The sequence below is a fragment of the Anopheles nili genome, chromosome 2, assembly GCF_943737925.1.
Source record: "Anopheles nili chromosome 2, idAnoNiliSN_F5_01, whole genome shotgun sequence".
Lineage (NCBI taxonomy): Eukaryota > Metazoa > Arthropoda > Insecta > Diptera > Culicidae > Anopheles > Anopheles nili.
Window position 1 is genome coordinate 26667860 of NC_071291.1, and position 144179 is coordinate 26812038.

Sequence of the window (144179 nt, forward strand, 5' to 3'; positions counted from 1 at the left end):
TGTTTCGCCCTTAAAAAGTGTAGCATTTGGATCGATTTGCGCTACTTTCTTTAGGGTTTCCCGGTTAAGAAACGGAATATGAGCGACGGTTTATAAATGTTATTTTTGCTTATTTGAAAGTATTATGTAAGTGAACCTGAAAAAATTCCCAATAACTGGTAGGTTTTGAATCAAAACAACATCTCCAACCGCACGTATAATGGATATACAAAATATAATCCTGGAAATCATTTGTTTCTCCATCAAACATAGATCGACACGTGTCCTTCCAGATTTTTCGACAGTCTTGCGACAATATTTATGAGTCACAACATAGGTAATGCAAAATTTCATATGTTTTTTTTCGAACGTAATGTTCTCAGAAAGGATTTTGAACCGTCCTTTTCGGCCATGAACACACCGCGCACTCCAGTCCAATACCATCATCCCACAACTTGCACGTAATCGCCACGCATTTTAAAAACTTTAAATTAAAATCAATTTGAATATCGCAACACACGACTTATGATTAGATGATTTCATAATTTTGAAATAATTTTTGCGTGTTATATTTTTTTGGTATCCATTTTTGGGATGATATTTTTGACTATTAATTCCCTCTGTTCCCACGTTTCTTTTAAATTTTTGCTAGATGTATATTGTTATGCTTTTCATGCCGTTCTACACGTACTCTCCCGATCCGTTTCTTTATATTAATCATAATGCTAATGTTTTTATAATCACACACATTTCTTAATCTTTCTACATCTTCTGAAGCAGCCGAACACCGCTGCTGTTCACCAGATTTCTCTTTACAAAGTTGATTAAATTGTACAACATGTTTCGTTCTTATGCCTCGTTGATTGATGCGCTTCTAACACTTGATAATTCTCTCTTTCTCTCTTGCTCATTTGTCCTTTTCATCGCACTATAGGGATATATGTATATATATATTTAAGAGACGAATCACCTGGAATATCCTTCGGCAGCTAGCTACTTCGCGGATTTTAAGAAAACCCTGTGAAGGCTCATTTGCCAGCTCGGAATATATATTTCGTGTATCTCATTTCTTTAGTACTTTGTTATATATAATAGATTGACTTCGTCTTCTTTTTTCGATATTTTGTTGTTTTTACCTCTCTTGTATTTTCTTGTATTTTAAAAAATCTTTTTTAAGGCCATTCCTGTTCTGAATTGTTTGATAGTTTCAGTGTGAGCTGAAGTCTAAGTTACAACGGTCGTATTCTTTTGTATTCCTGCATGGTTACAAAGAACACAGAAAGAAAATCGCGTTCCCGACAGTGTGAGATCACGTTTTTGGATCGAAACCATTTCGAATCATTGATGCTTGTAGAAGAATTAAAAAATAAACTTAGTCAAAGAAATATATGTATTTAAAGGGTTGAAGAAGATGAACGCGTCTAGTTTGTTTACTTTTAGGCATTTTCCACAAAGACTATAGATCGACAGAAGAGTCGCTCTAGAAGCACTTCGGGAAAGAAAGCGACAATTCAGAACAGTTTGTTTTTTGTTTGTTTGTTTGCTTGTTTGGTTGGTTGTTTGTGAGTGCATTACGCTGTTAGGATGTGTTTTATTTATGCGGCTTGATTTATCGACACTTGTAAATCGGAAAAACATGGTCTCCAGCCGGATATCAACCAAATTCAAAACGAAGGAACATTTAGGGATCGTTTAATGTAGCTCAATATTGTTGTACATCCTAAAGTATAATTTAAAAACTCCTTACAAATGTGGTGCAAATGACGGCAAAATGATGCCGTTTACGAATGTGCTGATTTAACTTTTTTGGTTGATCGCTTCTACAATTTCACCCCACTTTTTCATGATTTCACACATTATTTTACTCTCTCTCTCTCTCTCTCTCTCTCTCTCTCTCTCTCTCTCTCGTTTTCTATTTCCTTCTCAATATCTCTCGCGTTCGTTTTAATGATGTATCCTTCAAAGAGTGTCGGGCTGTATGTGTTGTGTGTGTCCTTTCCGGAACTCTCACTAGTTTACATGTATTTAATGTTATTTGGTATTATATTTTTCCTCGCGTAATGCAGGCGCATTCACTTTCCTCGTGTACGCTTCCTCTCCGTGGAGTCGTCTACCCTGGGAAGAGGCGAAAGTGAAGCCGTCTAAAACAAACTCTACTAGTGCTCATCAATCAGGTGATACCATTAAAAGAGGGAACGATATCGAGTATCAAAAACCAACCGTACCGACGATCGACTCGGCGCCCTTGGCGAGGAGGGTGCCATTTTTAGCAGACCGCTCGTCGCGTTTAAAGGAGGTACTATGTCTGAGTGAGTGTGTGTGTGAAACCTGTTCCAATCGTACGTAGCAACGTCTTACTGGCGCCCCTCGATCGGTGGTAGGGTTGAAGCTTTGTTTTAATTTCTAGTGAACTTAAAAAACGGCACAACAGGGTGCGCAAAAGTTAGACTTTAAATCGCACAGGTTAAGATTGATGCAATTAAAAACAAGTATCATTGGTATGTGTATAGATGCTAGTCAAAAACATTAAAATCGACACAAAATTATTCGTGGCGAGCAAATTTTCACTGCAAATAATCGACAGGATGTCGATCCTATGTCGCTAAAATTGATGCGTAAAAGACACATTACTAGAGGAAATGAAAGAGCATGAGAAATCTTTCCGTGCGACTTAACGTTACTTGTACGCCCATAACTGGTTACTTAAGCTCAACAAAAACAGTATCCTCTTGAATTACAGAGCGAAACAGAAGTGTCGTAGATCACATTTGTTCCTTATCTAAGAGAAAACGGCGACGATTGGTCGATCAATCGATTCGCCAACCTCTCCAACAGCCTGCTTCGATTAATGAAGCACGACTCCGGTCAGGGGTGAGCAGCACACCAATGTTGTGAGTATCTATTGGGGATGCTGCACACTATCACGGACTCGCAGAATAATGGCTGGTGCAGCCAAGTAGCCTGTGGAACCGAGGCCAGCGTACGTAATATTGCTTTCGTTTTTGTATTTCATTTTTGTTTAATCAAATAAGATTTGCTTCTTTGTGCTCCATTCGGAGTTCAGAGGAGGAGCAGAAAAAAGTGCTCCTGTGTGAGGGTGTGTTTTTTTGTATGTCTTCTAGGACGTGCGTGCATGTGCATTTGAGTTTTGTGGCTAGGTTTTAAAGTAAATCTCTCCAAAGTAGGCAAACACTATGAGAAGCAGAGTCGTTGCGTGAAATAAAAAAAACAAGTTGAACTGAACGTCTCGAGAAGCAGCAAACAGAACACGATCGGTGATTTTTGTGCACTACAATGTAGAAGAGTTGTTTTTCGTAGTTGCATTCCGTTCGATGCTCGGGCCGGTTGCTGGATTTTCCGAGACCGGAGTGTGGAAATGGACGCTACATTGCACGGTGAGTGGAAAAAACCGGAAAATGATCGTGCCGAAATGGGAGAGTGCGAGATCCTACGAGTGAGAAAAATATTTTGAGAAAATGGAAAAGAGAGAGAGAGAGCACAAAAGTGAGAGAGAGAGAGAGAGAGCGACAGAGTCAAGCTGCTGCAGGTCAGCATAAAACACATCTCGTAAGCTGCTATGCTTTTTCGTCATTTGCGATCAGAGGTTGTGCGGCATATCGAGAAGAATGTGTGTGATTGTGAGCATTACAGTTAGCATTAGGAACAAGATCGGTCGATAAGTGGCATTGTAACATAACAAATAATTTTTGACAACGCAAGTAGTGCAGTTGCACTCGGTGCGTGGGATGATGGTATAGAACCGCGCTGTTGAGCTGGCCGGTTGGTGCGTTGGTATTGGTTTTGGCTGAAGGATGTGCGATGTTCATCGGAGTAAATTGTGTAAAACCGAAATATCCTACTGATCGGGCGTTCTGTTTGGTCTTTACCAATGCCCAAGCATTTTCTAAGGCAAATCGGTGTGATTTTTTCTAAGGTTATCTTGCCGGTGGAGTGCAAGTTTCGGCTCGAAATGGTGCTCTCTTTGGTGTGCCGTCGATTGTGCCGAAAAACAAAAATTACAACGTGCGTGAGAAACATATAACTTTGAGATACGTACGGTCGGAGTGCGTGCGTGTGCGGAAGATTGAATTGGGATCTAACGTTTCGCCGCCTACTAACTGCTACGTTTCATGTAAGAAGTAGTGACAGTGCGGTGCTGCTACTATTGCTTTTCACTCGTACGTTGTGGTGTTTCGATTGAATGTATTCGATGTGACAACTGCGCTTAGTGGGCTTATGGATGTTTTTAGTAGACTGGCATGGTTCTGCTTCAACGTTCCTTTCTTCCTCGGGTTTAAATCGGTTCCTGTTTCAATTGCATGCTTTATGCATTTGTTAGGGTTTCTCTTTTAGCTACCAGATAGACTGTTTTGTTCGGTTAGAGACATATTACACCATATTACAGACATATGCATTTAGCTAGCTTTGTCCTCATTTGTAATTCTTTATGTTTGCTTGTTTCTCTTCCATTCGCCATGGTCGTCGAAGTAACTCAAATATGCATGTAAGTTGTGTAATAATTTGTTATTTCTTCCCTAGCCATTCGCTCGATGGCTTTCGCGTTCTCGCACAACAGCACGTTATGTGTTCCACCAAAGGAAGCGGCTTTCACAGGTCTGCTTTTAACCGTGCTAGTTCGTTCTCGTATGAAAAAACTCGGACTCGGTTCGTATTATTCATCCTAGAAATTTACTATATCAAATCTGTTTACGTGTACGAACAAAACAAGTGAGTTTGTTATTATCTTTCGTTATTTGCTTCCTCCCACTATCTGCCTTTTTCGTTATATCTCGTTTTTATATCCTCTCGGCTGCTTCTTTTCCTCGTTTCAAGCGCTAAGAGAAATAGGTAAAACTGGCAAATACGCATAAAATTAGTACTCCTTGGCTGGTTTAAGATTTTTTTTTCATTGCCTTCTAACTCGCGCTACGCATTTCACGTTCGTTTTGGTTGTTGTAATAGATACATAACATTGTAACGGGTTGGTGTGGTAATTCTTTTTCTTTCTTGCTTGGATACCAGAGATTGAGATTTATTATAGATTCCTTTTACTAGCTCGTAGCCTTGTTAATTTCATGCGGTTGGATGCGGTATGATTAAAATTAGCCAGGCTTCGTATGAAATTTACTTTCGAACGAAGGGCCATTAGCGTTTTGCCCAAAGCAAACAACAGCATATTACTTTTTACCTGTTCTGTTATGCGATTGATGTTTCTTACACTCTTTTGCTTTCCTGTTGTTTTCTCGTCATTTTGCTAGGTTTACCATTACATTCGATTGTACTACATAGTATATATCTAAATAAGTGTGTATATATATATATTTACTTGTATATATAATTTTGTTTTCACTGTATGCATAGTATGGTTGTTATAACTTATTTCATTCCCATCGGTTCACTCTCTTTGCTTGTTTTATGTGCTTGCCGAACACTATGCTGCAATGGGCGGGAAATTGTTAAAGCAAAGGTTAAAAACTGTTCTAATGCGCACTAGTTTAAGGTTACAAAATTCCTCCAAACACCACTGACGAGTGCCGTTGCGGTACTTCGTGTTACGAATAATAAATATTATTTAAACAATAGTATTAAACACAATCAGGAATGGAATGGACTTTTACAGCAAAAATACAAATTAAGATGAATAAGAATCTAACATAATTCGCATCAATAGACAAATAAATTAACCCCGGGGAAAGCAGTGGATAATAAGTTAGAGAATTTAATCGCAAAATACACAATACATATCTTTGGTTAATCCTTTTGCTCTGCTTTCTCCCCATTTTAAACTAACATTACTTCGCGCGCATTCGTTTCGATATTATTTTGCGTATTGGTGCCCTGTCCAAATAATCGCATCTCACTGGTGGGGGTTGTTTTTTCCGGTGCTGCCCGGAGGACGTTAGTGCGAAAAGAGAAAATGGGGCGCACATTGTAAAACTATCGCTGCCTCAAGTCGTCCTTCGGTGCTTCGGTCGTCCACATGGCACAGCATTCCCGAAGATTCACCGTTTTCGCATTTCCTTTCAGCCATTCGTGTATGGTACACGTTGTGTGAGTGTGTATTTCAGTTTGTGTGATTGTGTGCACAAGTTTGAAAAAGGTGAAATTTGATTGTCAGAATCCTTTCCATTCCTTTCGCCATCGAAAAAAGTTTAGTCTCTCTTTCAGCTCCTTTACTAGGAAGTCTTTACATAGTTTTTTATTTGGTTGCTTCTCCCACCGTTTCTTAATTTGAATATTCATTCCACACTCACGATCGCCAGGAAGCTTCGAGACCAACCCCACGGCCAAGTTGATAATCATTGGACAGTGTGCCACATTCGCTTTAGATCGCGCCAAACAAAATGGGTTTAATGGAAATTCCAATTGGTTCAAACTTAGTTATAGCTAGGGTGAACTGAAGAAACCCCTGAAGCCATTTTATGAAACCATTAATAAGCATACCGGTATCATACGCCAGCGTTATTGTCTAGCGCTAGCTCACGCATATAAACTCATAAGTTTCCCATTAACCACATGCGCTAGGTTTACTACAATGTGTGTTGTTGTTCTGTTGTCTGTTTTCTGTTCTAGAACCACTTTGAATATTTTTTTCTCTTCATATTTTCCCAAACATCACTTCGTTTACAACATTTTCACATAGTTTACTATTCTAAAATGCTTCTGACGCGCTTGTATCATGTTACTTTTTGTTTTAGTGTTAATGTAATTTCCCTCTGCGTATTCATTTTAGGTTTTGTGTCTGGTAATTTGTTACATTTTCACATTATTTTCTCTTGCGCAGAAGTAGTCTTCATCGCCTCTCGTTCTACTACACCATATGTTACCTTTCTAATAAGATCTGCCTCCACCGCGTAATGCCTAAGGTTCTCTCGTTGAAATATGATCGGGCACGAAATTGATATGTGTTGAATTGTTTCATCTTTTTGTTTTGTTGTTTGCTGTATCGTTTAGCGTTTCATTCTCTCCATCATCTTCTTTATCATATAACATACTTGTCTAAGGTTTAAGGATTTTCAAAACTATTACTCCAAGTGTTTCGTCTAGCGAAGCTCGTACCACACGTGTCCCGTGGGAAAATTAGTCTGTCTACTTTAGGTTTGCCGAGTTTCCTTTTCTCATATTCGCGCCCAAGGGGTAGCATGTTTGATTCTTCCTAGGGATTTTTCACTGCCCATTCTGCTCGAGTTGTACTGCTGAGCTGGAGTTTTCTTCTAAACGCTCCTGTCATTCTTGCCAGGAAATGCGTTTTCTACCCAATCAACCATTCTCTCGGTAAAGCCTTGCAGAGTCGCGGAAAACGTACGGTGTGGAAAATCGACAATCGAAAAGTGCTTGCGCTCATCATGTATGCTTCCTGCTCGGGGAGGAATTCTAGCGCAAGCTTAGATCTGGTTTTTCACACGTACACATCCATCCAAACACACATACAAACACGCGCACATTCACACATACACATACACTCGACATCAACTACACGACAGTAGAATGGGGTGGTATGGGATGGGATAGGGTTGGTTACGCACATGTTACATACGCTTATTTTATTTTAATTGTGTTTTTGTTTTTGGTTACACCTATTTGCTAACGAATTACACAAATCCCCGGGTTCGAGAGTGTAGCGCGTTTAGAAATGGAAACTGAACGAGAATGTAACCCAGAACCCCGGGGAGAATAGTCTTACACCCCATAGTGGGAGAGAAAACGGTTAAAAAACAAACGTAACGTGTCGTAACCGTCGAAAGAACTAAAGCTAGAGAAGGCATTTCATGTTCGACATGTCCGGTGGCCGTCCTGCTCAGGGCTTGACGGGGGTCCACCAGATAGCCGTCAAGGTGTGGTGCTAACACATAAACAAGTGGAACGCCACTGCGGTGGCTCCTGGCAATGACAGCCTCCCCTGCCGACTGCCCTATCACTACACAAGCGCTATCGTGTCACTTCAAAACGGAAAAACCATTTGCGTACGAACAGGAAAATAATAACAGGAATCGCGAAATTCCACCCATCCCCTTCGGGCTGCATTTTCACCCAAAGGGCAACATGGAGGGGAGAAGAGGGCAATGCTAGTCGTTATCGCAAGATCACTTATCGTTTCGCTAACGAATAATATGTATATATATCTATATATGTATCAATGTATAATTGTTTGCATAGATTAGTGTACGGTTCTTACGGCCATCTCTATCTAGACAAACTGACGCACCACCGCTCCGATCGCGGATTGTTCCGTATGAACTGATCGGTGGTCGAAAGAGACCTTGTAAGATGGCCACTATCGGCTGCAACGCTGTTCCGATATCACCTGCTCTAACCTTGTCTCTGCTGCGCTAGGATCCGTCTCGGCGTTGCGACGCAAACAGCCTTATGTATCCAAATAAAAAAAGTTGATATGTATGATTTTCATTAGTTCCCATGTTGCACAAGCCCGTCACAAGGCAGGGCTCGCACACCATCTGCGCCAAAAAAGATCTGTGCTTCTGGAGCGTTCGATCCTTTCGCTACCCAGATGGTGTTCGCGTTCGCCCCATCTTCTGGCGAAACTGGTTCGTTAGTGCATTTCTCCTGTAACGCCGGACAGGCTTGCTTGCGGCTTCCGTCGACTGGCATCCTTGTTCGTGCCCGCCGCAACCGGACCGGACAAGAATACGGATTGTCGGCTTGATAGCGGATCTTCCCTTCCCGGATATACTGCGAGCGCTTAACTACACACATTGAATTGGACGGAATGATTATGCTTCTGCTGATCTTCTGTACTGTACTTCTCGAACCTTTCCCCACACTTTTCGTATCCCTTCGATCACGTAGGGCAACTACGTGATCCGTGACGCCGAGGCCCCACACGTCCTGTCTTTCGGGTTATCTCCGTACACGTTCTGATCCCCCCTAAAGCCCCACCTCACGATGCTCGTTTCTCAGCTTGCTCTTATCCTTCATCGATTTCACTAGTTCAATGGTTTCGTTAAGCTTGCCTGCGGTGTTTTGCTTTGTTTTGTTTGGATTAATTGAATTTACTTACACGCTAAGATGTTATGCTTACGAATTCAAGGTATTCCCCCTCGCCGTTACGTTCATTAAAGACCATAATAATCATATAATAATTAATAAAACACATCAAAGTTTCACTACTTATTGCTATGCCATTCTGCTCTCTGGTTTTAGCGAACCCTTTCTTGCTGTTTGCTGTTGTTTGTTTTCCCGTTTTCTACTGCGTATTTGCTGTAGGTTGCTGTGCCTCTCTGATGTCTTTTTTCCCGCAGGAACCCCCAGCGGCAATAGGGCGAAAGCGGACGAATCCGGATCATCGTCGCGTTTGTTCGGCCTGTTGAGGTGAACGCGTTTACGATGTCCTTCAAGGTGTTACACATATACATACACATATACACACGTACACGATAAGTAAGCGCCACCTAGCCAGCATGGTGTGTCTCTTTGGTATGGTGGAACGCATGAAAAAGATGCTCCCATGTTCTTTTTTCGCCAAGCATAAGCGCGTGATCGCCTTAATTGTGGGTGCAAATGTTGCCATTCTGCAGGGATCGTTCTTTGGTTTGTCCGATGAAAGGTAACATTGCTTTCGGTCGGCTGGTCGTGTGACAGAGCGCATCAAATTTAACCAAACTTTCGACTGACATGCTACTGGTGCGGCGCGTGTATTGATGGAGCTTTCTGTCGTTACATAAACCACGTTGCACTCCTTGTTTCAATCTCTCTAAAATTGATACTCACTTTTTGCATAGTTTGCAGTTTTTGAAAACAAAACGTGAATCTTGCGTCCGAAGGAGGCTGCATCAACGGGATAGAACATTTAGTTCCATGATTGCGTTTGCTCTCCAGTTGCATAGCAACGCTCTCGTTTAGGAGAGATAAATGTAAGCCAAAGCAGGGCAGGCGATTTAACCCTCAGAAAGAGACTCGATCATCGTGATAACGGGTATGATATTGGTATCATTCTGTCGAAAACACCAGCCCAGCAGTGCAATATAGCATGTCGCCGTTTTTCAGCTTCCTAGGCTATAAAAATGGGTCCTTCTACTAAACGGCCCCTGTTGTTTTTCTGGAACTCAAAGAATTCACTGAAACAATTTCCTCGTATATGTCCGTACGTTGCTAAATTGCTAAATACCGCTCCATTTCGAATCTTGCTCGCTCCTATCGGCTAGTAAATGTGTCTCACGTTTTCTTAAATGTTGATTCAAAATCTTGATATGCATGGATATTTTCATTTACAAAGGTGTTTTTCTTCTTGTTTGTTATACTTGTTATGCATTTTTTGTCTCATAAAGTGCGTCTTATTGCTCACATATTTTTTCATCTTCTGTTTAGTATGCATTCCCGTCTTGTTTTTTCTTTTATATACTCCTTTCTACGCTCGTCTGCTCAATTGCGATTACGATAGTTTGCCGCGGGTTTGAGGTGCCGACGAGCGTTGGCTGATTTGGTCGATGGAATTGTCGGTATTCCAACAAATCAAATCAAACCCATTCAATGCCGACGTCCCCGGGACAGGTCTCGCTCTACGCCGACGGTGATCTTGCGTCCTCCAGCGATGAAACCCTAATCACATAGTTTTAGCTATTGACTTCGATACTTGTCTCCCGCGATTTTGTCTTGACCGCTTCAGACACGCTTCTGCGTTTTGCCTTCTCATTCTTCTTTGTATATCTCAGATCGTTGGAGTAAAAAGGATGCAAATGTAAAAGGATGTAACGTATGATCGAATGTTCCTTTCATGAATGGGAGGAAAAAAGGTGATTAGAGAACATTCGCGTTTTTTGTTTGCTTATTTGCTTCGCTTTAAAACATAAATTGGAAACTAGATGGAGCGACGACCGATCGGAGGTTGTCTGTTTGGGGATGAACCGTTTCGGAGGCGGATTCGGCTGGGCTTTTTGTACCCTTTTTTTGCGCCTTTTTTTTGGCCAGCACTCATCCCACCACTTAATCCTCTCCGATCGCAGCTCGTCCCTCCGTTAGGGCACATTTTGGTAAAAAGTGATCAACTAGTTATGCCTTAGCTAGCGCGTTTTCCTTCCCTCGTAATGCTACGCTACGTAGATTTTTTTCTTCGTGTCCCATGCCTTTGCCTATCGGTATGCGATGGAGACGGTTCCCGTCCGCCAACCATTTCCACTCTATTTCGCTTTCGAGTAGTAAATTTTTGCTAGCGCTCGGAAAAAAGTACTGCTTGCAAGAAGTGTTTGTGGGTAGGTAGGAGCTAATGGTTGGCTTATGTTTTCTAGGGCATCTCAGAGCTTGCGCTTCCACTTTTTTGTCGGTCTTTTCGATCGCTTATCACAGGGATCATCGAATGGGACTATACCTAATCCGACCGGTTTCTGTCCACCGTTTCCACCGGATGGAGCCTACTTTTCCTACCTCGTTTTTCTCTTTTCTCGCTCACTACGCGTCTTTCTCATCGCTTTTCAATGACTTCTATGTTTTCAAGTGATTTTTTTGGTTTCGATAATTGCTGCTCTATGCTTTATGGGATACTACTACTCGTACTGCAACTCCTTCTCCTCGATGCAACTGGTGGTGGCGGCTGATGGCGGAGTGATATGGGAGGATTTTATGCTCGCGGGTGCGCCACGGCAAACGTGAACAGGCCCGCGTTTTGTGCGGTCAGGCCCGTCATCGACGTCACCGGTGGAACCACCCCCCGTCCATGCATGCCACCACCACCCCCGATGCTTCCGATGACACCGCCGATACCGCCGTTCATTATTGTGGAGCCCGTGCTGCTGATACAATGGTTGCCGCCGTGGTTGCTATGGTTCATGATGGTCGTTGCTATGGGCTGGATGTGCTGCGGTCAGGTCGTTGCCATTAGATACGAGCTGAGATCGGTTCGCTCACTCTTCTTCCCCAAATGATGTTCCATTCTTGGCTCCAAACCCGCCCCCCTGCAATCCGCGCGTATCAAAACAGTAAGAGAACAGTAGGGACGAACGAGAAAGAGAAAGAAAGAGAGAAACAGAGATCTTAGTGGATCACGCCTGTGGTAGAGCTGCACGCTGGTCCGTAGCTGTACAGGTGGTGGAAAGTAAGTTTTGTCTTTGCATCGGCGCACACTGTTGTGTAGTGGTGAAAAGGAAGAAAATTAAACAATCCCGGGTTTCATGTTTCGTGGTAGTGACTGGCTCCGCCGAGAAAATACTCGTATTATGTGTAGAACGCATGTGCGTAATTTCAATGGAGGCGCCTGGTGTTTTTCATTTGAGCGCGAATAAATTCGCTCGTACATTTACTACTGTGCGAATTTCTTGAACTATACACATTTTAACTATTTTGGTTAGAAGATTTTTTTGTGTACATCTAAAAAAATCCCGGAAGGATACGAAATGTTCTTAGCGGGCAAATCAATTAGCACCGAAACCACCCTGGGAAGCATGGCGTTTGATGAGGTTTGTTGTGGTGGGGGGGGTCGTCGATGTTGCAAGCCACCCAGCCGCAGTGCGGTCCGGATGGCATCGTTTGGTTTAAATGGTTTCGATTCTTTTTAAAGGCTCTGCTTTACAACGTTTCTAAATTTGTGCAGGTGCGGGGCTCGCAAAAAACGAATGCATAATTGCTTACTCGTGCAGTGTTTTTGTTTAATTGAACTTTTTGTTTTGCTCTGTTTTGGATGCTTACGGTTACATCAATCAAACTCATTCAAACCGCAAACGGTGCAGTGAAATATATATAGGGTGGTTAAGTAGGCGTGGAAAACGTGTATGCATTGTGTGGAAGTGATTAAATATCAAGCAAATCGGATGGAGTGGTGAGGACGAACGAGGGTGGGTAGGGAAATCAAGGGAGTCGAGGTGGTGGTTATAGTTTTACATTTTGATGTGTGTGTGTGCATGATTTACTTTTTAAAGGTTCTATCGATTGCGTTTGGAACATGTTTATACCGGGGAAGCAGAAGGATCGACTGCTGTCGAAGTAATTGCCTGATCGTGCGTTTCGTTCTGGCGCTCTACTCTCAGCAGCCGATCCGCATGACATGACATGGACATGAGGACCGAAGGGTGGCAAAGGAACAGGGAAGAAAGCAAGGGCCGGCGGGAGCGGAAAAACATACTTCTCTCAGCTGCGCGTGATTCTGTGCGTAGAACTGGTGCGACGGAATGTCAGCGGCCATCTTCGACTTGGCGAACTCGATGCGCATCGCGCCGCGGTCGGACGACAGTAGGAACTTGCCCTGCAGGGCGGCCATGGCGGCCGCCGCACTGACCACGTCCTTAAACTCTACGAAAGCAACCGGAACTGGGGCTGCCCCGGCTGGGCCACCGCCGGTTCCGTTTGCGAGCATGGCGCCATGCTGATGCGGGTGCAGGCTGCCGTTCGTTCCGGCGGGAGTGATAGAACAGGTGGTGGTAGAAGAGAGTGCGGAACCGTTGGTGGTGGACAGGTGGTGATGGTGTTGGTTGTGGTTGGTGCAGTGGCGATAGGCACCGTTGATAATGTTGCCGTTGTTGTTGCTGTTGTTGTTGTTGGTATGGTTGTTGCCGAGGTTGTTGACAGTGCCACCACCAATACTAGCGGCAGCGGCAGCAGCAGCAGCAGCAGCAGCGGCGGCGGCGGCGGATGTTGCTGAACCCTTAGTGTGCAAACGAAGGCGACAGAAGCCAGGCAGACTGTGGGGTGGGGTGGGTTCGGTGGAAAGGGTGGTTGTGCAGAAATTGGTTTCGTTTTCATTTTATTTTATTTATTATTTTCGTGGATAGATATGAGTATGTGTGTGTGTATGTGGGTTTGTTGATGATAAATTGCAACAAAACGAATGATCGAACGAACAGGTTTGGCATGTAGAAAAATGATCGTAGAATTGGAATGAAACAATGTTCAATGAGGCAAACAAGAAGCGGAGATAGTGAGGAACCGTTGGTGATGGAAAGGTGTGTTTTTTTAATGGTAGTCGTGGCGTTGGAAACAAAATGAATCTTAGGTAAAAGGAGATTCGTGTTATAAATGGTGCAATATTTGAAAGAGAATTCATTGGGGCAGGCGAAAGGGAAGGTGACCACTGATGGAACGGTGTAAGAAAAACACGTTTCGTGGTCGTGGACGAACTGGGCGAAATGGGCCATTTGTTCGTAGGACAAAGTGAAATCAATGAAAACTAAAAAGAAAACGCAAACAAGTCAGACGGATGAGAAGGAAGAAATGATCATGGAATTGATTTTTTACACTTTCTTGGCGTGTAATGGGTAATGTAATGTTTAGGTTGCGATGAGATGAATAGAACAAAAATAAAACGAAAACTGAACCGTGAGGAAAGCATTCCGAATCGAGAACTGAGAACAGCTAAAGGAAAAACTAAAGTGTTACATCATTCACGCGAAACTCGGACAAGGAAGAGTGTGGTTTTATGAACTAGCGAGCAAGGAAAAGGGGCATAAATATTCGTTACAAGGTGAGGGTGGATGAGAGTAATATAGAGTTAAAAACTTTAGTTTCAGTAATGTTAAAGAACTATCTCGGATGCAGTGGTTGTGAACATTGGTGAAGGAGATGCATTATTGCTTAGGTTATTTTTGAAATAAATTTAACGTATTTTTAAGGTTAACAAGGTGCAGTATTGTAACAGGTTGCGCTCTGTTAAATATATATGTCTATATGTATATTAGTACATACGGGAATGCTACATTCAATTGGATTTAGTAGATCTTATATAGGTGTTTAGCTATGGTATTCATTTGGAAATGTAGTTTGGAAAGATTGCTGTTCAGTAAACAGTAGCCCATAAACCAATAGATGAGCATTAACACAGAATACATATGTACACTTATGTAAATGCATGAATTCTGTACTCAATATTCTCCACGATGTGGGTTTTTGTATACATTTGGTGTCTTGAATGTTAAATAGAATTCGTCGTGTATATTTTCGACTCCCACAACAGACAAAATCGTACTGGTGAGTCAATAAAAACAAATCGTTACCGTCTGATCTAATTGAGATAATAGAGTTTTAAATGAAATCGACAGAGTCCTGATTTGGAACAAGGTATAAAAAAGCAAGCCAACGAAGAGCTGCAATTTTATTTGTATATTTTTGAGTAATTTTTAATTGAGTGTGGCCAGCGAACCTGTTCAAACTCAGGGACGGGTTCGATTCCGTTTGTGGCTTATTGGCCCGGGGCACACCAAAGCTGGCACACAGCAGGGATAAAATTTGAGTTTCTAATCAAAGACTAGAAACGGGTTGACAGCACACCCCACAAGACAGTCGAAATCGGAAAATTAAACACAGTTGCTCAACCAGACGAGCACGTACGTGCACACACCCACAGGAACAGGCGGATCGAAACAATAACCAAACCGCTGCGAATGAGTTTAGAGATTAATCGTTCTCTCTAGGGACCACAAAGGGCACTAGCGTCAACTCAGTCGCCGATGTGTCCCACCGAAAGCGCAAACAAACATAAAAAAGTAATAAAACTCCCGGTTTGGAAATGGAAAAACGTCAAACGGAATCGAGTTTCCGTTAGTGCGGCAGCTGGAAAAAAGGAATAGTTTCTCCATGCGAAAACCTCGAAAGATTGGGATGATAGTAAGTAAGGTAGATAATGGAAGATAGAGCGAGAGATTGAGCTCGAAAGAAAGATAGACAGTCGGAGGCTGTGGCTCGAGGTGGCGGGTGGTAGTTAGAGGAGCTGAGTAGTGGGTAGTAGGGCGGAATGGGAGGCGAAAACTCACCTAGCGAAAATTTCTTTCAGCTCATGCTCGGAGACAAACTGTCCCAGATTGGCAACGAACAGTGTCGAGCAGGGAGCATTGGCGGCTAGCGGCGGGTTCGGGGGCTGATTACCGCCGGCAGTGCTGCCAACCGGGCTGGCCAGGGCCGGACTGGGCAAAAAGTGGTTCGCTGGCAGACCGGCTGACACATGCATCGATGCTGGATGTATTGCTGACGGGTGCGGCATTTGAATTTGCTGCTGTTGGGGAAGAAAAGAGAGACACACAAAACAGATACAGATAAGGTATCAAAACAGGGAGCAGGAGAGAGAAAGAGAGACAGCGAGAGTGGGAGAAAGACTGATAGTATGCGAAAGGGCTTAGAAAAAGAGAACGTTCTTTTTAATGTGATAAGAGTAATACAAATTTTAATAGCTAAGGATAACATAATGTCTGCTCAATGAGCACTAGTTTCGTATACGTTATTGGTACAAGGAACCTTCTCGGAATAAAGAGCTCTGTGCTTCTTGAGAATGAACTACAGCATCAACACTTTTACAAGCTTGATAGTTGGCAATAGACCATGCAAAACCACCTTTTACGTGAGTAAAGAGAGCTTTCAATGAACAAGCTTTTTTATAGCTTCACATAGCCTAGCTTGTTCATTGAAATTGTGCTCTCTTTAGATCACGTAATAGGTTGTTTCGTCTGGTCTATTGCCAACTATCGAGCTTGTAAAAGTGTCATAAATTGACAAGAACTAATGCAATTTTTAATGAACGTTCGAAAATTGGACAGTCACCCAATAAACTAGAACAAGTACGTTCGTTCATGTCTGACCATAATATAGACGCTAAAGTTTCGTGACACGGTTGCTTCCATTTTTCCGCGTGCATTGGAAAATTCAGCCGAATTCGGTAACCGAAACCCCGGAGCAACCAACCACAGGCTCTGGTTTGGCATCCTTCCTCCAACAAGTGTCGTTCGTCTGTATCAAAGCGAACGACGGGTGGGGAGAAGCGCGAGGTGGACGCGAAGGGCCATGCCGAGAATGTAACTTTTAATTAAAACTTCATTATTATGCAAATGAGCCAAACGTACGCTCCCATTGCAGTGGCTTCGGTGGACTAGCGCAAAGCCTTTCCACGTCCAAGCGGGCCAACGTGTTGAGGCTGGCGTTGCACTTACGCCGAAAGATACACATGGAAGCGTGAAGCTGCAAAAAAGTTTCGCCAACCTCCACGCAGCCCGAAAAAGGGCCAATGAGAAAAAAAACAGTCTCCCCGTACCCGTGGTCATGACGCAGTAAGTAGGCAAAAAAGAAAAGAATACGGCCGTAAAAAATAAGAATATCCCATTCCAGCGCGGCTGCTTTAGGAGCCGAAAAACTAAGGGCATTTGCGAGACCAACCAGGAAGGTTCCATTTCGGCATGAGAGAATTAAATTTCCCTCCACCGATTAAACCGATTCTTATCGAGCAGAAACGTTTTTAATGATCGTTTGGGCGCCCGTTCGAGCGTTGCAACAAAAGCCTCAAACCATGCCCAAATGGCCCGACGGGAAGCAAGGTGACGCAATGTGCTCGCTTTTCCTTCTTTTGTCCCTTGTCCTTCCTGCTGTTGAAGTGAGTGTATAAGTCTATCTTTCTCGCTGTTCTGCCTCGATCTTTTTTTAACATCACCATTGATGCTCATCTCGTTCGACAAGCTGCTTAACGAACAACAAACGAATCATAAAATCTGTCATCGAATCCCGAGCCGAGAGGAGAACGAGGTGTGTCGGAAGGCTCCTAATGCGGATTAAGGACCAAACTTGTTCATTGGTTTTTGGATCCCTTACTCACCCGATCATCGGTCGTGGGTCAAAAGGAGACACGTGCGTATGTGAGAGAAAACGGGAAGGAGAGCTATGATGAAGAAAGTTATCCTAACTCCACAGGTCACCGAAGGAGTCGGTGTGGTTTTTTGGCTTCGTGGCAACCGTCGGAGCGCCATTTTTCATTTCGTTGATCATCTAAGCGAGCACAAAAGAAGGATAAATATCGAAGTCCTTTTCCAGATTATACCCGGCATAGGTAAGTCTTTCCGATCCTTTTTCGATTTGACCAGCTCAGGACCTTGGTCCGATTGAAAACATTAGCTGCTCTGGAAGGGCTCTTCGTATTGCAATCTCTCGCCATAGATATACAATTTATTAATTGCTAGTCGACCACCGGCAGTCCGAGGAACGTGCTGTTGGTTGGTTGAAAGCGTCGAAGTGATGAAGATCTTCTCCCGCCCCTGCATGGAAGCAAGTGCTGAATGGAGCGAAATGGCCAACAATCTTGTTAGCTGGACGATGCCGACCTGCAAGCGCTACCCTGTGAGCATTTTCCGCACCTTGGGTGTTAAATACACGAACCGGTAGAGAGCGCTTTTCCGGAAATGGGATTAAAAATGCGACCGTCGCAGATTCGACGACGGATAAATACGGCGCTGGGTGGGCTGTTACGGCGGGGAAGTAAAGGGATGTCGGATGCTTGAGGCGATTAGGTCACCGTTAAGGACGCGAGCGTCAGGAGACATGCACTTCGACCTAGCAAACTTTTTCGTCTTTTTCTTGGACTCAGTCAAAGTTGATTGGTAGTGGAAGATGGCGATTACAAGTGGATGGAACGGATCCTCTGCAGGGCAAGGGCAAGATGATGGAAATTTATTTTGATTAGATTGAAAAATTAATTCCTTTTCCATCAGCGCCACTATCATTACGGATTTTCTTCACGCGTGTGCGAGATTGTTTGCCTTTTTTGCTGGATTGACTGGATCTCGCGTACTGTATGGAGCAAACGGGTGCTCACACAAAAACGCTTTTTAGAAACGGCTAAGAATTTAATCTTTGTCGGGCATCCAACAAAAAAGAGAGCAAGAAAGTGAACCAGCGGAAAAAACTTGCTGCTCTGAAAAACCTCCTGACCGGAGCCAGTTTCCAGCAATTCATCATCAAACATGTTCCGCTTTTCCAGCGGTCTTGCGGCGGCGGGTTCACTCGCACCTTTTCACTCCTGAGCCCCACCGAGCCCCACTCTGATCCCTGCACCTCTAAGCCTGCTTTCTTGTCCGCGGGGAAGAACCGTTGGCGAGCAAGCCATAAAGCTGAATGAAATACTTTGTTGCTTTTCATCTGAAACGTAAATAAAACAATTTTTGCCCGTGCTGTTTAATTTTCTCATGATCTACCGGTGCGATGGCTTGAGGCTAGGTGGGCTAGCCAGCGGGACACGTGGGTGATGGTGAACAATAGAACCGGGTTTCGTACCACGTGGCATCGGTGCCTGTTTTTGCGCTCAGCTGGAAGACGAGAAAAATACAGGGATCCGTTGCCCGGCAGCTTTTCGTGGGAGCTCTCATGAACCAGTTTCACCTTTTGTTGTGCCCCCAGCGTGGGGAAAGTAGATTATGAGCCCGAAGGAACGGAGCCTGATTGCGCGAAAGGAGCCTGGGCTGGAAATGCGTGGCGACTAGGCTGGTACCACCAAGTCAGTCGCGGGAATTAAAAGGAAACCTGCACAATGGGCCCGCCCTAGGCTTGGGATCGTTTGGCATCTTGAGGATTCGGCAAGAATGCAGCAGGAAAAGTATTTTCCCGAGTTTGGTTTTGTTTTGTTGCTTGTGAAAATTACAAAAGAAGTGAGCAGCAAAGCGCAATTTGGGATATCACAAACCAAAATAAAACTGTTTGCGTCCGCACAATTTCACATCACTAAATTATTGTGTTTTTAAGGAGTAATTTGTGCAGCGCATTTCTGTCCAAAAGTTAGTCTCTATCATAGGTAATTTAACAACTGTCACTAGAAGAGGATTTAAACAAGAAGCTAAAGATGATTGTTGTCAATTGCCTGAAAGGTTGCCGTAAAAATATGTTGGAAAAATATAGAATCATAATCATTACTAGAGTCAGCAGAATGATTGAGCTTTTTCAAAGGCCTTTTCAACGAAACCTGAGCAGGTGAGCTAGCCCATGAGAAGAGATCGTCCGTTAGCCACGACATTCGTTACAAACAGGGGCTAGTCGAAAAAGTAGGGTTTCGCCACCATTTCGCTTATGTGTGTCAGGCGTTAGCGAAATCGTACGACCCGGCAGATAACGTTTTATGACTTCATTCGCAGCCGTAAAATAAAATGGGGTCTGCTAACGGCAGGTAACCCTTTTTCGGTACCCATTGGAACCGATCAATGCGGGGATGTGACGATAAAATGCCCCATCTAATCGAAAGGAATGCGCCGGTTCAAACGGCTTCATCAACGAATCCTTGGGTTTGAAAAGCCTAACAGTAAGCTTCGTTAGGGTTAGTATGTTTTGAAACAAAAAATAAGAAATCAAAATTGAGCAAGCAAAACGTACGTGTACGACAAAATTGAGCTGTTATCCTAGTACGGGCAGATGCACGGGAAATGGAGACATATTCACATTGTCTAGCAGCATGCGAGAAAGCCTGGACTTGCATGAGGACGGTGATGTTGATGGACAAAAGCAGTGACTAGCGAGGCAGGTATTGTATGTACAGCGGGTCCAAGTGGCTTCATTATTTCTTAGCCGCAGGACTTGCAGCTCGCGCACGGGCGACGTGTAGGAATAATATACAGAAGTTGGATACTTCTCGGCCGAGTACTTCTCAGAAAATAAAAACTACGTAACGGAAGCGACAGTGAAAAGGAATCGCAGAACCAACTCAGAGCATACTAGCACTATAATAGGACGCATGTTCGTTACATTCATAATGCTGAACCTTGTTGAACAACAACAGTCACCGGTTCCGGCAGTAGACTAAGGAAACTCCGCACAAGACGAGCCGACTCGTCGGAACCGCAATGGTGAATGAATAGGCGGAAAACTGCTCTTTGCTGATCGAGAAAAAAAAAACGGCCTTAGAGTGTGATATAAAATCTGAACGAATCCAGCAAGCCAATGCTGTGTAGCATCAAAATGGCGTACATAGCCATAGTGCTAGCGTGAATATAAAGGTTCCATCAAAAAGCACTACCAACAATATTGTAGGAAGCAGTTGCAGAAGTTCTCCTTTAAAAACATAACAAAATATAAAATAGTATCACATTACAAAAAATAAAACAACCTAATAAAGTTTCTGCGGACGCCTTAATAGGGCTATTGTACATAGATATGAAGATGAGCATTTCCAATCAATTAGAGTGCACCAAATTGTTTCCTGTTGACGGTGCAAAGTGCGTATTTACATCAGAAATTCGATGACTGATCGTACATCACACATCGAACAAGGACACATGCTACGAGATGGTAGCATTTCGTTGTGGAAGTGTAGACAGACGGTATTGGTGGTGTTGCAGGATCAAGGAGATCATACTTACTTGGTGCATGGGCTGCTGTTGTTCGAGGACTTTGTCCGTATTTAGTCAGAGGTAGGATCTGACCGGCACCTGCGGGTGCAGGGCCGGGTGGACGAGAGTTGCGTGCTGCAGTGCGGCTGCACTTGGCAGTTCAGCGGCCGCCGCCGAGAAGGCTAGCGGGTGGTGCCATAGTTCCGGGCCTCCGGGAAAAAACGGTGTGCCTAAGTCTGACGGAGAAAGAAGGTTAGAATGGCTTCCACGGGTGTATACCATGTGACACAAGGGAACGAAAGTACGGCACGCGCGAACCGATCGGTTGTCCGCCATCTTGGACAGCCTGCGACCGATCGGTTTCGTTGCGGTCGAGAAAGGGTCGGAAAAATGTGTTCGTACGGCAACCGTGTTTTTTATGCTTCATAACAATAGCCTACCGAGAGGGCAGAGAGATAGAGAGAGATAGAAAGAGCGAGAGAGCAACGTGCCAGACCATTATTATACGCAGTTGTGCCTTAGCTATTGGTTCAATCGATCGACTTTCTCCCACATTATAAGGCAGGTGATTTAATAGACGTTAAATAATGTCGATCGCCGTGTCGCGTTACTCCGTGTGCTTCCGTTGCTGAAGGTCAGCGGTGGGTGGGTGTGTGTAGGTGTAAGGGTTTGATGTGCACGCTGGTGTGCTTGTGTGCGGGAGTGACGGTGTGTGATAGCAGGACACGGGCGTGGCAACGTTTTCTCGCTGGTGCGCGTACTTGCACTTGATGCACTTGGCTACTAGATCGATGGGCGCGAGGTCATTAGTGTAACGGGTGGGCGTTTGGGGCTGCGTTGGTTCGCTGCGCGTGCACTTGTTTAGGTTGTCTAATTATGTTCCAACAAAAAATTTACAAAGACGGGTCTGGTTCATTTGCTGGGGAGGATATCACAACGATACGATAGGTGCGTCGGTTACAGACCATTGCTCGACAGCTTGAGTGCAGCACAAGAAATATGTAATATGATACATGGTGACGAAATCGAATAAATTAAAATAACGATGAAACTTTTCTTACGCAATAAGTGAAAATAAATTTGTTCTAAAAAAATGCAATATTTTCAATTTTAAAACAACAAAATAATACTGCTTTCGAACTGCGGATCGAAAATGCACAAAAAAAAACGAAACCAACCATCAGCAAAGTGCACTGGTTCTACGAAACACCTGTCGAGGAATTGCTGAACACTGCGGACAACCCTTTGTCGGACATGGCTTGCCATTTCACGAACACGGAACACGAACGTAGGAAGGTCAAGGTGGCAGGGAATGGGAAAGAAAATGTAACGAAAAACAAAAAGTACTTACGTCCAGCAGTAAGTGGGTGCATCAATGCAGGATGTGCAGCTGTGGCCGCTGTATTAGGTTGTGGTTTTGGTTTGCTGACTTTAGTGTTACTCTTGGCGAATTCCAAGCGTATTGTTTGGGGCATATCGGGATCGAAGCGTACACCTTGCTGCAAGATTTATATCGTTTTTTTGTATCGATTTCATGTGTGTGTGTGTGATTGTGGTTATGTCCGAATTGAATGTTGTTGTTGGCCGCATCGCATCCACGTGAGGGTGGTTTTAGTTTTGCAGGCATGATGCGCGCACGTGAGCATTTGATTTTGTGCAATTCAGTGTACATTGGGATTCATTCGTTTTATATCATATTTTGCAAAACATGAAGCCCAATTTTATGCAATGGTTCATAAAAATCGAAAATGTTTATACGATTGGTGGTTTTGTATCAATAGAAATTTCAGGACATTTTAGGCAAAAATGAAAAAAAATGAGAACAAATGAGAGAGAAAGAGAAAAGGAGAAAGAAAAAGAAATGCATGAGTTTATCAATCTCAGTATGTTAGATGGATTAAAATCGTTGACGAATCGTATTGTAATTTGTAAGAGATTTGAAGTTAGGCACAAAAAATGACAAAAAGGGTAGTTTGTTAAAAGAATGGTTCAAAAAGTTTGGTAAAGACGAAGCGTGTTGGGAGCGAACATATCATAAGACGAAATTAGGCTCATTCATTCGGCAAGTACTTAGCACAACATTTCGCAATGAATTTGAAAATAAGGACCTATGGCTTTGGCCGTTTCTCTTTCGGTATTTAAAGCGTACAATTCGCGATAACATATAAAAATTGAGCAAGGCATTGAGAATGCGTTACGGTTTGGGATCAATTAAGTATACGAGATCTTATGCTGGTGTGAGGCTTTAAAGAAGGGTGCAAACGTGGCTGCTGGAGTAACAAGGGTTTAAACTCTGGGGCAATCCTGTTGCATGTACTACTTCGATTTGTTTCGTGAAGGCATACGGGTACATCGAGCGACAATCCAGGACAAATGAATGTCGAGCAAAGAGTGGAAAGTAAACGAACGCCTGTTGCATTGGAACGTGATTTTTTTGTGTCTTGAGGAAGAACATCGTAACAAACGTGTGATTCAGCAGCTGCCGAGTTGCAAAGAGGAGGTTATACTTTCCATCCTGCTTCAGGTGGAAGGAATTGTTTTTCGTTCTAATGTGGTTTGATTCTTATTGAAAAAAAAAACCGTTTCAAAACTAGAAAACCGAGAGCAGGTAGCTCGTTCAGCTCAGGGGACTAATAAGATTAAATGACATAAATGTTCCAGATCCGAGTAAAGCGTCGGTCTTGTTTCACGGCCAGTTCGGATGAGGAAAACCCTTGGTCTGAAGGCAGACGGCGCAGTATATGTACGGTGCAGGCATACTGGCGACAAAACCAAGAAGGTCGGTGGAAGTGGAAACGAATACGAGTTTCTTCGAGACGCAGCATTCAAACGCTGTCGAACAGAGGTCAACGTAAGTGTTACAACGTTTACCGAGGATGGGGTGTGTTATGTGTGCCGATACGAGTACGTGTGTATGAACGTGAGATTGTACGCTAGTGTTTGTGAAGGTACAAAGTGACTGCAATACTTGGGGAGGACGTTTTTCCTTTGATCCTTGTGTGACATCTGATAGGAGTGGCTAATATCCGGCAGCTTAAAGCATGTGCAAAGTTAGTTCCGCTTCAACAAGTGGCAGGAAACGACGTGCTGCCGTCGTTCGTGTAGCTTATTTGCAATGTGGATAAAAAAAAACCACTTGAAGTGACAATTATAACTTTAAACTCTCGAATTAATCAGAAATTGATATGCATATGACGATCAGGATGCTTGCCGGAAGGAGTATACGAAACGTGTTGATACCACTATATACCGTATCGTTATCGTGTATTGGAAAAGGTGTGAACCATTCTGTGAGTGGATTTTAATCCTGCTAATGCATACTATGTAGGGCTTTCGATCAATGAAAGTAATAGACGGAAATGAGAGGACGAAGTGAGACATTGCGCTCGGATACCTTCTTCGCCACCTCCGGGAACACTATGTCTATAGGGAGCAGCACTAACACAAATCAAAGCGAGGACAATACCCGTCGGTGGTTGGTGGGTGGGTGGGGAGGTTTTCCGTGGGTTAGTAGTGAAACAGAGGCTATTTATTGACCAGATTTAGGGGCCAGGACAAGGCCTCGATTGGCGAACGGCGACGTTTTAAAGGTAAAATACAATTTAGCGCCTAGCGGAAAAAATGGGTGGTGGGAAATAAAGGAGGATCGGTGAGTTTTTCTGTGAGCGCTTTTGCATTTCATTCTGCACGAGCGCGAACAAATTAGTGGAGTTAGTAGCCACGCCACGGTTCGGTCAGCTTTACCTGTAGATCCTGCTTGGCGGCCTCTGCGCCGGCACGGGTGTTGAACGTAACGAATCCGACCGGCTGCAACGGGAAAGAATGGCACAAAATGGAAACAAAATGGCGGCGTGAGTACAGCAGAAGAAAAAAAGATTCAGATCAACGCGTCCGACGAACAACGGCTCGGAGCGAAAGTTAGCGCTTAGGGGCAGGCAATCATCGCTGGAACTTACCGATGCTGTTTTCCCATTTTTGCTCGTAACCTTCAGTAGGGATCCTTCGTAGCCCTCGTAGGCTCTGAACAGCAGATAAAGCTCGCGGGGCTTTGCATCCATCGGCAGCCCGCTGACGAAGAGTGTGCGAACCTGGAGGGCGAGAACGAAAAAAATTGCCATGAAGCACGAGATTTGAAGGGATGCAAGTCGTTAGCACTATATTGAAGTACGGCAGGTTGGCAGGTTTTCCCTGAAATATGGGGCAAAGTTTGCGGAACGTCCTGTCATACTCAGCGGCACCATTTCCGGCACCTTTTGGGTGAAGGTGATTCTTTTTCGTAAGATTTTGTATCCCGTTTTTTGCTTGCGTAAAACCGTTTTCCACGCACAGTTTTCATGCACGCCGTTCTGATGGGAAAAGCACGCGGTAACCAAAAAAAAAAAAACTCACGAAATAAAATGCGAGGGTCTTTCCAGGATCATCGTTTCTCTTTGTTACAGAAATAGCATGCCGACGAGAAATAACGGCAGCGAAAGTCTTTTGATGCACGCGCATTTGCCATGGCATCGGTTGCCACGGGGAGCGTTTAGGTTGGGAAAGAACTTTTCTTTATTCCCCGTAGAAAGATCCGCGATAAGACGCTAGGACGGGACGCGTGAACGCGCACGCAGATCGTCCCTTGGTGTAGGTGTGCTTTGTATGCTCCAGCTTTACCACCGGGAAATGTACAAATCCCTCTTCAAAGAGGTGGGTGCTGTTGGTGCTTAAAATCGGCACAAAATCAGCTTCGTTCGATGGATACACGGTGCTGCTCGTTAGAGGTTTGATTCGGTGGAGTCGAGAAGCTTCACAGTGGTGAACTTTTGCTTTCAGCGAGGTGGCATAGAGAAAATAATACTTCTTGCAACGCATGTTTGGTGGATAAATTACATTATATTCTACAATGTTGCCTAAACTAGCGACAAACTCGGAGCGTCCCATTCTCTCTTTTCTATTGTTAGGTATCGAAAGAAAGACAATCGCAAGAGTCAATGTAGATGTATAAAAAGCAACGCTCAGGAGCAGGGAGAAAGTTTGAACAATTCTCCTCGTTTTCAATTTTGTACTACAAAAAAAATGTAAGAAAGAAAATGAAACGGTAAACAAACTTTTGCCCCCGAATGTGTACAAACACAGTGGCAGCAACCGTGGCAGCTATACGCTTGTAGGACGAAGCGCAGTGGGAGAAACAATTTACCTCCAGGCTACACGGGATCGAATAATTTGGCACGAGAAAGCGGGAAGTTTGTTTAGCTGGAAACAATCATTTTGTGGCAAGAACTGACCACCACCAGAAGCAGCAACAGCACCGCCACCAGGCAGGCGGCTTCGATGCGCGAGTCGTGGTTTAATTTTGGTGAAAAATTTAATTTCGGAACGAAACAGTTTGCACGTTGTACTACAAAGTACTTCGGAGTCCATCCTCTACTGAGAGCGGTAGGAAAGCATCCGTTTTAAAGGTACGTCCGGAGGAAGCGCGACTTAACGGAAGTGACCTGTTTTCCGGTAGATTTCCGCACGCTGTCTGTTCTTAGCAAATGTTTATTATTTCGTGCTTGTTACTTTTTTTCTTATTTTATACGTTATCAGATCGGTTGGTCGTGTTGGGCTCATCATTAGCACACTCTGGCATCTTGTCGCCTCGTTCCAATCGAAACGAAAGCATATTAACACAGATCTGCACCATTAAGAGGGCTTTCACGTGCCTTTCGCACAATTTCCTCCTCTCAAGATGAGAGTGATAGGTTTGGTGGTGTGGACAACTTGAAACCGAGATAATTCGTTTCGATAAGCGGACGAGGTCACAAGCAGGTGCGAAGCGTCTCAAGAGTGCCCTTCAATTTGGTCCGTGATCGGGAGCAGATATGGTCGCCAGGTTTGTTGCAGAAAACAGCGCGAAAGCTATTGCTTGGCAGCTAATTATAATTCCAACAAAGAAGAAGAAAGTTCAAATGAATATTATCGTCTGCCATCAATTCTATTTTGTGTCGAAACAGAAAGGGCAGTGTAGCTCGGTATATTTTCAGGTTACAGTTTTAAGCATCTTTGTAGAACACGGGCACAAGTATTAAATAATTAACAATTTATCAATCGAAAATGAACCACCATCATGATGGAAGGCATTGGGCCGATAAATAATTCATGGTGTATTGTAAGGTAGGCAATTTCCGATAAGTCTACTCTAGGTGTTGATTAATCAACGTGGATGATGTAGAAAGGTATGGCTCGAACCGCACAGGGTGCGATTCTGGCAAGGGTTGAAGAATATCGCCGAATTACTGATGATCCTGGTGCTTGATTTATTATTCATCGCCAATAAATTAGACACATTTCTTCCCCGTTCAAGGGGCGTGTGCTCCCACGTTTACACTGTAGGATTGTTTGAGCATTCGGTAACAGGCGACAAGATTCGCACTGCTGGAACGCTGTTTTCGTCCTTTTTACTGTCCATCCTCAATTGACCCAACAAACCATTAAAGAGTTCTGTTGCATTCCATCGTACCACAAGTATGTTGGCCTATGTTTGGGCCGTCACACATTCCAAGCGTACAGAGCAAAGCAGGAGCCGATCGGCGTTCATGTTTAACAAAAGCCCTTTAGGCTAATTTCCATCACGCCTTGCTTCGCCCGCAAACGCCCTTGGCGTACGAGCCCGCCAACGAGGTGCCTTGTTATCGTTTCATTTTAAACGAAATTAATTATTAACTACGGGGTACGAAATGAAACTTTCCCACGTGGCGCCTGGCCGTGGCTATGGACGACCGGCTGTGAGTGAGTGCAAGGCAAAAAGGATACGTGGCCCGCTCGAGTGGTTCGCTTTTCATCGGTTTTATGCCGCCTCGCAGCATGCTTTTGCGATTAATGTGCTTCAGCCCATCGGCCAGCAATGAGCCGGTCTAGCTCCGAAAGCCCGCAGCACGCCCGATGGACGATGGACGAGCCAATTCCAATTAACTTCCACCATCGTGTCGGTGCACGTCCCCGTTCGGTCAGCGTGGGAAAATTAGAAACGGCCCGGGTATTAGGAGCGCATAACGCTAAGGGATAGGTGATTAAAATTTCATCCACAGACACCCCGGCATTGCGCGGTGAGGGTAATCGCTCGAGGCGCCAGCCGGTGAATGGAGGTGGACTCCGTTTTAGCCTAGCTTTTATCGCTAAGTAGTTTTAAGATTCATGAATAAATAATGGCTACATGTGATGGCCGGGTGAGCCAATATTGCCAATCTTTGTGTCCTTGCCATATGTGTTGGGTTGGGTCGTTTTCCACCCACTTGTGAGCCAAAGGGGGTTTAGGGAGTTGGCAAATTACTGGCATCAGCTGGCCAAAATCTCACCTGCTGGTAAATGATCCTGTGTGGCAACGGAACCCATCATTTACCGGTTTGATGCGGTCCGGCGTCGTTCGAATCACTACCAACACAACCGAAGCACAACGGAACGAAATGGGGTTGGTTTGGCATCTATATGACTTACGTATCATACTTCGAAGAAGGCCGATGTAAAGGGGATTAATTTTTCCAGTTCAAGTTCCTATGTGGTCATATTTCAATAGCACATGTGCAAATTTTCTGGCACAAGAGACAGCCTTTAAATATTTTAACCCCCATGAAGAGACATATTTCAACATCACGATGGCGATAAAATATGCACCTGCAAATCATGAATATTCCACCACGAGAGAAAAATGGATCTATTTTGAAAGCCCTTTCCCTTCAAACTACGAACAAATTCGATACATCTCTCATCCAAATTCCCATTCTCATTCACATTGTCGTCGTTTTGCGGTGGTTTTCTTTCCCCCGAGGGAGCGACCAGGAAGAGTGTTTCCCCAAAAAAGGTTCCACGAAACGGATGCAAACTTTTAATGAGCTTTCTTGGCAGTATCAATCATGATAAACGTGATAGCCTCGCCGGGGAATTGGACGTTTTCGTTTCGCCTATGACCTATCGAGCCTATCGTGGTACGTGGGACGAACCATCCCGGGCCTATTAATCTCTATAAAGATGGTCAACGGAGACACCGGGCCGTGTAAGTTGTGTGTTTATGAATATTAATACGCATCAATAAAACGGTAGGGAACGGCGCATTTCGATTTGTGCGCCGATCCTGGGGGATTATCCCGAAAATTAGATTGGATCATCATTAACCAGCTCATCGGTGATGTATGGCGATCTACAATGTTTGCTGGGGAAGTGAGCTGCATTATTGATGGATTGCAACACAAAATGGACACATGAAAATGGTTTATCAGTACCATCCACTCACCGTTGGCTAATCTGTTTACATTTTTCTTGTCAAATTTGACAATCACCATAACGGAAGTCTCTTCGTTTTCCGTCGCCGAAGTCGCACGCTTGTGGCCTTAAATGTACCACGATGCCGTCGGGTAATGAAGTTATCAACGTCAAAATCTCTGCGCACTGGTTGAAAATTTCCTAGATACAGCAGCAAGGAAGCGCAGTTTTTCAACATGAAAGCGGAAAACAAAAGGCAGGGCTTCACACTTTTGCACCCGACACGTCCACATGAACCACTGCCTTCAACCACCGAAGGGCGTGTGATTAAGTTATTGCTCTTCGGTGGCTTTGTCACCCATCGTTTTCCCCGCGACAAAGGGCGCGATTTTCATCGTTTAGAACGCGCTCGCTCGCCGATCTCTTCCGCCTGTGTTTTTCCGAGACCGGTCCCATTTTGCCAATATTTGTCACACTAATTAATTTAAATTCCACGCCACGCCTTGTCGAGGCAGGAAAATGTTTAATTACACGGTGGGGTCGTGGCGCTAGCGTTGCGCTTTCTCACGCGCCAAAGTTGCTTGTCCGTTTCGTGCGTTCTACCGTCCTGTTGGTGTCGATTTCGGTGTTCATTTTTTATCATGATGTATCGCTTTGCCCCTACTGCACGAACCGAATAGTGAATGAATATAGGGACATTGAAAAAATGAGCCACCGGCATTGTGTGAGTCGAATGAAGAACTAAGTCTGAACCCACAGGCAACGAGAGTATGTGGGAAATTCGTGAGACATTGCCGTCGGAAAATCTGACATTTCGCTCCGGAACTTGGCACCATTCCCGCCAGCTCACCAGTTTGTCAGAAACACATCCCAGCAGCCATCGTTGTCTCCATAACGGCACCGAGCGCCTAGTCGACCGATCGTTCATTGCGTCATGATAAAATAATGACAAAACATTTATTATTTTTGTAATCCGAGGTGAATCTCCCATCTGCCGACGGTGGTAGCATTTTTCTTCACAATTCTCCATCTTCTAGCCAGAGTTTTCCTTACGTACCGAAGAAAATACTCCCAGGAGCCCGTTTCGACCGCGGAATGGAAGCCGAGAAAGCGTGGTGAAAATTATACCAAACACCGGCCGTAACAACTTTCTCTTCCGTTTGACAAATACTCGAGTGCGTATCGGCCGCGCTCGGTCGAGGCAATATCCGCCATTGTAGCTTCGAGGGAACGGCACCGAGCGTCGCGGCAGTGACACGGAAAAACTCGTACAAGTCTTTAAAAACTAAGCTCCGTGATGCTAAAAAGCTCCTTACCAAGACACCGAAAGATAGGAGACACAGAACGAGCAGCACCATCCATTCGTCTTCTCGTTCCGCTTATTCGGTCGCATTTTCGCCCAAATTCACGAATATATTCTCGCGGTTCCGCACCGTTCCGGTCTCCGTTTTCCCCCAAAGCGTTTTGCTTGAGGGCACCCCATGAAAAACCAGTCGACAGATTGAGCGCGTTCCGCCAGCGAGACGATAAATTACGCGCATCGCTCGATTTGAATGGGAGATAATCATTAAAATTTTACCAGCGTGAAATTTTCATCAAACTTTTGCCCCGACAGCGCGGTCTTGCTCTGCTCCTGGCTTCGGCGTGGACAAAAGAGCGGATCGGTCCGGGGGAGGCGCTTATATTCGTTTCTACGCCATTTTTGCCGCCAAGCTTTCTTGCCGTACCGTGGTTTGGTGAGGAGGATTTGCTTGCCGAGCTCGTTCATTCGCTCACGCCCACGAGCGTGGGGCAACAAACATCGATGACTTAATTAATTTGTGCCTGTTATCCATCTTCGGCGGAGGGAGCTAGATGCGAGTGCAAATTTAAAATTAATGTTTTTCAGACAATGATCCCGCGGTGCTTGTTGTACCGGCTTCATCACCATCGGACTGATTGATTGCTTGTTTTCGGAGGCTTTTGTTTTAATTTTGCACTCACAGCCATGGGTTTTGAGACGGCACAAAGAACCCTCTTTTACTGGTGCGAAGATTTATCGATAAAGCAGTGTCAAGGGAGAGTAGAGAAAATACCCTACTCTTAAGGCATAATTTAGAAAATATTTAGCCTGTCAGAAAGGCTCATAGGTAGTTTAACGCAACCTCACCAGTTTTATTGTGGTATTTTTTTTAAAGAAAACTGATGGGATAAACATGTTTTCTCCATGAGAAATACATTCATGCATTTTTGCCACGATCTGCACCATGTTTTGTTGTCGATGAAAGCCTTTAGCATGAATCCATCGTGCTCCATTTCGAAAATGGATTTTATTCTTATGCGATAAAGCTCCGGTATCTAAGTACGCAGCGCTCAATCTTGCTCGTAGTGGGCAAAAAGCATTACCCAGAGGCCCCAGTCGTATGCGCTCGGGTTGGATGATTTAATTATCGACACCTGCCATGTTACACACACACAGCAGGGATTTGGTGTGCTTTGGTTTGAATATATTCCCACCAGACCGGAAATGTGATGCCGGTGATGAAAAGAAACCTGGCTCTTGAGCAGCTTACAGCAAACATCCGGAATTGCGTGTGTTAAAACGCTCAGTACCAGAACAGACGGTCGCATTGGTTCCAGTTGCTATCCTTTTTCTTCATGCTTTTGCTGACGCACCACCGGGCGCAAACGATCTCTCACAGAAAAAAGGGGTTCAGTTAGATCCCGTAAAGTGTTTATGTGTAGCACTTATTCTTCCGGTCTCTGGGTAACCAAACTCCCACGAGAAGACGGCCCAGCAGGGAGGTGACACGCTGGAAATTGCATATTCAGGTGAGCTTTGTCGCTCACAGCACACCCGCAGCGTCCGAACGAGCGAGCTCCTGTTGCAGTTGCCACAAAGCGGATACGCCTGGCGGCAAAGGAACACACAACGGTGTATGTAGTGAAGGATGATGCGGTATGCTTTTACCCATATCGGTCCAGAATCAGGTTTGTGCTGGGGTCGAGTGGTCCTTGGAGATGCTTGGATTAGGAATTCTAAACTTCTCGCTTGGAATATCGCCTCGAGCTGGGCAGCATTTGCAATTAGATTGAATATTCAAACAGGTGCAGATAAGAGAATGAAACTTTATTTAAATTTCAGCTATCGGTAATCGGTACGAGAAATTTTCAGATAGTCATGATTATTTTGGTTAGCCTATACATTTTCTACTAGGAAAACATTATTTAGTGCTCAAATGGCTGATTTGTTTATCAGTAACGATTTCGAGTAAGTAATAAATCCGATATCATTCGTAAGAGCTGCGGCTGATTTGTGTTCCTTCATTGGTTCCATGCAAATAATTTAAACTGTATCTCAAACCCAAAAAAGCAACCACCAACTGTTTGCAAATGAACGTTCTTTCGCGATGAGACACGATGATGAAGCCATCAAGCACGTGGAAATGGCGTGAGGTACTAGGCGTCTCCATCGAGTCTGCCGAAGCCACCACCATATGCTGTTTTTCCCGCAGCATGATCTGCTTCGGTGCCCCACTTGTTTGCCCAGAAATTTCTCCACTCACTCAGTCCCATCCGCATCCCGCCTCCACTTTCCATAGCCCTGTGTTCAATGCATGCATGCCCACAGCCAGCAGCTGAGGGAAATTGGCCGGAGGGATGATGTACAAATGGACAACATTTGTTTTGCTTTCCTGCTGTTGTGTGAATTTGTTTTTTTTTTTCGGCTGTTTTTCGTACCATCGGTAACCATCATCCTATGGAAGGGAAAACGCGACTCGAATTTCACTCGAGTATGAAATACAAGTGAAAAAGAAGAAGAACAAGAAGTAACGAAAAATAAAACGACAAGCTTCGATGGTGAGGAAAACCGCACGACCGGGGCGGAAGAGAATGCGACCGCTCACGGGTTAGTCCTGCGCGCGACATGCTGGATAAATATTTACACAGTAAACTTAGAGGACGATATTAGAGGGCGGCAAGGGTTACGAGGCGACCGAGGGAAGCGAAATGTGTGCCTTTTCCCCCCAGCCCGGACGAAGATCCTAAGCAAACATTTTAAACCCATGTTCCTCCCGTGTTGCCCCAGAGCTGGGTTCGTCGATGTTACGAAACCGAGGCGTCCTCTCATCGATCGAGTCACACGCCACAGCCGGGAATGGATTCGTAAATTTTGCGTATGGTTCTGCGGCTCGAGTGCTCGGATTTCGGAGAGGCTGTTTATTCGATGCCTCGTGTAACGGTACGTGGGTCGTTTTCGAGGTCCACCAATGAATCCACAACGAAACGCTCCCGTTCCGAAGCAAAACGAAACTTGTGGGGAAGGAATGCGGTGAATTAATTTCACGGCAAGCATTTCATCCTAGCTGAAACCGAGTTTTCGTCTCCTGCTAGCGTGAAAGCACCACCATGGCGAACGAATCCTTGAGTCAACCTAAATAAAAGCCGGAAGAAGCCAAAGCGCCAACCAGACGGAACGACGCTGAAATGTGTTTTTGCGCAATGGCTTCACGATTCTGCTTCCGGATCATCGATGGGTTTTCCATTTCCCGACAACCTTTGGCAGCTCTCTCTGTCGGGAGGCCTTTATTTTACCAAGCACTCGCTAATTGATGCACTGATTCCACCATTCCGGCCCGCTGCGTGCGCCAATTTACCCGTCCGTGGCGTGAAGACGGGAAACAGCAACACGTGTCGTGTATGGGCAAACGCAAACGCTGGCGATGAAGGTTTGCACATGGCTGACAGCTAATTGGTGCCGCTTTTCTCGGTCGCAAGGACGGGAGCATGCACCTCCATCTTCGGGGGAAAAACGCAAGCCTTTCTCGGCTTAATCGGTCGACAGGGAATCGGGGTGTAATGAGGGCTCATCAGCGACTTAACGAGCGTTTACGAGGTCGCTTCCTGCTCGATGGTTATTAGCACCGACCACGGGTGTCCATTTTTGGTCTTTAGTCAATTAGATGTTCCGAAAGCATTACGCAGCCGACCACCATAAGCCGTTACACACGTTACCATTCAAAATGCCACAATTTTTTCCGTCCTTCTGTTTCCCATATGAGGCGAATATGTGCGACACATTACCACAGCCGGTGGGTTAAATTATACAAAACGATCACGTTTACAAGCTCGCGAATCCGTGCAAAACGGTAGCATGGTCGAAGATTTATCGTCGGCCCAATTTAGCAAAGCGAAATGGTGGGAACAAAAAGCAGAATGCTGCTAACATCCACCCGCTGGAAATGTAAATCCCTTTTCAATTGTAAAACACAACCGCACGTGGCTTAATTTGTGTGCAGAATTGCAAAAAATGAAAAAAAGATTGCTACTCCTGGCGCACGTGCGACCCGCATTTACGAGCTCGGGATCTTTTGCCCACCCCCACGCGGAGCCTTATTAAAACATCGAGCATTGAGCAACGCGGTGGCAAGCTCGGTACCAAGCCGCAAGCCCTTACGGGTCGAAAATATTCAAATGAAAATCGCAACAATTCTGCTCGATTGGCTTGCACGTGGTGGTGAGACCGAAGAAGCGTTTTAATCTGGCGTATGGCGGTGGAAATAAAAATATGCTCGCGAATTGTCAGCACATTTACGGTACGTTTTTCGAGCGCAAAATGTTTTACATAACGCACCGAAGAAGGGCACGGATTATGAGAAATTCCGTTCGTCTGTTCGGTGAATCCATCATCCGCAAAATGTAATCTGTCGATAGACGCATGCCGGTACAATAAAGCTAGCTGCGGAACAAGCGAATCGACGCGAGGAGAGATTTACGTACCTCACCGACTTACGGATGGTGTGGTCACGTATAGCATGCGGTAGCTATAAGCACACATATTCATGACTTTACAGCCAACTTTTGCCGTGATCCACGGGTGAACGGATGGGTTTGGCTATGCATTAAAATTTACAGCCTGCTAGCGAGATCCTGTCCCAGGATGCATGAGATTACATCGATGCGTTCTAAATCAACAGAGCTACGCGATCCACCGCGAAATATTCGTGTCCAGCAGCGTCCCGATGGCCACTGGCCACGCTCGCAGTTGGTGCGTGGTTATTAAATATGGATTTATTATAATTATACCGTGCCTCCCGCATGGGACCGGTGCCCTTTTTTCCACGTTGACCTCGGCGCAATTGTAACGCATTACGTATTCGAACCGAACCTTGGCCAGTCCCCGAACGTGGGCTATTGCGCAATCATTTTAGCAATTTATGTCACACAACGCTAGCCCGGTGGGCAATCATCGAATTCATCATCATCATCGTGCCACAGACGGTTGCGTTTTGGGACCGTTGGATCGCAGGACTGATTGTGCGACTCCCAACTTTATGCGGTGGTGTGATTATGGGTGCAATTGGGAGGTTCGGAAAACGAAACACTCACCTATAGATTTACAGTACATTCCCGCTGCTTCGTGTGCTTGTACAGTACAATTTGTGCTTCGTGTTGTTGCGTGAACCATCACCATTCGGGCTAATGGCTGCAAACAAACATCAACAAGAGTGACAGCAGAAACGAAAAAAAACGAAACGTACGTCGACATGTTGCGAGCAGCAATTTTCGCCTCAATAAACTAGCCCCTAGCATGCGACCTCGGGTTGCACCCTCAAGCCTCGAGACGGCCAACAGTTCGAATGCTACACGCGAAACCACGTGCGAGGCTTGCCGTGCGCAAAAACTAGGTGCGGAAGGTACCGAATTTGCGTGACGCTTATTAAAATATTATAATTAAATCATGGGCTATGCAGTGGGTCGGGCGCCAAGCTCTCGGCGGCAATAATGTCCACGGGCCACGAAATCTCCTACGCGAAATCCATCGCGTTTCGGCTTGGAACATGATTTATTCATTTATTCAATATGCGCCCGACGGCCATTCGCGTGGCCGATGGTTTTAAGGGTCCTGTGGCACGGTGAACCGGCTTTGGTCAGTCAAATCGAATTTTCCACGCGTGATTAGACCGTCGAGGGCATCGGGTGCGTTGGGGCCGAAAATCGCTATTTGCTTATCGAGCGCCGGCAATGATTGCGTACCCGGTTCATTAAACAAGTTCGAAAGGTATTTGCGGACAGATTGTGCCTTGACGAAGCGCCACCATTCCATACGCAAATCATTCGCAAATGACGATGGTGTTTCATGCGACGGAGCCCTTTTGGGGCCGTTAATTGCTCGCTGTAATCGTCGAATTGCATTAGGAATATTGCGTTCCTGCCCTTTGACCCCAGCAACGAATGTTGGGAGTCCCCCTGGCAGCGGTTTATTCTGTCTAATAAAAAATTTGTCAACCTTTTGGTTTTATTTCGCTATTGCCCGGGAACGGGATTAACCTCTCGAGCACAAAGTTGTGTCGTTCGGGGCGTGCGCGCGTGTATAATACGTGTCGTGATTCTCCATTAGAGCGGGGCTAATAACTAAACTAATTATCCTAATGCTCCGGCTCCAGCGGGCGAAAAAGTGCGGCCATTATTGCGTGGCGTTTTAAGCTCGTGCGATTTGGCGCCATTGCTTGCACGCCATGTGTGGAGCGCTGTATTTTTTTTTATTTCACCACAAAATTAGAACACGAAGCAAACGAACGTGCTCCTCTGCTCAATTTTACGGCCCAGCCTTCTTCTTTCTACCTCACAAGCGACCAATGGCGGTTGTGAGTAGACGAGGAAAATGCCGAGTATTAAAAGTAATTTTCGGGAATATATCTCCCATCCCACGGTTTTTCGCGTTCGGCCGGAGTTATGGCATTGCTTCCGTCGGCTCGGAAGTTTGCCGAAACATTTTCCAAAAACTGCATCCATATCTTCGCTTGTATGTTGAGTAAACGCCGTGAAGTGGAACGTTCACGTTTAGCCTTCGTGCTGGAGGCAAATGGTGCGAGTGATGAAGAGAACGCTGTTTCGCATGGTGCTAAATCTTTTGCCAAGTTTTCGGTCGTAAGACTCGGCTTGTTGGAAACGATTCTACGCTTTGGAAATGGTGGGCAAAAATTACCACCACCTTAGGCTTACGATGTCGACTTTTTGGGAGAACTTTTTAAGAAACCGACACGCTGGTGGTTGTTTTCCATAGGGACTCGTGTAAAGTAACCGTTAGCTACGAGGAGTCTTTTTGCCAATTCTTTTTCTCGTTAACCATGATACCAAAAGTAAATAAAAAATTAATTTTCACCCACATCGTTTTATAATTTGTTTAAAATATTGACTTTTTCCACAAAATCTGGAGAAATGTACAATCATGTTTGATTTTAGCTAGTCTGAAAATGATTATGCTCATTAAAATTTTGGATTTCCTAATTAACTTCATCAAGCGCGAGAAAAAAAAGCACTGTAATAAAAACGAAGGCATACAGCTAAGGACTTGAAAGTAACATTGAAAATAAGCAAAGAAATCCAAACAGCACATGTGGCATGCTTTTCAGCTTGAGTCCAGCTGGTTATTCATCGAGTTAAATTAGGACATTACTTACAAAACTAGACACCTGTCCGTGAAATGAGTCAGCTGAGGCGAAGGTGCCATCGGATGTATGACTTGTCGGGTGAAAGGTACCCGTTCGCTTTCTTGGACAACAGGAGATCGAATGGATGCCGAAAGCGCTTCGGAACGAATAGTACAAACCAACCGAGATGCAACGAAATGGACACCACAAGACGCTGCTCGTGGTACACCAAGGTGGGTCCCAAATGCTCTTGCGTTTCCTAAGGCATAGCAAAGGATCGCCAAGGGATGAAAAAGTTTATTAAATTTTAAAAACACCAGGTATCACATAGGTGGTAATACAACCCACGGCCGTGGCGCTAAGACAGCATCCTGCATGAGAGAGAAAATGAAAACAAGCTCTTTTCGAACCGTCCCCGCAGGAAAGGAGCAAGCGCGATTTTTTATAATTAAATTCTAGAGCGGTGAAATTAAATTATTACATCATTCTTTTCGAGTAAATCTTTTGGCTCACGGAACACGATCCAGCGTCTCTGGGGAGGAATGCGTTACAGTGTGTTTGTGTGTGTGTGTTTGCGCTTTTCTTGGGCAGGTGCAAAAATAATGCACAATACACACAGCACATTCCGTTGGGAATGCCAGCAGGCTTCAGCTAATGAAGAATGATTTATGATGCTTTCGGTGTGCGAACGGAAAAGCATGATGATGTTAGCAGTGTTAGAAGAAGACCACCGCTATCACCTCCATTGGTACGTTGCCACGTGTCGAGGATGGCGTTAGAAAAACAAAAATTCCACTCATCTTAAAGATGATGCGTGACGTGGCGCGAGGGAAAGCTTCACTTCAAGCGCTCTTCCACCGTGGAAAAGCTCCGCAAAACGCACTAGCTGATAGCACTTAATGTGATCAAAATTGTGACGTGCCGTGACCTGACAGAGGTGGTAGGTCCCTCGAGAGTACGTGTTAATTGAATTTACTTCCAAATTAATGCATCGCTTTTCACGGTCCCACTCAGAAAGTGGTTCGTGTGCGGAAATCACTTCACCACTCTGCTTAGCTCTTTAAAGCGCGGTTTGCGAGGCGAGAAGATGGAAACGATTTGTGGGAACGAGAAGCTACGCGATGAAGATTACCATTCCCGTCAGTCCGAGACGCGATGGCAGGAAAAACAACTCGGCTTACCATAAATAACAATTCGACTGGTAAACAAAAAACCTCGTCGTCGTCGCTGGAAAAAAACTGCGCAAAGAGAAAATGGAGACCAAACCACTCCACTCAACTGGCGCCACTGGCATCGACGACTGCATCGGCGTTGGAGTGCGCGTGCGAACGGTTTGCCTAATAGAAATGCAAATTGCGTTTAAAAGTCCGTCAACTGTACTCGACCCGTCCATTCATCTGTCCGATTTATGCAGCTGAACGTTTTCCGAAGCAGCTTCCAAAGGGGCAGCGATGGCACAAAAAAAAAAGGAGCAAGTAAGCACCAACACGAGCGGCCTCGGACGCTAAATAGGGAGCAGGATAACTAAGGATAACGAATTCAAAGTTTATCTGCCGCGACACCGCACCAGTCCCGTGTGCTGTCACGCGTTCTGGACCTCGCAATACAGCGGCCATTTGGTGGGGGAGGAAAGGTTTATCTGTTTTGCATTTTAATGGCGTTTGTTTGCGGAAGTGATTTGCTGCGGAGGTCCCATTATGCTGCGGTAAGTTCGTCAACCGGATTCCCGTCGGCCGAGACGGGCTGCCTTCTTTGGGTGAGTGGTGAGAAGGAAATTTGATTTTAAATGACACAAAAGATACTTTCCCATTGAATTGGCCGCCTTGTCGAACGGCAATGGCAACGGAACATGATAAGAAATGTCCTTTCGTAGTGGGAAACTGTGTGGGGAGCAACGGACACGACCCATTTATGTGAACGTCTTTGCAGCTATCCCATGTGAGGGGCTTAATTTGATCCCATGCTCGAATCAAAGCTCCATCGGAGTGCATTGAATATCGAGGTTAGGCCACAACTGGCATACGTCAGCATTGCAATGAGATTATGACACATGCACGAGGCGCCTTGTCCGACAACATACTCGACAGCGCGCCGGCAGAAATGCTTTTCCAATGCAAAAATGCATCACTCTCCGATCTGTAGAAAGCGTTGTTTTTCCAGTCACTTTTCCAAGGCGCCAAGTATGTGTGTGTGTGTGCCAGAGAGTGCTACCTTTCTTTGGCACAACAACGAGCTCCTTGCAATGACTCGTACGTTGGCAGCATAATTCAATACCACCACCGTGCGCTTTTCTGCATTTCCGCATATACCGGCGGGGTTCCGTTTCGATTTCCCGGGAGCGCCCAATGACGGATGCCAGTAGTCACGAATTCGGGTGGGTGCTCCGTGCGTCGATGGGTGTGTCGGTTTCTCTGACGCTAGTTTGTCTGCAGTCGGCAATGCACATCTAACGTCAAGAAATGGCGAACCAAACGTCATGATGCGGGCATTCGTGCGGTTTCAGAAGCGAAGATGCTACTTAAGAAACTCCAGCTCGAAACTCGCGAGACTCGGGAAACGTGGAAAACGCCGCCACGTCTGGAAGGGTGGACGAACCGCAAAATGTTTCCTAGCCTCGGGGTGTCGTTTCACTGGTAGTCGGGTCTTGGGATTTTGCTATCGCACCACGAAATGGGCTAATGGAGCAGCCCGGTACCTGACGGTTGCGGTCCTGACGACTTCATATGACGGTGCAAAGTGGCCACACACAAACACACGTGTAACCCAAGGTATGGAAGACCCGTGTGTCTTCATTACGGGCGCCTTCGGAGACATTAGGATAAGACACCTAGGGTCGTTAGTACGGGTTAGTCGTTTTCCCGAGACCGAGCTTTTCTCGCCCGCCTGGTGCTGGCTTCAAGTGGTAAGGCGTTGACATTTACCTTTCGCCCATCCACAGGTAAAAGGACTTGCCATCGCTCCATTTCCGGTTGGCCGGTGTTTGCACCCAGCTCCTTCTGCCGTGCTGTCATTCGGTGCTTACACCCTAAAGATACTTGGAAGGGTTTCTGCACCATTTTTTTACGCATCTCAGTCACCTGGCTAAGATGCCAAGCTGTTGTTGTTATTGCTACTTTTTAGCCTCTACTATTGTGTGCGTTGTGGGAATGGAGGCCTGACCACCGAATATTCAACCCTTCCAGCATGATTTTCGTAATAAGAAAATGGTACCGTCAAGGCGAATCTCTAGGAGGGAGTGAATCTCGCTCCCATGGTCTATTCCAACTATCGGGGGCATGGTATGAAACCTTATCACTGGGAGCCGAAAATAATGGAGAAAGAGACGGAGTCATATACGATCTACTGGAAAACAGCCTCGAGCCTCGAACCGCAACCCAGCAAAGTAAGGCAAAACACCCATTACAGTGGTGACTATTTCGGGTTTCTTTGCCATCATCACTTCCTCCATCATCACACTAGCGCCCCATGAAGGGACAACGGAGTACGGTTGGCCAAGCGGGAGCTTTACAGTTTTCCTGCCACTCCTCAAGCAGAGACATTAAATTATCTCTAATCGGTCTCGAAGGTTTCGAAGCCAGTACCGTTGCTTCGGTCCTTCGGGTACAAAAAGGTTCGACAAGCCAGTGGTGTTGATGGTGATGGTGAACCTTACAGAAAGCACTCAACTTTGAAAGCCCTTTTCCGGTGGGTAGCTGACTTGGGCCAGCTCATAAAACTATCATTTGATTAGCGTTGTTTGAATGGAAAGCGAGTATTTGAAGGATGGTTGAAATGGGCCTCAAATGAGTGAAATTTTTGCCATCGTAGACCGATTGGACGTTGCATTTGCTTAGGCAAGAAATGAATTTGCGTACGTGTGACTTTGTCTAAACATTAGCAAGAGTTGCATACTTATCTGCTAGGAAAGGGCAAACGTGTTCAAGAATTCAACAATATTACTGCGTTTTGCTTTTCAACAATCAAATCACCATACCTGCAAAGAGAAAAAAAGAGATAGAAAAATGGGATTAACAAACAAGCACGTTATCCGTTTTTATGATCTAGACATATTTCCGACTGATTTTTTCCATCGGCCTACACCCAGTGAAACGTAGAATTTTTTTCTATGTTCCATTATTATTCTGTCGATAATACCGTAGAATGCATTACCCATCCTCTTGTAGCATTATACACATTTTTTTTGTTTGGCTTCTATATGTATGTACTGATGCAAGAGCAAGCATACATATGTTGCGAAAGAAAATAAAGTATGAATTGTGGACGGTCATTGTTTTGTTTTAAGTCCCCGCACTCCGAGTCTAGAACCAAAGAATGTGTTCCCTTTTTTATGAACATTTGTGCGGTGTAATTAGAGTGCACTTCGGGTTTAAAGCCTCATTGTCGTAACGCATCATTTATGACGAACGATAGAGCTTTTAAAATTATTCCTTTAAGCCATTTAACCGGCAAAGGATGGTTAAGAATCGGCCCTGGCATAGAAATGGACTCAAAAATGACCACACGCGCGAAGGTTTTCCTGCAACACGCACTACCGTGCCTTGGGGTGATTTGTGAAAAGGTTACGCTAAGCAGTGAAGAAAAACCAGCGGTAGCAAAATAGCGAACGCATGGAAATGATGATCAAATTACACGTTTCAATACGGGGCGATTTGCCCCTTCTGTATTTTTTTTATTATTTTTTTCCGTTTCCAACGACTGGGTTTCCCTCGTGGCCGGCTGGAAAATAGCTCATTTTTTATGCACATTTTATGTTCTTTTCCTCCGCCAGTCCGTCGCCTATTTGTGGTGGATCGTAATCGGCGATTGATGGACATCACGATTTTTCCCTCCGTAATAGCATAGCAAGGCATGAAAAAGGGTAAAAAGTGTAACCGTGTGTTTTTGTTTGTTCATTTTACTTGCCTCGGTGTCTCGCAAGCTGCCCCGTTAGGGGAACCCAATGGGTCAAAGTAGTCTTTTCGTCATCCCACTGAGGACGTTACTAATACACACGTACACATTCACACTCCCTCCCAGTGGGGGTATCGCATGATGGACTGATTATTTTCCTCCATCCCACCGCAATGCACTGACGTGCTCATAATGGCGATGAAAAATCGATCCTGCCACCCCGTACGCTCTCGAGCTCGAGGTGGGCTCGCTGGGCGCCAGACACGTTGGCGTCGGCACTGACGAGACGCGACCGGAAGCGAAGGATGGGGGAACACGATCCGGGAAATATCAACATCGGTGTGTTGTGCTTAAATTAGTCACCATGATACGTTCGTTTCGCTTACACTTGCACAACAGAGCAGCACAGCCACAGGAAAACTTTCACCCAGCTTATTGCCGTTGCGAAATGTGTTTTATTATTCTGGCCGAAGCAGCCGGTCCCTAATGAAGCAAAGGGAAGGACACGTAGCTGAAAGGGCGCTGGAGTGAAGAGGGAGGCAAAAAAAAGTTGCTAAGATAACACTTGTCTTAAGGTTTGTTTAATTTTAATTGGCTTCCATCTTGCGTTGTTCCTCGTAGCAGTGTTACACGCTACAAACGTGTACGTGTAAAAGAGTGAGAAAAAATGAGAGCGCATGTGGCGAGTCCTTAACGCTGCTCCACCATCCCTGTAACCAGGGGTTTTCGTGCCGAAAGTCTACATGCCGCCTGGGCCTTCGAGTGGCTAGGGACGCGAGAGGATTTTTTTTTACTTTTGCTCTCCTTGGCCCTTTTGCCCCGTTTTTTCCCCTTTCTTTCACACTTCCACCTTTGTGTCCCATACTTCCGCTTTCCCACTAGTGCTATGCTCGTTCTTGAGGCGTACCTGCAGGGCCACGGTTTTGTTACCACGGTTCCGCGTGCGGATAGTGGCGATGAAAAAGATTCTTGTTATCCCTGCCATTAGCCGGATAAATAGGCTTTCCCTTTTATGCTTGCCCGTGTCACCGGGTTTGCTCCGGTGCCAACAAGCCAGTTCAAGTGTTGTCGAGCATAAAACACTGCAAACAAATGGGTACGAAGTGCCCGGACCGGCACGAACCGATTTATTTTTCTCGAGTGGAACCAGCGTGTGGATCCCGATGGCAGGTGGAAAGGGAATGAATTTTTCGTAAAATTAATCAAATATTCAGTAACGGCACGAAACGAGCACTTTCTGTGTGGTGTTGACAATTGTCGAATTTTTTCAACGTGGCTAATGCAATTCGAATTAACCGAAAAACAACTGCACCCGTACGTCCGAAATTGTTACATCCTGCGAAATGTTTCAACGATAATTAACTCATTTCAAAATGAAGTTCTACCTCACGTGGAATTAAATCTGCTTCAACCAATCAGTAGAAAAGAATTGTTTCCACAGAAATGAAGCGAATGGCGGCCCTCGAGACCGGTAGTCGGATCAACCGCCCGATGGTCGGGTGATTAAGCAATTCCACAGCCGCCAGCGAAAGTAAACGATGAGCAGAATCGCTTCGTTTCCAGATCCGGCACTGTTTGATTGCACGGTTTAATTGCGCCGGTGGCACCGTGGATTGGCGTGCATTCGCAGTACAAGCGCATCGTCACAATCGTCCATTTCCAGCGCGCCCAAAAACCATGAGCAACGGATGTGACGTACGAAGACACTTTGTTCACTCGCCCAAGGGAACGAAGCACACGAGATGCCCGGACCACCAACGTCGGAATGCACATAAACCTTGGTTCTCCCGTGGCTGCGCCGGCGCTCATCAACTGAGTACGATGGTACGGAAAGCGCATCACAGTCAACCGGGTGAATGGAAGATCCCGGCGGGAAAATACAGTGCCATCGGTCGGTGGGTAAAGTTAATTTAAAGTTGAAATTTTAATTACAATTTCCGGTGCTACCACCTTCGCTGCCTGGCAGTGGTCGTGATTTTTGGTTAAGTTAAGCATGTAAATGCACGTGAGTTGTGTGAAAAGGGATTGAGGCGTAGTCGAGATTTGATTACGATTAAGTAAACCTTGCTTGAGCATAGGCAGGCGTGAGCAACGTAAAGATAACCGATGTGCAGGTAATATGGCTGAAATTGTTGAAACATTGCGTCTCGAAAATAATTGCAAAAGTGTTCATCAACGTGTAGCATGTCATCCCGCGTAGAGCGCTACAGAAGATCAAATTTTTCAAAAAATGCCACTTGATTATGTGATATTAAATAACTCAAAAAGAGAATCAAATCAACAAGAGATGGTCTGGTGTGCTTCATTAAATTAAAAAAGTACAACTGGTAAGATTTTATATATCTTTGAAGCACTGAAGAGTCTCCGTTAAGTCCTAAGCAAGACCGTATGGACATCGTTGTAAAATAGACTCTTACGCACAACACAAGAATGTGTTCCTGTTAGGCAGCCTCAGACGCAAGGAGCAGGGTTGCGGAAAATGTATCCCGAAAATATTTTCCCATTCACCTTCGCTACCAAAGCTGGAGCCGTCCAGGGTGAAAGCTCTCATGGCTCTTGGTGAACGTTTCCATAAGCTCATGAATAGCTAACAAGCAACCAGTCAGGGCTGGCTTGATGTGTGGCATTGCTGACTCTGCACACTAGCCGACATCTCGCAACTCAATTCCGCATCCGATCCATGCATGCGACCACTCAGACCAGCCTGGATCCAGCTTAGCCTGGTAGTGCGGCTTTCGTTTCCAATTCCCGCTTGGCGAAGATTGCCTAAGGATGTCGTACGGCGGTATCGCCTACTCGAGGGCCCATTTGCGCTGGCCTCGGTGAAACCGGCGAATAAGGGCGTATTTTGTTTCGTTTCTTCGCCCAGCTGCATCGCATTGCAGTCGCAATCCGCCTTCGGGCTCGAACAATGTTTCCCCGCTTCGGACTTATGAAACTCGGTCCGGAGTGCAAAGTGGAAAAACGGGAACTGCAAAGGTAGAAAACGATCTTTTCCGACCAGTCCGTTCGTTCGTCCTCTGCACACGCTTTGTACCTCTGAGACATGGCCACCAAGGACATACACGCGAAGGGCTTGGAGCCATCGTTGAAAGGGACGGCTTCATCCTACATCGAGCACGGACTCAGAGGGTAGATTGCATTTTAAAGCAAGCCGCACACTTTTGCACATCCATCCGGGTGGAATCGTCGTCGCCGTTGGCCCCGTCTTCACAAGTTCGCCCGTACCGGCTTGGCTTTACATCGTGCTTGTTTGTTCAGCTTAATTGCTGCAACGTAACACTGCAATTGACTGCGACGTGCTCAAGTGGATGCACTTGTATACCTTTTACCCGTAGTTGAGTCTCCGCTCCGTGGTGGGTTTCACGTATCATTTCAAGAATGAGCCTCTTTTCCACTGTGCAACCATTCTTCAGCCTCGCGCCCGTTTTCCTGTGGGCATATGGAATTTTGTGCAATTACCTGCCTGTTTGCCAGTGAGTAAAACCGGTTGCTGAACTAGCGTGCATAAGATGGTGGATTATGCGTTCCATTCATAATGAAACTGCATACGCTCACTGGCAATCAGATATCAATTCAAATCACGGTTACCAACAAGAATTGGGATAATACGGAACTCGGCTCTTGCGTTGCGTTCATATATAAGTCACATGGTTTTCATTTTCAATCATGGCATATTGCTTTTGGAGATAAACAGTGCTAAGATTCTTTGAAGCACACCGTCATATGCGGTTCTGTAGTAGCTGATTTCTTCATATCTGCTATTTTCAACCAAACACATCTTTTAGACTCATCCCAAGCATCAATTTCGTTCAGCATATGCTATTTCTCGTCTAGTTAAACATCACAGAACTTTACAGATTTTTTAATCAGTGTTATTAGTGCATCACGCAAATGGTTTTCATTCTAGTCTCCTTCTAAGAAAAAATTGGCTAAAGGATTAAAGATAATAGCCAATTTTAGGTTAAGTCATGTCTCATCTTTTCTGTGAACCATCAACATGAGCTAATAGTCTTCGTAACCTATCACAGTCATCCTATCTATATTTATTTTTATGAAGTTATATTATGTTTTGAAGTTGATCATGAAGACCATGGAGTAGCAACTTATGAAGTTTTCACATTTTATAATTTATAATAGATTTTATACACATAAAAAACAGAATTTAAAAGAGGAGAAATAGTATGTCATTGATATTGAAGAAGTCAAATGTTGAAATGCAAAGATATTCTATACAGCACAACGGTAACGTTTTTGGTTTAGTTGACTTAGAATGATATGATGTTCACAATTCAGTATTTATAATTGATTTATGCGCTTCTTCAATGAGTAGCACTAACACTCGTTTCTAAATAAAAAAATGACACAATAAACAATTGAATACAAGACACTAACAGCTGATTTTTGAACGATGTTTTATAAAAAATAATTCTTTCCGTCGCACAACATATGCATGTTCTATGTAAACAATATGCTTTGGCATAAAAAAGTGCTATCGATTTAGCTTTGGCCCTAGTGTAAGTTTAGTTTATTCAGAAACTAAAAAAGTCTAGTCATATCACAGGTCATTTAAAAATAGCATTTTGCAAAGCGTAATTATTTCTCAATCATTGCTGACGCTAAAAAAAAATAATAGCGTTGTAATGATAATAATGAAGGTATGGTAAACGATGCGTAGCACAACCCTTTTTGTTCCGCTGCATGAATACGTTAGATTAATTGTTCACATAAATCAAGCATATTTTAAATTTATAAAATGCTGAGTCACTTTCACCGACGCCGACATTTTTATTCACACAGGATCAGATTCAGCGAAATAAAGTGATAATCAAGTACTATGTACAATGGAAGGAAAGGCACAAAAAATGTATAACATGCAGAGCGGATGAAGTTTTTAACGTTTTTTAATGCAACCATCCGAAATGGGATTAAATATTACCTGAGTTGGAGAAATGATAAAAACTCACGAGCCCATGTACGAGCATGTACCGGCGAAAAGAAATAATTTATAATGACGTTGCTGTTTTCCTGGTGATTTAAATGACAATTCTTCAAACTTCTGGGACAAAAAGTAAGCAGATTATTATACAATACAATATTCATGCAATATTCATTCAGAGAATATTCATGCACGCACAACACATTCGGCTAACGAGATTTCGTTTTGGTTATTGTTACATTTATATTTGTATGTCCTTCTTAACAGAGTCAGCCCGGAATAAGGCTCACAATGGTTGTTGGGAGGAAATACCTCTCAGTCCAGAAACAATTAAACAAATCTTAATACGGCCTGGCCGTCCCTAGATAAACAATAATAATTTGTATATACAAGATTAGGAGCCTCCATCATTTGAAGTAAAACACCGGGCGTCTCCATCGAAATAGATATCGTATGCATATGATTTACCAGCAAAGCCTTCTTTTATGTGGTACTATCAAATAGCTTAATAAAATATCAAATTATTTGAAATCAAGCTAATAGCTATCAAAGCTTAATTTTTTAAAGATTTACGTTTTCTTGACGCAAATACATCATGTTGATAAAATCTTTCCTGAATGATTTATCTAATTTTTGGGTTTTTCAGAACAAAGTAATGGCTTTTAATGCTACAGGTAAACGGACGCTGAAGCTAATGAAAAAAAATAATGCGATCCGTTTCTTGTACATTATTTCCATTCATTCTAACGAACCAATGACTCAGATCCGTGATTATGGCTTTGACTACACGAGAATTTCCAAAAACAAACTATAAAACAGTTATTTATGTATTTTTCATCATGTCCTGTGTTGTAAGTAATATGTGTTCGTAGAATACTAATTCTACAAAATGAAAAAAAAAAACACAAAAGCCATTCCCTCCAAAAGCATGCTCACAGCAGATGACAACGAAACTTGCTAGTGTTGCTGGGTAGGTGTGCCAGCGAGAAGCTGCTTTCTAATGTATTCACGTAAGAAGCTTTTTCCTGTATTTTAATCCAAAGAGAAAACATTTGCCTCCTCGCGACTGGTGTTACATATTCATCAAGATGCTCTAAGGTGTTTAGCTCGCTGGTGGGAAACATGCGTCAGTGTCACCACATCAAGGACTTATGTTTCTTAAGTCGCTGAGTTCAAAAGGACAAATCATGCGCTTCAGTGTACGCAGAAGACCATATCGGCGTGTCATTAAGTTTTGTATTAACAATAGTTTGCAAAAAAATCGTTCGCATATTTAGAAATTGTCAAATAACTGTAAAGTCGTTCTGAATGAATTTTCAATAAAAAAAATGCTATAATAATTGTGTGTCTCTTGCTTATTACTGATTCTTTTTGGCATTAGTTCATCAATATTAATGATGACTAATTCGTCTCAAACTCCAAACAATTTGTCCGTTTTAATTGAACAGTGGAATAATATTTCATTTGAAAATAAAAATAAAGTCATGAGTCAGTAATACCACTGCAAAACCCTTGCAAATCTCTGCTTCGGAGGCGAAAATCATATTAGTCCTTCATGCAACGATCAACGACAAATTGTGTACGCGCACAAAAAGCAAAAGAAATCAATTATTTCACAGCACGAAATAAACCCATGCTCGCGGTCGCTCGTTTACATTGCACCTCGGTACGGGGCAATCATAATTAGCGCCAGTTAATTTGCATATCTAAACAGATCGATCGCAACCGTGAAAGCCCTTTCGCGTCGAAGTCGGTGGTTGCGGCGGGATATACGCATCGCCGAACGCAATCAGCGAAACCGTCGGAAATTTAAATCCCGGATTTCCATCAACGGTTTTCCGACCACCGGGCGGGATAATGGCACTGGGGGTACGTTATCCTGGAGCATCCCTTCGAGCGGATCCGTTCCCACCGAAGGGCGAACTATTGAATGCCATAGTACAAGCCACGGTGGTCGTGTGGGATTATTGCACGGTGATGCGGTTTTCGCTGCAGGAAGGGCTCGGAAAGATTATCCTAATCAGCAGAGCATGCGTGCGCTGCGCGTTTGAACATTAAGACACTCCACCACACGCATGCGGGACGAGCTTGATTAGCACGATTTCAGTATGAGTTTGTGAATGCGATTCGATCGAAGCTCGTTCAAGATCGGTGGCCCCAATTTGAGCTCGTTAATTAGCAAATCAATGCCGGTGTTATTCATGCTGTTTGAAATAATTTTCAGCATATTTCGAATTTTAAAGCACATAGCGAATTATAATTAATCTGCCATGTATCGTTCAGGCATTGCACACAAAATAGCTAAATTCGGTAATGTACACACCTTTTCGGGATATGCGGTGACGTTTGAAAACTCTTCTATTGTGTTTCCTGCAGGAATGTTTTGTAAATCAACCAACGCAGAAACCAGCTCGTCTAGTATTTTTCCGGGAAGCTGTCAGTTTGCTCGTTCATTTGAGAAAATATGTTATCAACAGCGCAGCAGATGCAACTGCAGCTCACTTTGCAACGTCTGCTTTTTACGAACCCAGTAGCCATCGCCTTTGCACAGGTCGGCTTCATCTTACGTACCGGTTTTACCGCAAGAAAGATGGTGGTGAAAAAACAACCCATACCACCCTTCGGTTCGTGTCGAACAGATCGAGGAGCGAGGCGACGTTAACGACCCGGCGCACCATCAGCATCCAACAGTGGCAATTTTTCTAAGGTGGCTTATCGCAATCCAACCATTCCAGTAGCCGACCGACCTGCGCGCACGGGTGCACGCTCGATTATGCACGATGAAAATTTCATTTTTCGCTACGCCAGGCAGAAACGGTTCAAACGGCAAAGGTAAACGAGCTGTAAGTGAGTAAAGCATGATAAATACCATAAGGTAGGGACGTGCCTGCAGCAAAGGAGCATCTTTTGGGCGTGTAGTGTGGTTGTTCGTGTGACGTCGGTGGTGTGCGTAAGGGCGCGAATCTTTCCAGAGCTTTAATTTTAGCTTACGAATTACGAAAACTCTGTTTTCTTGTGATTTAATGGCTACTGACGCTATGCGTTTGGCACATAAATGCATCATTTTATAAGTACATCACGTTTTATAAGCACATGGTCATGTGAAAGTCATATATGAACAAGTAGAGAAGCGCACATAGAAACATGAGAACTAAAGTGAGTTTCCGTTACATATTTCAAAATATGTAACCGCTTTTTATCAGCAACACTATGGACATGATCATCTCGTACGATGCGATGAACTTCTCAATCTTAACGCATTACGAAAGTTTGGCACAACAAAAAAGCACTAAAAATGTCTCGCCCATCAGGGAATAGTGATGGAATGAAAAATGCCTTTTTGTCACCATGAATGTCACCGTCGGACGGAATGGACACCCTTTACCGTCAATCCGCTTTTTCCTCAACCCAGCAACTTTCGTTGAGTGATCTAAGAAAAAAAAAACATGGCAATAGAAAAAAACACAAAATCCACCCTTGTCAAACTGCCGACAAGGCAGTCAGTCGGTGACTCCCGAAACCGACTACCAGACCAGTGGATGAAGCAGCGGAAGTTGAAAAGTCAATTGAAGGCACCACCGGCGAAAGGGCATGACGAACGTGAACTGCATCGAGACACTCGATCGGAAGCTCGAAACCTTCGAAACGGGCGGAATGTCTCGTTATTGAATTAACTTGTTAAAATAACCGACAGCATGACTTGCCGGCTGTGGCGCGCAGTGGGAAAACAAAATTTTCTGCCGAACCTGCGTTGAGGCTGCAAGAAGTTGCCCTCGAGCTCATACTGGACGCTGCACCAAGGGCCGTTAACGAGAAAACGTCGTACATTACATTTATTCATTTACACCCGCTTAAATGTGCTACAATCGCGTGAAAGTGAAACTGACCACCCCAAAAGTCCAATGTATGCAGTGCTGCGTGACACAATTGGTATGGTACGTATACATGGAAAGGAAAAAAAAGGAAAACCACCTCAAATTATCATGACCAATCAGCGCCCAATAAAACGCACCACCGTGGGTTTTTCTGTGACCGCAAACGTGCCAAAAATAGAAGCAGTGCCAGAAAACTCTGAAACTGGCCTAGGTTTGTAAATGGTTTCTTTTATTTTACCACCGAAAAACATGCCCACCATTGCTTACATCTCCGGCCCGAGAAAGGGACTTTTTACAACGCCTGTTTAATGCCGTCCCATTACGGGGCCCATATTTAAAGAAGCATTATAATGGCGAAAATTGGAAATATAAATTTTATTATCGCGCGTAAATAAGTTCAATCCCCTGCGGCTGGTGGGATGCTGGCCATTTGCTGCGAGACACAAGCTCGCCTGGTCAGTGTTGCGAGCCACGGGTCGCTAGAAATACGTGGCACTTTCGCTTTTTCACTGCGTTTTTTTTTTCATTTGTTACCATGAGCCTCCAGAAGGTTAACGGTTGTTAGAGTTCGCGTGAATTTGGTACTACAAATCTGACACTGACGACACTTCGCAAACAGCTTCTTCATGGGCCTCATTCTTCTTTGCGATCGACCCGGAAATGGAGTTCGAATCATGGTTCAGGTTCCGGCCGTTTCCTTTTTGCCGATGGGCTATCGCTGATAGGCCCGAAACGATACTCCAGCATGCTCGCCATAATTACGGCACCTCATTCTCCCCCATCGAGAATTGGAGCATTCGGGCACCGGCGCAGCTTTATTGCCACTCGAATTAGTCTTTAGACAATTTACGAACTGCGAGGAAACGAACGGTGTAAAATATGGCGCTGTTTTAAAGCAGCTTCTATTGCGAAGCGGCTGGACTAAATGATAAGAGTAAAAATTTGAACTAGAGTGTCCCAGCTAACGAATGTTCAATGAGAAGCTTTATTGCTTGAGGCAAGCTCGGACGTTTAAAGTGTCAAGGCATAAAAATTCCACCCAGAAGCAACGTTAAGCAACTAAACAAATGTATAGAATGTGTTGCTTTTGCAGAAACTAGCAAGGGTGTTATTCGATCTATGATAGGCAAGTATGATTCTACTCACATTATAACCAAGCATTTTAAGTGTTGCCGTTCAACATTCAAGTCTTACCTGAAACGAAAAGTAACAAACGATATGGATTATTCAAAGGGAATCAAAGTAGCAACTGAGTTTCATTGCGATATAATTCCACCCTAAGAGCCTCTATTGCCGCTGGTAATGGTAATATCTTAGAAGGCAGCAATTTAACCGTAAAGTTCCAGGAACGCAGTCTATAACTAGCTCTGGTTCGTATTGCACAAAGCTCCCGTATCACGGCACACCTTTGACTGTAAAATTACCCCTCAACGTTGTATATTGCCTTCATTTCTGGCCTACGAACCGACCCCGTCCTCAACCTACTCGCACCTTTTCGCATTTTGCGTTTTCTCGCACGCAGCTGCTCCAAGCCATCGAATTTCCCATCCCATCCCCGAAACAGCAACAGTCAACTACCACTCCGATACCGAACCGCGTTTTCATCCGCACACATGTTTGAGAGCTTTTAGGTGGGAAGAGTGGAGCGTTTGAGGAGTTTCGGAAATGTCAGCCAAGCGAACAAGAGCCCACGCATGCTGCCGAAGCCAGCTTTATCGCAAGTTGGCGCTCGTTCGGCTGCAAAGAGCGTATTTGAGCGCCTGCGTTATTGATAATATTGAAGTTGGCGAGTGAAAATTTGTTGCCCCGGTGACGGTGTTGGAAATTCTCCCACGCCCAAAGAAGCTTGCGCCAAGCAGGGGATTCACACAGGAAACCTTTATCTGTGGCTTCCTGATGGAAATGCGTTGGCTCCGACGTGGAAGTGAGGTTTTTTTTCTCTGAAACCATAAAGGTATGACGTTACCGGGTGGTGTGCCACGAGATACAGATACGCGTTCATTTGGTCGGAAAATTTGGCATTTTGCGCAGGAGATAAATATTCCCAATTTATTGATTGGGCGCGGCTAGATGGGAAGACGGTTTTGATCGGTGGCCGGAAGTGTTGCGTTATAATCACGGATCATAGCACATGCTGGTAACGTTCTTCTTGCGGTGCCTCACGGCGTTCATGCGTGCGTGCTCAACCGGCGGGGAATCGAACCACCTGGCACGGTGGGTCACAAATTTTATTGATTGACTCAACACACCCGCACGGGACGAGTGCGTGACTCAAGCACCGTTATATCCGCGAGCCGAAAGTGCGGGAGTTTCGAAGAATGAAGAAAAAAATCACTCAAAATAATGAACCACGGGTGTGGGTCGTAGGCCCTTTCGCTTCGATGGTTCTGATAGGGATGAAATACACCACAAATATTCCACGAAGGTAATTATTTGAAGGATGTGAACATCTTTTTTGCATGTGCCTGAAAAACAGCATCCACGCATTGGATGGATGCTTAAGATATTTGAATCTCTGAAGAGCGTTTTCGGTGAAATCTTGAATAGATTATACAATTTTCTAAATCTCTTTGAAGGCCACTTATTCGAAACAAATTACTCGGTTTAGAAAAGCTGTTTGTTGTTTGTCTTGTTTCATAAAGGATCAGTACACTATTTAATGCTTGCAAATATGGTAGGTGTAAAAATATCGCTAACCATTTAAATAACAGGTATTGCTTCCACTGGGCACTTTTTACTTTTTTTGCCCAAAATAATTACGATAATACGACACAACTTTCCTCAAAAAAGCCAGCTCCTTAGGACTTACATGTTTTGGTTTTGGAGGTTCGCATCCATCGACAACATTCACTGCCCTCCGACACATCGTTTCTACAATAATATGTAGAAAGTTAACATGTGAGAGAGCATTTCCATGTTTTTGTTAGAATTTCATAGTAGATCTCTCGCAATGAAAGCACACCATGAAATGTGAACTAATACCCAGCTACCGAGCTTTGATCTTTGTTTTTAATTAGAGTGAACCTTTTGCTCTGAAAAGATGATTCGTTTGGGGAATGATAAACAATCAACTAAAAGAGCACACAAAATTAGTTTCGTACATTTGTTAATAGGAAGTGGGTTTAGCATGAAAGTGGTTCGCAAGAGTGGTTCAACTTTTTGAAATGTCAAAACAGTTATGCTAGCTATGACTGAAATTTAATCAAACATCATTATCATCGTGACGGGTGTGTTGAGCTTTTAAATAAAACCATATGCGATATGCATTCAATTTCTATCCAAAGCACAACAAACAATTCCCCAAAAATTTCATTCCTTCTAACTGAAAGTTCGATTCTCAAATTCATCCCCGGTTCACTGAATGCTGGCTCAATTGTTTCATAATTTGTTCTAACATTTGTGGCCTGGTTCCACGGCAACCGTATGGCTTCTTCCACCGCTCGATCGATTTCCTTCTCGCTTGGCTGAAGCTAAACTGAAATCAATCTTCCACTCAGTTGCGTCTCGGGCGTAGGCGTACCCTTCATGTGCCTCGTACCCCTGGAATGTCTTGGCAACGTGGCCAAATGGTTTCAAGACGCTGAAACTGATCTCATACAGCGCATCTTTTAAATTGCACGCTGAAACGTGGCGCCGCGGTCGGTGCAGCCCTGCGCACAGCGACTCATGGCGGATAGTTGCTGCATCCGCTTCGAGAACAGTGCACCACCACCGTCTTGATCTCTTTGGCCTGCACGAACCACAAAGGGAATCGACGAACGAGCTCTAATTTTAATTAGAACAACTGTGCAGGGCCTGGAATGCACAACGGAATGGACCGGCACTGATGCACCGTACACTTCATTCCGCTTTAACGGTACACGGTGCTGGAAAGCGTCTCTCATAATGCATCATAAATGAGGCGACTCTTCGTGCTTCAGAGCTCATCTACCGGTACTGGACAATTGTGTGGAATGTTGCTTTCTATGCAACAAAGAAGCACAATGTTGGACGGAAAAGGCTACAAATGGCATGCTGTCCGGGGTGAGTAGAAGGGTCGTTTTCTGTGCAAAAAACTCTATTTTCAAAAATTTTGGTCTCCAAAAAGGTACGAAATAGGAACATTTCCCAAAGGGTGTAATATTCCATACGTTTCGTTTCGAACGAGAATTTTTTCTCAATGCATACAAACTCCAGCACGCCGCAACACTGGTATAATACTTTTCTTCAGTGTGGAGAAAAATAACGCCCACGAGAATTATGAAGCACTAATGAAAGTCAAACTGCACTATTGCCCCGAGAGGAGCATTTGCCCGGGTTAGGGGTCGTACGCCCCATGGGTCTGGCATCATTTGCAATGCGAACAATGAAAAGAAGTGGCACGCACATCGAGCACGTATACATTCAAGGCGTTTTGGTCTCGCCGTGTAACGCTGCATGATACTGCTCATTGAAGCCTCCATAATTACGCGCATCTCCTCCGCGATGTGTGTGTGTAGCGCGGAGATGAAACACTTTTCACTTGGAAAGGGAAAAAGAACACTTCTCCCACGGTCGCTTGTTAAGCTTCATTGTTTCATATCTTACAGTTTTTTTTCTCTTCAGTTACACGCGTCTGAGATGATCCGAGATGCTTAGCGTTTATTATTGATGGTATACAATTCGTCAAGCAGTGGTAAATAACGTTTGTAAGAGATGTAGTCGATTAAAGTGGTTTCTGACGCATTTTCCGTTTTGTTATTTAATTTATCTGATATACAACGAAAAAAAAGACAAATCGAAAAAGTTACTTTTAAAGGCAACTTCTTTTTCACTTATCATTCTTCCTAGCGCGCATAGAAGTTTAAAAGCCGCGTAAAGCCACCTCAATTTTGCTTGGCTTGAAAACCACGACATGACGACCATTGTTGTCGTTGCTGTGACACTCCTCTGTCACTCTTCATTAGATTTACGACAGAAACCGACGGCTAGAATTTTATCCTTTCTATCCGGCGGGAAAGGCATGTCAAAGGTGAAGGCGCTCGATGCAGGAGATGGCAACAAGAAAGCAGGAAAAACCACACCGTGGTATGGGAAATGAAAAATACGCGGGAAAATGTCACACCAACTAACTGACGCCCTGAACGCTAACGCGTAAATTGTTAAGTGATGTTGTCTTTTGGCTCAAAGGCAAGGATAATAAGATTCGGTTACCGTATTTAAAACGCCGAGGCTGGAGTAGGGCTAATGATCAACGCTACGAATGGAAAAGAAGCGTGAGTCTTTAATGGCGCCTTAATCGTACAGAAGCGCACTTGTAATGAAATCTAAAATTAAAATGAAGCACGTGGAGTACGGTGCAATTGATTTTTACAGCCAAAAGCTTTTTCATACGCATTTTTCGTCCATTATCCGGTGGTTAGCGATTTAAAACGTTTTCCCTCCATCGAGTGCTCTTAACGGTGTCATTAAATGGCGAATAAGCGAAAGATTGAAAAAGATGGCATGGGAGAGTTTTAGGTTCTAAAAAATATAATTGCTTTCAAATGGAACCAGACTGTTTGCTCGTTTGTAGATACTGCATATGGGCGAAGTTTTCTTCATTTTCCGTTTTAATTGATTGGTTTTACTCTGGAACCGAAGCCACTTACTCGCAGGTTTTTGGGGCAAAGTGAACAAAGTTGATCATTGAGAAAGAGCGCTCTGGTGCCAAAATTGGTAACAAATTAATGACATCCATTTGTGGACTAACGGAGAGGCTACCTGCCTTTGCTGCTGGGAAATCGTTCCCGCGAGTAAGAAGGGGAAAATTTTGCGCTCCATCACCGCATCAATACAGTAACGTAACTTCGGGGTCTTTCCCTTTGCTACACTTTCGAGAACGCTTTCTCTTTCATTCTCTCTCCCTCGCTTCATCTCACTATCTGCTGTCCCTTTTTAATACAACCGGATCAAATAAAGGGGTTCTGTGCGAAATGACATGACATGTTCCACCCAGCAGGCGGGTGGCTAAGAGATATTGGCCATGAAAAATAAATGCGTTTGTAATAGGAAAATGAATAAAACATTACGGTGGCGGCGTGTGACTTTCCATCCAGCCACCGGTGGGCCGAACGAGCTCGGTGTGATGGGGATCTCGGACTGGGATGGGATCGAAATGCTGTGGCCGGTAGCAGTTTCGGTTGGAGCTTCGATGTTTCAATCCACGCAGGACCGTAGCTCGGAAATGTACGGTGTAACGGAACCATAAATCACCGCGATAAAGCCTGATGCGTGTGACATTATGGTGAAAATTCGTTTCGCCAACGGACGAGTTGAGCGTACACAAAATGTAAACCCCGGAACGTTCTTCGAATCAATTGTGCATTTATAAATTGATGTTCGTTTCTGTTTTTATTGAACGCCTGAATTGAATTTGATGGTCAACTTGAGTACTTTAAAAAAAAAGTACATGTTTGTAAATGTTCCCGCAAAAGCTAGCATCAGTAGGTGCTCAAAATAACAGCGCATGCTTTTACAGAGCTGTTATCTTTCTGTTGATAATGTGCTTAAGTACCCATTAAAAATGAATCCTTGCACCATAACGCCAACTTCATTTTTATATGCTTTGCAAAGAATCTTTTTATTAAAATAATTGTAAGCAAATCAATAATAACATTGAGCCCTAATCGCCTAGAAGATTTCTGAGGAAATAAGTGCCCGAACAAATGCTAGAGCCGATGTCCTCGCACAGATTCCTCGCCAGATGCCATGATTTTTTCCCTCAACTGGTGCCACAGTTTTGAAATCTCTTGTTGTACACGTTTATCTGCCATTCGACAGCTCGCAAACAAACACTTTGAATAATAAGCGCCATCATAAAAGCGCATAGCCTACTCGAGGAGCGAGTGGGCTGAAATGGTAGCCCTCGGACATGGGCATGGCGCGTGAGCTTATCATCACGCGCACTTGCGTGTTTCTAACGAAACTCGACCTAAAGCAGCAGCAGCAAAAGCCGAAGGCAGCATAATCACCGAGCCCGCATAGTCACCGGTCCACTAATCGGCACTGCCGCACGGAACTTGGGCAGGATATCGATGAGGTTTATGGCGACTACGTGAGGGCTACTTTAAATTCCGTTCCACCTTCCAACCGAAGTAGCTTAAAGCTAGCAGCTGAGGCCTCGACGACGTGCTGCGACTCGATCCGGCCGATAGTATCCGTCCACCGATCCTATCGGAGGGAGCGAACATCCTTCACCTGCTTGCCCGAAGAGCTGTTGCGCGGTGGGCGGATATTTTCAGCAAGCGGTGGCTCACCGGTGACGGTCGGAGTTTCCGGGGAATGGGACCATAAAAATAGCATGCCATTAGGATATCCATTTCACGGCGCTGAAGCGAAGTTGGAAATTGGTTGTTGGGCGTCGAGGTGAATGGATTTGGATGTCTCACGAAACCGTGAAGGCGGATCTATTTATTCGGTGGCTCGATGCTTTTCCCCACGGCTGCGTACGGCACAAACGGAGACAACAAATCGATGTAATTGGCGTGGGGGAAAATCAAAAAATAAACATGCGAACAGGAAACAGCGCTTCCGTGCCGCTCCTGACGACGGTTACAGGTTACTCGGGAGGAAAAAAAGCCGGTTTGGTGTATTTTCTTTTCTTCTTTTCCACTCACCGTCCCACGTAATAGTGGGCGCTGGGAGGGCTGTTGAAATGTCGGGAAAACGCGCAATGGTCCTCCGATCGAAATTGAAACAGCTCGGGAAAAACGACAAAATGGCCCGCGGGGGATGGATCGAGCGGTCTTTAAAGCGTACTGCGTCTTTTGGTCCTCCTTCCCAGCTAGGATATTCCCTTTTCCTGTTAACGCATCGTCGCTTCGTGATCGTGCGGAGTGAATGGAAAGAGAAGGGCAAAAAAAAAAACGAACCATACCACATCATTATTGATGTGCCATTAGGCGATGGTAATTGGAGTAGATCGGGGGCTAAGGATGTCCATTTTTTTCTGTTCCTTTTCGAGCGATTACTAGCAATCGAAAGCGAATGCGACGATTAATGAAGGTCGATATATTTTTATGTCGACCGATATTGGGCGTAATGCCGCTGGCTATAAAACGATGATTTAAGCCACACGGAATAAAACATTACACGATTCGCTGATCACTACCCGCGAGCCACAAATTATCGCTGATAGCTTGATTAACCCACGATGGTTGTGGAGCCGTAATTTGTGGAAAATGGTACAAAGCGGGATTTTCATATGGATTGGACATAAGAATAATTTTGAAAAATATGAAAAAAAAATCAAATTTCATGATATAGATACATTGATCCATTTTCCAATCCGTCCCTTGCACGGGTCATCCCTTTCAACCGAAAGCTGATCTGGGAAGTTGATGCGATAATACGTTGGCCGACGCAATCTTTAAAGAAGATTACGCGGGAGAAAATTGCTCACCCGAAACGAAATCGATGCACGTAACCGGCCGATCTGCCGACATGGTGAAACCGAACGGTACACCAGTTTCCTCCAACCAGGGATGCAAGCCTCAAACAGGACGATTGAAAAGGGACAGGTTTCGTTATCCTTTTCCCAGAAGCGCCTGCCCACCGTGCAGCTTAGAGAAACGCATACTCCCGTCCTAATGGGACCATTTTCGTTGGTGTTTAACTACGCTTTTGCTTCTCGGATTCACGAGTCTATGAAGAGATAAAGTGTGGTGCGCTCGGGAAAAAGAAATACCCACAAGGACGGTAAAATGGAAACGTCAGGATGAACCTAAAACCCGTACCACGGCGACGCCTGCTAATTGGATCCGGTGCGTTATGGGCAATTCAAAGGAAAAAGGTTCCATCGGTCAGCAATCGATGGAAACCGGGAAAACCGGTGAGGGTGGCGTGTCGATTTCAATCCAATCCGAAGGTGACGGCAAGCGAAGGTGGGCGCAAGCAGCGAATGCGCATCCGAACCCACACGGCGTGCCTTTCTTATTTGATATTTTAAGGATTAACTGGAAAGAAAGGGTTCACTTCGATGCTCGAGATGAAGAAGAAAAAGGTAAACGGTAATCCAATCTCCCAGTTTCCCGTGTCGAAAGAGGTAGACGATAGAGCTGAGCGCCAATTGCTGTGGTGGGGTGGAATATTTAACGTTTTAATCCACGGTACAAGGGTACACGAGCGCTGGTGGAGCGTAGAACAAGTGTAAATGATAATGATCTCCCCTTGCGATCGATAGGCAATGTTTACAACAAAGAAAATGGAGCATCCCGCGATGAGGATCGTATTTCTCGAAGTGAACAAAAAAAACTTGAAACATCTACTCCAAACAACCGGTGGAAGGTTAGCTCATTAAAACGAACTCACTCATGCTCAATTCCTGCTGAAATATCGATTGGGTTGCTTTCTCATTAATTATCGAAAGTTATGAATTATTCGCGTTGCTTCCCTTCCGCCTTCAATCTTATTTTTTGTCGGTTTTGTGAAAAAAAGAATGTGTTTTTAATTCCTTCCTAACAAGCTCTTCATCGCAACCCGCGAAGGGTCACTGTAGCCAAAAGAAAGTGATGCTAAGACGGAGTGCAGCCGTGCGAGACAGCAAGAGAGGGAAAGATGTGAATAAAAAAACAGTTTTCTTCCCAAAACCCTTTTTAACGCTCGATTTATGGCCCTCGTTACGTCCGAGTGGTGGTAAGATTGCAAATGAAGCAAAAACCCCATGGCAGAGAAATTACCCAATAGAACGCGAGCGCAAGGCGTTGGCGAAGCAGTACGTGCTCGACACGACGCGTAAAGGGAAGCTAGGGGAGAAGTAGATGAAAATAAAACAAAAAACCCTCGGTAAAACTTTGTCACGCAGCACATGGCCGCTTTGTGATGTAAGCTGAAAAAAAAATGGCGGTCAACCCACCCACTGCGCCGCAAGTACACAATTAAACCGCTGCATCCCACGGATTGGCTCGAAAGGCGAGCTGGGTAGTGGCCTAAAAAATGAGGGCGAGAACACGAAGCAGGACATGACCCATCCCGTCCGCCACCATTAATGGGAGCGAAAGGGTTTCTGTTTGTCATGCCAAACCGAGCTTGTTTGGGTGCCAAATGAAAGCCAGACCCCATCGGTCACGACGTTGGTGGGAAGATAGGTGGGAAAATGATTTGCGGAAAAACGTCATCCTCCATGATGCAGACATGGGGCGCGAAACCAAACGCAGAGCCACAGAGAAAGCAAATGGATACAAAAGGACTCGGATCTGGCTGGAGGGACACGAGTGGAGAAGAAGTAATAAAGAAAAAGGCAAGTGGCTGAAATAAGCGGCTTTTGCTGAGTGTCCTTTTTTGTGCGACAGCAGCCAGCCACACCTTTACGTCATTGCTGGTTGGGGTGGAAATTTGCCAGCCAAACCAAACACAAACTGACCCACGTTGGAACCGTCTGATTAACAATAAAAAGCACACAAACACACCTACACTAAGTAAGGGTAGAAAGAGCTTCTTGAAAACCCGTTTTTAACCGCAATAAATTATTATGGAGAGTAAGAAATTGTACGCACGAGGCGTGCATTATTCAACCGGTAGGCGCGAGATAATGAGGTGTCAGGGCAGTAGCTCTGGTAAGTTTTAATACCTCTTAAGATACATTGTACCCAAGGTTTCAGCAACTAGTTAAGGAAATGTATTTGTATTTTATGATGGAGAAATTCGAAAGGCAATTTTTATTTCTTCATTACAATTATAATCAGTGGAGCCTTTAAAAGTATGTAACGTTTTACGAAATATAATGGTAACCAGTCTGCATAGCAATTCCATCAGTTCAACAGGGCTTACTAGTAATTCAACACTCCCGAGAGAGAGCAAAGGAAGTGCACTACACAGGATTGCGATCTTTTTGCCACTACATTTCTCCTGATATCAAGCCGATTCACCGGCTGCCCACGGCCACATGAATGTGTGCTACAATATTTACTCCCGCTTTATGTGTGTTTGATGGTGATAAAACAAAGCATACCGACAGGTCGACCCCAGTTGGATCCCCAAACGGGAACGTTCATCCCGCTAGATAAGGCTGGACCTTCCATCCATCATGGCGTGATGAGCATTTTCTGCATCAACCCCGAGCGTGCAATGGAACCGCAGAGGATGGGCAGGAAAAACAGGAAACATGGTCACCGCTGCCCATTGCTCCCGTCGCATCGAGACCAGAAGAGTTCGTCATCATTAGTTGGAATGAATGTTTTCACTACACTTGGCGGTGATGGCGAACGTTGGCCGTGCGATTTATGTGCCCATTTTTTCTTTGCACACTCTTCCACGGTTGCTCGCTTTCCACGCCCATAATGATTTCGTTGCTGTTTCATTTCTTTTTCGCATTTTTTGTTTCATTTGTCTGTGCCCCGGCAACAAGTTTGAGGATGTTCCGGGCAGCAAAGAGAAGCGAAAATAAGACTCACAAGCGGTAGACCCAACATAAACATGGCGCCCCGTATGAAGGCTCATCCTTCGCCACGGGGCACGCGAACCCTGGAGCGTGTTCACAAAAGGAGCCATTTTCCGGTGTCCGGTTCGTGAGGCGAGCCAGAGAAAAGTCAATCACACACGCCACACGGATGCTCTGGACAGAGGCTTTTTCGCCTAATTGCTTCATTTTCGCTTCACTGCCTAGGCGTGTCGGGGACATATAGGAAGGAGCGCCCGATACCAAGACGCGACTTGGGTGTTTTAATCATCCCCATAGGTGGGTGTTGGGCTCCAACCAACCCAACCCAGGGCTTTCGCTGGTCCGAGTGGACAGGTAGATGCCATTGAAAGCGATGATTCGCTGAAGTGTCGAATCGAGTGATCGAAGCTCTGCGCGTGACACCGGTAGTGAGCCGATGAAGGCACGCAATCATTCAGAAATGCCGGTCCGATTAGGGCTTCCGTCCATCCTCCCTCATAATGGATGCTTTCACCGTTGCCAGTGGATATGAAGAGCTCTGTCCAATTGGTGACATTCCCGGTGCGTTAGTGGAGGTGTTTAAGTGGTTCCCGTTTTCACTCGGCAGGTTTTCCATTGGCGAATGATGTCGTAAATTTAACGGCGATATTTCAAGCCACATGGTTGTGCAGTTCGATCTCACTTAAATTTCACATGTGGGGAAATCGAGTTGCGGGATACTTTTTTCGTTACCCCTTCCGCGTTTGGAAGCTCGATGGGATAAAATATTTAAAGGCTCGAATATATTTATGACCCACCTGGTGTAGGCAACGCACACGTACGTCGTTGTAAAGTAAAAAAAATTGCTTCCTACACGAGTGCTCAATCAAGACACGTCTACTCGCGCGTCGAGAGGCCTCAATCGGATATGACACATGGCGATGGGTTGGAGTGGAATCTGAATTACGCTGAGTGGATAATGGGGCCTCGCTGTCAAAACACACCGGGTGAACCGGGCAAATGAGCTCCCGCAAGACTGCCATCATAAAATAACCCTACGTCGCATGACGAGAGAAGAGTGCCGACAGGAATGCAGACGATTTTACGGGTGGTCATAAAAAGGAGCGCCAACTGCTGTCGGGAGCCGTACGAACCGTTCCATCCGACCCATCCTGTTGGCAGCCTCCGCGAGACGGACCAGCACGATCTGCCTTGCTCTCATTTTGCTTTCCTTCATTGTTCGTGCCCCTTTGCTCGGCTAACGAGGCTCCCGGCCTGGCGCTACCCCAACGTGGCGCCATGGTGTTGATGATGTTGTCGCACGGCTGGTATTTCCTGCGCGTTTCGAAGCCCACTCCTTCAACCCCGCTCCGTCGTGCAATCAAATGAAAATTAACTCCTCCATTAGGACCGTCAGCGGCATATTTTCATTTTTTGGCACTGCCTACTGCGACGCGCTGGTGCTGCGAATCACGAGGCTTGCGTTGTAATAGGGGCAAATCGTGAAATTGCATTTATCTTAATTTCGCGATGCTTCGTCGGTTTCACCGACGATGAAAAGGTGCGGAAAGGCAAAGAAAAAAAAAGCGCGACAAATGAGAATGAAAATGAAAAGCAAAGCTCAACGAATATTAATGCAAAAATGAGCTTGAATTCTTAAAGTTGCAGAAACGAGCCCGATGGAGGCGCCTGGTGGTTCATATATTTACCCAGCTATGCCAACAACGACCGGTTGGTATGGATTTTTAATTCTTCTCGAAAGATGGTTCACAGAACAAAGGCTCACAATTCAGGCGATTCTCAAATTTACCTTTCAACCAGTGTGCACTTTCATGCAAATCAAGCTGTGATATGCAATTTTCTTTGCCACGCCTTGCACTTGTAATGTATGCTTCCAATCATGCAAACCGACTGCGCATTAACGCAGTGTTAGGATCCGAGATCGGTTCACTTCACCTTTTGAAACTATTCCCATGCTTTTGTAAACGCTTCCGGTTTTGTTGACTTTTGTAACGGTTCGTGCAACATGTTATTCAAGCGGCATGTTTTATTTCGTTTAATGTTTCCTCGTCCATTTTCCGTGCTCCATTTTTCGTGGTGACCTAGAAGCTAGGAGCTAAGAACAAAAAATGCTGCATTTAACATTCAAACTCCTCCTTTCGGTTGGGTATGTAACAAAAAGTCATAGCTGAAGTCGAATTTTCCGAGGGCAGGGAAAATATAACTAGATTCATGTTACAACTGGCGGCGAAAAAAAAATCATCAACTAACCTGAGCGAGGTAGTGCACATACTCGACCCGAACAATGACTGCCTACACTGTACTGGACGCGCCTGCATGTTAGTTTTTTTGCTATCCTTGTACACCTACTGGTATAAACCGGCAGGGCGTTTTGTAAATGTTCCTCGTTCTCCCGGGACAAGTAGAGTCTCGACAGAATGCCTGCAAAGCACGAATGGGCCGAAAGCAGAGGACGCTGTCGGCAAAAAAACTAGCCCGAATAATCAGAATCGATCTCACCTGGCCCTAGTGTCCCGTTTTCCGCTGACTACGCAATGTACGCCAGGGTAAATACACTCGCTTGTTCCCCTGCATGGTGACAAAAAAGCACGCACGAGCAAATAGACTCGCTTTTGAAAAGTGAAGGAATATAAGCGTGTAAAAAAATGCGCCCTCAGAGACCGTGTTCCGTGTGACATTAAAAAAATCCACCGGGGGCGGAATGGAACTCTAGGCGCGTGGAAAACACAAATGCACCAAAAATCCACTCCCGTACGAGTAGTGACAAAAAAAGAGAAGAAAATAAAACGCCCGAGAGCATCGAACGGGAAACCAAATCTGCAAGTTCATGCATATTCAATACGACCTGTCACTGGCATTCAGCCGTCGAGGATGTCACCCGTGCACCCTGGACGATGCCTGCCGTGCGCAGGTTGTTGCATCGAGTCAGCACCTGCCCCGGATCTCCTCTACCACCTCTCCGACACTTGCCACACCTTCGCTACAAGGGAGAATCGCGCCATCGGCTTCACCCCGACAGTACCGCCATCAATCCCATCCGGATGAGCGGAGGTTTCGCCAGTGGTGTGAAGCAAATGCTATCCAGCCAAAACGAGAATGCTGTTCTGGATCAGCATTTTGCTCCCATCAGTGAGCCCCCGTCGGTTGATTTCATGTGTGTCGCTTCATTTTTATGATGATCCTTGCCTTTCATCCTTTCGCCATTGTTCATCGAGGGTGCAAGGATTGTTTTTTTTTTGAGCAAATTTGAACATAAACTGACGGGCCGATGTTTAGGCTTTCGTTGCACGTAGTTTAGCGCAGAGAAAGCGAGTTGGCTATAGAGCAAAGCCTTTTGAAATCTCCTCTACAAATTTGATTCGGTTTTTTTCTTGCAAAAAACCAATCGTCATCGGAAATGAAAAAAAAGGGATTATGTCGGGGTCGTGGGTTTGATTTTGTACATCCTTCTTTTTCTCGCATGCTAGGACAGAATTTACTGACAGGTTTTACTCACAATCATCTCAACTAGCTAGGCACCCAAAAATAACATACCTGCAATGAAAAGTAAAAAAGAAAACGTAATAATTATTACCCACTTGTTAGAGCGAATGAGTATTAGCAATAAATTAATCGTGCATTAATTAATTAACGATTTTAGTAGATCCATTAGTAAGTGTTCTCATCGTCATGTAAAACATTCCGTAACGATGTTCGCTGAGTTACCATCGGTGATGGAATTATTTCCACGTTATTTAACGCTCCATCGGGGCACTCGTGCAGAAAAATCCGACCCCGTGGTTCATTCATTTCTCCGTTGAAGTGGTAGCCACACGGTAATGCACACCATCCTTGCATCTTTGAGGGAAAACGCCACAACCACAGCCCCGTAACCTCCGGACGGATGTTTCTGCGGTTCAAGAGCACGGCGACAAAGCGCACAAAGCATTGAGCTCGTCAAGGCAAGGGCAATGCAGGCTGTGCCATTTCTTCAAGAGGCTCCTGGTGATCCTAAATGAGTTTTTTTTTGCTTCTGTCGCATCCTTTTTCCGTACAATTTACCTTAATGTTGAACAGATTTTCTTCCACCCCGCCCTTTTCACAGCTTTCGCTCACGAAGAGAAGAAACGAGATGCCGACTTTATGCATTCGAAACAGCGCACCAACGCGTCCTCCCGGATGGCATCTTTCTGCCATCTTTCATCCTTTACCGCAGCCCGGAAAGTAACCGCACGCGCCCCCATTCGTGACCACCATTCGGAGAGTCTTCCGACAAACCGGCACCGGGTTTGGATGCATGCACACCACCATTGAAGTGTGCATGGGTTAGCAGTGGGGCGACTGCATCGACGCCGCGTGGTTGGTAATGTCAAAAGTCGAGCGAACTCGAGCCGACGACGGAGTAAAGCACGGAAGCAAAAAAGAAACACAAGCATCCGAGAAACACATTTTGCGTTATCGTTAACCGGTCTCTGCTCATATGCCGCACGAGTGAGGATGAAGATATTCAGCCGGTTGTAAGGATACCGATGGCAGCCTGGCACGTTCAGGCAGACATAAAAAAAGGCTTCCCCATCGGTACATGTCGTGGCACACCGACACGTCTGCGGAGAAGGCGCATGAAGTGAGAAAAGGATTAGCATGTTACCCGCAGCGGCCTCGCCTCGCGGTTGCACGGATGAGTTTCACTTTTTAAACCCGTACGACAGTTCGGGTCCGTGCCGGGAAAGCGGTTTTCCCGTTCGCCGGTGCGAGGTGATAGTGAGTCTGCCGGGAGTCGTTTCACTTTATCATCCTGCCGACACGGTTTCGGCGCGACGCCGGAAATCAGTTTTACCCGCCGTTGGGGTTATGCCTCGGAGCGGTGGAATGGTTTGATATTTTGTCAACCGGCTAGAACTTTGATGGCAGGTGGGTGCGCGTGGGTGTGAAGAAGTGAGAGAAGAAAGCGCACGAAGAAGTGAAAAATCACAAACCACCACGTGGAAGCGGGATGAAGACAAATGAGAAATCTCGGTTTTTGTGACGCAGCCAGAACGATTCTACTTTCTGCTTTTGCTGCTGCTGCTGCTACGCGTCATCGTTTCAATTTTACCACCCACTTAACCACCCAGCTTCCGTGGGACGTGAGCGTCGGGACGAGTGATTTGACGAGCTGGAGCAGAAGTGATTTTTTACAACTCACCCCGAAACTGGCTTGCGCTGCGTTCTTGGCACCTTGACTAGCGCACACCATTCGTCACGGTGTTCGTCGTCAAAGTCGAATTTATTCTCAGGGATGCAGGGATTTTCCCTCGACCCAATTCACAACACGAACTTGGTTCTAGCGCTTGAGATCGCCTGAAACCTGATCCGTTACATTAATCATTTAGAATGGCTAATAAATATATTACAAACTCAACAGTGATTCGACCATATACTTAACTACCTTCATGGGATAGTGTATCGTTTTTTATTTTCTTCGTGGACGCAAATGGACGCCCTTTTCCAACCCATCGTAAGGGTATTCTTATGAGGCGCATTGGTCAGACCGACAGGGTCATTTATGGCGCTTCTCACCCGAACCATAAAACCGTTCGCAGGCAGAACCACCGGATAGCGCCATAAATTCATCAACTTTTACGACCAATTTCTGTCGAAATCAAAAACCAATTGATCACTTTTCAAATTACTCTCGATCGACTTTTCGTGCGCTTCTTCGGCAGAGTCGTCTGCACGAAGCTACAAGCAAAGAGAAAACCCAAACGAACTCTCCTTAAAGCACGGTGTCACATTAAAGGTAAAAATTTTCCGGCACGTGGATGAAAAGAACCGCGAAGGTAGCTGTAACATCATTCATGGTCTCGTTCACTAACCGAGCCAGCATTTGTCCTTTATCACAGCAAACCTCCCGCTTCAAAAGCAAACGCTTTATCCAGATTCACTTTGCCGACATTCCCGACGACGTAGAGCGACGTCTCACGAAAATGCGAAAACAAATAACCGGAATGTAATAAATTCGAAAATAATGACCAATTTGACGAACGTGCTGCTTGAGGCCGCTTTCACGCTGTATCAAACGGTAATGGCCCACAAATGGAGCTCGTCGCCTTGGGCTGGAAGGGACCAAATCGGTTATCGACGTGCCTTTTTCCTTCATCCGTCAGCTCACGTGGCTTGCTTCGAGTGAACTCGATATTTGGTGATAATTCCGATGCCACTGGCCGCTGTAAGAGGGCTTGAGGGTTTTTTTTTGTCGTATGTCGTAAGCCTGGACATTCACCAGGCGTAGCATTTGATCCCAGCTGTGGTTTAAACGTTAATACCGCACGTGTTCGAAAAGCGATGCCTATAAAACGTTCTTGCTACGTTCATCGTTTTCTCTATGCGTGTTACATAAAAGAACCTTGCATTTTAAATTGTTCAATAGTTCAATAAACAAATATAAATTTAACATCACAAGCCACCTTCCCAAGTTTTCAAACTACATTTAACATAATGAATTCTGCAGCGTCAAATCAACACAAACGCGTTACACAATTGAGCGCGTTGTTCTCGTTCATTATTCGCGTGTTTGACCTTTTCAACCATGGCGAAAATATGCGCCAAACGCAATGCCTCCTCCTGAAGCCGCCTTATTCAACCTATTTGGGTCGACCCTTTCCAAGAAGCCCTCCCAAAGGTTCCTGATAATTTTCCGAATCGACAAAAATATATTTTTACCGTATTTTCCCGTTCGCCGCACTGACTCCCTTTTTTTGCGCTACTGCCCATATCGAGCTGTTCCGCAGTGTATGTGAGTGTTTTGCTTTTTTATTGTTTGGTCCTTTAATTTTTTATATTTCATTTTCCACGCTCTCGCACACCCTCATTCCATGTGCCTCCTTATCCCTTAGGTCCCAGTGCCAGCGCCACCTGCATGTTTAATTAAACATGTTTCGTGTATTTCAATTTTATCGATCATAAATTATAACCCACCAGCGGGCGCGCACGGCGCGTGGTCCCAATAAATATGTGTACCGCTGGGCAACCGGGCAGTCCGGTCCGACTGCGAAATGGACCGAACACGTTTATGCTTTTCCACGCGTGGGCTAGCGCACACCATGCCGTGTCCTCAGCACGTCACCATTCGCGAGCCCTGGGAGTGGTCGCGTTTTATATTTCTTGTTTATTTCCCTCGCCAGTTGTGTGAGTGTATTTTTTTTTCATCCTTTCCTCGTCACATCATGTGACGCTGTTCTCCCTCAGTTTTCGATGGTTGTTATTTTTATGCGAAAATCCATTAAAACACACTCTCCTGGGAACGGTAGGCAGATCGATACGATGTGAGGTAACGCTCGAGCTCAATGTCCGATTAAAAAAAATAAAGGCTCCCCAATGCTCTCTGATTGTTTGTGCCACCAGCGTGTGGGTGGGTTTTATTTTAATCCCTGCCCAAGCTTTGGCGAACCCCCTCCAATCGCAGAATCCAGCAACGGAAGGGATCATCATCAATCGCGGTCCCCTGCGCCTGGGAAAGGATTTTGAGCCCATTTCCCGGGTATTTTTTATGCCATTTTCCTCCGCTCGCGTTCGATGACGCATGGTTATTGAGTTGATCGGGATCGCCTACCTTCGAGGTTAACCCGTGGGAGCGATTATCCGACCATCTAGGGGGTCCTTTTTCAATTAAAACGTCGCGTGCCCGGTAATTTGTGATGGCTCGCGCTTTCGCATTAAAAGCACTTTTCCACCCGGGTTCGTATTTGCGGCAGACAGTTCAGATGGTTGAAACTCACGCGTCTGTGTGGGTTCCAAACATATTCATGACAAACATCAATCTTATCAATCAATTGGCCAATGTGTGCAGCGCGTATGAGTTTTACCTTTTTTATCTATATGTTTATCTGTGTTTACAAAATTCGATCTACCGCAAAAGCCAACTAAAATTTTGTTAGAATCAGATCTTATAATTACTTCGGACAATATTATTTGGTTTTAGCCATCAAATACTTTTGTTAACCATCAATATAGGTGTTGTTGGACACTCTATGAATTGCAAATATAATTGCCATGCGATGTGTGTCAGCTGCTTAACAACTATTGTGTGAATGGATATCGATTTTCCATGGTATGATTTCTAAAAGAGCACTACCAGGTGTGGCAATTGCCGTAAATAGTACCAATATCGGAACATACGCAGTAAGAATCGTCAATCAATGAACACACTATTTTAGGCGTTACGTTGGAAATGGATATCACAATATAACAGAAAACATTGAAATGTGAGCTCATTTCGTGCGAAAACAACATCCACGTGAGAGCGAACTCAGCCGCTTGGTGACATCATTTTCCCGAGCGTCGACTCAAACCGGAGCCTCGGTCGAGCCAGTGGATAAATTATCGATTTCCATCACCACCACTAACACTGTACGGCTGAAATCGAACCGTACGCACCACGATCGCCGCCACGAGACGAGTAGTCACCACATTTCGACACTCGCACACTTCCACTAAATTTCCCGAGCCCTTCTCTTTCTGCTTCCGCGTCATCCGCCGACTCGCGTGATTATCACGTTGCGTTTTCCCTCCCCTTTTCCCGAGCGAGTTCAGTGCGTGGGGTTGTGTGAGGCAGGGCGAAAATCGTTATTTATAGTACCCTTGGCGGGGCTGGCGTAACCGAGGGCGGTGGCTCACTATCGATCTCGTGCCGGAGCCGTCTTTGAGTTCCTTTATTCGAAAGCGGCGCCATTACGATGGCGTTCCCGTGGCGTCCCTGCAAACGTCGGTGGCTAATGGGTTGGATACATAAATGTAATGAGCGGCACGGAGCAGAGATCGAGTGGAGGCAAGAGATGTTTCGGCTGGAAATCAATCGGTAAACGGTGTCTAGTGTATTCAGTCTATCTACAGTATGCAAAGGCGCTACAGTTCAATGTAAAGCACATCGTTTTTTGTCTTCAGAAACTACCGATATCACTGCAGATGAATCGTTTTAGCGCATCCTAGCCATTCCTCGAACAGAAACAATTAAAAATGCCCTCAAGCTTTGCATCCATCGCTCGAGGGCACAAAAGATTAATTAATTTATCACAACCACCAGTTCGATTCAAGTTCCGATTCACCTCCACACGAACGCACGAGCCGGACCTGCCCGAGAGGCTTATCGAACGTTTGATCGGGACAGCCGCAACCGAGCTAGGCATTGAGTGGAGAATGTTCCAGCATCGGAACTGCTGCAATCTCAACCTAACCTGGCATACGGGATGGAAAATTCCAAAATCCTACACAGTTGAAAAGCCGCAACGAGTTTCGCATGCGGAACGAGTTTAGTCACTGGTGAAGTCTCAGCTGCATGCTTTGCAGCTGGTCAACGGACGCCAGTGGGGATGTAAAATTTAATTGAATCCGCAACTCGAACGCACTGAATCAGGTGCAGAAGATTCTTGCCTTTCTGGTAGCACTCGAATTGAGGGAAAATGTTTTCTGAATGTTTTCCGACAATCTAACAAGTGCATATGGGCGGTTAGGAAAAACTCCCCAATAGGACAGCCGCACAATTCGTGCTTCAAATTACTCCCCGGGGGGAAGGATCCCAACAGTTGTACGCACAACTCGGTGCTTCCATTCGGAGTAACGCGATCAGCAATCAGTGGATTCGCTCAATTATGCAACACAAGGCAACCAGTTACACGGTTAACTCAATTTGGCATTTTGCGCAAACAAACCTCGAACGCGATACGAGTGTCATATTAAATTATTACCAAATGCAATTAAACCACCCGAGCCGACTTATTATGACACAAGCGCACAGCGCAAAACGCTAAACAATCCCATCTGGGTGGGAGAGGAAAATTTAATAAACCAAACATCACGTCGCGATGAGCCAGGTGTGCGGTCTCTGCTGGAAACCGCAGCGTCCTTGAACAAATAGCTCGCGATGGCTCGGCTTCCATTGGCAGTAGGAAGGAAAAACATCACAAAAACTGAAGAAAAGCAACGAAAGCGTCGGCAAAACGGAAATGGAATAAAAACCATATAATCACTCACTGAAGAACTGCATAAACTTGCCTGCTCGTTGTGGGGTGAGCCACGCCAGCCTAAATGCGGGCGCACAAATCAGCCCGAAATAACTCCTGGCTCCGGCCGATTGCTGACCCCAAAAACCAACGTCGGAGTGAAGGTTCGGTTCGGTTTGGAAGGAAGATGATTTGATGCCCTCCCGGCGGTAACGGCGGTAGTGGACAGAGCGAGCGAGTAGGAGAGAAAGCGAGAACAGCAGCAGGCAAGGATTCGGGAAAATGTAGCATAGATAATATGCGTTGCCGTGCCAGTGGCAGTGCGGCATAAATTATGCATGAACGATCCGCGCCACCGACGAACCCGCCGGGCCAGAGGTTGATGTTTTCCCCGCAAGGAGAGCATATTTCCTGCAAGACGAATAGAGCCGATCCTGCCGGTGCGCTATCACCCGAGAATGAAGAACAAGAGTACAAATAGCAACACAACCGGCGCAGGACGCGACCAGCAACGAATCCATGCCGTCCGGTTCGATGGTTGGAGGATATTTTATTCATGATCGAGTTGTTCAAGTGGTCTCGGACCTAAGGAAGCACAGGCGATGTAGAAGTGATGTTTACGCGCTTTGAGGGCTTTCATAAGGTAATGGCAGCGAAAAAATAGCGCACTTTCTTTCTTTCGCACACAGGAGCGATACGTTCGCTGTGTGCGCACAAAAGGTAGAAAACTTAGAGGGACTTTAAAATGTGACAAAAAATTTGCAATCCTTTGTGAGTGAGCTTGAGCAGCATAAATTAAACCCCCAGCCATATGCAACTGGCGTGCCATAAAATATTTCTCAAACCTGTTACACTGCTTCCGGAATCACCGTACGCATTATGGCACAATCGCCCCACGGCCGTTTCCGGAAGATGGCCGCAGCAGCGAAGCACGGACATGTACTAATGGCCCCTACATGACGGCCGTAAATCAAACCGAGCCTCAAAAATCATGGCCTTTTAACAGTCTTACTATCGCTCTGCAATATTGTTTCTGACTGCGTCGTCTCCGTTATGTTCGCCCGAGCGAAACGGGAAGCCCAAAAGGACGACAAAATGAGGGGTCGATCCATAAAATCCGTCTCCCCGTCGCGGCCAGCGAACGAGCGGGCACGCGCTCCAACTGGGGCTAATAAATTATGCATTAAAGTCATTACTGCTAAGCTCCTCGAGGTCTTGATGAATATGCCGTTTTATGACAAATTGCTAGCGGGGGCGATCGCTTGGAGGGTTTTTCCAAATGCATACAATTAAAGTCCGGCAGTTTTACAGCAGTGCTTCAATCAGTCGTGTGGAGTAATTGCTTCAATTAAAAATGCCTTTTCCGATTACCAACATCAGTCAAACAAACGACTAAAATAGAAGGATGTTTGTTTCATTGATGTCACAATTTGCTCATTTGGGAAACCATTAGAAGTAATAACTCCATCGCTGCTAGTAAAAAGCTTGACAGAAATACACCGTCAGACGAGTAACGAAAGGCAAACAGCAATTTTCGATCCCACTCAACCATTTAACCGGTGAATCGTTTCACAGAAACGAGTAAAAGCATTTCCCGTTTTCCCTGAGGAACGCGTGGAAAATCGGTCAGCTACATTTTGGTGAATTTTCCAAAGAATCTTCCCCCGAGGTCCTAGATGCCCACTCGTCTGTTTGCCATACGGTAAGGATTGCCAAACATATTTCGGTCACTCGTTGTCAAACATAAAAGCGCCCTCGGCAAGTTGAAAACCATCCTCCGCTGATAGAATGCAACCGATCGAAATGTAGATAGTCTTGGAACGATTTTTCTGCTTGATCGGGTGCACAGTTGCTTGAATTTGAAAGAGAACACGTTGAAAGGGTGCCTTGAAAGCGAACAGAAAAGAGAGCAAAATGTTGCTAAAACAATCGATCAAAGTTTCTCTCCTTTTTCTGTTACTCTTTGTAGTCCCAACGGCAACGGCTCTCCTTTGAGGATTTACCACAAGCCACAAAACCTATCCACCACAGGATGACGCCACAACGTTAACGTTTTGACCGCAAAATGTCGTCTCAAAGAAAGGATCGGTTCGGGAACAAGAAATTCCTGTCACGAGAGTTAAACACTCGACTGTGACACAATATTTTGAAATCGATATACCGATCTGGGTGCACTATCGGTCTGAAGATAATCCAAGTTATTGGATCGCAAACGGAATCTCAAAAGTGTGGAATAGAACAAAAGGAAACCCTTTTGGCAACACCACAATCGGCTTTTTCTTCCATTTCAAGGATATATTGGTCACTTTGATCGAAAGCTTTCCCAACATTTGCCAGCGGTTGTCATGCGGTCAGCTCCTGTTCAACAGTTTTAAACGCACAACTTGTCCGGACGCAGATTCAGAAAGAGTTGCTGCGAGAAAAAAAGAACCAAACTATCTAGCCCACTCTGTTGGTCTCCTCACAAACTGTTGCTAAAACATGCTCGATGAGAAGCGGTTTCTTTCGCCGAGGCGCTTTTTGGTTTCTTGCCTCAAAATCAATCCACCAAAGCTCGACAGGACGCAGATGAACTTATTTTGCCCATTTTCTTCACACACGCGTGCATTGAAACCGTACGATATTGCAGTAAAAAGTTCGGCCCGGACATCCACCACCAATCAGTTGTCTGCTGCACCACGGCAGATAGACCTTTCCTTGCTTGCTTCCCACGACAACCGGGGAACGAACGACTAAAGCTTCGCTGGTGGAGCCAGAAGCGAGGCTAAGTGATTTTCTTTCCTGTTATTTCATTAAACTTTTCTACTGTGTACCGACTCAACGACTCCCGGCAGTAGCTGGCGCCACTCTGGCCGGACACCCAGCAACAAACTCGCAACAAATCGCCCCGTTCAATGCCAACCCCAAGGAGAGCATTGGTGGAAAGGATTGAGAAAGGATCACTCGGAAGAAGGAAGCAACGATGGCAGCAAAAGGATGGTCACTTCAACTTGATTGAGTTTGGATAAATGATGCCGAGTGCGGGCGGCAAAATGGACAATCGTTACATAAGACAACGCTCCACGGCGCTAGTGCATTTGCTTCAGAACAACGCGAGGAAGCGTAAGAGCAGGTTGACACAATCGATGTGGAAGCGGAAGTGTTAGCTTAGCACGAGCCACTTGCAGGGCGTAATAAGAGCGTCCATCTTCGGGTGGAATGGCTCGATCGGTCGGGTTCCTCGTTAAGCGGGCGGGTCAATGGAAAGCGAAGGGAATTTTCTTTACGTACGGCACCCATTTCCCATTTCCCATTTCCCATTTCTGTACCATACGAACAGTGGCTTTTGCGGGCCATTCGTTGTCGATGGCTTCTCACTGCACAGCGCCTACGATCTCAGCACGGCAAACTTTCTTCCCGTTCCGAAAACCACAATCTGTAGCCCGTATTATCCTCGACCAATGGCATGCAAAAGTAGCCCCAACCCCAGGAGAGCCACCGGCGGGACTTTCGGAGTGTCATGTTACCGAAATGGGAAGGCGTCTTATTAAACTTTTCGAATGAATTTCACCGCATGGGTCCGAACGGGAGGACTATGCACATTCTTATCGTAGTGGGAGCGTCAAATTTCATTCGCTTAGCACAGTTCGTACGATTATCAAAGTTCGAGTCCGAAAGGTACTATAGCGGGTCCCAGGCATATATGACAGGCATAGAGAAAGAAAATGCCACTCATACTGTCAATTGCGAACCGTTCGACACCAACAGCATTGTTTTCTGATGCCAAGCGTAAAAACCGGCGTGCTAGTTGGTGGCAAAATATGTCACTCACATGAATTATGAAAAGGGTCCGAGTAGAAGTTTTATGAATTCGAAAAAAAAAACGAAGGAAATCTAGCCAAAAAGGAATGCCTGGAGTCTGCTAGCAAGGGATTAAAGGTGAGTTTAATTCGATTTGAACGGTTCCACCCGAGGGGCGAATGCATTCATAACCATAACTCGAATCCAGCCATCCGTGGTAAGAGTGGCTCGATGGTTTTCCAAAAACTGGACACATTTCACAACGCCCAAAAAACGACCGGGCTTTCGGAAGGGTGTGAAATCGTGCTCAAACCGATATGGTTCAATTTTGCAACCGCTTTCCGTGACGTTTTTTTTTTTTTTTTGCTTTTCGGTTTTTCTTTCTACTGCTTGGTTCCAGTTAACTGGGACCCTTTCCGGAATGGATGATTGTTGCACTCTCTTGAGAAGGTAGTTTTTGCCAATTCTTCGAAACCTTGCGTATGTGTACCACACCCAAACCAACCTGTCCGGGCATGGGTATGATTTATGGGTGCAAAGTGTGCGAAGTTTTATTACACAGCCGTGGCTGGAGCAGTGTGAAGGAAACGTACAGGAAAGGATGCCGGGATTTTCCTTGAAACTCGGAACCAGTGAATTTTTCCTACACGAGAGTAAAATCTGGTAGCAGGCCGTATTGATTTTGCTAAAAGTTTTCCCTGAATTTTGATGGCAGTCGAGTATGGAGAAGAATGAAAACCATCACATCTTTGTGAAAGCTCAATTTTAAACGGAAGCTTAAAAAGCATAAAAGTATCTACTTTTGTGGTCTACAAATTTCTAGAAAATTCTATATTTTTATCGTGTGCAATACAAGTTGATCTCTCTTACACTCGACTAGTGAAACAACGTTTTTTTTTTAATTGTTCCTCATGGTGCCATACACCGTCTCAATGTGCGTGTGCCGGATGGAATCACAAGAACCTCATGCACACTTTTATTGCCGCTCGCAAGCATTCTAGTGAGTGAAAATCTTGCCACGAGCGAGCATAGAATAAAGCACTTCATACATTATTCAAGCGTGCAGATATAAATCAAATTTTTCGAAACCATGCCATCCATACCGTGTCGGACCGGGCAGGTTGGGCTGGTGTCGTTCGGTGTCGTTTTCTTGCACGCCCTTGCACGTACGCAAAGGTAACGCACCAACACCAACGCTGGGTGCTTTGGCACAGTTCTAGGACCCTACTTGTTCTTATTCCACTCGATCCTCGATACATGATCCAGATCTAGGGAAAAATAGAAAGCATTCCATTTTACCTAGCTTGCGTGACTTGGGATATCGCGTTCACAGGTTTTTTTCCCCCCATACTTTGATCTGCGTGTGAGGTAATTTCTCACGTCTGAGGCACGTACAACGCCCTTACTGAATCGCTGTGCGCTGTAAAAGTTCCGGCATATGTCACAATTTGTTAACCCACGAGTGAGCATTTTGTCTTGATTCATTCGCTGTAATTTTACTCCAACCAAGGCCAGCAAAATTTAAGAATGGACGTGCAATTTCGAGAGAGGCTGGAATGAATCAGTATTTCTTCCTATGCTGACGCGATGTCCCTGCTTACATTAATGTTATCCGCATGGGGTGGTTCTAGCGAAAAAGTTTACTCTATTTGTGGACGAAATACGTCACACTATAATGGACTTTCATTTCAGTCAAAAACTAAACAATATTTTGAAGATACACGGCACGCAACCGAAGCATTAACATTGCACACTTTCTCCCAATTCATTAGGGTCAGGTTCCACAGAATGGTTCGTCGGCGGTAATGCTTTACCAGCCTTTGACATTTTGCGCACTCTAAATATCGAAAAGTCATGACCCATCAAACGGAAACTTCGCGTTTATGCTGCCATTCGCTGACTGCGCGGAATAATTATTCAATTCAACTCCTATGCCAATAAACTTCACCCCAACCGCTAGCCGAGGGTTAGGGGAAAATATTTTCCAAAAAGGTGTAAATCGTTAGCCTTTAGCTGAACCGAAAATGGGAACCAGCTCCCGGATCGCGCTTACGAGCGATAAGCAACCGAAAATGCTCGACACGCAATCGTGCGCTCAGGCGATAAGACATTTCTTACAAGAAAGAAAGAAAACCGCCTCAACGATCTCAACGGGCAGTGAAAGCACGTCCGGTAATGCTCCCGCTCCTTTCCCTGAACAAGGAGTTCACGATGGAAAGAGCTCACAATTTATGCGATTCCTTATCCGCTAATGTACAGCCGGGTGAGAAGGATGAAGCGCGATGAATGAAGGGATGAGGGAGCAAGTTTTTGTTTTATTTATGAACCGTGTCGGAACGGAGTGGAAATTGCCAGCCACATTCGCAGCACGCATCGGGTCTCTTTCTTACGTTTGCGTGATTTCGCCCGGAAGTGGGCCAAAATTTGCAAGACGATCAAAAGCACCTCTGGCTCTGGAGAACGACCAGCAATCGACACCGATCAGGCAGCCATTCGTCTTAGCGCGTTACTTGGTGGAGCCGCTGATTAGCGTTTCGAACCTGAAATTAACCTTAATCCTGACGGGACCGCCCGGGAAAGAACGAATCGTCCAACGAGTCCTTCGTTACGTTGGCGATTGTCGCGCCCCAGCTGTACTGTAATTGATCGTGCGAGATTGAGTACAATATTTCGTGCTACTAGGGTGTGCCGTTCGTTTGGGGTGGTTTTATTTTCCGACCATGCGAAATGTGGAAATCCTTCAATTACTTTATTAGCATTCCCCAAAGATGGCGCCGGTACGTCGTTGATGAGAATAATAATTGAGTTAATGAATATATTTTCTTTTATTTATTTGTAACAGTTACCTGTAAAAAGCTTGTTCGCGTTAGCACCAAACGCTTTAACTGTAATCATAGAGCGCTTTATTCTTGTTGGAGTCAGACATGCCAGCACCATTAATAAAATTTTATGGAAAATAGATTTTTTTGCTCTCTTTCTTCAAGCTTCTGAAAATCGCTCCCAGTCATACTACCCGATCGATATCCGAATATTGCTGTGGAAGCAATTTTGACTTTCTATCAGGTAAATCCTTCGCCCGACGACAGACGGCTGATATGAAAAATCAATATCATGTCATCGGAATCACTCCAATACGATCCCCAAAACGCCTAAAGATGCATAAAATGTGCCCCAAACAGACGGATTTTTGTATCACACTTTCCACCGCGTGCGGAAGCGAATAGAAAATCGGAAAGTGTGAATGAATGAGGAATGGGTACCAGTCGATCATGGAAAAGCAGTAAACCATACACAAGGACCACCAGCAGAAACAACACACATACACCTACTCGGTACCATATTCGCAATCAGCTTCCGCTGTTCATTTCGTTGTTGCTTGGCGTGGCGTAAAATTGCTGACTTTAATTTATGCAGATCCGTGATGCGAGAAAAAAAATGCTAACTCACATCCACACACTGAGAAGAAGCAACGATAAATACATAAGCACTAACCAAGCCAGCGAGGTGTCTGAAACCGGGCGGTGGACTAAAGCACTCTCGGGCGGATCTCGGATTCACATCCGGTGGCTTAACCGAGCACCGAACACCATTATGCGATGATCGGGGTTAGCGGAAAGGTGAATCTCGATTTTTCTCGCCCGAAATAAAAGCCAAAAAACACACCACTCCGTTCTCTCGTGCTTCTCTGGTCCTGCTTCTGTAGCGCTAGGGCAAATTCGGCTCGCTTGAAAAGCCAGACCGGCTGGTGGCTGGCTTTAGATTTTATGTCTCGCCAACCCAAAATTTACCTGTCGGCGCAATCGGCGAGTCCTCATTGGCGATAAAAGCGTTGTTGATTTTGCACATCCACACACACACACACGCTAAGAGGAGTGTCATTTCGGAGAGAGCGCTAAAGAGTGAAGCCAAAAAGGGCTCCGACCTGTGAGGTCGGAGGGCAAAGGAAAATCAGCAGCATCCGCCTCATGCATGAGTTTAGAGCGTTGGACAACGAGACCTTTGGAAAGGTGAGCAGATTGTTTTTCTTTTTTTCCTTCTTTTTTTCGTCCTGTTACCTCTTTGTTCTCTCTTTTTCTGCTAGATCGTCGAGATAGAGCAGCAGCACCGGCGTGCCTATAGGATGGCTGTACTTCCGGTGCGAAGAACTGCTCCGTTGGCTTTTTTTCGCTTAACAAGTCGCGTCAGGATTTCGATTGCCGCACTGTTGTCTGTTGAGGAAGCAGGAAAAGAACCTGTGCAGTCACACAAAGCAAGGCTGCATTGAGGTTCAGCAAACAATGCGACTGACTTATGTGTCAAATATTTCAAATCTTACTACCCACGCTTTAGTTTCACAATTAACAAATGCTGACACCGTGTTGACATATTTTTGCACAACATTTTAAGTGAACCTATCAACCCAGCAAAAGCCAGCTAAATCAACCCTTCAAGCCAACATCCAATGCCATCCAATCGATCCTGTGAGCGTTCTTAATTTACACCACCACCCAAAATGGTACAGTTTACATCCCGCCCAACAGCTTGGCATTAAATTAGAGCTAAACAAATGACACCGCAGCGCGATTGCACAACGAACATCGACCGAACAACCGAAAGCCTGGCTTTTAGCGCTTCCCTCCGCAGAGAAAGGGCACACAGGAAGTGACACGAGCTCCCGCACGCCGGAAAATCAGGACATCCTCCGTGGATCCCGGTAAAGAAGGGATACGGGTCGTGCCACATTATTTAAATTTTCCACACCCTGTTTTACGTGCGTATCGATCGACGGCGATTAAGCGGAACTTGCCGGTTAGAAGGCTCGGTTCACCGGAAGCGCTTGCCTTCATGCATATTTAAGCCTCCCGCCAGGGCGAGATTGATGCGTTCGAATTAGGGAGCGCCTTGCCCCGTCCCGGTCACCGTAAATAGCGCACACGCACCCGAACTAGATGAACCATTTTACTAATGGGCGATGAGGGAGAGGACAGAGAAGAAGCGCACGAAAAAGGTGAGTCGTTTTATTTTCGCGCTTGATCACCCAACCAGCAACCCGCGGGTCGGGCGTGATTTTGTTTTTCAGTAAACAGCTTCAAAAAACATTCCGCTGGATTGATCATGCATCGGATGGCGGGGAGAAAATAAAAAAAAAAACCTTCCAAATACTCCCGCCAGAACCGGACACGCCCTTGCCACTGACAATCGTATTGCGTGCTTCCGGTTTTGTTCTCGCATTCCGCTGCTCGATTACACCACCTCCATCCGAGGAACGGCGACAAAATTTCGACAGCCGCACCCTCACGAAGAAGGGCGCGTATCGATTGATCGATATTGAGGCCGAAGAATCGATTTGCAATCCAGCGGACCGTAGCGGCACAGTGGCCCGCTCAAAATGGCCGCTCCATTGTGCTTATCACAATGGCGACGGCGCATTAGTGTAACCCCCGCCCAACGGTGGGTGGCACCCCTGCTCGTACACAAGCGCCGTCGTATTAGTGTGAGTTCAATGGAATCGTTACGATCGTGGTTTGAAGCGCCCGCTTGCGATGAGTTTTTAAACGATGGATAACAATTATACCTAGCACGCCCTCGTTTTTCCGGTCCTCTTTGTTCACATTGCTCCTACTTACACAAGAAAAGAGGGAGAAGGAGAACCATTCAAACAAAACAAAAAACTTGTAAAAACAACAAATCAACTGCCACCGAACGGAAGTGATGCCGGTAAATTACATCCAGCGCACTTAATCGACTCTCAACCATCGAAACGGCGTGCTACAATGGCCGACAACGACAGCACCGTACGGGTTGTTCTTTCTAGTGCCCCTACCACTCTGTGACGTGAATTGTGCCGTAATCATGATTGCGCTTGGCATCACGATGTCATTCCGACGCCATCTTGCATTTGCAGCCGGCGTTGATGTCGCGCGTGATCTAACAGATGGTGGCCAGTTGCACCCAATCGCAAAACGCAATGTTTAGACGATACCCATACAAGCACCATTCGTTGCAAATGCGCCATTCGGTCGTTAATCTCAATGAGCGATCGCCCATCCGTTGGTTTCTGCGTGTCGTGTTAGAACAATGGAGACAAATTTGCAAGCAACTTACGCAATCGTGGTGCTGTTTTGTTTAAAAATTGACGCGCAAATGTCATCGCTTACCTGGAACGACAAAAAAGATAGACAATTTGTGGTTAGATTTGAGTTTTACCTATCATAACGGCGTTTTCGAATTAAGCACGCGCGATGGCAACACGGTTGTTGCGTCCATTTTTATGGCATGTTACTCCGATCAAAGCAGCCCGTGAACGGTGGGCTTAGGAAAAACGTTCCACGTCCCGAATGGATGCTTTGATGACGAACCACACCAGCAAGCAACCAGACAAAAAGCGTTCCCCACTCTTCTTGTAAATTCATTTAATTTCAAATATACTGCGCGACGAAAAGAACTCCAGCTATTCGCGCACAGATAAAACGGCCACCCGTCACCCAACTAATCTGAATAATGACAACAACGGGGATCTGTCGACAAAGTGGCGTGCATGTGTCGCTGGAAAAACGCAGAAATGCTTGGCCCCATCGGGGGGGGGGGGGGGGGGGGGGGCCTGGCGTGATCGTTGACGGGTCGTACCGGTCGGCTTGAACCGGAACGCAATGAAAGGCCAAAAGCAATTTCATTTGATGAACATCCACCCGTAATGCGAACCGGAATCACGGTCGGCTCGTGATCCCGCCGCGAATGGGCCTATGGTATGTTCGCTTTTCAAAACACCGAGCACCCCTTGGGTTTGATGGAAAAATGAATGTTTTCCAATTGCTGCCACCCTCACCAACACCATCACGGGGCGTGCATATAAAGGGCTAGTCGAGCCAGCCTGGCAACGAGTTTCAGCTGGATGGATTCCCGGATGCGTTTTTTTTTGTGTGTGTCCAAAGCAAAATCAAACGCACCGAGAATTTATTGCACACACCACAGCTTCGGTACGGGATTTTTTTTACAACTCCAACCCAACCGAGACTGACGATGATTCCATGCTAACGGCGTACGTCACCCCAAACCGATCCGCTATCTCGCAGGTGAGCATCGATCGGGGTGCGGCTGGATGACGGCGATCTCGAACTCAGCGTTTCGTTGCGATCTGAAGTATCCCGAGGAGTTGCGGTTAATTAAATCAACCTGCTTGCGAGTGGGTGGCTGATGCAAAATCGAAAAATAAAACCACACTCATCAAACGGAAACATTCGCCGCGGGCATGACGTAACAGCGGGAAACCGATCGATGTAGCGTAACGACGACGTCATCCTGACGGCACCCTCAATGCCAAAAGGAGCCAACGGATGTCAACGATGTCGCCCGCACGATGCCGTGCCGAGGCACCGTGAACGTGCGCTGATAAACCACAAACACGGCCATTTTCCCCCCAAAGGGTTTGCGTGTGCGTTAATTTCCCGTGGGAAACGGTGTTGATTAGCTTAACCACCGTGAGCGCTAATTGGATGAGCTGAGCTGTCGGTGGGCCGGAGAAGAAGCCGCCGCGTTCCCGAGACGGTCATCCGCAACTTCAACTGTGACGCTGAGACTCCTACGGTGAGGATCCAGCGATGGCGCCGGGCGTTGCAAATATTATTTTGTCACGCTGTAATAACAAACACACATACACACACCCTACAGCAACACATGTGGCGCTCAGGAACGAGTGGGTGATCATTTCTCATTTAGAATCTGCCCCGTTTGCCCTTGCATATCCTTTCAGTCGGCTGGTGTATGCATCCCGACGCCGAAACTGCATCGTGCAATATATTACCTCTCGTGCTTTATGAGTTTCGTTCGGCGTGTTCATAAAGCGCTATATGCTCGGTCTTCATGCCGTGCGCCTACACTTGGGAGCTCGTAACCGTGGCCCCGGTGGTGCTATCGTGGTGATTAATTTTCGCGTCCTGTGACCTCCCAACGCAAACATTAACCCGCTTGTGTGGTTGGAGAGCACTTCTGGTGGTGACGCAAATATGAAAAAAAAAACTAAACGTGTAATCGCGATGTTCGATGTTGCGGACCATGACGAAATGTCTGTTGTTCAGAACTCCTACGACTTCTCGACAATGCTTTCAATTTCGTTTTATCAGTTCAACAAAACTCCTGCACTGTCGAAGTCGAGCGATAGCTGCACCAAACTTGGGCGATTTTCTTGCTTGCTGATGTTGGGATTCTTTCGAAATTAAACTTCTTACGCGTTATTTTGCGCAACTGCAGTGCCTTCTAGAGCACGATTCTACGAATCAGTTCATGCTTCCGCAATCGTGTTCGATTGTTGGAGGGAAAAAGTTTCGTCAACGCGCACTGGTGTGGAAACGTTCGTCGGGAAAGTGTTCACAATTGAGGCAAACTTTTTGGCGCGATGGTAACATCACGCTGCATTGCGTTACAGTCAAGCAGGATCGGTTCGCAATGCAACATGCATCAGGAAAAGGGCTTGATAAATTGGTTTGTAATATCTAATTTTCTGATTGATTTTGTAAATTTCCAACCGCAGCCAAACATTCGAGATATAAATCTGCATCATCTCGAAAGCTTCTCGTGACAGTGTTGAACGTCGAAAGCCTGCTAATGCCATGTCGTTGCATGCATAATGGCCATCGCCCATTTGCAATACTTCAGCATCATGTTTCCTATCGCGTGGCCAAGTTTGGCTCCATTTTGGGATGGTTTTTTCATCTCCCAGCTTCGAGCGATGATGGAAAAAAAGTGATTTGTATCCGTACATCATCAGCGGCACCAACAACAGCATCGCTAGCGTCGTCATCAGCGAGAATAAACATCGCCGTATGTTGCTCGTTTTTTTTTTTGCTCCGTTTCTCGAATATCCGAGAACGAACTACTTACGCGAGCTTACTGCCGCCGGCTCGGGCAAGTAAGTTCGCCTGACCGGAAACGTCCCTCGGAGCGTAACGAGACGCAAACCGTGGCGCAGAGAGAAAGAGAGAAAGAGAGACACAGAGAGAGAGAGATCGAGCAAACGAGTGCCAAAGAAAACACACGCGCCGCACAAAAGATCCCATCGAAACGGGGTGCGGAATTGAACCGAAATGCTCGCCGCATTGAATTCATTACGGATGAAAATGGCCTCCAGGTACGGCCCCGCTCGAGCTCCAGCGCCATCAACGGCGAAGTTAGCATCACCCCTCACTAGAACGTATTTTCAATTTCGCCTCTGCCACGGTACCGGATCCTGCCGGTTTGGTGAGCCCGGATTCGAGAGTCTAGTCGAGCCTGGCGGCACCGGTTTCACCGGTGCGCCTTCGCTTATCGGTAAGCAGCGTTCTGACGGGTTTGGCTGGAAGTGAGTACATGTTCGTGTGCTTTTTTTTTCTCTCATCCCCGCACACGAGTCCCATCCACCTGCCTGCCCTGGCCGGGAACCACCCAACCGTATCCGGGACCCGAACGCCGGGCTTGTCTGCAGGTTCCGGTCGCCTAGCTGCAGGGCTCGGTAGCCCAGTTGCTGCTGCTGCTGTTGCTGTTGCTGTTTCGGTTGACCGACCAAGCGGAGCATAAACAGAGTCATCAAAAAAAGGCCTTCGAGGCTTTAAGGGACAGCGTGGGGTACGAGCAACGGCTAGGCTGAGGATGTTGCCGGTGAATGCTCGCGCATTCCGTTGAACACTCGGCCTCGCAGTCGCAACCGTGGCAGCAGAACTGGAAACCTGAACGGCTGCGTCAAGAAACGGACTCAGTAACACGAACGTCACCGAGTTGTGTCTGCCAAATGGTGGCAAGATCTGTACGGAATCGTTTGATAACGCTTCTTTTGTCGCTCCAAACCAGCCCTTTTACTTCGAGATCCTTTAGGTTATACAACGATTTAAGCAAACTGAGCGAATATCCTTTTTAATATCCACATGCACTTTGGGATCGTTTGAATTGTGTGATAATAAAAAGAGCTACATTTTTAAATTATCAACAATATTTTATCCAGGTACCAGGCGTTAAAAATAATAAAAATAGTAGAAATCAATGAACCTCAATTCCTAAAACCGACCGTAGCCGCCTGTTGCATTGATGGTATAATATAGTCAAGAGAATCGGCAGAATATGACCAATTTACAAATTCCAGCTTCGCATCCGCTACGCCTACAATATGTGTCGTGCGTGCGCAAAGCTCATAGCGCTTAAAAGCACGACGAGAGTGGCAGCGCGTGTGTCGATAATAATCCGATTTCAATTTCAATCAGCAATACATCGATTCTGGGTGGCTTGCTTTCAAAGCCTGACCTGAGCCACCTACAAATAATTAATTAATTACCATGGTGCGCTCACTACCAATAGCTCGGATAAGGACGGTTTAACCGTTACCATCAGTGGAAATGATCGAACATATTCTGCGAGCACCGAACGTGAGCTTCCATAAATGCGTTGTTGGATTTGCGACTGGTTGCGTGATAGAACAAACTATGTAGGGATTGCTTTTTTTTGTTTTTTTTTTGTTTTCAAACATTCCACTGAGCATCATGCACCATCCGGGATTAGCGAGAGAGAAAATTCAGACAGAGCCGGCCGCTTTGTTGAACAACTTTTTTGTTGTTGACTATCAGTCTACTTGTGCGGCCAAATTGGACCCATCATGTGGACCCTGCCCGTGGACCAGTATTGTGCTTCACCCGGCAATAATCCGTTCTGCAGCGCGTTTCCGTAACATTCCACGTTCCCGAGCAACCCATTACAATTAATTGTAATAGAGCGTCAGTAATCTCTCCCATTAATCAACGTCCCGGTGCGCTAAGCTCGAAAATCGACAGCCAAACCGCTCACTAGGCATGCTCGAGGCAGGTGAGAAGACAGCCCTGATTGGTTCTAGTTTCAATTACTACATCGCTGGGAAGCACTGTCTTTGATGCTTTTTTGCACCGCAGCGTGAAGAACCATCGCTTTTACGCGAAAGCTTCGTGCGCCTGTTCCTTTCTCACTGGTCGCGATTGTTGGCTCAGCGGCTGCGACTAATCGGAAGGTTAATCTGTGCTGCGATCAGCGAGAACAGCAAGCATAAAGCGAACTGAAACACGTCCTCCCACCAGACAGGCATTTGTCCACCCCACGGGTCCCGATGGGGGTATCAGGCCGAAGAAAAGGAACCGTTTACGCCCACGGAACGGGTGGGGCGACGGTCTGATCAGTTAATTGACCGGAAAATCGATTTCCCTGGCTCATTCATCGATCGGGGAACGGATGCGGCTCCATACGGTGCGGCGCATGAACCCGTGGTGAACGGAAACAAAAAAGGTTCGTCCCCGGGTACGATGCAGCTCGTTGATTAGGGAACCGAGCTGGCGTTTGGTAACGCATGAAATTGTGTTCTTTCCACACACGGGTGAGCTGGTTTTTTGTTGTTTTGTGTGACGGGGTGTGGCTTGAAATCCGACCGGAAGCCATTGCTTCCGACCGACAACAGCATCTGCTCACTGAAGCGTTGTTGCACGAAATCACGAAACGAAAGCACGGTTGCGGTTTCTTGTGGCGCGATCGGCCGCATTGGACCGTTGATTGACTGATTGAACGGACCCCGGGGTTGGATGATTGGCGCCTGCCGCATGATGTTGTCGTTTCTTGCAACCTCACCCGCAGGGCCATGACAATTACGCTGCCACCGAGAGACGGGCCGGAGCGCGGTAGCTTTTCGTTCCGGTGAATGTAAAACCACAATTAAACAATCCACTCTGTACGCACACCGCCTCCGGTGCACGAGGCGCGACCACAGACGATCTTCACCGTACGTAACCGCACGCACGAAAGGGCCCAAGGGTTCCAAGAGGTGGCTCGTGCCCATCGGACCGTAGCCCGGGTGGGTTTCTGCAATTACTGTGACGCATCGGGAGAGCGACATTTCGACGGCCATACGTAGCTCCCTTTCACAAGGAGATTCTAATCGTATTAATAATAACTCCGAAGATGAAGTGACAGCGGAGTGAGACACACTCCGAAAATGGGAAGCCAACAACCGACGATGATGATGGTGCTGCCGGAAACGCGTCGCTCAAAGCCGCAACACCGTGCCGTTGATGATGCGTTGGCGTCAGAACAACATCGCATTTCCGGCGCTGTGCAAATTTCGTACTACACCATTGCACCGCAGAAGCCACTTAGACCGGTAATCACGAGAACCACTAGCTCGAGGCAATCGCAATTAGGACGATCACGCCCGACGCTGCGATTGCCAGGGTTTGTCTTGCTAATGGATGCGTGCAGGAGTAGGAGTACCGAAAGGAAGGCCTACTCGTGGTTTAAAGCTCTTACTGTTGGTGGTTGTTGAATTTCTCGGCTTATTTTCGTTCAAGATTTGCCCGAAATGCTTTGGTACATTCCACGTTACAACACGGTTGCCTAACTCTAGGCGCAAACAGCTCAATGCACGTCCTTACATCTGTTTGCTTATTGCAAATTGTTATTATTTCGCACTTTAATCGAAAACAAAACGGGCTCCGTCACATTTATTTCATGGACGCCCAATTCAATAAACGGATTATGGATGAAATAAAAGAAAAATATTGACAAACGGATCACTGCGGGTAAAGAGGTGGCAAAAAGGATACCAATAAAAACGACTACTACTCACCACCCGAATGGAGCACAATAGTACTAAGCGAAAAACAGAAGAAAATCCAAACTCACCTGCAAATAAAATGAAGAAGTAGCGTTAGCAATGGTTTCGTCCCGTTCATCAGCAAAATGGGTTTATTTTATGAATGATTTTATGCGTCCTCGAATCGAACAACGCCTAGTGTCGCCACTCGCTGGGTCCCGTTGCTGGAACGCAGCCATGCTGAAGGGCACCGACAATAACCTCTGCCAGAAACGATCCCCAGAGCCGAACCCACGGCGACAATAAACTTTGCGACCCATCAACAAAGTTCAGCATTTTTATCGAACGCTCGATATCGTCGGCGTCCCGTCAAACCTGGCGCGTTGAATGTTTATTCAAATGTACCACATCAAGTGCGCCCCGGGCCGAGTCCACCATCCGTGGGAAGTACGGGTGCTTACGCAATGGGCTAACGAGTGGCATAATATGCGCCTCCCCCAGCCAGGATAAAGTCACCCTTCGTGCGGTGAGCGAACGAGCGACGAAAAAGAAACGAACCAAATACTCCACCCACATGCAAGCCGGGAGATCCCCAGCGCCGGGAAACGCCACACCGGCGAGTGAAGAGAAAATCAATCGACATGCAATAAAACCATAAAACCCCTCGCGCGACAGCAACTATTTGGCTGGTTCGTAACGACCAGCCGTGCACGGAAGAGCAAGCTGGTTGACCGTGAGGGCGGTCCTTACAAACGAGCCCTTTGCATGGCACAATGGTGGCCAGACCTGGCGCACGGCAACACGACCGGTAATGGTGGCGCACCACATAGACCAGCGCCTCTGACTCGAAGGATCGATCAAAGCGCCATTTTGTGCGAATAATTCTGCACCACAGCCCGCGGCCGTGATCGTGAAACTCCACGGCTGGAGCAGGAATCCATAAATAACAATAAATTGGCCATAAATATGGCGACCGGAGGGCGAACCATCGAGATTAACCGATGGGCTCTATGGTAGCTCGGGGTTTTTGTCAAATTACAGTAATTCCCTACGACCAACCAGCCCACGCCGAAAAAGCACGCGAATTAACGTTTAATTTGTCCGGCGCTCCCTCTCGAAAGGGCGACCCTATGACGGGTTTCAAAGCTCCACACAAAACCACTCGCCCTACGGGAACCCAGCGTGATTCTATTATCACCTCGTTGGGTGGCCCAGCTCACCCTCAAACCGGCTGTCAACGCGGCTCGAATGAGGCATTGCGCGCTTTCGGCACATCCCGGCGTGGGTGACATTGTTCGCCTCCAAGCGAACCCCTCGAACGCGTCAATGTGTCCACGACTAACCCCGCCGTGCTCGGGTGTCGATTACGGAGCACGTTTTCGGTGGAGGTGCATCGCCCAACGCGAGTGAGAACACCAGGGGCGCAACACCGTGCAACAAAAAGCGCGGCAATTGGCGCGGCCGCAACAGCAAAATACACAAATAAAAAACAAAACTATCTGTAAAGTTGCCATCGCTGGTGGCGGTCGGGCGGACGGGTCATTCGCATCGCCATTGTCACCGGGTGGATGGTAATAAAACGGGCCATGCTCAATGTGTTGGTCACCGGGTTCGGTCACGAGGCCTCCAAATGGCGCCGTCACTGCCGGGCTTAGGATAGAAATAACCGATTGAAGGCACAAACCAACGAGTGGCGAGTGGAGAAGACAACGGCGACACGAAATGAACGAAATAACAGAAATTATTGCCCATTGTTTTCCGGTCAGTGTGGGAGGGGGGCTTTTTCCACACGTTCCTTTTTCCCACGTGCTTCTCTCGCGAGCAGTTCGCGGGTTGGATTTCGTGCGCAACTGCCCACAGGCGTTTTAAAGTCCAGCTGGAGGCTTGCTCCATCTGACGCGACCCACCTGATCGCCTACACACGGGGGCCTTACCGCGCTTGTTGAATGTGGTCGTGGTCGCGTGGAGGGTTGGGAAATTGGTGACCTCATAAGTAGGAGGTATCAACCGAGGTGATAGTTTCCATTCCAATACGCGCTTACGACACGATAGATCGTAAAGATAGACAACTGATGTGTGGACAAACGTACAAGCCAGCTTCTGAACACACAGCTGCAAGTCTCCATCGATATGTAAATGTTGCCAAACGAGGGTGGAAATGGCCGTGGAAATGGATATCTTTATTCTAATCTGTATGTCAACCTGTCCGTTACATTGTTTGGATCGCTTGAAAAACGTTGACGTCAGTCACCGTTATCATTAGTCACGATAAGCTGCTTTGGTATCGTTTCGCATCCCATCAGCCATGTAACAGGGATTATTTGATGTCTAATGGATGTGTTCCCATGATTGTTGGAGCTTTGTGGAAAACGATTGCGCCTTTTGACAAAATTCCCGCTCAAGCAAATAATTCAAGAGTAAATGATGCCATCCATGTCATTTAAAGCGTACAATAAATAGGTTTATCTAACGAAAACTAAATTACACCAACGGAAGTTAAGTTAGCGACTGGCCAACAGTTTGCGAGAAGATGCTTGCAGCAAGTAGACATGGAGCTCCGTAAACAGGAAGCAACAAAACTTTGCCCAAAGCTGGACCTCACACCCGCACAACGGCGTTACTCGGTAAAAGTTTCGGCAGGGGGAAAGAAAATTCTCCACAAAAACATTATGCATCAAACATCCCTCCCCAAGATGCTGGAATGCAGCGGTTACGATGCCGCACACTGACAGCTTTCCAATCTTATTTCCTCCACGTCGGAAGCGAAAAAGAACCGAACGGAATCGTTAACTCCGGCAAAACGCTTCAGCAACTTGCCGCTCGTCTGCGATACGCCCTGCCACGATTAGGCGAACCCGATCAAAGCTGGTCCTGCCGAGGGACAACCTTTAAAGTCAATCTGAGCGCAAGGAGTAACTTTCTTGCGGAAGTTTACAACCAAACTTGCGACTCCCTTCCAGCACTCGCAGGTGGATGGAATTTATGCTGGCGTTCTTCAACCAGCTGCTTGGGGCGCGTTCTGCAGTTGACGTTTCCTGGTAGCGCGCAGAACTGTTTACACCGTTCGAGCAACTGCCTGATGCTGGGTTTGGTAACGGCCGAGAAAAAAATTGGTCAAAGGAACTCGCTTGCCTGTGAATAACGTCGACAACGCGGCACCATGGGTGTCGTTCACACTTTACCGGGTTAGCAGCCAACTTCGTTCGAGAAGAAAACGAAGGAAAAATGATTGAGCGTGAAAGAGAAGGCAAGAAAGAAAGAGAAACGAGAAATGCTTCGGAATATCTCATAATCGTTTCCACTTGCATCCGTGTGCTTGCTTCCTGCCCAGGAGCACTGCGGTAAACGACAGTAACTGATGGTTTAATAATGACAAAATAAATGGGTTGCTCATTTTCATGCAAATTTCTACCAGCTGCCATTTTGGCAATTCCCACATACACACACACACATACGCGACAGTAAAGGGCAGTATGGTGGACGTCAAAACACTGCTTCGTAGCGTAGTTGATCATGCAAATTGACCTTATGAAATATGCACTAGCTAACAAAACCTCTACGGAGGTGACCCAGTGGTCAGTTTCTTTACAAATTTTCACGGGGTCAAGAATTGAACCTTGATCCTTTCGTTCTTCCATCACCAGTGATGAATGCTTCCTTAGTGACTGGTTAATTAGGTTTCAGATGTGCGCAATTAAATAAAATATTCACGTCTCGTGGGCATTACAGAGTGCTACTATATACTACGGCCACTCCTTGCGATATAAAATACCCTTTGCTATTAGGCGTATGAGCCGCTAAATCCCGTTTTATCGAGAGAATTGAAGAAAGAATTTTACTGATTATTTCTTGTACAAATGGTCTAAAGTTCGTTTCATTCGCTGGCATTGACATCTTCCAGTTTTGTGTAATTTTTCACATCATCTGTGTACCTCCTAGTCTCCCACACACCTGTCAGTGGCATTTACGTTCCACCGACTAGCTGAACCACCACAACATGACGGATTATCCGAAGGCACACCCTTGCAACTCATCTCAAATTACATGTCATTGATTTCCACGTGACTACACCACCAGCACCGGTACAACTCAAGTACCGTGCTTGGCGGCGAAGTGTCTGATGACTCACTTTGGTCTTGCGGTTAAAAAGAGGATTGTTTCAAACCGATGCACATGACATTCATCAACAAGCGGAAAAGAGACGACCGAGAAGTGAAATCCGTAGTAACCAGGCATCTTGACGGTTTTGTTGTCGCTTTGCTCAAACTGAAGAATTCTCCCGCACCAAAGTTTAACCGACGAATATTGTTCGCTTTATAAAGTGAGTTCAAAAGAGCACGATAATTTCAACGAAACATAACGAAATAAATAACTAAATTATAATTTATTTTCTACGTGATTAACTAAAAATACTAGCTACGCAAAATAAAAGCACTGTTATCTAATATTTTAAATATCAGATAAAAATTGCAGTGCCATGTAGATTTATATTGAATATTTAGCCCAGCTTGATTCGTTTCTACAAAATTGTTTTCCATCAACTATGTACGATGGATAAACCCAAACAAAAGCTTTTTATTCAAATTTTTCATCAAGCAACAACGATAAAAACATCCATTTTAAATGGAACGTTTTCCAAAACCAGCACTTTTGTGGCCGCTGCACCGTTTCCAACGAATTCTGCGCACATTTGCACTTTCCGTCGTGAAAGGGCATGGAAAGGAATTCGACTTCGTTCGTAAATTACGCTGCCATCCTTCCCGGCGCCTTCAGCGAGAATCTGCTTCCAACCCGCATCCGGTTCGATTCACATAATAGCTTCTCAGCCAACGTTAAATCGATCCCGCTCAAGAATGGCGCCATAAAAAATGAACGTTCCCCATCGTTTATACCTCTTTGCGCTTCTACAAGGTCCAATAAATGCAACGACGAGCATTGCAACGTTCGACGTGCCTCCGAGCGAAGATACTGGCCATGTAAATCGTTACAAAGTTGCCTCGCGGTGCACCTAACGCGCGAAAAACATTGCACCTGCGCTAAAACAGCAGCTTGCGGCAAGGTGTAACCATGTTTGCATCGCTGTAGGGTGGGAAATTTAAAATTTAAACCCATAAATTTTCAATAAACACATCGAAAACAACGGGCTCGGTCGGAGATTCGGGTGCTTTGGCCTCACGTTCCCTCGGGGTATGCATATGGGCAGCTCGCTAGGACGAACTCACGATGCCAACGCCGCAAGACCGCCCCCGAGGAGGTGCAGTAAAAACACGGGTGCTAAATATTTGATCGCAAACCATCGAAGACGTTACGGTGAGATGCTGCATTTTGGCCAGGCTTCAGCCAACTCGCGGAAATGCATCGTATACGACCGTCTTGCAGGAAAATCGAGTTGAATCTGTTGCACCCTCGGGGTGGCCCCACAACATGCTGGCGTGGCATATCCTTTCACGTGGCATGTCGTTTACAAGCAAGAAAGGAAGCAAATTTTCTTCCTCTTTGTTCTGTGAGCACGTCGGAAACATTGCCATCCTGCTGGCACCACCACAAAGGTGCGATTCGTAGGGCATAAAATCGATACACGAGATGGGTTTTCGATGCTGCAGGAAAACAATTTTCCTCCCCGAGGAGGGACACTTCCGCAAAGCGCACTTACACACAACACACATACATACACGCTACAAGGCATTCCGTGCGGAACCAGGAGCGAAAATTGAAACACATGAAAAACAATGAGATATCGTTTGCCAAATTTGAGCTAATCCTCCATGGGCCATGAAAAATCCTTCCTCCCAAAACGAAGCCACCAACCGGTGGCAACTGAAGAAAGTGGGCAAAAAACTGAGCCAACACGTTAGAAAGGCGCATCGAGGCTTCGCTTGCTTTCCACGAAACCTTCTTTAAGTCTGCACACAAGAGTGAGGTGCCAGCTTGGGGGCTTGCTGCACCGTCGCTTCCTGACCCGAATGTAGATGAGCTTTGGGATTTTCGCGAAGGTACACTGCGGCCGGAGGTATCACGTCCGCAGAAAAAATACCCAACCGTGGAAAACAAGAAAAACCAACGGCCGCTTGCTTCCTCCGAGCGTAAAGCAACGCACGACAATCCCGGTAAATATACTACACCTTTTAGCGGCAATCAAAATTTAATACCTCATCATACACCAGCGCGGGCTTCGAAACGCGGAAGCAGCCGTTCCAGCGCGGCGTTTGGGTTGAGTTGTTTTTCTCTGCAAAGCTCGCCGCAAGAACACGATCGCACGCGGTAGGCTTTGTTGAATGATTCGTACGAGCAGAAGATTTCCCCGGGCGATTGACGCGGGAAAGGCGCACCAGCTTGCGTCCCAGTGGAGAGACCCCAACCACCGGAAACCCTCCTCGGGGGGTTTTCGCAAAGAAAGCGAAAATTAATCAACTTTCCACACTTCGCTGTCGTGGGGGGAAAATGTTTGCCCGCCCGAATCCATTAAACTGTCGTAAACCCTTCCTTCACGGTGCGCTATCGGTTGCACTGATTTTAGGAACTTCTACACGAGGCTTTTGAGTTCGCACAACCTTACGGGGCTTTTGTTTCCGCACAACGGCGTGCATTTAATCAGTCAATCATGAAATTTTTAATTTAATTAAAACAAATGGTTCATCGTAAAATATGCCTTCTGAAACTGGTACCAAATCGGATGCGTGTTTGTTATAAAGTTTGGAGAAATTGTCTTCTCCATGCGCATGGATTGCGCGATGGCTTCTACAATTCAATGTTCTGGTAGTCAAACGAAACTCGACTAGATTATCGATTATCGTCCATACTTTATTTTCCTGCTGCAGGGCCAGCATTTTTCCTCCGGCAGCGTAAGCCAAGTGGGAATAGCAATATCGGTAAAGGAAGAAACTCAGCTTCGAAGTAGCTAAAAACAACCCGGCGACAACTTGATGACAGCTTCCAAAGTTATGAAATAAACTTGTTGTCCATAATTTTCTTCGGTCATAGCTGGCTGCTCGAGCGAGCGATATCACGACGGCTAGTTTATAAGTTTGCGAGCTGGTGATCATTTATTCACCGCCGCTGACATTGTGTTGCGCAATATGGGCAAAGTATTCGATACAAAATAAGACAAAGAATTTTATACTTTAATCCAAAATAAAATAATACTTACCAGCGAGTTGGAATGAGTTATATTACTTTTATCGTATCTCGTAAATAAATGTAGTCACGTTGAAAAAATTAGTTGCCGAAAGCAAGAATACCTGATATTTTTTTCATACACACATCTTTTGTATCGCAAACGTGAGAAATGAGTTAATTTTACAATCAACGTGCCCTTCGCTACCCAAACGGTGACAAACGCCCGCAAGAAATGGGATCCACGAGCAATTTGATAGCAGTACAAGACATTGCTTTCAAGCGAGGCTAAATGTATTTTATTCATCGCACACACCTTTCGCATTCTTTTCCGCGGCTCAGCTACCCACACCGTGCTCTATTTCGTTTTTCCTTTCGAATCCAAAACTCGATACGGCACGAAACAAGACTCCCGGTTCGGTAGCGCTTTCACCCCCCGTCCAGGGTTGTGCCATCGAGCCGAAGACGAATCACGGGCTTGTACGGGCGAACCTAATCCGAAACCGTACCTTTTACACGGCTTTTTGTTTCGACGAGCTCTCGAAAAACCCTGCACCAGGCGTCGAGGGAACCTGCCCAAGCCTACCTCAACGGGTCGAAGACGACCCACCGGACCGTCAAGGACCCGCCGGGGCTCTTATTTCGTCGACCCCGCCAAGTAAACCAATCACACTTGAGCAGGGGGTTTTCTTCTTTGGCCGCTGCGACGAGGGAAAATGCGACAAAAGTACACTTCAGCAGGACCGTAACACTCTACGCCAACAACACTTGTACTTGTGCAACCCCCAGGCCAGCTTCTTTTAAGGGAGGGCTTTCCGTTTCACAATCCTGCCGCCAATTTATCAAATCCTCGCAGCAAATCCTTCGACATTAGTGAAGGATTTATTTGCCGGATCGTCAGGCTTTCTCGGTGGTTTAGAAAGGGGCGGTCTAAGGGAACATTCAATTCGGTCTCTTTAACGTACTTGTCGTTTTGTTGAGTTTGGGTTTTTTTTATCGGGAGCTTATTTTCCTCTTTTAAACCAAGCGCGAGTATTAAACACGTTTTATAACCAAAGATCTAAAACATATTTTGGGACAGTTTTGTTTTGATTTTATAAAATTAATAAATTGCTCCACTATATTTCGTGTCACTCATGCTATTAAAGCTTCGTCCAACGTAAAAATCAGCAAAAGAAAGACACCATCAGTACGAAGGACCATGCGCCTCCATCGAAAGTCGAAAATTTCGCTCCCCCGAGATTCGTTAACAGCTTCTAAAATTTCACCCAGTAGTACTAATTAAGAAGCAGCATTCCGGCAGCTTCTTTTCGTCCAATAAAAACCGTCCCACTTTCGCGCTGCTTAACGATGACGCGATGATGATGGCCATGATTCCGTTTGCCAGCTTTTCACAACGAATTAATTGCCGGCCACTTTATCACTTCGAAGATCGTTTTCGTCGACGAAAGGAAGCGAACGAAGGGCTGAAGTACTTGCTCGACAAAAAATAGACGACGCAAGAAAACTCATAAAACGCCCGACGAAGTATCAAACGAGAATTGCTTTCATTAGCTCAGTGAAGAACGGCGATCCCGGAAGCGTACGGAAGCGGAAGCAAAGATGTTTTTTGCTCCCCCAACGCTCACCAGCCATAAAAAAAACCTCCGCGGAGCATTCTCGTGTTGAAGAACCGGACGCTCGAAACTCAGAAGCTGAAGGTTTTCTATTTGATTTCGTCTCATTGACGCGCTGTTTCAATGCTCACACTTTTGCGAAGGGCGCATCTCTGCGTTCCCGAGCAGATGCTGCTCGATAATTTGACGACTAATGCTGTTCAAATGGAACCCAGAACATCCTCGAAACGTTCACTCCTTTTCGCGCTACTAAAGCAGAACCACCGCGCTGCAAAGCATCGAGATAACTAATGCCGGAGAGCGCGTCTAAAAAAGTTAAATTATTCACGCTGCAGTTAAAAAAAGAGATATCCGAGGAAAAGCAGCTCCAATCTCTCGTACGCTTGGAAAAGGATGGTTTGTTTTGCGATGATTATTTATGTTGGACGTGCACCCGACTCCGTGATGCTGCTCATGTTGGCGCAGTCGATGCAGAAGCGTCATGCTATTCGATGTCCTTTGGTAAATAATAAACGAAATTTTTGCTTGCGTACATTCATAAATGAGATTTGCTTCATGCAATCTAATTATCATGATAAATTTTATCTTCGTCATCGTACCAAAGCATGTTCGAATATGCAGCTCGAGCAAAACGCCTTCCCAGAATCATGTTGAAACTCAGGAGCGTTTCAAAATGAAAGCAAATTATTGAATATTCATTCCAATTGTTCCTGCATTCCTGGTTTGCTCATGGTTTTCCACAAATGCGTGAATGGCTCGGTTTGCCGTGCGTTCGGAAGATGCGTCCCACCCACCGACGAAGAAACACATGTCTACGCTCGAGCAATCACGGTTTCGCACACTTTCTCCGAACCTGCACTGCAGAACCGAGGGTTGTGAGTTCGAGTTTGCTCGAGAGAATTTGAATACTAATCGTAAGTATCACGCTCGGAATGAAGAAGCTGCACGTGGTGCGGAAAACATCGAGCCTTTCATTCTTTCCCTCCTCATGGGACGGTTGCTCGTCGACGTGACGAAAGCGTCCCAGCGGAAAAGTGAGCCAGCAAGTGGGTTGATCGGTCAAATGGTCTGGTGAACAGTGGGAGTAGAAACTGATGACTACCGCACCGGTGGGATCTGGGAGCTTCTCGTGTTACATACGGATGCAGGTGGAACGTGCACAGAAACCGTTCCAAAATCATCTCTCCGTCCACTGCCGTTCGATGGAAAACGGCAATGCAATGGAACTGGTGTGAATGAATCGCACGGAACGAGGTTGGGCCTCCTTTCTAATGCTAACAACCCATGCGAAACGTTTCCCTAAAGCACACGCACTCACACACCGAACACGATCGTCGAGTGTGTATTCTTAGTTTATCAACTCGTCTACTGCTTTTCTAGCCCACTCACCACCCACACACGGCTCCTCGTAGGCTATTTTTCCACTCCATCCCGGATCGTGTTGCGTGCGGAGGAGACACAGAGAAGTGATCCCATTTAAGCTGCCCTGTAGCTGAAGGTCCGCCCAGCGCAACAATGCACCGGACGCTGGGCACCGAAGCGAAGATACACTATTGATTGCAATTGCTCTGATAACTTCCTACTCACGAACGGGCGCAATCTCCGTCGCAGTGCACTAGGAAAACTCGCAAAGCAGTCCTGCTCTAACGCCGCTCATGCGATACGGAAGTTTGCGTTGTTGTCGGGTTGCATCGACCCGACCTCGGTGCCCGATAAGTTCCCACAAATGGTTAAATATTCGCACAGATAAATAAACAAACAAACAAAGTACGAGCCATTCCCGTTCCCGGTCGTTGCAGCCCAATTTGGGCTGTCTTTAAGCAACCACCACACGTGCTGCAACATGCGTTGTTCTTGGCGTTGGCGTTGTTTTCCTTCTCGAAAAGGGCGGAAAACTCTTTCTTGTCGGATAGTGAAACCACTCCGGCGAGATGGCTGCACGGAATGGAGTGTTTCAAAAAGAGTATTTACACCAACGAAAAGCTAAATGGGTGTAAGGAACAAATGGGTAGCCCAAAAACGGACACCAACTCTCTTGTCAGGCTACATGGCATAAGCAGAACATGGCGTGCCGATAACGCTGGGCTGAAGTGCGAAATTCAAACCAAAAACTTTTAGCCAAATTCCTGTCTGGATCGGATGCACCAAAGCCGGATCCTTTCCAGTACAACCATACCATCACGGTGGGCTAAGTAAGTGGATGCTGCTCCGGTTTTAGTCTAATACGACGCTTTCGAAATACCCAAAATGGGTGTGTCTTTCATTCCGCAATCGAAAGCGTATCGTCAAACAAACCCGCTCTCGACTCACTGTGCATTTCATTATCGCCCGCCGGCACATTCAGTCGGCCAAATAAATTAATCATTCTGTCGAACGACGAGAATATATGCCATATTTTGCCGACTATTTGCAGTCCAAGCGTGGACCGCTTCCAACTCGTCGACGAAGGAACCGAACCGAAAGGACTATCAAAACATTCACCCCGTCGTTGTGCTTTCCACTCGCCCAAGCGAACGCGCTGCACATGTCCCTTGAGCTGAAAACCCAAACGCCAGAACGACAAACAAATGCGCCGGCACTCCAGACGGTGGTCCTTCAAGATAATGCTGCCACCGAAGGTTGGGATTCCACCACTCCGGCAAAGGACACGCTGCTCGACGATGGGACACGCCCGCAAGAAACAAGCCGCCAGCGAGCAAACTTCCTAAAGCAACATAAACGTCATCATTAAACATGTATCAAATAATTAACAGCATATGTCCGTCGGATGGTTGGGAAAACTCGAGACACCCGAGATGCGAAGGGGCCGCGATGGAGTCGACAACACACGGCTCTTCCTGCGGGTTGTTGCGGCATTGACATTGCTCGACGGTTTGGTCTGATCGTTTGGGTCCAATCGAGCGACCGTGGGTACCGGATTTTGATGGGATTTTGAATGACTCTGGGTTGATGGGAGGGGCCCATGCTGGCGCACAGTTATTGTCCTCTGAATGTACTGCACCGTGGAGTACATCGGCTCCTCGTCAAGGATGATCCGCTTGACGGGTTTTATTGCATTTCGGAAACAGCTGCACCATGAGGTCATCTCGTACACTCACTCAAGGCTTGACAGATGTCACGCTGTGCGATTTGTTGGGTATTCCAGGCAACTAGATCCGAATTCAAGCTCGTGTTTTTAGAAGCGATATATATTGTCGCTGATAAGCATACGAAATGAAGCATATTTTTCGCTTCTTAAATTCCGCCCAACTGTGTTACAAAGCAGCTCTTGAGGAGCTTGTGCTTGATTTTCACACGTGAAACACATCAAGTTTTTCCACCCAAGGGCACGCGGGAAGCGAGAGACCTACGAAGGGCGAAAAGAGGCCACCCATCGAGGCGGAACAGATGGATGAGCTAGCAAGCGGGGCAAGCTTCGGTGAATCATGAATGATTGAAACATGTTTACAGCAATTACAGCGTCTTGCTCGCGTCTTGCCGTGCGCCATTGATTGCGCAATCGTGTCGAACCGGTTCGAGGTCACAAAAGCGAACCGAGCCAGTGCGAGCGAAGCATCCAAGGGATGAATTTATGGTCAGGACACGCGGTGGGACACAAAACCCGATGCGACGGAAACACCAACGAGTGGGCTGAAGGGGTTTTGCAGAAAACGCCACCCACCGGGACCGGGAACGATGAGAAGTTTATATTCTAAGCATAAAACACAAACCCACCCACCCGGTGCAGCATAGCAGCCGTGCCGTTCGTACACACAGCTGTCGCAATCAAACATGATGGCCGAACCTTCATCACCGGCTACCGAGTGTGCCGCCGGGGTGGGTTCATAAAATTTGCATGCCCAACGCCACCCTCGGAGCCACGCTTCGGAGGGGGTTGATGGATGGTTTTCGGTGGATGATGGATGTGATCAGCTTTTTATTGGCCCATCCTCGACCGTACTCGTCCGGGCGCGTCCGAATGTAACCACCAACCGGGAAGCTTCTCAACGAAAGTGGCCACCGAGTGGTTCGGGATCGGGTCGGTACCACTTGAAGGAAAACCACATGTTTTTCCACCGTTCAGCGTGATGGAGCCGCCCGCTCGACCGCGCCGGACAAAACCTCATTCATATTACATTGGATTTTATTTGCCCACTTTATGGAGATGCGAGCTGGAAGTCAAGGATAATGTACTTGCGCGTCTTGAGCGAGGTTCACCCATCATGCTCGAACGGTCCCTGCAAGCTCCAACGGCACCCTTTCTGGGCTTGAACCATCGCGTTTTGTCCGCGCGGTTCGATGGACTCATTGCTACAAAGGGTTTTCGAGGACGGCACTATCATGCACACACGCACGCACGCAGTTGGTTTTGTTCTGTGTTCTCCCGATCCGAGGCAGAGAGGTGCGAGAAACGACCTCCAAGCACTTACGCGCGTAGTATTCGCCACATTACGGTTATGGCGAGTGCTTTCTCCGTTAGCGTTAGCAATCAAGTAACGCATCGCTTTCGTCATGGTGCGTCGAAAAGGTTTTCTGGCGTGTTTTTTGCCCTTTGCTTCGGCCGAAATTACTCACATTGCGGAGTACTACTCAGAAGTGGTGCTAGCAAGTAGAAAAGCTTGTTTTATTTTAGCACCTATCCTGACGGAAGAACGTAAAAGTCAGCCAACCAACCTCAGCCTCAGTGCGGCACTATTTGCTGGCACGAGTTCTTGGGTACCAGTGGGGAAGAAAATCGACTGTTTGTGAGATTGTTTGCGTTCCGAAGCTGCGAACCGGCACGGCTCCAACTTTACATGAACTCCTGTGCGAGCATAAATTACGCCTGGCGGAAATCGCCACAACTTCGTTCAATAAAATTATGTTTATGCTTCGTTACTTCCGCCCTTTTGCCGGGGTGCACTTTTCAATTATTCTCCCCACCCCAAACGGGGAAGGGAATTTTCTCATGCTCGCACATACCGAGCCGAGTTTTCCGGCTAGTAAATCATAGGCGATGGTGTTTAGGATAAACGGAGCAACGTTGGACAACATTTTCCCCGTATGATAAGTTAATCTGTTTCACTGCAGACAACGTTGAAGCGGATTCCCGGGATGATTAATGGTAAACGTTTTCGACTCTCAACCACCGTACAGTCGGGCAATGCTGTTCGAGAAGTTTGCATAAAAAATGTATCCAAGAGCTTTTAGGTCAGGGTGAGCACTCGTTCACCGCTCGTTCAGATGTCGCCTAAATTCGACGTGACATCGGAAAAACAGCAATCTCTCGATGACGGGTAACGTTTCCTTCAGAGAAATCGCAAAGGTCACGACGCTCTTCCGTACGTCACACCGACCACGGTCGAGTGAGTGCTGCTCGATTTCAGACAGACCAGTGTTTATTGCCCATTACACTAGCCAAATGAATTTCGATGTATTTAGAACAGTTACCAGTTATAAGAAAAATAAAAACCCAAAATCGTTTGGAACCATTGCCTATAATTTGCTTCGGTGCGTCAGGTGTGGAGGTGATTTATAGAGACAGTGTTTTAGTCCCATTCCTACAATGTTAACCATGTTTCGTTCGGGCGGATCGTTGCAAGCGATCAAATTCGATCAAGATTTATTGACTCGGACCACAAAAATATCCACGGAACACTTGCACATCAAGCCATACGTGACACGGGAGTGCTAATGCAAAAAAAAATGCTATGGTCTACAAAAATCAATCATTAATCAGTGCATCAAGATTTCGGATCGCAGAGGGCGAATCACGTTCCCCAGAGTATGCTCGAGGTTATAAAACATCACCTCGCTCAACGCTTCATGCAACTGGCCTGGCCCCGAAGGACCCTGTCGGGATTTATATTGACAAGAAAATTAAAAATTCCAAGCGAGAAAAAAAACGTCGACAAGAGAGCGAGGAAAAGCGACACGATCGACAACCACCGCCGTTTGTAGACTTGGCGGTTAAATTGAACCAATTACTCTTCCGTTCGGCTAATCGGTGTCGAAAGCATCCCGCCAAGTAGCACCAGCGGGTTCGAGACCAATTTTAGTACGGTGCAACGGTAAATTCGAGCCCTTCGAAGGACGAAGACATTAAAGGTTGCGCAAACACCTCCATGCACCAGGTAAACGCACCGTGCGCCGGTTCGCATGCACGCGAACCGTGCCAACCGTGGCACATGTGTTTGCCCTCGGTGCCCTTCACTAACGCTTCCGTCATCAGATCATCACACGGACAAACACACACACACATATACACTCACACTCGATGCGTTCCACCGACACGGTGGTGTCGGATTGCGAACGCGATCGGCACCATCTGTGCATATTAATACGCGGATCAACGCGGATCGGTGACACTCGGGCACCTTCGCAAGGCGGATTATGATGGGAGGTAATATTTTCTTTTTTTTCTCTCTCTGCAACCGGAGAATGCAAAACCTGCCCGCGAGGAAAGTGTCGCGCGAGAGAAAGGAAAGCGGGAGACAATTTATAATTAGCCGATCGGCGGCGGCCGCGACGATTCGATGCAAATATCATACTCGTCCGGATTGTTCGAAGCGCCCAACCGTTCACGTTTGAGTGGCCACCGAACGAATCGAAGCGGTCTGCCTCCAATTTGAGCTGCCTCTCGGTACGATCCCCGGATTGTGACACCGAAATGCCACACCAAAACGCCACCTCCTCGAGGTGCAAGGTGCAACAACGTGCATGCACCGGCACGGATCGAACGTGCAACCTGAGCACCGGGGCCACTTGGAGCGGCCAAACACGCCAATTTCTAAAATTACAGACCCCATCCATCCATCGCAGTAGTCGAACACTACGCCACCGCTCACCGTACCGGTCCGGGACGCGTGGAACGATTTTTCAGCCCTTCGGCAGTACCGGCGCACGGTTCGCTCGCGGTTGTCGCCAATATTTATAGTCGATTGTCGGCTGGTGGGGTGGGTCTTTTTCTTAAAAATAGGATTGAATTACGCCGGCCGAAACCAAGGCGCACGGACCCGTCACACAATCGCACGCCATAATGCCACCACGCTTCGTGCGCCAAAACGCAACCTGGGGGAAAGGTCTCGCGTGTGTGCCTAATGCTTGGTCGGTGTGTCGTTCCAACGTTCGATTGGCAACGTCTGGGAACTGGGGGGAGATGATTTATTGGGAAGTCGAGAGATCCATGGGTGGCATTTATTAGACACGAGCAGACGAATGTGCAAAGTAGTCGAAGTGTCGATTGTTGCAAAAAAAAAATGCATCAGGAAGTAATCAACATCCAACAGCGTCATCGATGGCTCAAATTCGTTGCAAAAAACTCTCAATCTAGCTATGAAATTCCCAATTATTCCTTCAAAAACGACATCAAAGGTTGTTTTCAGAGGTTCTGTTCGCCATCGAAAAAGTACACCTACCTCTTCTTCGTTGCTGGCCGTGTTGACGGAGTCCATGCTCTGCGAAAGGGCCAACGGGGCCATCGGTGTCATCTGTCCCATGGCGCTGTCCATCTTGAGGCTACCGGTAGCCGACGGGCCGGTTTGTCCGACGAGACCGGTGTGGTTGTTGTTAGCTGCGTTGACGGCGTTCACGTTCAGCGCCCCGTTCATGGACGGACTGCTGACCACGGTGTTCGATTGCGCGATGACCGGCGTACTGAACATCGGCGGCTGCCCTACACTGGCTGCTGCAACTGCTGCTGCTGCTGATCCGGTGCCGCTGGTGGCGATCGCGACCTGGCCCGGTTGCGGTGAGATCGACTGCTGCACCTGCTGCGATGGGGACGGTGGTAGTGGTTGCTGTTGCTGAGCGGTTTGCTGCTGAGGGCCCGATCCGTCAGTGCCGATCAGCTGCTGCAGGTGCTGCTGGTGTTGTTGGTGTTGATGGTGTTGCTGGATCTGGTGCTGCAGCAGGGCGGCTGCGGCGGCGGCGGCGGCAGCAGCCGAGGGATGCGCCGGGACGAGGCAGTTGCCGAGGGCCGGAAGGGCAGCCGCCGCGACGCCGGGCAGCGCGGTCGTGCGGAGTCGCTTCGGCGAAAGGACCTGCGGGCCGCTCGCTACCGTAATCTGCGGCGCTGGCCTGCGTTTCACCACGGTCGACGAAATGGTGACGGAATTTACTGACGCGCCACTGAACCGAACACCATGTGCCGATCCTGGAATGGAAATTGGGAAAAGGAATGCAAATTACGATTAGCCGAGAGAGCAAATGTACGTGTAGGACTTCCGGAACGAGTGACCCCACGAATATTGTCCTTTTTGGTGCTTTTTTTGCTGCCCTAATTGTTGCAGCCGTTTAAATTTGAGAGTTATGAGACTCATCTCGCCTGCCGAATACAAAAACACATGCTCATTCGCTGCAGTATGTAGCCGCGTTGCATAAACCCATACAAAAGTAGGTTAAAAACCATGTGACCCGCAAACGTCGATGTCGGATTGAAGTTGGAATGCCATGATTAAGATCTGTATAATTAATACGGAATCAGCGCAACGCGGACATGGATTAATGCTGGACCAGTGCATTCCACCTTTATGCGCGGTTGCTCGATGCAGTTTCCCATAACTCTTACCAATAATTAATGGCACTTGCATACGGCGTGAAGACGCGCGGAATTAACGCCACAGCGAAATTGGCCTCGACGGATGACACACCATTAGCACACGGTTCGATTTGGAACCGATTGCAAGGTGCGTGAGTGGAAACCCATCTCAGGGCTTTCCCATCTCGCCCTGGTGGGGGTCAATACTGACGGCAATGTGGGTCAGTGTAGGCAATGTGAATCATTAACCACAAATGAATTAAAAAATCTGACAATCATCCCAGTGTCGTAAAAATGTAAGGTCGAGTAACACACAACAGCAACATGCTATAGAGCCAACGAGGAAATGACCACGTTGAACTGGAGTGGAAAAACTTCAAAACAGCTGAATAAAGGCCTCTGAGGCAGATAAACCACGCAATCGATCAATCGCTTTTATTAAACCCAATTGGCTTGTTCATCCCACGATGCATTTACTCGCTCCGCTTTTTCCCAACAATTCACAAACCTACTGCAATCGAACAAAACGCCCCTAGTGTACCCAAAATCTGGCCCATTTTCCCAAAATGCTTTGGCGGCATCATAAACATTCCGGACAGCGCGGAAAACGGCACTCGTCGCCCTTGTAGCCCGCGGACCTATTGCCCACCCGGCGGCTTCACCCATTACTCACGCATTAACGATTGCACCCGGGACAGGGGGCCGTCCCCTTTCTAAGGGTCCCTTTTTCCAGGGGTCAGCATCTAGCGAAAAGCGGCTAGTTGTGAAGCCGAACTTGAACGGTGCGCGATCGTCCCGGCAGTTGCGGTGTTTTCACGCGCGGAACTCACGGGATTTATTATTAGCGTGGCCAGGTTCTGCACCAAACCCCAGCCACTAGCTGTGGGTTCGCGTAATACCGATTTCGGCGCAGGTGTTGTCAGTTGTGACGCGTCAAAAACCGTACCATTCCGCGTCCACCTAATGGTGGTGGTGGTGTATGAAAAATGCAGTGCGCCTAACTGCGCCCTGGCGATGCATCGATCGCGCCGTGAAACCAGCCGTTAGAAAATAACGTGTAACGCAACACCCGTGATGCACCCGCGTGGCCATGTCTCAGCCCCCGGGACTAGAGGCACGATGCAATCGATCATCGAGCCGTGCAGTTGCAACGCTGCTGCTTCTGGCGCTGCGGCAAAATAAGCCCTGGACGCTGGATGTCGGTGTGCATTACAAACGCCTGGCACTAGCACTCGCGTACCTTCGTACCCGGTTTTGCCAAGTTTTTCCACCGACTTTAATAACCCGCTTCTGCCCCATCGTTAGCGGTGTGAATTGAAATGTTTGCGGAAGCCATTACATTCACTTAATTGTTCAAAGATAAAGCACCGTGTGTTCAGCTCCAATGAAACAAATATCGAGTTCGAAAGCGTTTTTCAATCACCGATCAAAACTGCACCCCCTTTGCTCGGAAACTTATCAATCAAAGCTAAGTCTCATCCGTGTGTAGGAAGGGGAACACGGTTGGTTTAGAACAGGACCATAATTCGACTCAAACGCTCCCACGACTGCTTGTACATCGAGTTCTAGTCGGGTAGTTTTATCGTTCCCTCGTTCGGCTACAACCTCAACCACATGGTATGCTGCACTTGGAGGTGTTTTGCTAAATCAAAGCAAAAACCACGGTGCTTGATCGCGGCACAAAATCCATCAACAATCAAGGTCGAGTGTGGGACCAGACCCGATAGATTCCCTGTTGGTGGAGTTGAAGGTGGGACCGTTGCAAATCTCGGATCTGGGTTGAGGTGCTTGGTTTTGAGGCGGCCTACAACGCGTATTTGCATCACCATTCGGATCTCGTACACCCACGGTTGATGGTTTAATAATTATTATGTATCGATGATCGATGCAAATTAATTAAAACAGCAAAAAAACTCGAATGACGACAACTAAGAGTATAAACGGGTACCATTCAAAGTACCCAAACCGAACCCGGCTCGAATAAAGCGGTTCCGGATTGCGCTGTTGCCCGCGCGAAATGCAATGTTTTTCGTTTGTCGTTTCCATTTTTGCTGGAACAATGCCAACGATTTGCTGGCTGATAGGCCGTAATTTATCGAACGGTTACACGAAATGAACCTGATCTGAAATATGCACTTCGATCGTGCGCGACCCATGGCCAAGCCCGGTTACCTAACCATGCGACAGGGCTAGCGTAAAAAAAAAGCACGGCGAACTAAATTTATGTCACCTCAAAATGCATCCACAGAACGGGCCGCGTGGACGGTTTTAGTTTGGTTCCGAACCGGATTGAGCCCCGGGATGGAGAACGCTCTCGGTCAAACCTTGGTCACCGATGAAAGATGACCATTCATCGCTTTTCGCACGATTGGGTTGGAAAATGCTGCCCTCATGCCGCATTCCCAGACACTCTCGCGGGATGATCGTAAAACTATTACCATTAATCATTGCAATTTTAAGCAAGATGTAAAGCCACCACCGTTGAATCGATGCACGATGACGGTGTTATGGAGAGTGGTGTTCGATCGTGGCAAACGATCGTGCACGAATGCGACGAGATGTGGAATTATAATTTTGATTAATGCGAGCTGGGCCAAAACATGCTCCACCGATCGAGCGACGAGGATTGTAGAATTAGAACAAATCCACTACGGTCTCCTGAGACCGTTTGGGATGAGTCCTGATGCAGTTGGCCAGCATTTCGACGGCTTCGGTTGTTTGAAGTTGAGCGTCTGAAACACTTCCTCTGCAGTACTTCTGTAAATTAATATTCGTTCGCAAGTCTTTCTTCTGACCTTGCCAGGGGAAAACAAAAAACCGAAGCGCACAATTAATATGCCGACCAAGCGAAAAGTGCTCTGATTCACCCTTCTGTTGTTGCGGCCCGAAAGAAGATGCAAAAATTAATTAACTAGCAGGCTCATCTCGCTCCAAAAACGCACCGACCATCTATTACGCTGGTTGCTATGAGAAGATAGCATTCACTGCATCCCCACCGAAGCGGATATTAAAATATATTTTTCTCGACCTCGCGACTGTTGACAGAACACACACTTCCCTTCGAGCGCTCGCAGTCTGGGATCAGTTCCGGACTTTATACTGGCTGCATGGCCCAAAACGGAAAACTTCCCAAAACCGGTAACGGGTCCTTTTAATCCTTTTTTTCGCCTCCCTGATGCACCATACTCGAGCATCCAAATATGACTGCGTGCAAGCAAAAGTATGCCGAAAGCACTAGAGTGCGGAAAAGGATAAAAAAAGATAGTTCCTCATAATCAGTACCGCCGAGAAGTTCGCTTGGGCAACTTTTTTCGGAAGTTCACTGGCAGCGTTATGCCGCTGCGACTGTTTGCTATATGCTGGCCTGAGAGAGAAACGACAACGGGCAAAGTTACCCACTGAATGCATTTTGTGTGACCTTTCGGTAATGTAACCCGACAGTGGACAAGAACAAGCCTGAGTTGAAAGCTAAAGGGTAGAGTTGCATTCATTCCCATCGCTAGAATAACAAGCGCTTCGAGGTAAAGGCTAGGATTGCATGGCATGTTGCTCAAGGCTTAGGATGATAGAAATAAAAATCATGCCTCCTTAGCGACCTTTTATTATTCAAAAGTTAGCCATATCGCTCTTAATATAACGTATATATATTCTTATCACGGACTTAAGGTTGTTGTTATGTAAGTCCATTAATTCATATGGATGTCTAATTCAGTGCTTCTATGATAATTGCGTGTTCCGATTTCGGCTCTATCTCAATGAGAGAGCTAAGCCTCCGGTTTGATCACTGAGAGTGTGACAACAAGATATACAAGGCATCTTACCGAAACAAGGCAAAACGTCATAGCCGACACTAAAAACAAAAGACCCAGCTGTTCTGGGCGTAGATCCTCTCACACTTCACACTACAAAGCTAGTCAATACACGCTTCACTACACCAATGAGTGTATCAATGAGTGATCGAAGCGAAAATACACTTAAAACGGATCTCGATCTCTCGAACGCGCACACGATCTCTCGCTCACTCATACGCGGATCAATGTTCTCATTTTTAATTCCGTAGCGATACTAGTAAGAACGCAGAGTAACACGTCTTATCGGCTTGGTAGCTGAAAGCCTACTAATTGAGCGACCTTATGTTTGTTTTACATCTACAGTGTACCTGTGGCTTTAATAGAGATCGGCCAATCAGCACAATAGGCAAATCGCACACACTATTAAACGATAGATATTGCAATCACCGATGTACTCTTTATCCTATCTCCACATCTATCCACAATTACGCTGGTTTAACGATAAAGACTCCACCACAAGCAAAAACCAATTGATTTTGATTGCACCCACAGAACGGATGACTAGTTTTGTTCTTGATTTTCCACCCCAATAGTGGCAGTTTAGATTGAACTGCATGTAAAATCATTTATGAAAACCGCTGAAAGCTGACCACTTGGTTTGGTTTGATCGATGTGTACCCGTATACCAGCAACCGAACGAAAGCACCGATAATTGAAAGTTGGCAACCATTCGAAACCACCAGTCAAACTTCCCTCCGGGGGTCCTGGCTGCTGTTGTAATTAAAAGCGGAAAAGATACGTCCCACCAGAAGCAGCAAGGGCAACTCCGAGTGCTCTAGCACTGTACAGTTGGGCAAGGTCTGGCACTGTTGGTGTGCTGTAAAAGCTCTCACCAGAAAGGAACACTCGGAAAATCAGAACACTACTAGCGCAACCATGGGTCAGCAAGGTGCGGAGCACAGGTGCAACCAGGCGAAAGTGGGACCATTTCGTTTCAAAGCGTAAAATGGATTTCTCTTCAATTAAACTCCTCAATTGAACTTGATTGTGCAAAAACCAGCCACCCCGCGAACCGGAGCGATCCCCCGATTCGGGTTTCCATGTAACTAACGCCGTGGGCAGCATTCGGAATTCGATGGAATTAATTCTCTACCATATGTGGAAAGCGTGCATTTCGCTGTACCCGGTGTAAACGGCAATTGATTTAATTGTTACATGGTCGTCATCGAATTTTGTTTCATTGATCGCACAATACACCGAAAAATGCGCTACTAATGAGAGCTTCTTCGGTGGCCAAACACAATGCGTAAAATCATGCAAAGCATTCACAAAAAAAAGCAAATGAGCTTTCAGTAGCCGTTCCCAGCGACACGTCGAATAATGGCACGCAAATCAAGCACGCGTATTAGAGATTTAACGTATTTCCCAAGCCCATTCGCTCGGGTAGGACGATCCGCTTTAATGCTCGGAAAGTTTTATCCATCCGACGGCGTGTAACAACCGTAGCACCGGACGACCTGCTAAGCCGATTAGCCATTTTCTCGCCATCGCAGCACCGGAACCTTTGTGAACCATTCATCTTCCCCGACCGGATCGGTCAACGATCCGATCACGATGCTCTATGGCGTTTCCACCGCCAAGGAAGCCACCCGAACACGGACGAAAAACGGACGTACGCATAAAGAAAGCAAAACACCGCTCGAGGGCGAGATGAGTTTTCCGTCCGTCCAAGTGCGCTCCAGCATCCGGAAAAGCCCAACATTCCTCGGACGCCCCATTCACGCTGCTCTTAATTAGAGGATGAATTATTTCCATTATACTCCATATCGTACCGGCTGAGAGATGTCTCGAGATGTCTGGACACCGTTCGCTCGCCCACGCCTCAAGAGTACACGACAAAAATACATCTCCTTATCCTCACCGTCGGTCCCCCGAGGGGTCGGTCAGAGCTCCTGCTCGGCTTTGCGGGCGCAATTTGTCCAAAGCATTCCAGCAGGAGCCGGATCAAACAGCGCTGATCTCCCACACGCGCTCTGGAGCGCCTCGTTGGCTCCGTTGGCTCCATCCACGTGCCCACTTTGCGACACTTCGGCGCTTATAATCGGGCTTATTTGCTGGCTGGTACGGAATGTGCCCGCTTCAAATCGCGGACGACCGGTGGAATGTGTCGGAATGTCGACGCTTTATTCCCGTCCCGCTCGGTTTGGCTAATTAAACCCACCCGGGATGGAGAAGCACAGGACAACTTTAACGTCCTCAGCAGTCTTCAGTGTGAGCCGAGCCAGAGAGGACTAACTTCAGTCGACGTGCCACCCGCACCGGAAGTGCCGCTTTTTAATGCCCGTCGCCCACTGCAATTCTGACCACTCCGGACGTACTAGCATCCTCACCATCATAGCCACACGGGAAGCGCGTCCTTTCTGCTCTTTCCGCTGCGGTGACGCAACCAGGTTCAGAAATTGTGCCGCTCAACAGAGTGACGATGATAATACTCGCTCCATCACAGGAAGCAAGAATCGTACGCACGAACTTCTGGCATGGCTTGGTCAGATCCTGAAACCCACTTCGGTTCGGGCAGGAACGTCGGGAGAAGAAACCCGGATAAGGCTACCGACAATTCAGCGTCGCCAACTGGCGAGGATTCGTGCAACATTCACAGGCAGCCTGCAAGTCCGGCTCGGTTCAAGCACGAGCCAGTAGAGAGACGGATGACACACCGATGTCCACCTCAGAAACCACCCTCAAACCACGGCTCGGACACGATTAAGCTTTATTTATTGTACTCCTCAACGTACGCCGAATAGTAGTGCAGGCGGGAGGCCCACACCATTCGGCATGCTCCCTGGACTGGGACAATTCTATTGTCCCGAAATTCACATTTGTCATCTATGCCCGCTGTACTTCCACGAGCAGGACGACATCAAAAGCACTGGGATGATCCTGTGCCGTTCATCCCGTGCATCACCGTGCGCTTGACGGATGATGACGATGCGCGGAAACGGTCCGTGTTGGATAGCAAAATGGCGTCTGAAACCACCCACCTGGCGGCTCCACCCGGCCGGATGATGAAGTTGGAAATGTTTATCACGGCCGCTTCGAATCAGCATGGACCGGGTGAACTTGAGAGCAACGTATTCTCGGCCCGCAATTGGCATCCAGATTGGTGCATCGTTTCACCGGTGGAAATTGAGTTCCCTCCTTGAAATAAAGGCTCTACGAGGAAAATATCATCCAACGGGCGTCCATTTTCACTGGAACTCCGGTTTGGACCGGTCACACCGGTACAAACAAAAAGCCACTAATGGGAACATAACACAAAAAGATACAGAAAACAAAACACTCCGAACGCTCTCCGTTGGTCCCAATTAAGGTCCTTGCTGGGCACGGCAACCCAACACGTCGAAACACGTCCAGACAGCGTTCGCCGGTGTACCATTTCATGCGTTTTCAATTGAACCGTGATTGATGAAAGCGCGTGAGTTTGGCACACGTCACACGCATTGAGTTGTCAGCTTTATTGTCATTGTGCGGGTTGACAGGTGTCGGGTTATTTTCTCCCACACGCACCCCTGCGACTACGCCAACTCGCCTTTCAGAGAGGAAAGCTTTTTTATTTCCTTGCTATTCGGCGCGTTCAACATGCACCGTTGGTGTTACCGTGGCGGCTGTCGCGATCCAGTACCATACCTCGGATAGGTTCCAATCTAAATAAGATTATCCAAACCATCCGTGTAGGTGCATTCGGTATTAAGGGTTCCCACAAGCGCGATACGGTGATGGATTCGGTCAGATGTACTGATGGGAGACCTAACCTACTGCTCTACGGCCCTCTGGCAGATTGATGTGGGCACCGAGTGACTGGGACTGGCTTAGATTCGAGAGGACGTCCGTCAGCCATACCATGCTCCAGCCGAGGCAGGTCTCACTCAATATCATTCCTTGTCTCACCTTTGGCATATCATCAAGTGAAACTCTCCCACCGGTATAAAGGATTAATCAGCGAGCTGGTTGAAAAAGCTGTCCATCATCGTCAGGATCCCGGTGAGTTCGTGGAATGAAATCGGTACGTTCAGGATCCGAAAGCCGAATGACCGCACGAATCCAATCATAATCGTATTGATGGACAAATGGCTCATGAAATCCTGTCCGATTCGGGATAGCTTTCGCACATCCCGATTTACTTTCACCAACTACCTGTTTTATCGATGGGTGAAATTGTGAGCTCGATCTTCGCATTTTCCATGCAACTACGATGTTTTAGCTTACCTTAGCAGATATTTATGGCGATACAAAGCCAACGCGCTGTTCCAAATCCAAAACAACACTCGAACCAAATTTAGTCGATTTTTTTCGTGTTCGATTTCAACTCCATCCCCGACCCACGCGGCGTTCGATAGGGGGTGAGATGGCGTACAAATGACCCATAAATACTCGATCCTCCCCCGACTCTTGGCCACCACACACAGCTCAAGTACGACCGATTGAGTTAATTATTTTCGCCTCTCGTCTGCTCCCTCGCGCGCCGTGGGATCGATAAATACTGACTCGACCAACGCACGACGACCCATCGCTCCAGGCCAATTAGCCGGCGTGGCATTAAACTTAATTGTCAATTCGTCTTTCCCTTCTACCGCAGGTCTCCCTTCGCTACCCAGGTCTCAGAATGGGGGGTGGTTTTTTTTCCTCTTCGTTTTCTAGAGCAATTTTCCGATTCCGAAGCACCGGAGATCAATACCAACTCAGAGGAGGATCATTGCCGTTTGATAATTGCGTTTGTAGGCCGCATTCGTCTTTTTCTCTTTTTATGTCTCGCTCTCGCTTTCACCCACGTGCCCTTTCGCGTTCCCTAAGGGGCTCCCACTCGCGCCAGTTGATCTTCGACGATCTTTCAATTGCGTTTGATTGATAAATATTGTTTCATCGATAGCGCTGCCCCCGGGCGGGTGGCTGGCGGTGAGTGGGGACGCATTATTTGCTTAACTCAATTAACGTGGACACATCACCACATGCCATGCCCGGTGGGTCGTTCTCGACGTGCTCGGTCGCAGAATTCCGGCACGTTCCGGGTCCGGGAATTTATTTACCCGTGCGCGAGACGATCCAGCGGAAGCCAGCCATGACAGGCGGGCATGACGAAGCTTCCCGAAAATATTTACCTTACGCCGTTACCGCACACGGTGGGCTCACGAACGAAGGCGTATTTATACTTTGTCCTCCGCAGGTTGCGTTGTCTTTCTCACGCCACGAGATCCATGCTCCGGGTTGTCTTCGTAAGCGATGAGAAAAACCTCCCGAAAGACGGATAGCTTTCCGGCGAAACCAAAAGGCTTCGACCGAAAGCAACAAGCTTTCGCAGCCTGCCAGCGCGTAGAGCGGGACCTTAGAGCGTGGAGCTTGTGGGGTGGTTTTTTGGGGGATGATGCGTACGTGCTAGCGTGCGTGCTTAGGATTTGTTTGCGAAAGTCACCGGCACCGGTAGGTAAACGACCGGTGTCGACTCGCACCGGAGAGACTTTGCCCGAAAATGGGTCCCACCTCCCCAACGGTTGGGCAAACAACGGCAACAGGGTTCGGCAGAAGAATGCTGACGCTTGTTTGCGGAAAAGCGTTCGTAAAAGCGGGAACACCAGGAAGGATTCCGGTTCCGTTCCATCAGGTTCGTTTAGGGAGACCGCTGACTAGGCGGGTTGACGCAAACAGTCCTGGACGGTGAGGTTGCCAACACCCAAAGGGACAACCGGGGCTTCGCAAAGGGCCTTTGAAATCCATCCAAAAACCCGGTACGCAAACATTCGTCCAGGCGGACGGTTGCGTACTTGCGCCGATGGCGGTGGGGATGATGAAGTAACAAAATATTAATGATGACGGTGCGCTCCCTCGAAGCCACGCATTCACGTGTCATACGTTCATCAAACATTCGCCCTCGAAGTGATGCGCCCCTCCACGCGAACGCCCAGTGGTTGATTAATAGTGCCCCCTGTGAGCTTGACTTTTGGTGGGGTAGAAAGCGAAAAAGAGTGAAAAAAAATTGGCTCCAACAGCAAACCCCATCGCTAATGGACGCCGGTCCTTAATTAAGACTTCTTCTCGTTTCGATGCCGTCCTGCTTCCGTAGGAGGTGACATTAGGCTGAAAGCCACCACCTTCTGACAGGTGGGAGGTTAATGAATTTTCAGGCTCGAGAGGTTCGCGCACCTCTGGTGTGCTTTATGATAATTATCAAAAATATGGCACCAAACCATCGAACGTCTGGTTGAGGTGAATGGCGAGAAACGATGCGTACGATGACAATACACTGATAACGGTAGCTAATGGTTCATGAGGGATGAGCCATAGCGGAGTGCTACCGTTATGCTGTCAATTAGCAGTTCACCATTTTTCTGATTCCAAACTTCCACAAAGTGTGGCACCATCCAATAGTGCCGCATAATCACGAACCGTAAACCCGGAATCGCGTCAACGTGCTCTAATCCTATTTCGAGGACCTTCTGCTCTCTTACCAGCAGGTACGAACAATTTCCGCCAGATTAAAACCCATTTCCAAGACCACGGTCGCTCGCGGGTAAGTTGGAACTAAACTAGTTCCAACCTTAATCTGCCAGGCAGATACCGTGCAGATATGAATTATGCAGCAATTCGGTACCTTCGGCGTTTCCATTAAACGGCAGCCCGGTGGCGAGGTTAATCCTTTCCAGCCGATCCGATCCCCTGCACGTTCGGGTGCAAGAGTGTGGAAAATAAGCTTCGCCAAGCACGGAGCACGGCGCTGATTGAAAAGCGAGCACTTTGCTTCGGGATTTTTCCGGCTTTCCCCGCGATCGGCTAGCGTTTGCCGGGTGGTAATGCCATGAGATGCACCGCGCAGTTTCCGTTCCGTGCGACATGCAATCACTTTTCTCACCGCTTCATAGCACCGGGTCTCGCGTGGTAGTTGAGAAAATGTACCACCCCCATCCGGTACGCCATTTTGATTGAATCAATCGCAGTAGAACGCTTCACCGCCAATCCAGGCGTATCGCACCGTCGTGCGTCTTCGTTAACGCGCGGGAATGTCTTTAAGATGCCGACATTGAATCCTGGGGAAAATGCAAAGTAAAAGCAAACCACCCCGGTGAGCAGCTTCGGCTGGAAACCATTCCCCGTGGAAAAGTGGAAAACCATACCCCTCCAAAGTTGCTTCATCGCTGTCAGCCGCACCGATCCACCTTGGCGATGGGTTTTCCTTTATACTTCGTCACACTCGCCATCACCCGCATGCTCCTCGACGCGAGAAAATCGTCTCCGAAATGGGCCAATGCAATCTGAGCAGGTAGATTGGACAACATCTTCGCAAAGGTTCACGACTCACCCACCGATGGTTGGAAGATTTCACCCTCGGCTCGCGTTTTTCCTGCTGCACCGATTGGACGTCGGAAAATTTCTCGCTCGACGGTATTTTCGTGCGACCGCTTTTCATCACGCCGGTATGCCCATTTGCCTTGTCTTTTCAATCAATGAACGAATATTGATTAGACAGTCGCACAAAGGGTCGCTCGCCCGTTTCACTCCCAACGACGCGCGGCCCGCGGAAAGCTCTCCAATCCAATCACCATCGCGTCCTCCCAAGCCTTCGTGCAGCGTTGGGTATGTTTTCACGTTTCCCTGCCCTCGTAGTTCATCGTTTTCCCTTGACGTCCGGTTCCCTCAAAGGCGCTATCGATCAATCACTTTTTGATTGGGAAAACCGGACGGCTACGGACCCACCCCATCGGGCGCATCGGATTGATAGAAAACAACGTCCCGAGTGAACGAGCGTGCTTGTGTTCGAAATGGTGCAGTAAACCCTGAACCACACACACGTACACCGCGTGTGTTCACGATCCTCGATCGAAGTACCGAATGCACAGCGTTGGCGTTCGTTGGCCAGAAGAAAAAAGGAGGAAAAACACACCAGAAACCTGCAAGGTGCGCTCGATTCGCAAACCAAACGCGCTTCGTTTTATCATTGGTTTTTCCAGCTGCCCATAGAGTTTCGCCTCTTTTGCCCTCGCACCCGCGTCAGGAAGAAAAATGGACTTCAAACACGTTATTTTATTTCTGTTAGTTTTTTTTTTCAACGTGAGTTTTCATTCCCTTCTTTTCCCAGCCTTTGCTCCAGCGTAATTTCATTGCCCATATTTCACCGCCACACGAAGGAAACGTAGCTCGTTTCCGGCTCCTCTGATGGTGACCCATAAATGGTACAGATTTTTATACCGACTTGTTTGCTGACTGTAATTTTTCCGTCCACCCTAAACTCATGGTTACCTCTCTCTATTGCTATTCCGTCCTTTTCCGGCGGCCATGCACGAGAGTGCACTGCACTTTGACACATTCATGCATTTCATACACTGCCAAGTGGCAGTGGAAATATTTGGACAGTCTCCTTTCCACGCTTTATCACATACATGCTTATGCCCAGCCACCAACCAAAATTGATGCAAGGGCCAAAACGCCCAAAAGGTGACGCGAGATGATGCTGGCTTGCTGGCGCCACTGGCCCCTGAGGCAATGTTTCAAATCCCACTCGGGCCAAAGCTCTGGCCCAGTGGCCGGATCTACGAAACGAACAAGCCAGGCGAGAATCGCGATAAGAGTGCAGTTGCTGTCCGATGCAGAAACAAGGCGCCAGTTTTTTTTTTTTCGTCCGCATCTGCCAAGCCACCGAAACTCTGGGACGTCTGTTTGTGCCGGTTGGACCTGGCTCGGTGTGTCCGTGTGCGCGTTACGCTGCAGTGGGATTTTCCAGTCACCAAGCGTATCTTTTTTTTCTCGTTCACCATCTCTTCTTTTTCTGACCAGTTCCGGAGTAGACGTATCTCGTGTTTCTCTCTGCCAGTCCGCCAGCTACACTAACGAATGCGCACTGCGTTTGAAGGCCACCCTGAAGGATTGAGCGACCGAACTGGCGAGACGGTTGTGAAAAGCAAACTCTCCATCATAATGCGGATTTGCAGGCGGACAAAATGGGTTCCGAGTGAACCGAACCGAGCTTTGAAAGCCGCGGGCGGATGAAACCGATTTCTGGAACCCGGAATCGAAATGACATGCTGGTCTTTTGGCCTAGAACAGGGAGACATTATGACATTCCTACGGGTAAACACAGTTGCCATGGCCAGAAATTTAGATGAGCAAAATTTACGAATTCGTTTGAAACTTACATTCAATCATAAGCTCTGCTAATGGTTTACGGGTCGTACGTAATATGGCTGGTAACACTCTCGTACCTCAAGTGCCGTAATCTATCACCGATAACGGTCACTTTGGTAACCAACCAAGTTGTGAAGCCTATTTTTCATCGCTTTCATCACTCTTCGATAAAGAAACTTCATTTTTCAATGTTGATATTTCAACACCCGCGCGTTGTTGAACAAATGCTATTTCTAATTCATTCATTCCGACATAGCTGCAAAACTCGTGTGTAACGAAACAAGGCGAGCTAATTAAAACGTGTTCAACCGTTCGATGTTAGAATCCCAACCACCCCACATCGACCAATTCCCACTCACGAGCTGCTACTGGATTACCTTTTTCACCAACATTCCAATTAATTTCAAGGGAAAAACATGTCCACGAGGCGCTCGAACAAGGCCATGGCTCCGAGGCAGGCTGTGTGTGACAAATTGAGTGATAGCAATTAGTAAACACCCGATCCCAGTTTGCTCCTGGTTCACGCTGGTTCAACATCCGAAACGCTGAACGCAGTGCGATGTGCGTTTGTGGAACAAAAAAGTACACTAGTGCACGAGAAAGAAAAAAAAATAGGCTCATTCGCTGCCACCCCAGTGATGGTGACAATTTTTAAAGGACGATTTAAATGTACGGCAAACTTTTTTAAATGATGGTTTTTTGCACACCTTCAGCGGCTGTGTAAAAAGAAATCCTTCATCCATGAGCATGGCGTATGGTACGTTCACGCCACCTAAAATCACTTGCAGCCATCGACCTTGTTTTTCGCTGTCGGTTCGTTGAACGCAATATAGTGCAGCGATCCGTTAAACAGCATGTTGCAAAAATGGCCGAAGCGGGGTGAGTACTTTTTTCCCTTCAAAGCTTGCCAAAAAATCACTCAACCATACCGGCATCGCTTGATGATGCCCGTGTGCCTTCAGCCCCACAGGTATTTGCACCCTTTTTGGGAGGAACTCATCACGCCAGCCCATCGCACGTCAGCGGAACCGACTCCTAACGACGGTTCATCGACTCCCCGATCACTCAACTCCACCTTGTACACGCTCACCGAAACGTTCGACCGCACGCTGCACCGGATGCAGCACAAGGGAAAACAAAAATCCTATACCACATACAGACGTACCGACCGATTGGGTCACGGTCGATTGAACCGCGACCGGCGCGTGTTGCCGCATTTTCCCGGGAAAACCACCACCACCTCCGGTTTGGCAGGAAGGCGTGATTTTAATTAAAGATCCACCGGCCGCTCTGTCCGCGAGCAGGTGTGTAATCTCGATAAAGTTGCGCCTTTGCAAAGAACACACGCCTTCTCCTGATGGTGGCAGAGGCAGCGTCCTCAACAACAAATTCCGCCCGCCGGATTCGTAAACAAACGATACGTTTTGCGTTCCGGAAAACCATAGCCAGCCTGCCTGGCCAGCTGGACCGATGCTGGCAAAACAATGAGGTGAGAAGTACAATTTCTTTCCCGTTCCGTAAAAATAGCCCCGTCCGTTACAGGCACCGGCGCGTGCAAGCCGCTAAATTGAAAATAAATCCAGCCCCATCGCAGCTCCCAATGCGAACGTGTTGTTAAGTGAAAAATGCACGACATGGATGGAGACGCCAGCTTCAGAGCCGTTTCCACTCCGGGAATCAGTCGATGCACTTGAAAGGGAGAGAGAGAAACTGATGTTGGAATTGAATTGATACCGAAACGCAGGCAGAAGAATATCGTGTTTATGTTAGCAAACTCCTGCGGACGCCATTACTCCGTGATTGGCAGGTGCGCTAGAAACCAACCTAACCCAACGAAACTTTCTTGCGCTTGTTTGGTGCGGCATGCGCACGCCGCAACCGAGCGGTGTCTCACGCAACGCAACCAATTTCCAACCCCCCAAGTAATTGGCAATTGTGACGACGATCCGGCGGGTCAACACAACTCGACCACGGCGACCAACGGAAGTGGGCGCATATTGGACGTGCTCGTGTTCCCTTTGCGGTTTGTTCGTGGTTTAGCAGCACAAATAACTATTTATAACAACTTTTTTTTTGTGTGAGTGTGCGTGCTCATTTTCTCCTTCCGGAAAAAGGCGCCACGCGGCAAAAGGGCTACCGCTGGTAGGTTTCCGTCACGGCACGAAACTGCACCTGCACGCACTCCCAGGGAGTCGTTCCACGGATCCTTTTGAAGTTGCGTGCAGTATGCGAGCCGTCGCTAATGAAAACGTAATTATCAGCTACTAGCTCAGGGTACGAACGAATGAAGACCACTCCAATCCTTCCGATGTACGGTTAAATTGGTGTAATAAGCTGTTCTAATGGCTATTAAACCCTTCCCATTGGCCAACTATACGTGCAAGGCCAAACGATCAATTAGCATATTACTTACAACGGTTTGACTTAATAGTGAAGTTCTCTTGGAAACGTACCTGAAATAGAAGAAATATTGCAAATTAATTTCGTTTCTAAAAACCAAGCATGAAAAAGGGATTATTTTAGGGACAATTTGCAAACATCAATTTCAATCTCTCGTTCTGTTCGAGCTCAGGACCTCGCTCAATGAACCATCGATGACTCGAGCAAAGGTGAGCCTTAAAATCTCCCTGAGGACCCCAACTAGACCTTCCTGATCCGAGCTTTAACCTGGGACGGTGAAATCCCCCAGCTCTACAGATCCGGGATCGAAACGGGTGACACCACAATTTTTCAATTTTCAAAACCAATCCCCAAAATGCCCATATTAACCGGAGCAAGCGGCAAGCGCATCCGTGTTGGTCCGTACCGTCGCCATGGTGTTAACGATGCCCGAAAGTCGACAATGGGCTGTCCCAGCCCAGGCTGGTAACCGATTGACTATCTCCATTTAATAAAAAGACGAAAAACACGCACACATGCATGTAGACCCGACCATTAGCCGGTACCGCTTCCCCGCTGACGGCACATGCTGCTCTAATAGATAGGGGGTTTTATCGGCATTTGGTATCTTTATCAGCCCGATATAAAAGAGGTAAGCTCCGAGGTAGACGAATCGGTAAATGGGGCTTCAGAGCAGGCAAACTTCAATTTAGCTGTCTGCTATCGATCTTCCTATCTGGGGAGCTGCCATGAGGATGAGCAAGGAGAGATTGAAAACTCCTGTAGGCTCATATATCTTCCTGATACCCGGTTGAACCGGGGCAAACGGTTCGAAATATTCCCCACAGATCGTACCACACCACCGGGCGGTAGGTCTAAAGGCGACCGAGCACATTTATCAGTTAAACCAATGAGAGCCCTTAATTGCAAACGTCAGACAGATTTTTTTATTTGATTTGATTGCCCAGCAGAGCTTGAGGTTTGTCGAATATTTGGGAGCAAGTAACGCAAAAAAAAACACGTTTCTCGAATGAAGGAAAGCGCGGAGGATCTTTATGAAAAATGATAACAATACTCGTTGACAATTGGAGCCAAAAACAACCCTAATCTTCTTCAGCATCAAAAGGCCCTTAAGGAACTCTTCATTCCACTACGAATGAGCTGGATTGGTAGGGTCTTTACATCCACTAAATCAACGGGCTCATTTTATTCAATTTCCGAAATGCAAACGACCAAAGCAACAGAGATCTTCGCTTTGTGCAGAATCGAGTGAAATTATTCGACCGATTCGAGTCGAAGCACGAACCGTAGCGGTACCGACCTTAATCCGATGCTGGTTAAAGGGAACAATGTGCAAAATTAAGCGTACAATTTGATACACAGGCTCTGAAAGGGACCTGATGCTGTCCTAAAGGTTCTGTATACCCTCCAGCAAACTGTCAAAACCATCTCGGACTATCCCTTCTACAGGAGAAACAAACTCGGAATGCAGTGGTTCGCAATGATTGCGCCAGTTGACGACCATTAGTTGCTCATTTTATATCTTTGCTGCGCATTCTTCACCCGGAATCGGTTATTGGAGAATCAGGTTTTATTTTCATTCTATTCTATTTCGTTCCAGCGTGGTCGTTTCACCAATATGTGTTGGAATTTTCTATGAAGCAACTTCCGTCGCTGCGTGCAAAAATAAATGGCGCAAAGATATCCAGCGAAGGAAAGTTTTGCCCCCATTTTGTAGCAGTTCTTTTCCCTCCGCGGGCAAGAAGCAATCGGTAATGGAACTAATTAATTACGTTTTTAGCTCAAGCGAAAAACACGTACTATCTTCGACCGTGCGGTAGATGCACAGAAAGGATCGTACCGAAATTGCACGTGAGAAAAAGCTTTAGGAATGGAGAGACCTGAAAAAAAACCAACCAGAATGCTGCAAAAAGGCAGAACATAATTCAGTTGGCGAATATCCAGCAAAAAAAGCCAGCCGGATCAGGGCGGCGAAAGATTTAGCTATAATTCACAGCAAACAGCTAACGAAACCCAAAACCTGCCTTGAATCCATTATATCAAGGCCTCCTTACCGGATACCTAGTTGCTTCTTTTTTGTTTTGTTTTTGCCTTCAGCTTGACCTGGTGCAGATCAGCATTTTTCTGAGAAAGTCAACAACGCGCTCCCTTTCGTACGTGATTACGTGGCCCTGAACAATCGCACCCCTCGAAAAACACTGCATTAAAATTGAAAATTCAGTGTTTTCTTATATCGAAAAAAAAACTTCTCAGTTCTTCTTGTTTCTGTTGCTTCCGACACAATCGAAGACTTCCGAGCACACGTTGAGGAGCGCATTCTCAAGCAGCTCCTCGGGCAATCGAATTCACCCGTAATAGGGATCAGGACAAAATCAACTGCGACTCACCCCGTCAGCAGATCCCTTCTTCAGTTTAATGAACCATCGACATCCTCAAACATGGCCGAGGGATTCTCGGGAGCCCACCAATCACCATCACCAGCCCACGGATGCGTCGTACATGAGTGCCTTGTTTACGAAAGGACCCAACCGAAACCCAACAGGACCAATCGAACGCACAAAGATCATCGCATCATCGCATTTTAAGCGGATCCATTTTTATGATCCTAGCGAATTGTGGCCTTAGCCGGCAGAGGATGAGAAGGTTTCCCGTAGGCCGAAACTGGCAGCACGTGAAAGTCGACGAGTGTCCTGCGCCCGAGAGCCTATCGCCATTACTCATTCCCTTTAGCCGTGGGGCAACCGAGCGAACGAACCGAGATGATCAAACATTTATGCGGTGCCATTTCCCTACAAACAATCGACGGCCAGCACAAGTGGTCCGAACTCGCTTGGATGCAAATAATGCGCATGTCTCGATGCGAGCGGGTCGATTGGGAAAAATTGGAGGATCTTTTTCTTCCCTCCACACCCCAACATGGGCTTAAAGGGCCGAGGGTGGCCTAAATGCGATTGGGATGAAAGGACTAACGAAGGATGGGCGGCATTCGACGAACATGCACTAACCACCCGGCCTACTGCCACCGATTGCTAGTGAGAGGGTTCCTAATCGACGTAGCCGGAATTATACCCACACACGCCAACACACACGAACGCTCTCGGTCGGATGAGTCGATGCGTCCGGTACAGCAACATTGTTGTTTGCTAGCCTGCCACAGACCTCGTGCCCGTGTCCTGCGCGTCAAGGTGCACCCATCAATCCGACCCATGCGGACATGCTGGTCCATGTCGTGCCTTCGGCCCTGCAGAACCAGAGGGCCGATAAATAATGCATGCGACACACAGGTACGTCCTGGCGCGCCCCCGTTCTAGTGTATTGGTGCGTTCTTTGGTGTGCCTCGCACTTATCTGCTCCTCCGTGGCTTCCAGTGCGGTGGAGTTCCGTGGCAAAATCGAACGAACGTTGCCACACCAACACTAGGCCGTCGGACCCGGTAAAGGGTACCTTTTGTTGTGACGTTGCCATGGTAGCGCCACACCCGATCCTTTCCAGCCATTGCATGACTCCCTCGCAGGTGGAAAAGAGGAATCATGGTCTGGGTTCGGTGAGCTCGATGGTCGGGACATGCTGTCGCCACATGCAACTCGACATTCTGTGCGAGGGCTTTTTCCCCAAGGAATGGCACCGACTGGTGTTACGTAAAAATAAAAAAAATAAATGGGCCAATTTATGGCAAACACAGGCTATATTATATCGACGAATGGTGACGGGCATAAATCAATCCATTCAGAGCAGAAAACATTCAACGAAAATAAACCAAATGGCTGCTACGTTTCTTCCTTTGCTATGTTTCCTTCTTTTGATACAAGCTGCTGTTCATAGCAGTTGGTCGAGAGCTTAAGCAAAATGATACGGATTATGAAGTCCACCGGAAGAGCTACTTTATCAAAATACTTTAAAATTGTGTCGTGACATTTGCACGTTTGTTTTGTATTCGCTAATCAATTTTTATCAACTTTTATCTTTCTCTTTGAAGCTATTTCGATTATAGTCTATCACTTCTCCTGAGCTTCTCCTGCTCGAATCTTTACGTTGTCTCCGCAATGCGAAGAAAAATTATGTTGGGAGAAAAAACCAACCATGGCTAACCATACCAACGCCAACGGAGTACTAAACATAACAAACCCAAATTCCGACGTTATCGGAACGGTTTTCCAAATTTCTCCATTCCTACGGGTTAGCTTATCCAGCTGACGCGCGTATGGTAAAGGTAGAAGTTGGATTTTTCCCTTCTAACTTAGCTTCTTCTTGATCGTTTTCCGACACATCTATAGCCTTTTCTTCGTGCAAGAATTCAAACGGAATCACACAATTCGCTGACGTACCAACGACGGTAACCGTGCTTAGGTTTGCCCAACTTCGGAAGAAACCAGCTTTTATTCACCCACATCGCCCACGGGGAATGCAAGACGTTTGGCCAGCATTTCCTTTACTTCCCAGGGTTTTTTTCTTAGCTTCTTATCAAAACGATTTTCCTTCTCCTTCGACCGATCGTGCATGGAACATTCCGGTGGTTTTCGTGCTCACTGCCCTCGTTATCCCTTTCGCCGGTTGGGACAGAGCACTTTTTTCCATTTCTTGCTCGCTTCTCCATGGAGCAACATTTTTGGTGCCCAATTATTTTCGATAAAATATCAGATAACCACTCCGATGGAAAAGCTCTGCCCGCAAAGCGATCCCTAAGAAGGCCCACCGGACAGCGGCACCATAATGGCATCGATTCGCAGAGCCGCCCATGGAATCGATTCGCTGCCATGGTCCGTGAATTCCGAGCATTCAGAGCCCCGGTAATGGTTAGATGATATTTCGCCCATGAACCGACGGGATTGGAAGCTATTTCTGTTAAAGGTAGAAGCTTTTAGAGCGACGAAAGCGAAAGTATCGATATCATTGCTGCACCGCGGGGTCGTCCTTTAGGGAATTGCAAGCGCAGAAAGGATTGAGTAACAGTATCGATCGGAAAATGAAAATTTTCAAATCAGGCCAGGAAAATATGGTAACGCTATACGGTAATAGCGCTGTTTGGTACAAACTACTACCATTTTCTAAATTTCTAGCGCATGTTGGCTTGTTTTCAGAATAGAATAAGCGGGGGAGTTCGTATTACCGTCGAAAGCGAGGGCTTTTGTTTGGAAACACAAAGGTTATCCTTCGCAGAACGGGATATCAAAGGATCAGTAACCATTAGCGCATAAAAATTTAAAATTTGTTCACCATCCATTACTATTAAAGGTAATCGAGACGTTCGTTCGGGAATGGGGTTTTAACGTCGACAAATTACGCAACTCGCATCCCAAACAGTGCCACCAAATATGGCTACGTTTCATCGCAATAATGGCGACCATTTATATATGGCGACGTTCCCCAGTAGCCGACCGAGCAATACCAATGCATACGTCAATAAATGCTGTTTCACAAGGAGAATAATTGCAAGCCATCAGAAGCACATTGCCACTTAAAACACCAGTAAAAACAACAACCAGCTTCAAACAAGATCAAACACATACCCGTCGCAAATGCGAAACACATTTTCTACCAACCCATCCATTCATCGGTTCCACCGATTGACTATCTATGGCCAGCCACCCACGCTTCTGTCTCGAAGCGAACGACCACTGTTGCCAATGGCATCGATTGAAAAACGCACCAACAGGCTAATGGCGGATGTCATCAAATCGGCGACACTATCGGCCCACCACGACCGGGCTGCAACGCCGATGAAACGATCCTGGAACGTGCCCACCCGTGACTTTTATATTGTTTCGAAATGTGCAATTCCTGCGGGCCGTTAGCGAGATTGTACCCAGGTGTCTCCGAAAGCCACACGCAAGGGATTAGTTTCTCGTTCGGCCATCACCGGACGCATCGAAAGGGGCTAACGTACACAGGCATTACGCTGCAATTGCAGCACCCACGTGAATCCACCTAGTGGCCATTTAAAAATCAGCGCCCGTCCGTTCGAGCGAAATGGCGGAAGAATTTGTTTCGTGCCTTTGTGGCCGGTTGTCGGAAATGTCCACCACCGGAGACCCATGTTTAGTGTGCGTGGTCGAGCGTCGAGTTGACAAAGGAAAATGTAAATGCAAAAAAAAGCTAATCCAAGGCCTGCCTGTACTATTGCGGCGATCGTTGCGATCACATACGCTCACACCGGTGGCCAATGGCAGGTCGTAATAGAAACCACATTTTTCATTTCAGCTTTAACTCGCTAACCGTTAAAGGGCGTTAAAGGGCGCTAAAAGGCTTCCGTCGATATGGGTGCTCTTTTGTTTTACCTCACAGTCATGCAATCCAACACCAGCTCTGGAGGGAGCGCTTTCTTTCATCTTTCTTTACGATCGGACCGACCGGTCTTAATGGTCTAATTTTTGGCCACCACAAGATTAAATCGTTCCCATAAAATTTTTATTCTTTTTCCCAGCTCCAGCCCCACCCTCGGTATGGTTCGATAAAAACAAAAAAAACTTCACCAACGCTGACCTCCAGCTCGCACGGTCGCGAGCTCTTCACCGACTTTTCGCCACCAACCAACAAGGGTTCTCGAAAGATGTCACATCGGAACGAAGTTCGTGGCTTTCGACCTTCGTGCGGGTGTGTGTGTTTTTCGTTCCCCGGGTGATGCCACCCCACCCCCGAGAGGATAATCATCCTGGCGTAACATCATTTATTTATTAGTTGTTTCGAATTTATGGAGTCCCATTTCGGAAACCAGCGACCGCTGCCCCGTGTCCGTCGTTTCTTCGCGTGGGGTCGTAAAATAAAACGCCGCCATGGAATGAAGTTTGCTGCACCGGTCGAGCCAGGGGTCGCATCAGCGTGACATGAAATTTTCGTCTACCGGGCCTCGGTGTGTCCCGGAGGAGTTGGTCAAGTTTCGCGCCACCCCCATACACCCGCAATAACGGCTTTCGTTCACCGCAGGAGGAAAACAAGCACACCAGCGCGCGTACAATGGCGAAATGTGGAAAATACTGGCGTCTGTCAAGCCGAGCCCTACTGATGTGATGTGTTTTTCGTTCCCTTGAAGCAAACGCGAAAAAAGGTGGAAAAACTTAGCCCCTCAGAAAACAGACGAGCTCGAAATGTCAATTACGTAAGACACCGTCGTGTGCAGGACATCGGGTGGCGAGAACAGAACCACACACAAGACGATTGTAGGGACGAAGTTGTGAAATAACGATTCAGGTGGCGGTCTTTTTCATAGCTCATATGTCCATTTTGGTACAAATTAATTTGAGGTCATTAACCGACAGATATGGCATATGCTTCGATTATTGCTAAATATAGATTGATTTCTTTGACTACAACTATTTATCAACTTTGAATCATATGAAGATGTCTTTTTCTCATTTTTATTTAGTAAAACCCACGTAAAACAATGTGTTCTTATATATTTGTCAGTGATAACATTATTCATTAAATGTTATAAAAATTATTTCTTTATTTATTTTAGATTATTTTTAATTTCTGCTGATTTTTGGAGAAAAAAATTTTAATTCAATATCGTGACTCACAACGTATCAAAGGCTGAAGCTTCGATAGGCATGTTCTGGTTGTAGGTAGCCACATACACCAACATGTCAGTCTCCAGTAGGGCCATGCTAGTGAGCTAAAAAAACAGAAGCCCCAGTAAAGCCTCCCTTCAATCTGACGAGTCTTCTTCAATAGATGTGGAGAGAAAAAAAATCGCAATCGCGATAAAGCAAACGATTAATGAGCAAACAATGAACCGTCCGGGACCGGCAGAACTTCGCCTTCACTACCCCCGTTTGAGGGTAGCATGAAAAACAAAAGCCGACACGCAAACTACCACTAATCGGGGCCACCGTGTCGACGAAGAGATAGAGCATCAGCGGAAGCAACAGCAACAAAAATCACCTCCCAAAAAAACGTTTCGTCCGAAGGGAACGGCCACGGTGTATCAAAATCCAATATTCCTAATTTCCTTTCGTTAGTTTTCCTCTACCTTCGGAAGAATGGCGCACCCGGATACGCGGGGTGGTAATCGAATTTTCATTATCGACCCGAAACTTTGCCAAGCCGCGAGAATGAAAATTGATTGAGCAACACGTCGACGTCAGCCAGCTACGTGATGGCTGATCTGGAGGCCGGAATAAACCTCGAACATGATGGTTCTAAATCGTCCAGTCGCGTTCGCTTGCCGATTTTCTTATGTTCTTTTTGCATTCAACACTCCCTCTACAGTCGTTGATTGACATTGAACTTAAATAGACACAATTACACCGCCTGAATGTATACAACAAAGGAAAGTATTGTGCCAAATGGTTCCGTTTTCGGCGCCATCCAATCAAACAAAACTAACGTTTCGATTTCGATGGTGAATTTGTTGCAGATAAACCATGCCCAGCGCTTTTCCTGCAAAGATACTTTTTTTATTAAAGCCCCAAAAAATCAAATAAAACGATGTCATCCGTTCCGCGACCGAATCGAAATCGAAAAACGAAAGGAAGAAAAGGCCAAAGCGACTTGCCACATCCAACCCGCCGGGCGGATATTTCAAGGATACGCTCAATCAGTATCGCGTTACGCGAACGCGTCCCCGGCACTTCCCACTCAAGGCCGTGCCCCATGAGAACGCGACAAACGCTCTGGTGGGCCGGAGGTGTTTGCCGGAATTTCCCCCCAACCCCCAAAGGGCGGCCATTGTCAGAGGGAACAGCTTCCCTCGAGGCCGGCAACGGTAACCTTATCCTGGGCACTTCGTGTACGTATCATGTTATTCCGGTGTTAGCTTTCTTCCGTCGGCACGTTTCGAGCGGTTCTCGAGCACTCTTCGTTTGGTGTGTTTCTTTTTTTTTCTTCCTTTCTTTCTTTTGCTTCCCATCGGCGCTTCCGGTGTCGCTTCCGTCGATGACTATTTGCCTTCGTTGAAGGGTGCTTTAAATCGAGACCGGGTCCCGCAAAAGCAGAGGCTCAGTTGACCCTCCCGAAGCACACAGAGTCAGAACCGTCCGCCAAGTCATCCACAGAGTTGTCCTGAGGGGTTTCAAGAGCCCACCCCAAACCGCTGCGATTTGCTTTGGCGTTTTCGTTCTTGTGACGAGTTCGTGTGGAACTAATTCCACAAACGGACGCTACTCGGAGCTCAACACATTTCCCGGCGCTGTTGCGAAGAGGAAAAAATATGTCACAAAGCGACAGTCTACGGCCAATTGCGACTCGGACTAATTGTGACGGGTTTATTTGGAGCCCTCTTTTTAAACGACGCAGAACCGATCGGTGAACGAAGAAGCACACTTTCAATCCGAGATAACTCGAAGTGAGCGCCAACGAGGACCACAACCAGCAAACCGGAAAACCTCTCCCGGAGCGACTATCCAATTGACGGCATTGTCCCGTTCGTTAGCGAACACTAGCTGGCGCCTAAAAGCATGTTCGTCCCCGGATCTCCAGCAAACCGAGAAAGAAGCGGTCGATTGCCTCCAACACGGCGAGGTCGGGATGCGCCAGCATTATTTCGAGTCCAAGCGTGATCAGTCGGGACGATCAGCATCTTGTCGAACGCAGGCACACGCCTTGCAGGCATCACTGCAGCTGAACTTGACTGCATCGAGCAAACAAGAAGGGGAGCACACACAAAAAAACCGAAAACGGATTGACCGATTTCATTCCGGATCTATTGAATTTCCGTCCCTAGCCTCTTTCGCAATTCAGCCCTCTCTTGTTAAGCTGAACGCTTCGTGCGAAAAGGGAAGAAAAAGGAAAGCCCTCCACCCGGGCGGTTGCTCGTCGGGGGAAAGTTTTCCGTTTTCTCATCTCCCGGTGAAGTCCGTCGCCTAACCGCAAAGATAACAGCCCAACCGAAAGGCGGGCGGCCTTCCACCGTACCGGAAATGGCAGCACAGCGGCAACGCAGGAGAAGAAAAACTGCACCAAAAGTAGTCCGACGAAAATTGAATGCAATTTAGACTCGGCAAACTCACGACGGCAGGATGGCACAAGAAAAACCCCAAGACCTCGAGGGGCTCGAGCCGGCAAACTCGCGTGACATTATCGAACAATTTGCCGAACACCATCACGATACGCTGCGAACGAGATAGGAACTAGGGATTTAGTGGCGCTTTTTTTTTTGTTCTGCTCTCCCCATCCCATTTGTTTGATTGTTTTCCTCTTTTTTGCCTGGAAGAGGAAGGTTTCTTTTTCCATTCGGTCTTCTCCACCACAAATTGCCCCGGGCGATGAGATTATGCTGCGACAGATTTGTTCGGGCATAAGTTTTTTCTCGTCCGTTTGATTTAGCTTGTTCTGCCCATCCGAGCAAGAACCGGCTGCTGGGACTGCGCCAGTTTGCGTAGGATAGCACCGTAACATTATGTGTTAATATTTGGCGAATGTTTCTGATCTGCCATTCTGGTTTTGCTGAAATGGCCGCAAAGAAAGTTTGGCATCAGCTTTTTTGCGAAGAACGAAACAAGAGGTCTACTCGGGCTCAGCATAATGTTGGTGATTGGTTAACAGTTCATAATATGCTTAAATAAAGCAACGCAAAATTAAAACCCTCGTGCCTTGTGTCGTTTTCCAAAAAACCTTCGACAACTAAAACGCAGCACCACGGCTAGATTGTTTGACACGTCGCAAAATAAATAAATATCAACCATGCCGAGGTGTTAAGGGGTTGAGCCACACAATAAACAAAAAACCGAAATACACGCACACGCCCTTTCAGGCGTTTGGCAAGAGTTGTTCAGGTCGTTCAAGCAAGGTGGGGAAAAACAAATTCACCCAACAAAGGATGACACTTCAGAACGACCCCGTTTTACAGTACCACAGCGTGCTGAATTTGGCGGAAAACTACAACACCGACGTCCCCCGGCCGGGTGTTCGAAAGGCTCTCAAGGATGTATTTGCAACGCGCGGCAATTCTGCTCCCTCACGAAACGAGGGGAATAAATGGCAACGATAGTCAGCCACGTGGTTCCTCCGGGCAATATTCCTCGATTTCCGTCCTTTCGAGTGCGCAACAACCCCTTTCTAGCCTTCTACCTATCATTAATTCGCGCTTATGCAACCAAATAAGCTAAAATATGCTACATTTTCGACGCATTTATTTCGTACATAAGCCCCCTAAAACATATACCGCTTCCGATGGACCACGAACGCTCCCATAAATCAACGAGTAACTGGGTACGGTGCTATGAAAAACACCAGAAGTGAGTCAACGTTAACCATCGCGGGTAGCGCGAAAGGAAGCCAGGAACGAAGGATCGAATGCCAGCGGCAAAATATTGGCATAAAAGTTTTATCAATAAACGACGAGCCGCTCGGCGGTGTGATAGTCGTTCGATTCAACAAAGTATGAACGGTGCCCCCACCGAATAGGATCGAATTTCGCAAGCCGATCCTTGTTCCGAATCGACCCAAGGCGACCGAAGTCGTTGTGCATTTTTCATTTTGGCAATTGCGAGAAAAAAAACGGAACCATTCAACGACATTTTCACATTCCTCCTTGTCGCACAGGAAACCTTGGTCGTTCGTCATCGTCTGCACGACACAACCGTTGGTTGGGAAATGTTATCGAAGGAACGTTTCCGGCGCTACTGTTGTTTGCAGAACATACTTTTTGGGCTGTACAACATTTTTATGTTACATAGCATAAAGTTACACAAAACTTTTTTACATTACATTCAACCCAACGTTCGATTAGGTGACTCTAAATTATTAATCTCAAAGCTTGAGCTGTTACAAAAACATACTCATATTACATTCGAAGTTTGTGCTTGCCAAAACAATTCAATTCCTCAAAACATAATCAGACCCAACGCGTCGCCGGTGAGTTGTCTCACGTCAAACATTTCTCGCAAAACCATGTTTTCTTCAATTTTCATTCCACACTACAAGCACGTTTCGGATGGATCTTTTCGCAGAAACAACAACTGCAATATTTACACCAAGTCACAAAGAACTCAGAAGTTTAGCCTCGTAGCGAGAGTGACGCTCTTTGGTCGGTACACGAACGCCCGCCGTTAGGTGAACGTGTCTTTTCTGTCGCTACCTCAAAACGAGCTGTCCATTTTGGTCCATCACAAGATGATGCTTTGCTTACGAAATGCTTAGCCGTTGGCATGGGGTTTTTTTTTACTGTTTTCGCTTTCTGTTTGCTTCCTGCCAGTTGCTGGAAAATTTGCAACACACCTCAGAGGCACGGAACGAAAAACAACTGCACCAGGGTCTCACGGTCAGTGGGCGAAGTTGAAAGGCACTGTTTGAGTTGCAGGTTATTTCACTCGCAATCGTTGTTTCCGGCAGATTGTTTTCAGTTTGATTGAAGAAATGTTCCCCCCCATGGAAGGCTTCTGGCTTTGAGAAAAGCGTTACTTTACATGACGAAAGCGAACTACCTCGAGGGCGAACCGTTACATCAAAGGTGTCCAATTCGTTTTCGTACGTTGTTGGATTGATCTTACGAAAACTTTACACATGACGAGCATTATTTCAATCGAATAACGTTATCCAGCAACCAAAAGCTACAAAGTCTCACAGAATACGCTCGGTGTAGCTGGTTCGATGATGTTAAAACAGTCTGACAGCCAGACAGATGATCGTGAGTACAGCACAAATATGCGAAATAAACCTCTCAAGGGTGCTTTGTAAGACGCATGGAGTGTATATTTTTCTACTTTATTGCGGTCTTTTTCATTTTTCATCGCCCGTACTCAGGTTTTAGCCCCAAAAATCGCCAAACGTGCAAATCTTTACCGCAACCGTCTGAAACGGTACTTTGATAAACAAAAATTTCGAAAAACTCCACCGGCGTTGTAAACAAATTTCAGTCCATCCAACTATTTTAAAAGACAAGTGGTTTATTTTATTTTGTTTTAGCTTACCTTTTGCTTCGTTGCTTAACACTGAATGTGGGCCACGTTCATTAAAGGTGCCTATGTATCAAAAAATTTGTCACATGCCGTTGGCATATTTTGACTGACGGCAGAGCGGATAAACAGTTTCATCAACACAATACGCTTTTTTTACAATTGGAGGTTTGATAAAGCAGAGGTTTTTACCAAACTTGATTTTGTTACACGTCACGTGCAACTACGATTCTAATTTCTACCATTTTTCATGCTTCATATAACCTTCAAGAAAACCTTCTTCACTTCCAAGCAAAACGCCGAACCTTATTTTATGGCCCAATAATGGTAGCTTAAAAACGCGCCATAGCTAAACCAACATATCGTCTCATTCCTTCGTTTCAGCGCCACGTTCCGGTCGAAGAAAAAAACTAAATTCAAAAACAAACATTCCATACGCCCTCGCACTGTTAAAGGCGTGACGGTACAACCACACATCAACCCCGAAACAGTCTCGAAATCCGTCCAGTTTGCAAACCCCAAGCCATGACAAAGTATTTCGCGTTCTTCAGAACTTCAAAGCTGATCGTCACAGTAAAACTTGCAGCTCAAATCATCAACATCTCACCCAAGCAGCACGCAGTTCGGTTCGACAAAATGTGTTTTTAATCAACACTCGCAACACACGGTTGATCCATCACGGAAAGCTCACTTCTTCGTTCACGACTGCACCGAACTGGAGTTGCCCATTCGGTGTTTGTGCAGCAGGGTCCAGACCGGCCTTGTCGATGTGTGTGGGGTGGAGCGATACTCGAATAAACGCACGGTCCGGCTCAACCACTGGCCAGGCTGGGGGAGAAGCTAATTGTGGAATTGTTTCCAGCATGATTGCGATGATTAACATTAATTAAGTGCTGCGTTGCGGTGGTGTGCGGAGTTTACCCGTCAGTTCTCCACCGAACAGCCGCACACTGCCACGATCGAGGCGTTCTCAAAAAATCATTAAGAGTGCGAGGGAGCGAAAAACGGGAGAGAATAAAAAGAAACCATCGATGAAGCGACGCACGATGGCGAATGAAACAATAATAAGACGCCGAGGCAAGTACAGCGATCCGGCAACATACCAAACCATCTGGGCGGTTTCGAGAACATGCCAGTAAAATACGACTTCCCACTGTTTGGCTGTCTTTCTATCTCGCTCTCCGCTTCCACCTTGAGACCTTTTCGAGCGAGCGTCTTGGTTACGCACCAACAAATGGAAGTGTTTATGCATTTGCTGCGCAGAACAAACGATCCTTTTATTCGTAGCTCCACGGATCCGGAATGATTCGATTGATCTGGCTGTCCACGATCACCGCATGTCTTTCTCGTCCCGCAGTGGAATGATGTACGAGAAAAAAAACACGCATTGAGAATGTACGATCTTAATTTCCTGCTAGTGAAGCTGTAACGTTCCAACTCAGCTCTCAATGGCGTGGTTTAATTCGAAACGCAAGAAAACTTACATCACAAATACGTTCAAACGGAAGCTAAAACGATGCAAGCGGCATCAGCAGGTGGAACTAAGCGCATAGCAGCTCTCTTATCTCATTTCCGGGCCTCTCGGTCTCACAACGCCAACGCACCATTCGTCACCTGCACCCAGAGGCGAATAAATCAAGGTTGAGAAACAAATCAAACCCGCCCCATTGACGCGTGTCCGCTTGTGCATGCTAATGAGTCCATGCTGCTGCACTAAACCGAGCGTGGTGTCGTCGAGATAAATCACCAACATTCAATCACCTGGTAATTGCGACTCATTGCAATCCTTTCGAAACAATCAATGGGCAGGTGGTTTGCTGGATATTGGTTGGTCCGTGCCAGGGCCAGAGAGCCAGGTAGTGGTTTGGTGAGCCTTAGGCCATTTTCTGGCCCGGTGATCCGGAAAATAATTCAACCAGGCGTACACGATGCCGGAGAAATTTATCACACCGCTATGACCAAGAGGGACCTCAACCGAGATGCTTCATTTTACGTTACAGACAACGGTCACGATGCCAATTGGGGATGATCTTAAATCACAGCAGCTAATTGTCGTCGCCAATCAATACACGGCGCATTCTCGGAACGTTAGCTCAAGTGTGCAATCGACAAACGGTGTAGCTCATTTTCGCATGTCACAATACGAGGCGATCCTTCACATTCCCATCGGGTGAATAATCGTTTCAACAACACTGCGGCTTAGCCACGTTGCGGTACACTGGCGTAAAATCACTCAGGAAATGCATAAATCTTGTAAAGTGCAAGTGACAGCCATACACTGGCCCACCTTCGGACACACGGTGGGCTTGAAACAGCTGTTTCGTTACTGTGCAGAAAAAAAACTAACCTCCAGCTTAGCCGAGACGCGGGAGTAACAGGACTGGGTAGATGCAAGCTGAATAAATTAGCCTTGCATGCGACGAGGCTCTGCTGGCAATCGCAGGTTAAAGTTGCTCAATAATGCAACTTGATCACGTACCGACACCACTGCCAGCACCATGATTGTCGTTCATTTCAACAGATATTAATAGCTTTTACAAGAATAACTCGTTCCCGTGTGTGGCGCAATGATGGAAAAACGCACATTTAATGTTTCTAAAACTTCTCATTTCATTTTTACCACTCACTCACTCGCACCATCCCATGCACTCCCGGTTCGGGTGACTCACGGCAAGCAATCACACGCTCATTAGGAAGGTAATTTTATGACTCCCGAACCTAACCGCCTCAACCATCGACCCCGTTCGAGCCATCCCAGCAAGCCACCGTCGCTGATGCGGTCTGAATCCGTAACGAGGCACACAAGTGCCGCGCGCAGTGGCTGGTTAAATTTGAGTGGATTAATCTTCAGCCCGGCCGGCCGGGACGGCTCTAAGCACATGGCGATCTAAACATCAGGCCCACCGACCAGGGCCAGCAAGCGAACGCCAGCAACAAGATAAATCGCCAATTTAAACGCTCCCCGAAGGTGAAAATCCCCACATCGAAGGCACATGACGCACATGGAAAGTGGAGAACGCAAAAGAAACCAAGCGCTTAGAAGAAGCCTCGCAACAGTAGTGCCTCTTTTATTTCCAATCAAACGCAAGTGCGGCTGATAGCGAGAATCGAGACGTTCCCTCATCGACGTTCTCGGAGATAATAAAAATTGCATTGTTCGCGCTAATTATCGCCATTGCGTAACCCTGGCTGAATTCTCGCTCCAAGCGGCGTGATGCGAGCCTAATGGAATTCCCGTGCGCCCGATCATGCAACACCGTCGGAGTCGATGCTACTTCAGTGCCACCGCTAACTGTGCGCCCGTGATCTTGATCTTATTGTACAGATCCCGCGTGACCCAAGATCGCGAGTCGAACGACCGAAACGAAAAGGGCTGCACGCGTGTCGAACGCGTAGGAACACGATCCCTGGCCGCGATTAGAGCCGAGATCCGAGATTCAAGATCCAAGCCGGTTCCCACAATCATCGTCTGTTGGTTATTAATTATTCGCGATGAAAATTGGCACAAACGCCTGCGAGACACACAATGTATGAGCGAGTCCTTCGCAAGGGGCTGTTTGGTGGGTGTTTTGGTTGGAAGGCGGCACCCATCCGAGGCTTCGCTACTTGCAGCGTGCGCATGGTGCAGTGGCATTTGCATAATCGCCGAGCGTCGGGAGACCGCGTGACCCAAAGTGGGCTTTGCGGTGCGTGGCCGTGAAAGTGATCAGGCGAGTGTAACCGGGGAGGCAGCAGGTGGCACCATTTGCTGCTATCACAAAAGTGCATTACACGAGCGGGCGCTGAGGGTGGATGTTTGCCGTATCGATCGGGTAATCTAATTTCATTAATTACACACAAGAGCATTGAGTGATGGCAAGCTTCACGTTACCGCCAATCTGAGCTCCATTACAATCGACTCGAAGGGCTGCTGATAGAATCCCAAGCGCACAGTTCGATCGTCATCACTTCGAACAATAAATGCATGCAAAACAATCGTACCCGTGTAATGCAGGTCAATTAGAATCAGACCCATTTCGAGGAATGACCATCCCTTGGCGATGCCATCTCAAAAAGCTAGGGATATGATATTTTTTGTATACATTTGTCCGGATGCATTTGCCCTAAGGTATGAGCCCAGCTCCTTCAGTGATCCATCAATTCACCTCGAGTGATGTGGTTCTAAAGTAAAATTTCCTCATAACACTAAACTCTATTGAACAGGTGTTTATAATATCGATCTGAAGTGCTCACAAAGCATCGGAAAACGTTTGCTATAACACAAAAGGGTGCAATCATGGTGCACAAAAAACAGCGCTAGCACGATTTAATTACGACACCCATCAACAAATGGAGAGAGAGAGAAACTGCAATCAACTCATCCACGATTGCCCTTCGAATGTATCAACGGTTGAGCGGGACTCATCCCGCTTCGGTGAACGATTTCAAATGGCCTTCCGCCTGCCAACGTTTCCCGTCCATCGAAATAAATGATCAATATTACGATCGATAAGCGACTGTCACAGCCGCTCGGTTGCTCGTAATTATTTCACTCAGTGCAGCTGTATGCTGATAATTACTTTCGCTAAAAACCCCTCCCATTGACGATCCCGAAACGCAAACAAACCAGCAATATCGAGCTCATTATCACTTGCCCAGACCGGGGTTTGGTGGTTTTTGGGTTTTGGGTACGGTAACGGACCCGAAAGCTGTTTTGAAACCGCGACACCATCGAGAGGCAATATTCTCATTTAGATTGATTCTGTATCATCATAGACGGGCTGTATGCAGCATAAAAGCGTAATTTCACGCATCGATTACGCCTTATACGACATGGTTAATGTGCAATGGGTCACGAGCGGGATAGAAGGGAAAAATCTCTTTGACAAAAAAATCCAAGCTAAAATCAACACGATTATGCTTCATTCCGGTGGCACATAAATTAGTTATGCACGAGGCTTTGCTACAAGGCGATCAATCGTTTCATGTTTGTCACGGCTTTACAACCGGTTCGACTGCTTAATGCTCACCGAAATTAGGCTGCTGCTCGGCTACGCTATATAATCCACCAACGCTGAAGTTGGGATCGACGAATTGCTGCTGTTGAAAATAAAAGTGCGGCTGCTGTGGCTGCGGCTGCTGCTGCTGCTGCTGCCCCTGCTGCGGCGGCTGCTGCTGAAGCTGTATGTAGTCCCCAATTTTGAACCGATGCTCCGTTGCCACACCGTACGGGAAAGCGTATGGAAGCGTTTTGCTAATTTGCGCTCTTTCAAGTGTACGACTTTATGATCTGCCTTTCGAACTGCTGGCGACGCGAATCAACGCGCTAACTCTCGCAGATGGAGCGAAACTAAACGCTTTTGATTTTTATGATTTTTTTTTCCGCTCTAACAAGGCTTTTTCCGATGCTGATTTTTAATCATCGAAACGGGACTTTTGTTGTAACGAACGATGGAAACATAAGTTATCTTTGGTAGAAATATGTGTTTTTTTCTTTACTATTCTTGCCCACTTTATTTGCTGAGATACGAAACAGAGGATCGACTGAGGATTCACCAATTTTTGCACTTTCAAAAAACACACGCTTCTTTAAGAAACAATTTTTTTGCAAAACACAATAATGCTCTCTTTTAAACTGCTTGAACCGTTTGCTTTGTATTACTATCACTTTCTAAACGATTGCTGGACGTACCACTGGGAAGAGAGTGATCGATTAGAAGAAGGGCATTATTTCTGGCAACTTTTCATAGGCACACAGTCAAAATAAATCGGAGCCGCTAGCACACTTTCACACTGCCACGCGTTTGCTACACTATTTTGCAACATTTTCGAAGCTTGGCCAACCCGGCAAAGGGGTACGGCTCATTTTTTATATACGGCCTTCTTTTTCTCTCCTCCGGCGCCAACGACGCCAACGACCGGAACAACGCACGAAACCGGCTGATCGGATTGAGTTACACCATACTGGTTCTTGCAGCTGCTGGTAAGCCCCATAAGCATATGTTTTATGCCACCCATATGCTGTACTCTAACATGCGCATACTCTGCTACATCTGATCTAGTAATTATACGCCTCGTGATTGGTGCCAGCAAATCAATGGCCTTGTGGCATTTTGTTCTTTAAGCGCAGGCCAAAGCATTAAAGCAACAAAGTTTGTCTCTCCACAAAAGCGATGGTATAAAAATGGAAACCTTAGCCTGAGCTATTTAGATAATTTTGTGTGTTTTTTAGCCCTCAAGCAACACTCTTTCATCCGAACGTTCCCACCACCAAACGAATAACAACGAAAGCTCTCTCTCTCTCTCTCACACACACACACATTCTCACACAACGTGCACATTTTTCCGGCGAAAGATGGTTCAATTTTCCCATCGCCCCAAACGCAAACCCCGCAGCAACAGCTAAGCATAGCTATTTTTCTTCATTCCTTGCATTTTGCGCCGAGCTACGTATCCGAGCTTGCGGTTTTCTGCAAAGCTTTGCAAACACCCCACCCCACAGAGCACCCAGCGGGCGCGAACGGGTGAAAACGAGCGGGAACGAACAGAAGAAAAAAAAAACAACAGAAAAACGTATTCTCCCCAACCAATTCACTGTGGGTCAGCTGAGTAAATCATCGTCTCTCTTGGCCTCGTGAGGGACGGGAACGAAAGACAGTTACTTTCGCACCGTGTTGCGAATGCTGCAGAATGGGGTTCCTCCTCAAAAGCGCGGCATCACATCAATGGGGAGAAGGGGAAAGGTGATGAGGGGGAGGTTTCCGGATTGTTTTTAGTGGCTTTTTCCAACCCGAAATTAAAACTCGAGCCAAACCACTCTTAACCAGCGTTTGTCCGCCTCCAGCGGGGTTTGTGGTTAAAACAGGTGGGCTTGGCGAAGCTTTTGCTTAATTGAGGCTTATCTTACTTCTCTTCTGCAAAAATTTCGACGAAACAAACTCTACTTCGGTGTGTGATAACAGCAAAATGTCGACAGAAAAGCTATCATGAACGGTGCTTTTCCACCGAAACGTCATTGATGAAACAATTTTCAATTCATTCCATTCCTCCACGTGGCTGATATCAGCATATAATAAAAATCGCAAAGCTCGCCCACTTTTGCGAAACAAAACTATCAGCCATACTAACGACTGCATGCGGTGCGATTCATAAAATGCGCCCGTTGATTATCGCGGGCTAATTTCCCAACATCGAAACCCTACCTATGGCCGACCCTTTGATCGTTTTGTCCATGGCGCGATAACGGCAACGGCATTTTCCACAATTTCACCTGCCAGGGGTGGAAAGCAGCTTGCACACAAACAACATACGCGCCACCACACACACACACACGCTCAACGCGATAAGGCGCGATTGGTTGATCGAATGGAGGGAAAAAAAACCTACTATCCCTCTCATAGGGATTGTTTCGTGCCTGCGACACCGTTCGACAATTGCACGACAAATTGCCAGGGCGACCTTCGGGGAAACTTCGATCAGCAACTGAATCGATTTCCGCTGCGTGCCGCTCTCTGGCCACCCACCTGGACCACCCGTTTTAGCCCACTGAAACAAGTAACCACCCACCAACCGTGAATCATTTTGTTTTGTTTCATGCGACCGAGCGCGAATACATATATGTATAAAAAAATACATATATGCTGCGACAACAAACGGCAACGGCTTGTTGAATTGCGCCCGTCGAATCGTGGGTGTTACGCCCGTTGCCGTCGTCATCGTCGGCGTCGTCGTCTTGGGGATGATTATTCCACGTTCCACAGGGTTCCAGCGTACCCCCGCCATGTGCTCGTGTGCGTTCAAATTCTCACGGCGTTTCAGCACTACTACGGCGTTGCTACGGCTACGGCTCACTAGAACCGTCGGCAGTACACACGGTTTAATTATTATACTTGTTGTTTTTTTGTTGTTGTTGCTTTCTTTTTCAACTTGCGATAACTAAAACCACTAGTTAGCACGGGCCACGGTCACGCGCTCGTTGGTGGGAGATTGTTTTTCTTTTTTTTTTCGATGGAGCGACACAACACGATCGTCGAAACGGGTGTTTCGAAACACGAGCTTTTCCGCAGCAGCAGCCAATACAAATGGAAAATCAACGAAAGAAGCTTAACCCTAGACGATACGTGGCCAAATCGCAGCAACCCAGCACATACAAATTGCACTTTTTCGGTGCCACCGTCACTTGCACAATGCTTGCCTTGTAAGATGGGGATTTACACCGACAGATTCCACTGTTCCTTCGCTGCCATCCGATCGTGGAGGCACCAGATTGCCTGGAGGGAAAAGCACAATAGGCAACTCGTCTAAACAGCTCGAGCGAATGCGATACACGTCCGACGTCTTCGAGGGTTTCAGAAATTATGCGCGCGCGTGCCCTCTCTCAGTCGATGGAACACGTCGTGCTCTGGCTTTGGATGTGCCGCCCGTTTGAAGGGCTATGGATGCAAGTGTAGATTAGCCATCCCTTCCATCGTCGTTTCGCGCCCCCGCGATCAGTGTTCGCTCACGTTACGCAAGTGAACACGAGTGAACTCTCTCCCGCTCTCTCTCTCTTTTTGCTTCATTCACGCGAGCGAGTTTTCCTACTCGCAATGCGTGTTATAAGAGAAAACATCCAACAAGCGTGTGAGAGAAGTCTCTTAGGATCCTTGTTCGTATGATAAGAAAAATTTTATTACACTGGATTAGACAAAAAATGCACATTCTTCCAATATTTCATCATTCATCATTGCTTGTCGATCAATGTGAAAATTCAAGGTATTCGAAAACGATATCTAAACATCCAGAGAATTGTTGCCTCAAATGAGCATTCGCCTACATTTTTCTGATCCCTCTCTCTCTTTCTCGCTCTCTGCACCTTTTCCTCTCTTAGTTTCTCTCGCTCTGCATGTTTCTTTCGCTCTCTCTGTGCTGGAGCTAGTTCAATACGAGATTCATTACATGCGTTTTTAAATGCAGATATGCTCAAATCATTAGACTACAATCAAAACGGACGATTTTTAACGATATAAAATAACAATCAGCGATAAGTACCCTTCCAATTCGAAAAAAAAAATAGAATGTTTCACAAATACAGAGCGTAACAATTGTCAAACATTGCGCACACGTGAGGAAACATTCACCAACACGTTTTGTGCCAGTCGATTTAATTGCATTCCTTCTTTGTTGCAATCCAACGCTCAGCTGTACAAGTACTAACAGTATGCAAATTGCACAGCAATCCGTCTCTGTCTCTCTTGTCAGTCCAGTCGTCAGTGGTGATTTCGCGAAACTGTCGCAACCGAGAGACGTTGTGCCAACGGCGCCTGACAAAGTGTCGTGCCACGGTGGTCAGCTCGCTTGCTTGAACCCTTTCAACCAAGCACAACGAGGACCGATTGCTTCAACTTGCCTTCCACCGCAACCAGGCAGCATTATAACCTTTTCGTTCACGTGATGATGATTTTGAATTCAATCGAGAAATTCGATCTTCCGTCAATCGGCTACATGGTATCGGCCAGGGAGGATGGGTGCCGGCAAGCGGCAGTAAAATTGTAAGGTTTCCCAAGCGAGCCCGATCTTCCTGCATATCTTTTTCTCTTTCTCGCTGCCTTTGTTTTCACTAATATCGGTTACTTCATGGTTCGACCGATGATGTATGTTCTTTGCCAAGTCACGGTCGGGAAAAATAGATCACGCCACAAACACGTGGAAATCTCTCGTGCTATGCTTGAAGAATTGAATCGAACGGAAATCGAGCTTAAATGGACTCTACATCCTCACGCCTGTCCAGTCAAACAACCTGTTCCTCCAACAGCACAACCTGAGGGAAC

The 144179-nt window shown here is 46.6% G+C and overlaps 2 protein-coding genes across 2 annotated transcripts; both read right to left on the minus strand.

Annotated features, from left to right (window-relative positions):
* Positions 1 to 11551: 11551 nt before the first annotated feature.
* On the minus strand, positions 11552 to 15862 carry LOC128720540 (uncharacterized). The gene is made up of 4 exons (XM_053814218.1): positions 15669 to 15862; positions 13529 to 13604; positions 13049 to 13288; positions 11552 to 11788 (listed from the first exon to the last, which is right to left on the minus strand). The coding sequence occupies exons 1-4, from the start codon at positions 15860 to 15862 to the stop codon at positions 11552 to 11554; spliced, it is 747 nt and encodes a 248-aa protein (XP_053670193.1).
* Positions 15863 to 21056: 5194 nt separating this feature from the next.
* On the minus strand, positions 21057 to 105327 carry LOC128730782 (protein couch potato-like). Its single transcript, XM_053823860.1, has 5 exons — positions 105082 to 105327; positions 24938 to 25069; positions 24726 to 24788; positions 22333 to 22480; positions 21057 to 21217 (listed from the first exon to the last, which is right to left on the minus strand). Exons 1-5 carry the CDS (start codon positions 105325 to 105327, stop codon positions 21057 to 21059), a joined length of 750 nt encoding a protein of 249 aa, XP_053679835.1.
* Positions 105328 to 144179: the final 38852 nt, after the last annotated feature.

What these genes read in the sequence shown, in the direction of transcription:
- LOC128730782 (XM_053823860.1), bottom strand. Translation starts at nt 105,327, where the DNA reads ATGTTCAGTACGCCGGTCATCGCGCAATCGAACACCGTGGTCAGCAGT. An exon ending in CCGCCAAGCAGGATCTACAG is followed by an intron (nt 22,481 to 24,725) that starts GTAAAGCTGACC and finishes TAAATCTTGCAG; the next exon opens with CAAGGTGTACGCTTCGATCC. An exon ending in GCACCCACTTACTGCTGGAC is followed by an intron (nt 21,218 to 22,332) that starts GTAAGTACTTTT and finishes TTTCTCCGTCAG; the next exon opens with ACTTAGGCACACCGTTTTTT.
- LOC128720540 (XM_053814218.1), bottom strand. Translation starts at nt 15,862, where the DNA reads ATGCATGTGTCAGCCGGTCTGCCAGCGAACCACTTTTTGCCCAGTCCG. An exon ending in CTGAAAGAAATTTTCGCTAG is followed by an intron (nt 13,605 to 15,668) that starts GTGAGTTTTCGC and finishes CCCACCCCACAG; the next exon opens with TCTGCCTGGCTTCTGTCGCC. An exon ending in ATCACGCGCAGCTGAGAGAA is followed by an intron (nt 11,789 to 13,048) that starts GTATGTTTTTCC and finishes ACCTGACCGCAG; the next exon opens with CACATCCAGCCCATAGCAAC.